General features: G+C 40.5%; 1 protein-coding gene across 3 annotated transcripts; it reads right to left on the minus strand.

Moving 5' to 3' along the window:
• Positions 1-1,790: 1,790 nt before the first annotated feature.
• KPNA3 (karyopherin subunit alpha 3) lies at positions 1,791-93,137 on the minus strand. Of its 3 annotated transcripts, none has more exons than XM_043891884.1 (17): positions 92,721-93,137; positions 51,722-51,766; positions 27,421-27,510; positions 27,202-27,231; positions 27,058-27,110; positions 26,842-26,937; positions 24,142-24,227; positions 23,195-23,281; positions 22,666-22,835; positions 21,530-21,574; positions 11,993-12,124; positions 10,938-11,066; positions 7,525-7,629; positions 7,355-7,426; positions 7,033-7,195; positions 5,055-5,149; positions 1,791-4,361 (listed from the first exon to the last, which is right to left on the minus strand). In XM_043891884.1, the coding sequence occupies exons 1-17, from the start codon at positions 92,787-92,789 to the stop codon at positions 4,263-4,265; spliced, it is 1,566 nt and encodes a 521-aa protein (XP_043747819.1). In that variant the 5' UTR covers positions 92,790-93,137; the 3' UTR covers positions 1,791-4,262. The 3 variants fall into 3 exon arrangements, with proteins under 3 accessions (XP_043747819.1, XP_043747821.1, XP_043747820.1); XM_043891886.1 differs by lacking the exon at positions 92,721-93,137 and adding an exon at positions 68,031-68,036; XM_043891885.1 differs by lacking the exon at positions 92,721-93,137 and adding an exon at positions 55,049-55,159.
• Positions 93,138-144,179: the final 51,042 nt, after the last annotated feature.

The following is a 144,179-nucleotide window of genomic DNA, read 5'->3' on the forward strand; positions in this document are numbered from 1 at the left end:
AAAATTGAGTTTATTGGGGAGTAACAGAGGGATTCTTTACCACCTGGGCCACCAGGGAAGCTTCCCTGATGGCTCAGATGGTAAAGAATTCGCCTGCAATGCAGGAGACCTGGCTGGATTCCTGGGTCGGGAAGATCCCCTGGAGAAGGGATAGGCGACCCACTCCAGTATTCTTGGGCTTCCCTGGTGGCTCAGAGGGTAAAGAATCTGACTGCAATGCGGGAGACGTGGGCTGGGAAGATCTCCTGGAGGAGGGCATGGCAACCCATTCCAGTATTCTTGCCTGGAGAAACCCAATGGACAGAGCAGCCTGGCGGGCTACAGTCCATGGGGTCGCAAAGAGTTGGACACGACAGAAGCGGCTAAGCACAGCACAGTGCTGACGCTGGGAAATCTGAGGGCAGGAAGAGAAAGGGACAACGGAGGATGAGATGGTTGGCTAGTATCACCAACTCAGTAAACAGGAATCTGAGCAAACTCTGGGAGATAGTCGAGGACAGAAGAGCCTAGCACACTACAGTCATAGTCAGCCCTCCATATAGAGTTTCTCCATACAGCAGTTCCTTTGTGTAAGTAGTTTCACATCCCCAACAGCAGATCGTGCAGTACTATAGTATTTACTATGGAAAAAACACACATATATGTGGACCCACACAGTTCAAATCCACGTTGTTCCAGGGTCAGCCGTATACAAGTATGTATAGATAGAGCCTCATCTCTATGCTGTGCTTTTGAGAATCATTCTACCAGTGTTTTTCATTTATTTAACAAAGTACATCATTTATGTGAAGAGCTCCTTTTACACTTTGGACAAATGAGTGGTATGTTAAAGACAGCACTCCTTGGCCTATATATGCCATAAAACTTACAGCTTAATGTACAGAAATTATACTCCCTTTCTCCAAATAGATTTAAACCCCCAGTTCAACTAGGGTTAAGAAAATTCATAACCATCACTGTTAGACAATTGACATCCATAAATTTTTACCAGCAATAGTTTATCTTCTCAAAAGGACAACCCTTGTGAAGTACATGATGGCAAGATTAAATAGGAGTAGTGTAATTTATTTTCTCATACATTGAGTTTGTTCAAAAATAATCAGAAGTGTCATTATACAAAAGTAAAGTCTGGCTGATCCTTTGTTCTTTTAAATAATCCAAGATTTCATTTAGAGCCACAACCTCTAACTAACAGGTTAAAACTGTTAGGTTTACTTCAATTACTATCTTGCAAAGTTCTGGTTTTCAAGGATTAGACAAGCCTTAAGTAAAGTTTCAGCTTTTGTTTCATGAAAGTCACAATTACACTATCATCTGAAATGGCTTTCTATGAGTTACGGTATTGAAACCAGAGACACACAGAGAACAGCCTGTGCTGATGAAGGCAGAGACTAGAGATGCAGCTACCAGCTGAGGACCACCAGAAGCAGGAAGAGATGAAGATCCTTCCCTCGAGAGAGCAAGCCCCAGCCATCACCCTGACTTCTAACTTCTAGCCTCAAGCCTGTGCAACAAGAAGTTTCTATTGTTTCTGTCACTGTCTGCGGCAGCTTAGGAAATCAGTATAGATTTTGGTACTTTTATGTTACACGATATTCTTAAATCTAACATTGTTATTGGTCATCCTAGTTTGCTCTAGTGGAAAGGAGAGATTAAAATACAGTGAAAGAGTAATTCATGATTCACCTCCACTGGGGCTAATATTTGGAAAATAATTCCAAATTTAAATTTAACCACATAAAAAACAAAACTAGGAAATTCAGATACTTTCAAAAATAAGTTCTTCGATGTTTTATCATATTTGATAGCAGCTTTTTTATTGGTTACAAAACCTAAGCCCATATACAAAATTAGGAACACATTTAGATGCCTCTTTTGAAAGAACGTTTTAGTCTTTTTTAACTGAGTTTAAAAAAAATAAAAACAATGCAAATTTTCAACACTGTTTTGAAAACGTAAAAGTGCAGCAATATACTTAGTTTCCTTTGTCTACGAAATGATGCAATTCCAATTCCAAACCAATAGGTCACAACAAACTGGATCAAGCCAATGCACACGGACGTCTGCACTACTTGATGCTAATGTTCACTTATGTTAGTTTGCACTTAAAACACAAGAGGAAATAGGAGTCGGCACAGTAGAGGCCCAGTTCAGTCTCGATGTGTGCAAAATTTAAAAGGTAACTGTCAGTAACTATGGGGAGTCCAGAAGGAAGTAAACTGGAAGGGGTATAATTCACAATATCAAGAAGATTTGGACTTTAAGGGTTTCACCGAAGTTTGTGACCTTAATTAGCTTTGACTTTATTACTCCTACTTTTAGTGAACACCACACAAAATTTAGACCATGGTGTCTGAACAGGATGCAGTTACCATATGAAGCTTTAACTCAAAATTTGGATAAAGAAAAAAAGGCACAATGAACTTCAACTCAATTTTATGTGCACAAGAGTTGAAAAGTCTGAGCCACCTTAAAGAGAAATTGATTCTAAAATTTATAAAACCTATAAATAATCAGAGGCCAAACCACTATATTAAAACAGATTCTCTAGCAAGTAAAAATCTTGCATTTTAAACATACGCTTGTATCCACTTTAGATACAAGACAAAACTCACTCTTTAAAGTGGCTCCACCTTGGCAGATACATATATTTGTAATGAATGCACACCTGCTATGTGTTGTTTATCAGTGAAAACACCCCCGCTGATTCACAAAGCTCTGATGGCATGTGTCTCATCTTCATCACAGTAAATACACCCCCCTCCCATCGGATAACTAAATTAGTTTCGATTTCCTATCCCTTCACATCAACGCGTTGGGAAATTATACCCAGTAAACAATAGCAACAAAACCATTCCTGTGACAGCACAAACTGTTCAGTTTAAAAAACTTCAAATCCATATTCTTTCATTAGTAACTGGGTCGGACAATTTACCAAAAGCAATGACTTTACACAGTAATACCAGATTTTTCAGAATTACTTGAAGATCACTGCAAATCAGATTTATGTTAAATAACTGCAGATTATTCCTCTAGGCAGATCCTTGTCTGAATCTTTTTATATGTGAATATGCTTTTAGAGTAGGATCTGAATGAACTTCCCAATACTCAAATAATGAAGTTTTATGACACTTCTAGATAGTTGCTGGTTTGTTGCCAACCACATTATCAAAAGCACTGGTTACTAAGTAAAAATATTTTAAGACTAAATTACAGTAAACATGAAAGCGCCACAGTTTAAACCCAATATAAATCAACCATATCCAATTATCAGTTTAAAATGAAAAATATTAACTCCTGAAAGCTGAAAGCAAGGTTTTCTTTTTTTAACATCACCAATGGGTACTTTAGACCTTTGTGGTTTTTTTGGTTTTATTTATTTGTTTATTTTTCTTTATTGTCAGGGATTCTTGCTTTCAACTTAAACAGAAGTTCAAGTCCGTAACAGGTTGCAGCTCAGGTAAAATACCATGCACAGCATTTGATTTACTTCAAAACAGCAGGAACACACAGGCTGAAGTGAGTGGTCAAAGAGGGCTTGCTGTTCTCAAAAATTAGGTATAATGGCGAAAGCGTTACCATCCATAGCTAAAGTCCTTCCTCCAACCCTGGCTTCTGAGGCAGATAATAAACACATCAATTACTGGTAGATGAAGCACAGTTTTTTAAAACTTATCTGTTTAATCAATAACCAAGTTTCTTTTTTTTTAAGTTACTTTTTGTTTGTGTCAGTTCCACCAATGAAAATCATTTGGCTTGTACTTTTAAAATCTATTCTTCCACATAAAGAGTATGAAAATATGTTTGTGGAGGACAATGATGGAGGCTCAGATCAGACTGCACCTCTTTAAAGTCTTCCAACGCATGTATGTGTCATACCAAAGTGTCTTGATCCACAGCGCACCATTTTCCAAAGGAGTATCAAGTGGGCAGCTGACATGCCACCACTACAGAATATTCTAAACTGGAGACTGCAGATGTCAGCGTGTGGCACCAGGGAACGGGGGAAAGTAGGGTAGTCGAGATTGTTAAGGAGAATTCTAAAACAGTTTAGGAAATCATGCATATGCATTTACAGTCCATGTGGATAGTGACTTTTGGCAACTGCAAAGTGACTGAGACATGGCTTGCTTCAGAAGCATCAAAACAAAGAGGCATGTATGTCTTGGAGCCTTCGGTAGTTGCTGTTGCTCTTGTCATTTTGGTAGCCATCTGGTGGTGCTTCGTATTCAATGTGGGATAGATGCTGCACTCAACTGACTTTAAAAATTGAATTCTTTTGTTTGAAGGTTGGCCGTTGGGTCAAAGTTGTAAGTACCTCCTTGTGTTGCTTCGGGAATGAGGCTAGGATCTTCATCAATCTACAAAAAGCAAGAAAAAGAATTTTCATTATATTAAGATACTATACATTACAATGTAAGCAGAGTTGATTTACTTCTTAGGAAAGAATTCTGTGTGTATATTTTTATTACCTAAAAATATTTTAAGTAAATCAACAATGCTATTAAGAAATTTAACAACTTAGGGCCTCCCTGTTGGCTCAAAGGTAAAGACACCAACTGCCCGCCGATGCAGGGGACATGGGTTCTATCCCTGATGTGGGAAGATCCCCTCTGTGTAGTAACCAAGTCGTGTGCCTCAACTACCGAGCCTGTGCTGTGGAGACCAGGAGCCACAACTGCCGCAGCCCGTGTGCCCTCCAGCCCTGCGCTCTGCAACGAGAGGCCACCGTGATGAAAGCCCGTGTACACCGCTGGGGCGTAGCTGGCTCCGCAACCAAGACCCAGCACAGACAGAAATAAAGAAAGAGTCAGCAATTTAAAGCTGAACATTTACAAACTGCCCCATTCTTAAGTTCCTGTATCTGTAGATATATTTTACCTATTTGAACACACATCATTTCTATAATTACTATTTCTTCCCATTTAACAAATTACAAAAGCAAAGGTGACAGAAATACAGTATAAATTTAGTCATGAAAAATTAATTCTTAGTAAACTTACTCTATGTATAGATTTTAATGTACACGCAGACACACTATAATATATACTTACATCATCACCAGAGAAATACTGATCTATGATTTCAAATGCTAATTTATATATGTCTTCATTTTCATGTTGCTGTAAAACTTCAATTTTCTCCAAACCTGATAATAATTAAAATAATTAAGTACATACTAATGAAGAAACTGTGCTCATTTAATCATGAAACATCCTAAAGAACTAAAAACACCCTCCCTACCACCCTCCAAAGATGAGTTCATCTAAAAAACAGATAAAACCCTCAGCTGTTCTGGCTAGAGAACCAGCATCTCACTAATTTCTTCCTCTTTAGAAGTCCTTGAGGTACCCTGTTCCCTGAGGCAGGCAGTTTAAAAATCACCTAAACACTCCATTTGACAGATGAGGGAGTGTGGCACAGATATAAAGGGGTTTGTTTCAGGTTATATGGCAAGTGAATGACAGGACTAGAACCAAGATCTCCCCAGCCTAAGATTCCTTTAGTATAATCATACTGTTGCATACAATAATTTTTTAATCTTTTGTTTTCCAAATGTTACTCAAAGATTGACATAAATAGAAGATAAAACTTTAAATTCAGAAGTGATTTCTTAAAAAAAAAAAAAAAGGACAAAAGAAATACGGTGCTTATCTCCTTTATAGCCACATCAATCTGGGAAATACTTTTTCAGAATAGTTAACTGTAGAATGCCTTTATTTATATTCCCAAAATATTTACTCCATATATCAGATGCACCTCCATTAAATCCTTGATACTAAATATTCTTCCTTGAATGTCTTTTTAGCTAAGTTATTCTGAAGTATAAAATAACTGCTTTTTAAAATTTTTTATATAGTAACAAATTTAAGTTACTATATAAAAAAATTTAAGTTTTTTCTATAGTAACATCCAAACCAGAAAAATGGGAAAATGGGTATCAAAGATAATGGATGTAGAGTGCTTTATAAAATCATAAAATGCTAAGTAAATATGTATCTTAATTATAAGTATTTATCTCACAGACAGAAGCAACTATACTGATAAAAAGCTGGAGTAACAATTCTATAGCTCAAACTTTCTGGGTTAAATTGTTTTGAATCAGACTACAATGCTCGTTTCAAATTATTTAAAAAGTAAAACATCTTTTTAAACAAAAAATTAGTTCCACTGATTTTATTTATTCCTATTTAATTTTTTAAAAATTATTTAACTGGAGGATAATTACTTTACAATACGGTGGTGGTTTTTGCCATACACTGACATGAATCAGCCATGGGTACATGTGTCCCCCCCATGCTGAACCCCCACCTCCCACCTCTCCCCACTCCATCCCTCTGGGTTCTCCCAGGGCACTGGCTTTGAGTGCCTTGTTTCATGCATCGAACTTGCACTGGTCATCTCTTTCACATATGGTAATATACATGTTTTAATGCTATTCTCTCAAATCACCCCACCCTCGCCTTCTCTCACATAGTCCAAGTCTGTTCTTTACATCTGTGTCTCTTTTGCTGCCTTGCATATAGCATCGTGGTTACCAGCTTTCTAAATTCCACATATATGCATTAATAAAACATCTTAAAAACAAAATGAATAGTGAATTAATAGTAGTACAGTATGAAGATCTGACTTTTAATTATGCTTCTACCACAAACTACTTCTCTGACCACGGACAAGACTCCTTAACATCTCTAGGATATTTTCTTCTTGTTATTAAGAAAACACTTTCTGTCTGAATGCTATCACATTTGTTTTCACTTAATCTTATGCAACATGACTTCAAGAAGAGTAACTGTGTTTCCTAAAAAGCATTGTAAAACTCTAAGAAGGTTATGGAGTGATTTTCACAATCAGCTGTTTTCTGGAAAATCTTCCTGGATTACTAACATAGCAAATAAAAAATAGCAATATCCTCAGATGACATTAATAGCAATGTATCCTAGCACTTTTCTTTCAAATTAACTGTCTTTAAAGGAACTAATGTTTCAGAGTCCCACAGCTCAACTATTTTTCTTTTACCAACCCGCTTACCTCCACATTCTTCTATTATTTCAGCTATTGTGCTCGCTTCATCACCAGCCATTATCAGAATGTTTTTCAGACCATCTAGAACCACCTGAACAACTTGAGAGTCTTTTACTGACAATAAATTACAGAATGGTGGTATTACATTCTGCTGTACAAGGTATTCAACCTAGACAATAAAAGAGAAGAGATACTCTTATTTATATAATTACCTCTTCCTCCAAAGGAATACAGTACAGGGCTTGTAAACAATCAAAAACTCCTAAACACCAGAGAGTAGTGTACTTCCCAGTATTAACAATCATAACATTTTTTTTTCCAGACTCACTTGATCTTTTCTGCCACTTATCGTCAAGTTGCTAATAGCCCAAGCAGCTTCTTTTTGTGTTCCAAAGTCCCCCTGAAGATTAAAAAAGAAATGCTGAAATGAATTTTTTGCTCAAAAAGTCTTGGTTATAACATATTAACAGACATGATGAACTCATAACAATGACTGACCTTGGCAAGCTGATGGATAATCATAGGAATTAATCCAGCATCTATTACAGCTTGAACTTGTTGCTGGTTGCCTGCTGTAATGTTGGAAAGAAACCACACTGCTTCCTATAATTAAATAAAATACAGGGCACCTTTATTTGAAAAATTGTATCTTTAATGTGCTTATGCTCTTCTTTAATGTGGTTTACATATACAATAACAAAATCATCTCAGTTGCAATAAGGCAAATGCATCTAAAAGTGATTAGGCAATACAGTATATTCCATTTTAAATGTATTAGGAAACTTTGAAGCATAATATCTTGGCCCATTAACCTAGCATAACCTTCAATAATACAGATGCTTAGGACTACACCCTAAGCACTATTTTAGACACTGGTGACATGGCAGTGAACAAAACAGACCAAAAAACCTCTATGCAAGGACCTTACATTTTTGTTGCATGAGTCCCTCTCAATAGTGGTCCCAACTTTCTTGGCACCAGGGACCAGTTTTGTAGAAGACAACTTTCCCACAGACAGGGGTGGCAACTGGGATGATGCAAGGGCATTATATTTATTGAGCACCACCACCTCAGATCAACAGGCAATAAATTCTCACAAGGAGCTCATATCTAGATCTCTCGCATGCACAGTTCACAGTTGGGTACAAGCTCCAAGAATCTAATGCTGCTACTGTTCTGATAGGAGGTGGAGCTCAGATGGTAAGGAAAGCAATGGGGAGCAGCTGTAAATACAGATGAAGCTTTGCTCGCTTGCCCACTGCTCACCTCCTGCTGCGCACCCCCAATTCCAAACAGGCCAGGGACTGGTACTAGTCCTTGGCCCAGAGGTTGGGGACCCCTGCTCTAAAAGACAAATGACAGAAATAAATAGAAGATAGAATTTCCTAATACTTTGTTAAAACTACTACTAAGAAAGATGAATTGCTTTATTGTAAAAATACTTACTTGCAAAATACATTAGAACTTAAGTCTCTAACTAGTCTAAGAATGATCTATATGAGAAAATTTTATTGTAACCTTAGAGGATTTATGTCATGAACAAACAGGTTTCTAAGTTTACTATTATAAAGTACTATCTTCTTCCTCCTCTACAACTGAAAGATTATAGGAGAGCCCCCATCCGCCGAGTGATTACAATTCAGCACTTTCCTCACCACAGCCTGGTTCAATCCCTGGTCAGGGAACTCAGATCCCACAAGCCCTGTCACATGGCCTAAATAAATAAATTAAAAAAATAAAAGATTGTACAACTTTTTGCCATCCAATTTTGGTGGGATATTAATAACTGGTTAACTGGTGTTTTAGAGTACAAGGATGTTTCACTACACTATTTTTGCAAATTTCTTGTACATTTGAAAATTTTCAAACTAAAAGGTTGACGGGGAAAAAAACCGAGTTGGTAACTTACACCTCCAAAGAACTATGATATAACCAATATGCAAATAACACAAACACTCAAGGTGAAAACTTCTGCAACAACTACCTTCTTGCTGAAGCTGAGGAGATATCTATCTATAGAAACCCTTTTCCTTTCCCCTATGATACCTTCACTCAGAGTATACCAGATCGCAGGCCAGGACTTCTCTACCTACTCCTGTCCAGTTTCCTCACTTCTCAGCCTTGCTTCCAATTACAGAATACTAATACATTCGGCTGTAAAAATCACGTATATTTGCCTAGAGTCTGAAAGACTCTGGCTTCTTTCCCTTCATTGGAACAAATTGAAAGTGAAAGTGTTAGTTGCTCAGTTGTGTCCCACTCTGAGATCCCGTGGACTGTAGCCCACCAGGCTCCTCTGTCCATGGGATTCTCCAGGCAAGAATCCTGGAGTGGGTAGCCATTTTCTTCAGGGGATCTTCCCGACCCAGGGATCAAACCCGGGTCTTCTGTATCGCAGGCAGACTCTTTATCACCTTAGCCACCAGGGAAGCTCATTGGAACAAAGGCACCTACAAAATGTGATTTCTGATAACATACTTTTCTGTAAAAATCCAACTATCAAATTTTAGTCAAGGAACTATATAAATATAGTTATGACAGAGAAGAAATAAGCAGTTCTGTTAGTCTGAGGGATGGTGGCATTTCAGGCAGATAAAATTGTATTACACTACATGCAAATCAAAACAAGCAGACACTACCTTCACAGTACTAGGATGGCTACAGTAAAAATTAAAAAAAGGAATTGGAGGGACTTTCCTCGTGGTCGAGGGGCTAAGACTCCTTGCCCTCCCAATGCAGGGGGCCTGGATTTGATCCCTGGTCAGGGAACTAGATTTCACATGCCACAACGAACAATCCTGCATGCTCTAATGAAGACTGAAGATCCCACCTGCTGCAACTAAGATCTGTCATAGTCAAATAAATAAATAAATTATATATACATAAAAGAAGACTAGAACCTTCATAACACTGCTTATAGGAATGTAAAATGGTGCAACTGCTATGGAAAGAAGCTTGACGATTCTTCAACAAGCTAAACATGAAATTACCATATGACTGGACAATTCTACTCATAAAGATATACCCCCAAAGGAACTGAAAGCAAGGACTCAAAAACCAAGGTTCACAGCAGTATTATTATTCACAAGAGCCAAAAGGTAGAAACAATCCAAAAGTGTACATCCACAAATGAATGTATAAACAAAATACAGTATATAGGTACAATGCAGTATCTATTCAGCAATAAAAAGGAATGAAATTTTGATATAAGCTCCAACATGGATGAATGTTGAAAACATGCAATGTGAAATAAACTAGACAAGACTAAAGTACTTCAGCACATGTTTAACAGTAAGTTTATACCATAAGCTTAAAATCTTAAAAAAACAAAAACCAAACAGAAAACAATTTTAATGATCCTTTAATTTAGGAACTGTAGTTTTTTACATTCAATCTAATTTTGTAGGGAGATTAAATTATGATCTATTTGTTTATAAAAAACACCAGCCAAAAAAAAAAGAGATAATAGCCACCCAAAGGAAAATTTCATATGTTCTTTCCACCTGAAAGTGAAAGTAAAGTCGCTCAGTCGTGTCCGACTCTTTGCAACCCCATGGACTGTAGCCCATCAGGCTCCTCCATCCATGGAAGTTTCTAGGCAAGAGTACTGGAGTGGGTTGCCATTTCCTTCTCCAACCTAGTGACTACTAATTTGTTGATCACTGCTACTGCTCAATATATTTAAATAAAAACACTGGTTAAAATGAAAATAATTTTATTCTGTGATGATCATGGCAGCACTTACAGCAGGCAATTAAGAACTGAAAGAAAATAACTGCAGAGGTGATCTGAAGCTAACCAGAGTGGTCTGAAGAGAATCACAAGTGAAAAGCAATCGAAACAAGAAGGGAGTTAAAAATGAGATACACAAAGAGAAAGAAATGCATTGATGGGGCTGTTATAAGCCTTACCTTATTTATCTTCTCTTTTGGGTGTGACAGGAGGTTTGGGAAGTGTGACAGGACATCGCAGTTGAGAACAACCTGGGTCTGTTCGTCTGTACCTGTCACTATGTTGCCAACTGCTCTGAGTGCTGCTGTCTGGGTGGGGATAAAATACGTTCTATAAATTTGTTTATGATGAAACTGATTTTATGTTTTTTATAACCCTGAGAAAATATAAAAATGCAAGTGGTGAATGATTAAAACCTACTGCATTCTTATACAAAGCATTTTATAGAACTGAGAAGCAATTCTGAATTTTAAACAACAGTCTTGTGAAAACTGGAATTATACAGGAAAAATTATATGAAAAACTGTTGGAGAAAAGATTAAAATAAAAAAACATAAAGGTCTGTTTTTTTCATAGATATTTTTATCTATTAGTAAACTGGCACCACAGAAAGATTTTAATAAAGGCCTAGAATGGGTACAGATTTCTATCTAAAGTCATTTTGGCAGAAGTGGGATGAACAGATCTATCAGTGATGTGATGAGAAATGAGAGAGAGAGAGAAAGAGAAAGAAATGCAGTTATCCAGAGAAAAGAAAAGAAACCTTGAACTAAATGAGTGGCTCTCGATACAAGGAGAAAGACAGATGTGAAAGCTATACAGTAAGGACTGACAGGATTTTGAAATGGTGAGGAGATAAGAGGAGGAATACCAAGGTGCCTAGCTTGGACTATGCTGTCCATTAATAGGGGATATATGAAGAGGAGTCGGTTTGTGGGAGAAGACAGTATGTTCATTTTTGCCTACTTGAAATAATAATAGAATATTATTAAAGGAGGTTCTTGGCAGTTATGTCTGAGGACTCAAAGACAATTGGCTATATATGAGTCTGAAACTCAGCAAAGAATCTGGATTAGATAAAAGATTTAGAAATCAACAAAATTAGATTCAGTAAAATAGCAGAAGAAATACTGAAGAAATGTGCATACAGACAGAACTGAAGCCTGGTTGTGTAAGTTAACTGGTTATAGCAAGTACAAATGTAATACAAGTAAGAAAAATGCTCAATACTTACTTGAACTTTTACTTCCTGGTGGCTCAGAAGGGGCACAAGAAACGGCACAACCCCTGAATCAATAACCATCTGTATCTGCTCATTACCTCCGTCTGTCAGGTACGACAGTGCCCAAACAGTGTCCACGAGAATCTGCAGGAAATAAAAAAGAATGGCCACTTAATGTATTTGTTTAAATGCTTAAGATACATAACACACTTAGGAGATGGTGACATAAAAAGTAATTAAATTTTGTTTTAGCTAGGTAGCAAAAATATCTGCTAAGCTGATACAAGGTAAAACTCTCTCAATGTCTACCTCAGGTCACTCTTCACAAAAATGAGACACAGAAATCTGGGTCAACTTCTATCCCAACTTCCACATCTATATATTAAGTAGATAAATTTAAAAATAGGCAGAAAAGGAATTCTTCCTGCTCCTACAAACTGAATACCTGATAATCATAAGGAAATACTTTATATACAGAATGAAGCCAGTATGCCATGCTGCTTCAAGTCTAGAAGAGCCCCCAAAGATCATTTATCCATGTTAGTAGTTTTCAAACATGTTTAACAATGTAATTTTTCAGACTATGAAAAAGACAAATGACTTGGCATTTTAACTTTAGGAAAATAAAGTTAATTATTCGCAAATGTCTTGAGAAATGCTCCAGCAGAAGAGCACACACTACACCCATCTAACTTTGCAAATGATACGAAACAAAAACCAGGTTCAGGTGTGTTGACTCATTCAAAGTCAGAGAGCTTATAAGTAGTTTTCCTCGGTGTCTTGACAGAGGAATGTAAGCACAGGTCTGATCTCATGTGAAATCCAGAGATGCTTCTTATTATAAGACATTTGTTGCTCTAAAATAAATGCTGCCATCTCAATTCAAATCTCTCCAAGTATCCTTCAAAAAAAGTTATTAATAACTATTAATAAGGGCATGTAAAATCACACATGGCCCACACCTTCAACATTACTAGGAGTCTGAGAATGCTACAAATTTCAAATTACCTATAAGAAGAGAAAAAACTGAATTCTATCCTTTGTCTGGACCTCCTGCCTTAAGCTTATGTGAGACTTCAGAGAAGAGGAAAGGTGAGTGAAGAGCTTACAGTCACATATCCTAGTAAAGCTACTCCACATTAGTGGGACAGAGACCATGTCGCTCAAAAAAGCCTACATTATTTACTATCAGTTCTTTACAGAAAAATCTGCTGACACCCTTACCAGAGGATGACCTTCTTTCAACTAAGAGAAAAGTGAAGAAATATTTCAATGTAGATGAAAGATTAACACAAATGGGAGGGTAAGAGTGGAAGAATACTTTTAAAATGATATGTGTTCCAGAAAAATAGAAATATTGCAACTTCCAAAAATGAGAGGACAGAAGGTATGCCCAGGAGTTGCATCCATCTACCATCCTACCCCCACAAGGAAGGCCTCCTTACGGGAGGGTGTGAACAGATGCTGGGTGGGGCAGAGCTTGTCTGTTCCTCAGTCTGGCATTAATAGGTAGCAAGATTTAAATAGAAATCAGAGTCTCATAACACCACCCAAAATGTGGGCTACAGAAAATAACTCATCATATCAAGAACCAGGATCATCTAAACTGAAAGGGGAAAGGGTGGTCAACAGATGCCAATACTGAGATGACACACATGTTGTAGCTATCTGACAAGAGTTTCAAAGTAACTGTCATAAAAATTCTTCACCAAGCAATTGTGAACACACCTGAAACAAAATATAGAAAATCTCAGCAAATAAAAAGGAGATATAAGGAAGAACCAAATGGATTTTAAATTAACAGACTCAATAATCAAAATTTAACTCATTGGAAGTAGGAGAGAAACAGGAAAAAAAACCAACTAACTCAAAGACAGATCAATATAAATCATCCATGGGGGGAGGGCAAGATGACAAAGAATGAAGAGAACTTTAGGAACTTGTAGAATGATTAACAAAAGACATAACATTTATGCCAGTAGAGTTTCAGAAAGAGGTGAAGCTGAAAAAGTAACTGAAGAAATAATGACAGAAAACTTCCCAAACTGGGCAAAAGACACAAACCTAGATTCAAAGATGGGAGAATAAGTGAGAGAAAAGTGGAAATAGAATAAGACAGTCACTTATTCTATGGGTAAAGACAGGAGTCAAAAAATACCACTGAAACCTGTCAAACCAGACAGTTTGAAAAAAAAAAAGGCATTATAAAAGGTTTAAGTATAAAGGTAATATTACAAGAAAAACAAACATCCCTAAATACCAAAAGAAATTTTTAAAAGAGAGAAGAACACTAGGTAGAAAATAAAACACAGAAATTATAACTGAAAGTAACAGGACAGAGTTGAAACCAATCATGAACAGGCTTAATTCACCTGTAACAAGAAAAAGATTTTCAAACTGGATCTTAAAACAAAACCCAATTCTATACTGTATACAAGAGACACGCCTAAGTCACTCAGAAAGGCTAAAAATAAAGTGACAAGTAGAGGCACATCAGGTAAGTCAGAAGGAAGCTGAGACTACAAGCCTATGAGCTGACCAGTGTGACTCATTCTACAAATCATTACAAAGAATAAAGGCTACTTTACAAAGCTAAAAACCCCACAATTTACAATGAAGATATAACTGTTAAGGACATCTATTTACCAAATAACCCTATAAATACCAGTATAAAGGAGAAACTAAAAAGATGTAAGAAAATAATAAAAATATACTGATGAAAGACTTTTCACACACTATTGTCAGTATGAGGTCAAGTAGACAAAAAAATAAGGATACAGATTTTATAAATATATACTGAAATTCAAACCTTGATAATAGATACTATAACATGCAGACGGGGCACAAAAAAATTAGGTCCAAAGTAAACATCAATTACATAAAGCAGAAATACTATAAAATTATTACAAGGCAATAAAATTAGATATTAATAAATACAAAATACTGTATGGAAATTTAAGAGTCTTACTCTTGGATTAAAAAATACAAAAAAATTTCTAGACTATTATAATGAAAATACCAAATATCAGAAGCTATGGGATTTATGTAAAGCAGTGTTCAAAGGCAAGTTCACAGCCTTAAAAATGTATACAATAGAACTTAAAAAGAATGAAAAAAGATTCCTAATAAAAAAGCTAGAAAAAGAACAGAGTAAACCAAAATAAAGCAAAAAGAAACAACAAATACAAAAGTAGAAAGAAATGAAGTAAAGAACAGGAAAAACCACAGATCTAATTAAAAAACTGGAATCCTGATTCTTTGAAAAAACTTTTAAAAGTCCTTGTTAACTTAATTAGAGAAAGTGGTGGAGGAGTACAAACGTACAAAATAAGAAATGATGAAGAAAATAACCCTTCAAACAGTAAATTAAACCCCTCAAAAAAATCTTACAATTATTCTGCATACTTACATGCAAGCAGAGTTGAAAACTGAGAAGAAATGAGTAATTTCCTAAGACAACAGCTTACAAAAAACTGACCACAGCAGAGACAGAGAACTTAAGCCAATTTCAATAGCCAGAGAAAATTATCAAGGAACTAATCCCACAAAGTATACAGACCCAAAAGGCTTCAACGGGAAAAGCCACCAAATCTGCAAAGATCAGACAGACAGACCCCAGGCCGAGCACAGAAAATAAATGAAGAGTGCTATTTTTAAAACGCAGTAAAAATATAATATTAATACCTAATGAAGACACCATTAAAGCAGCTGTGGACCAATATCATTTAGGTAAATAGTGATATAAAAATTCTGAATAAAATATTAGTGAACAGGAGCCCACACTACCTTAAGAAAATAATATATGATAACCAAGTGGAATTACTCAAGGAATGCAAAGGTGATTCAATTTTAGGAACATCTACCTATGTCATATTAATAGATTTAAAGAGAAAAATCATATAGTCATCTGCATAGACACTGAAAAATTCCAACACTCATTCTGAGGTCAACACTCAAAATGGGATTTTATGGACATTTCCTTAACATGAGAAAACATCTGTAACCGAGGAATAAAAATCTAAATCAACAAAAGGAATGGCTAATAAATTTGACTACATAAAAAGAAAAAACCTGCATGGCAAAATATATCAAAGACAAAGGACAAATTAGGAAAATACTTGAAATATATATCAAAAGTAAAGAGCTAATGTCCTTAAAACATAAAGAGCTCTTATAAGCTAAGAAAAAGAGACCAAAAGTTTGATAAAAAATGAGCAATAAAAGATGAACAGGCTATTTGAAAAGATGCAAAAATGGCTCTTCAACAAAATCAAGTTCAACTTCACTTACAAAAAGTGAAACACATACTAAAAATGAAATACAGTTTCTCATAGATCGACAAAAACTTTAAATGTGACAGTACATTCTATGGGCAAGGCTAAGGAGAAAGTCACTTTTATGTATTTCTGCTGAGAATGCAGATGGCACTGCCCTTATGCAGGGTGTTTGGTAGTGCGTAACAAAAATTACAGTGCATTCACTCTCTGATCTAGCTATCCTGCTTCTAGGAATATACCCTGAAATACACCTCCGGCAATATGAAAATACACAAGATTAATCTCTGCTACATTATTCATATTTGCAAAATTCAAAAAACTGACTAATTGCCCACCCCAAGTAGGATGTTTGAATAAACCTTAGCCACAAAATGGAATAATGTGCATAACAATACTGGTTCCCTTGGCCTGTGATGTTTTAGGAGGTTGCTACATGAAATTTAACTTTGCCCCCTCCATTATAGCCCCCTTCTATTAGCAGAAAATCATTTTTCCCCTAATACACAGTAGCCTAGAAAAATGAAATATTTAAGGTTTCTAAGCTGAAATCAATTCATGGTTTTTGGTGGGATCTCATGACAACATTCAAAGGCTAGTGGGAGAAAGTAAGCTACAGCTAGATCTCAGGTCCCCTGAAACCGCAGACTCTTCTAGTTCCCCTTTAATTTTTCTTTTTGATAATATATTGGACCTTCAATGAAAAATCTCATTTTTAAAATGCTTTAAAAATTTGAATTCACAGTACAAGATTATCAGACTATTCAAGTTTCTTCTGTTTTCAGCAGTTTGCTTTCCTCACCTACAATCAGGCTAACAGTTGCTTTAATATTTATAATTGTACCTTTCATTGCCTTTTCCCATCTGAACTGCTTCTGCTATTCTACAACTCCTCCATCTAATATTCTTCACCACCCCACCACCCCAGTTTTCTAGATTTCTATGGTTAAATGCCTGGCTTTTACAGTCACTAACAGTCAATGACTATACTCTTTTCCTTCCAGCTAATAATCAGATTAATCATGTGCCAATGAAGTCCTCAGCAATCCTGAGGTATTTTAATTATTTTTAAAGACCTTTTTTGTACAGTTCTGTGTGTTCTTGCCACCTCTTTTTAATCTCTTCTGTTTCTATTAGGTCCTTGCTGTTTCTGTCCTTTATCATTCCCATCTTCGCACAAAAGGTTCCCTTGGTATCTCCAATTTTCTTGAAGAGATCTCTAGTCTTTCCCATTCTATTGTTTTCCTCTATTTCTTTGCTTTGTTCACTTAAGAAAGCTTTCTTATCTCTCCTTGATAGTCTTTGGAACTCTGCATCCAGCTGGGTATATCTTGCCCCTTCTCCTTTGCCTTTTGCTTCTCTTCTTTCTCAGCTATTTGTAAGGCCTCCTCAGATGATCATTTTGCTTTGTTGCATTTCTTTTCCTTCAGAATGGTTTTGATCACCATCTCCTGTACAATGTTATGAACCTCTGGCCACAGTTCTTCAGGCACTCTTATCAGATCTAATCCCTTAAATCTATTTGTCACTTCCACTGTATAATCATAAGGGGTCTGATTTAGGCCATACCTGAATGGTATAGTGGTTTTGCCTACTTTCTTCAAATTAAGTCTGAAATTTGCAATAAGGAGCTAATGATCTAAGCCACAGTCTTTGATGACTGTATAGAGCTTCATCCTTTAATAAACTAGTAAATATTAACTGTTTGCCTAAGTTCTTTGAACTGCTCTAGCAAATTAATAGAACCCAAGGAGGGGGTCTTGGTTCTCTGCATTAAACCTCCAGTTTAAAGCTGGTTGGTCAGAAGTGCCGGTCTGACTTTGTGACTGGCAACTGAAGTATTCCTGTGGGTTAGGGGAAGAGGTGGCCAACACGTGGGACTGAGTCCTTGACCTGTGAGATCTGACACTATCTCTGGTTAGTGTTGGAACTGAATTAAATGGTAGGATATCCAGTGGATTGCAGATACTCACTTGGTGTTGTGGGGAACCTCCCCCCAAATCCCTACTGCAACACATCTGGCGACCAGAAGTATGAGAAGTGAAGTGTTCTGTGTGTGCAGTAAAGGAGACACATAGGAGAGACCCACAGGAAGAGCTGGGTTTTTTCCCTAAACAGAAGGGAAAAGACATTTTCCCTAAACAAATCTGTGTTCTTTTGCTATAAATTATAAGCATGAGTGTAAAAGCTTTTCAATGATTCCTTCTAGAAAATCACTGAACTTGAAGTTGGTCCCAGGGACCCCTGACATATCATCAGGTGTCACTACCCATCAAGTCTCAGCATATAACCAATCTGCCACAACTGACTGATTTCATTTGTACCAGCAGCAAAGCAAGGTAGATTTGTATCAAATGTTAGGTAACAGTCAAAATTGTCTGGGCATATCAAACCATGGATGAGTAACTTCAAAAAGGACAGGAAAACCAAATGCTACAGAATCACTGCAACTGCACGTTGACTTTAAGAACAATAACTAGAAAGAAAATGAACACAGACTGACCTGAATCAGTCCCGATTTCTTTAGTTCTCAGAGTCAGTATGTAGTTCTTCTAATGTCATATAAGCATATTAATGTCCATAAGCCACCTAGTTCTCGCTACACCCCAACACAGCTTCTCCAGCAGTCTCACAAATGACTGTCTCATAAATGAAGTCTTTTAATATTATTCTTTTACTTTTTCACTTCTCCTCTTTGATTCTTTCCTCTTCAAGTTCTACTCACTTTATCTTTCCTACCCATTACCACTTTGGGTTCATACCTTCATCAGCTTCCTCAAACCTACTATGATAGCAAAATCGGACAGGTTATGTTCAAATTTGCCCTATTCCAGATCCTCCTTACCTCTTTCAAATTGTCTGACTATAACGGACATGAACATAGCACTCCTCTATTTGAAAATCTTAGTGACTGCACTGATTACAAGAGAAGCCCAAACTCCTTGACACAGGATAAAAAACTGTGTAATTTAACTCCCCAGCAAATGTTTCAGCTTATTAATCACCTGGATTCTCCACATCCTCGTGTATTCTCTTGAATCCTTAATTTAGTTCCTCTGGTACCTGAAACAACTTTTTCAACTTGACAAAATCCTTCTCATCCTAGTTGTATGACTATAGACAAATTAGTTAGCTGTCTTTTTTTTTTTTACCATATTTGTAACATGAAGACAATTTTAATAACCAATCACATATGATTTTTCTAAAGAATAAATGAGTTAACAATTGAAAAAGTGCTAAAAAACAGTGCCTGGCACACTTAAAACCCGTAATAAATGCTGTTAACATAATCATCTTTTTTCACCTCTAACAATACTTCCACCACCATCCCTCTCCTTATAATGCTTATTTCAAATGTTACTTTCTCAGTGAAGCTTTCTGGTTGCTAGAGAGAACACATGCTTTGATAATTCTAGCATTTTGGTGATTTCTGTTTTCTTTTCTTGTTAGTCTGCACACATACTGTATCCTTATGTGATCATGGTACAAAACGGCATAGGCCTTGACTTGGCTTTAATTCTCAGCCACAGCTTTTATTCATCGTATGACCCTTAGTTAGGTTATTGAGTTTTTTACTTAGTTATTTTTTACTTAGTTATTTACTGAGTTTCAATTTCCTTACTTATAAAATAAGAGAACAAAATTTATCTCATAAGGGTGCTGGTAAGATCAAAGGAGATTACAGAAACAGATTTAGTACAGCAAGCAACTGACAAAAGCTCATTTCGTTCACTCTTTTTACCTGCTACTAATGCTGACATCTTAGAGGGCAGAGTCTCCATGTCTTCTTCATTTTTGTGCCTACAATTCTTTGCACAATTCTAAGTGGGACAATCTGTTTTTTTAAACTTGATAAATATACTTAAAACTATAGTACTTCATTACTTTAATACCTCTAGCTTTCAAATAAACAAGACCAATAGGTGGTGGAAGCTTTTATTCCCCTACAATCAATTCCCTAATGTCCTAGGGGAGAAGTCTTGGTAGAAATATCAGATATCTTGCTTATTTCCCTTTTAATTTTGGCTTTCAGAAAGCTTAGGACTAAGTTTAGCATTCAGTAACAACAAATACAGTTTTAAAAACAATTTTACCTCCTCCTCCTTTCTTCTAAGGTATTTATTATCTTATGTCTATTGCTAAGTCACTTTTATATCCATTTTGAAAATAGGACAGTATATAACTAAACAGGATTCACTTAACTGTTATGACAGTTCATGCTAACACTTCACAAATAAAAAGTTACTTCAGTTACCCTTAAAGATTCCTTCCTAAGAAAGTCCTAAAATTAACTAGGGAAATGTGTGGTTCAATACTTACATGGGAACTATATATTGCTTCTTGAGAAATGTTAACAAAGATGTATTTTCTTCATCTCAATGATAAATCACACATAATTCTGACAGCCACATACATAAATATTATGTGTAAACAAAGATACACAAAAACACAAACATACAAATCAGAAGAGATCTTAATTGGAATATCAGAAGCCAAATTCATGCTGGATGAACATTAGAGTCAGTTCTGAATTCTCTGAAATTTATCGACTGTTTTACTTTGTGGAAGAACTGACATTCAGTCTTGCTATAATCAGGAGAATTCTCAGACTGCCTGAAACAAAAATGTGCCAGAATATATACAGTAAGTGCTTAACCAAACCTCATATAATGAACAAATCATCTAAAGATACCTTTGCATTTAAAGCTATACTTGATATTCTTCAATACTGTACCTCAAAAGGTTATAGCCTGGGAGTTAGTAGGGTTTCACAGAAAGTAAATAAGATCTGTCATCAGAAGATCTCAGTTTTAAATATGGACACTGACCCTTACAAGCTCCGCAACTTTGAATAAGTCACTTAACCTTTCCCTGAGGCTTTCTTTTTTTAAAATGGGGATAATACTATCTAGACTACCAATTACAAAAATCAAATTTAAAAAATTTTTAAAGTATGAAGGAGCTTTATAAAGCTTTTACCACTTTATAAATATGATACTTAAAAATACTATTATGATATAAATAACTGAGTTAACTACATATGTGATAATTTCTCCAATGTTAGCATTTTTGTTCTCTGAATGATTTAAGATATAAACTCAGTTTAACCCTAATCCTACTTCTGAAAACAGAACATACATTTCTTCCACATACACTGTGGAAGCCTGACAAATTATTAAGATATATTGTGACACTTACGAAAAGCATAAGAATAAATAACCCTTTCAGTCTCATTAAGAGCCAAATTCCAAATCTAAGGTTCTGTTTTACTTACGTTTATATCTGTATGGTATATGAGGACACATAATGCTGGCAAAATCTGAGGGAAGAAAACAAATGATAAATAACTCTAGAGTTGATGAAAATGTCTTTGCAAAAACGAGTAACTGTGATTTTTTTAAAAAAGTAGTAAATACTGTTTGAGTGCAAGAAAAACAACATTAAGTTTTTTGAATCTCTATTAGGAAAATTAAAATACAATAAATTCAATCTGAAACACCAAAAAATATTTCAGATGTTTAACTAAAATACTCAAGTAAGTCTGACACAAATTAATGCACCTTAAAGGAAAAACATTTGTTTCCAATAACCTTATTTATGACATGCCTACCGGAAACAGTGGAGATGCGAGTATATAGTTATTTTTAAAAAGCCATTCTTAAAACCAATCTCATTGTCCCACTTACCTGTTTAAAGTAAAACTAAGATTTTATTTAAGAACTATTTGAGTCAAAGTTTTTGACCTCAGATTTAGTCAAGAGAAGTATGACTAGTATAAAGTCTGTTGCATGCAGACATTTCAAATCTTTTCTTTAAATCCGTGAGGGAGTGGGGGGAATCACTAAGTACCCTTTCCACACGGGCAAGAGGTGGCAGAAGATGGTGAATGATGCCAATTATAAAGATTAAAGATTCACAGTCAACATTTCTCTATTTAGTCAAGTGATTAAAGGTTACATAGGATTTTATAAAACTTAAAACACTCAGATCCATTTACGAATCAGATGTAAACAGCAAAGATTTTACTTTGCTTTAATTAGCAGATTTAACACAGCAATTTAACTCTAGAATATTTGCATATAAGCACACTAGATTTATCTGCAGCAATCCCTTAATTTTTAGTGTTAAATCAACAACTCAATGTAGTAATAAAACTGAGATTTTATTTTCTTCTTTTGTATTTTTCTGCTTGAATTTATGGTTTCTTGGATTAAGGTGGACTGTATTTGGTCAGGTGCCACAGGTCTCAACTTTTATTTCACAGAAGTAAAAAATTAAGTTATGATACATTATTTAAATATCTCATACCTGCAATGAAATCATATGCGCTATTTCATTCCCTGTGCATGAAAACCTAAAGCATAAACATAGGGAAAATATACCATCTGGCCTTTGCAATTCTTCATTTACCTCCTGAACTGTCTCCATAGGCGGTGGGGGGTCCTTATTCCTGCAGAGATTGACAATGACCCATGTGACGTTCCGAAGGAAGGTGATGGGAATGGAGGGATTGATGAAGGACAGAAGAGGTTTGACAACTCCCAGTGATATGACATAATCTCTACATTGAGGACCATCACCTACAGAAATGAAAATTGTATTTAAAAAAAAATTACATTCAGGATGAGAAAGTCTGAAATGTATGCAATGGCTCATGTTGGGACACTGATGTTCTATGTTTCCTCACCATCAGTCAAGGGCATCAAGTGTTGCTATTTCTCCAGATTTTGATTTGGGGAACACAAATTTAACCTACCAGTCCTGGGTAACAAATTGCATATCCATCTAAAGAGGTATAATCTTAAGTTAATATTTATGAAGCAAGAAGATAGTCAACCCACATTAAAATTAGAGGAAACATAGTGTGTAATGGCCAATGTAGGAAAAAAGTTAATTAAGATACTTAACTGGAGTGTTTTCAAACCTAATTTCAACTTACCTATAATGTTTCCCAAAGCCCATACTGCTTGTTCACAAACATTCTGATGTGGTGAATGGAGAAGTCTTAGAAAAAGAGGTACGGCATCTATAATAAAGAAAAAACTAATATTTATACTGCAAAATGTTGGAAGAGTTCACAGGTTTCAGCCTAAATAAGTTGATGAAATATATATAGAGTTTGGTACACTAGAGTTGCTCAATTATAGTTCAGTGAATGAATAAATGTAGCAAATACCTTTACCCTAAATATGCTACGTTTTAGTGTTTCCCCTAGTCTCAAGCAACAGACTTACTGACAATATCTAGAACTGCAGTAATATTAATTAAATGAAAACAACAGCATGAAGTTTTTCCTGTAATTCATTAAAAAAAGGTTTCTATCTTAGAATACTTTAGCCAATATGATTCCAATTGTTGATATGGGATTAAATAGAACTGATTATACCCATATCAAGCCTACCTTATATTTCAAGATAATTTATCATTATACTCCTTACTCTACACATAACTTATGAACTAACTCAAATTCCAAAAGACTGATATCATATTCATTTCAGGTGAGAACTAAATAAGGCAGATCACTTTCTTAAAATTTCAGTCAGTTGTATACTACCTCTAGGATTTTTAGCTGTATCTCTGCACTACCTGTATTATTGAATGTTTAAATTAAAATTGACTCAAACTTTTAACAGCTTTACTGAGATATATCTGTTTAAGTGTACAATTCAAAGGTTCTTAGAGTTTATACAGAGTTGTGTAGTCATCACCACAATCTAATTTGACAACATTTCTACTGCCCCCAAAAGAAATCCCATACCCAGAAAGTCCTACCATCTTCTCCCCCAGCCCTAGGCAACCATTTACTCTGTTCTTTGTCTCTACCGAGTTTCCTGTTCAGCACATTTCATACAAATGACAGAAGGTCCAGCAAGTTAATTTACTTACTAGACTGTACAACAGCTTGAGTCTGTGCAGAGGTTCCTGATGCTATATTAGTTAATGCCCATGCAGCTTCAAACTGTAATGAAGGACTGTAAAAAACAAAAAAAATCTTTAGACACATAACTACAATTTAAGACCCACAGATTACATGGTTATCCTTTACCTTGTCCTTGAATTTCGCCTCATTACGTCCAAGTGCCTGTTGAATATCTCCACTTGAATGTCTCATTTGCTCTCAAAGTCAGTCAATATAAACTCACTTCTTTAGGTTCATTGGCAGTTGCAACATTCAGCCAGTCATTACTTTCCTTGACCTCTTTCTCTCCCACAGGTATCTAACCAATAGGTCATATCAATTTTACCTCTTAAATATTTCTTATATTTATCATGCCATCCAAAATATCACTGTGGTAGCTGAAGCCCTCATCATCTCATCTGAATCACTGCCACAACCTCTAGACAGGTCTTAAAGCGCTGACTCCACTACATCACCTGTTTCACATACCAGCAATATTACAAGGCTACATAATTTTGCTGACAGGATAAGATCATTATAATTTGGAATGGTAATGGAAGACTTCACAAAGAAAGTGAAAACTGAACTAGGTTTTCCAAGAGTGATAAAGAAAGAAAGTCACTAACAGCTGGAAATACAAATAAAACTACCATGGCTGGGATGATCATGATGTATGCAGCTGACAACAACACAGAGACCAAGAGAGCTGAAGCCAAGAAGATATGCACACAAAAACCAAGGAAAGCCAAAGGTTAGGAACTTAGAAGAAACTCTATACATATCAAAGAAAGACAGTGAGGTTGTTAATATCAAAAGATTAGAGAGATCAGAGAAGGAAAAGGTTTTAAGAAGAGTAAATGTCAGTGATAATAGCAAGCAGTAAGGTTAAAAAGATGCAACAGACCAGACAATGAAGTAGCAGACAAGAACCATCAACACATGATGAACTTTGGCAAAAGGCAAGAAATAAGAGGGTATCGAAGTTGAGGAGAAATAAAGCAATGATAAAATCAAAGATGATGAGATAGTTTATGTTGTCTCAGACTAGAAGGAGAAAGAGTTATTAAACTAGTATATATGGTTTGGCAAACTACTGACAATGAAGGCCTGAAATGAGAAAACAGAAAGATGTAAAAATACAATTACAAAGCTAGGGAAAGTCTTCTAAGATGTCATGTAAAAAGAGAGAGATAAGATAGAGAAAATAAGTAATTAAATGAGTGCAATAAGTAAACAATGAAGAAACATTTATTATATGCTTGGTATTATGTGGTGTTTTGTATACATTATTTTCATTCCTTGCAACCACCTAAATTTTATAGATTAGGTACCTAAGCATCAAATGCTATTTGGGTTTAGGTCAGTAGCAAACCCTAGATTTAAACCAAGGTCTATTCAGCTCCAGTCTTGGGTCTTTTATATTATGACACAATTGCCCATAACAAATCCATTAAGTCAGACTGAAACTATTGATAATTTTCTATTTTTACCTTTAGTGGTAGTTATACATGTCTGTATATATTTCAGCATACTCTTCTGTTATATATACAAGCTATATTTCACAGAGACACCCACACAAATGAGACCATGACAAAGACAAAAAGGCAAAATAAATAAATAAATGGAAAAGAAGAGAAGAAAAAAGAAAAGCAGCTCAAGAGCCAAAAAAAAAAAAAAGGAAAGAAAGAAAAAAGAGGGCCCTAAAGGAAAACAGAATTAAAAAAAAATAATAATTGAAATAAAACTTATTTTTGCTTAAATAAATCTTAAAGAAAACATATGATAGTATTTAAAAAGCTTTTGGAGAGATGGTTGTGGCACATAATGGAAAAAGAATGAAGTATTTTAAAATAATAAAAACCCTTAGTGGAAACATTTATAATGCTACTATTTTAATCTAGTCACCTGAAAATCTCATAGACAATATTTAGCAAAATACCCCCAAGTTTTAGTCTAAATGATCCTTAAAAGAAAAATGAGCCTTTGTTTAAATGTATTTTGGGGTTCAGCCTTACATTCTACCCAGTTAACTCAAACTGATGAGATTTAAGATCTAGCACACCAAGATCTCTCCAAATACTAGTAGAAATGGGGCCAGTACCTCAAAAGATACCAAGTGGTGTTTTTCTCTTTCTATTTTGGGAAATTATAATCTGCCCTCTTATTTTTAATTTACCACAAATAAAAACCATGATGATAGACAACTAATCATGGCTGGAGTTCTGTTAAAGACTTCACAGAGTATCATGGATCAGCTGGAATATTCCCAGGGTAAGAAAGAGCTACTCAGTTCTGGAAACCATTCATGTTGACTCAAGTCATGAGGTTAATCTATATATAGACTCATAAGCAAAGAATGACTCAAACACTATTTGGGTTGTTTTAAAACATTACTGAAGAAAAAGCCAACTAACAAATAAAGACTATAAATGTTTGAGATAATTTAGAATAGACAATAAACAGACGTTAAAATTTTCCTAGAAAATACACACACATACTTTATAAACTAAAAAGAAAAGCACTTAGGTCTGCAGAGTATGATCACAGTATTAAGAAAATTGTGTTAAAATACATGACAAATGAAAAATGTGATAAAGGCAAAACCAAATGGAACCCATTACTTAAATAATAATCCCAAATTTTCAGTTGGCTGAAAAAAGTGAACAGGGAGTCAAATCCATACTTACTTATCATCCCTTTCTAGACATTTCACTAGAATTGGTAAAATCCCAGATTTTATTAGGTCATCAATTGGTGGATTTCTGTCACTGGATAAAAGCTTTCTACAAAAAGAAGTATGAGAAATTAACTGCTGTAAGTTTCAAACTACGAACAGAAATAACAATGTACTACTTCTAGACCAGGTGTGACATAATTCTCTCTCTGGACAAATTCTTCCTTACCTTGCAGCCTGGACAGCACTCAACTGGACCACTGGGTTATCACTTGTGGCATTCTGCAACACCAAACGTAAATTTCAGAAATTTAAAAAAAAAAAAATCAATTTCAAAATACTTCAAAAAGAGAATATTAAATTAATAACATACCTGCAATATAGCTTCTAGTGTTACATTTTGCTTAAAAAGAAAAAAAGATAGTTCAGCAAAGAGTTTAATAGCAAAATTACATTAATTAATGTATTTACTAAAGTTAAGAGTTAATATACCCTAATTATCATTGTAAAATTAGTCTTAAGATTGAGAATGAAGTTCTCTGGTTATTATAAGAATCACTTTTACAACACCTTATAAGCAAGGTTAACTTACTGCTTTAAAATCAGCATCAACATCTGAATCTTCTAAACTTTCCTCTTGGGGAACATTTCTTTTTTTCAGTAAGTGTTCATCTCTTTTGTTCTGAAAGACAACCAATAAAATAGTTAAGTTGTAAAGGCTGCTGCTAATGAAAATGTCATTAAAATTATTTCAACTTTATCAGCCAACTGTGAAATAAACACTAAACCTCTTTATAAGGATAATATGAATTAAATATGTATACTGCAAATCAATGACAGGACACATTCTGGATTTGGTAACAAAATTACTTACTGGTTTAAAGACCAGCACTCATACACACACAATTTATTAGGCAGCAACTGCTTTCACCAATACTGTGCTTCCTAATTTGTAAAAGAAGATTCAAATTTTAAATAATTATGCTGCTGCTGCTAAGTCACATCAGTCGTGTCTGACTCTGTGCGACCCCACAGACAGCAGCCCACCAGGCTCCTGTGTCCCTGGGATTCTCCAGGCAAGAATACTGAAGTGGGTTGCCATTTCCTTCTCTTATTATAAAGATCCAGCAAATATATTTCAACTAGTATACTAGCTTTCATCAACTTACTGCTAATGGTTGCCTGAAGCAATGCATTTATTAAGAAGCCAGCTTGATGAGGGTTTATTGCTCAAATGTTAAGATTTCTATGTATCCCACTTATTGGGAGTGCAGGAGTGGGAATTCACTAGCAAAAATGTCCTCTACTTCCTATTACCTCAGTTTTAAACTCTTATTTCTTCATTTTATGGGATTTGAACTCTTTGTAATGGCAACGTGTGCCATTTTACGTAACATATAACTGGGTAAATGACAACTTTTCTATTTTTAGTTTGTCTACAGAATTAAAAATAGATAAAAGACTGATATCTAAGATTCTTTTCAATTTAAAACTTCCAAGACTTTACCTTCTGGTCTTCAATATTTACAGAATATTGTAATATTTCTGTTTGACTACGACAGAAAGGTACTGATAGTGTATTAATACTGATGCTAAAAATTCAGATCAAATAGAAAAACCAGAGAGAGACAAGCCTTACTGGGTTACATACGCGGCATTTACTTTTGTGCTCTGTATAAGGAATCGTGTTTAAACTAGATGCTGACATGTACGCTAATGCTTAAGAGATTACCAACTTCAAATTATATCACAGCACATTTAGTATCTGCTCAAATAATTAATTCTACATTATTTTCAAATTAATGCATCTCACAAATATGAAAATCATGCACTGATATTTTATAGTCTCAAGTGGCTCCCCACAGAATACTTATTAATTTACAGAGAAAAAACCTGGCAGATAAATGTCCTGATCAAATGGCAAAAGTTATAATTGAGTAAAGGAAAAGTACATATAACTCAGGGAATTCTACTCAAAATTCGGTAATGGCCTATATGGGGGAAAATAAAATCTTAAACAGAAAATATATCTCTTCAAGAAAATTAGTGATACCAAAGGACCATTTCATGCAAAGATGGGCACAATAAAGGGCAGAAACGGTATGGACTTAACAGAAAGAGAAGACAGTAAGAAGAGGTGGCAAGAATACACAGAAGAACTATACAAAAAATATCTTCATGACCCAGATAACCACAATGGTGTGATCACTCACCTAGAGCCAGACATCCTGGAATGCAAAGTGAAGCAGGTCCTCAGGAAGCATCACTATGAACAAAGCTAGTGGAGGTGATGGAATTCCACTTGAGCTATTTCAAATCCTAAAACATGATGCTATGAAAGTGCTGTACTCAATATGCCAGCAAATTTGGAAAACTCAGCAGTGGCCACAGGACTGGAAAAGGTCAGTTTTCATTCCAATCCCAAAGAAAGGCAATGCCAAAGAATGCTCAAACTACTGCACAATTACACTCATCTCACACGCTAGTAAAGTAATGCTCAAAATTCCCCAAGCCAGGCTTCAACAGTACGTGAACCATGAACTTCCAGATGTTCAAGCTGGATTTAGAAAAGGCAGAAGAACCAGAGGTCAAATTGACAACATCCGCTGGATCATTGAAAAACATAAAGAGTTCCAGAAAAACATCTGCTTCTGCTTTATTGACTATGCAAAGTCTTTGACTGTGTAGATCACAACAAACTGTGGAAAATTCTGAAAGAGATGGGAATACCAGACCACCTGACCTGCTTCCTGAGAAATCCGTATGCAGGTTAAGAACCAACAGTTAGAACTGGGCATGGAATAACAGACTGGTGCCAAATCGGGAAAGGAATACGTCAAGGCTGTATATTGTTCCCATGCTTATTTAACTCATATGCAGAGTATATCATGTGAAATGCCGGGCTGTATGGAGCACAAGCTGGAATCAAGATTGCTGGGAAAAATATCAATAACCTCAGATATGCAGATGACACGACCGTTACAGCAGAAAATGAAGAGGAACTAAAGAGCCTCTTGATGAAAGTGAAAGAGAAGAGTGAAAAAGTTGGCTTAAAGCTCAACATTCAGAAATCTAAGATCATGGCATCTGGTCCCATCACTTCATGGCAAATAGATGGGAAAACAATGGAAACACTGACAGACTTTATTTTTGGGGGCTCCAAAATCACTGCAGATGGTGACTGCAGCCATGAAATCAAGAGACACTTGCTCCTTGGAAGAAAGGCCATGACCAACCTAGACAGCATATTAAAAAGCAGAGACATTACTTTGCCAACAAAGGTCCGTCTAGTCAAAGCTATGGTTTTTCCAGTGGTCATGTATGGACGTGAGAGTTGGACTATAAAGAAAGCTGAACACCAAAGAATTGATGCTTTTGAAATGTGGTGTTGAAGACTCTTGAGAGTCCCTTGGACCTCAAGGAGATCCAACTAGTCCATCCTGAAGGAAATCAGCCCTGAATATTCATTGGAAGGACTGATGCTGAAACTGAGGCTCTAATACTTTGACCATCTGATGCAAAGAACTGACTCATTGGAAAAGACCCTGATGCTGGGAAAGATTGAGGGCAGGAGGAGAAGGGGGCGACAGAGCATGAGATGGGTGGATGGCATGACCGACTCAATGGACCTGAGTTTGAGCAAGCACAGTGAAGCCAGGCGTGCTGCAGTCAATGGGGTCGCAGAGTCTGACATGACTGAGAGACTGAACTGAAGTGATAGCTGATTTACAATGTTGTGTTAGTTTCAGGCATACAGCAAAGTGAATCAGCTACCAGTTGCTTCTCCTCCTGCCTTCAAGCTTTCCCAACATCAGGGTCTTTTCCAATGAGCCAGTTCTTCACATCAGGTGGCCAATCAGATTCGGCATCAATCCTCCAATGAATATTCAGGACTGATTTCCTTTAGGATTGACAGGTTTGGTCTCCTTGCAGGCCAGTAAAAAAAGTTTTTTTTAAAATTTCAAATACATTTAAAAAAAGAAAAAACAGTAAATGAAAATCAACACAGTATGCCTTCTCATCAATGTGCTGACAAAACAGTATCATCTTGGTGGTACTCATGAGCAAAATAATAGTAGTAATAACAACGACCATCTGAGAAAAGTCAGACAAACATAAACGGGCCATTCTATTAAAAAATCAGTCTATAGATTCAAATACACTGTCATGAAAGATATAGACTGAAGAACTACTGGATCAAAGGAGACTTAAGAAACGATACAACTAATTGCAATGTCTAATCCTAGATTGGATCTTGGATTTATAAAAGAATATTATGGGAAAAAGCTAGCAAAGTATGAGTGATGGTCTACGGATTAGATAGAAATTTAGGTGAACTTGAAAAAAGAACCGTGGTTACACTGAAAGGTGTATGAAAATAATGTACTAAGGGTGTAAGGGGGCACCATGCTGCAACTTAACTGGTTGGGGGGTTATATAAATATATATATTTATTTATCAGGGAGAAAGTGAGAATAAGACAAATATGGGAAAATGCCAAGAATCAAGGAAGTTGGGTGCTGAGTGCTGTACTTTTCGGGTACTATTCTTGAAACCCTGAATTTCAAACTGCAAGTATGAAATTTTTTCCAAATTAAAAAAAAATGTATGCTTTTCACCTTGTGAATTACAACATAGTTAACCCTAAAATCCATTATTGTTTGTTATTCAGTCGCTAAGTTGTGTCTGACTCTTAGCGACCCCATGGACTGCAGCACACCAGGCTTCCCTGTCTTTCACCATCTTCTGGAGTTTAAGTTCATGTCCATGGAGTGAGTGATGCCATCTAGCCATCTCATCCTTTTGCCCTTCTTCTCCTTTTGCTTTCAATCTTCCCCAGCATTAGGATCTTTACCAATGAGTAATCATGTGGCCAGAGTATTGGAGCTTCAGCTTCAAGCATCAGTCCTTCCAATGAATATTCATCAGATATTTAAGACTGACTGGTTTGATCTCCCTGCTGTCCAAGGGACTCCAAGAATCTTCTCCAGCACTACAATTCTAAACCATCAATTCTTTGGCACTCAAGTTTTTTTTATGGTTCAATTCTCACATCCGTACCTGACTACTGGGAAAACCACAGCTTTGACTATACGGACCTTTGTTGGAAAAGGAATGTCTCTGTTTTTTAATACAGTGTCTAGGTTTGTCATAGCTTTCTTTCCAAGATGCAAGTGTCTTCTAATTTCATGGCTGTAGTCACCATCTGCAGTGATTTTGGAGCCCAAAAAATTGACATCAAATTGCCAATATTCGTTGGACCACAGAGAAAGCAAGGGAATTCCAAAAAAACATCTACTTCTGCTTCACTGACTACGAGAAAGCCTTTGACTGTGTGGCTCACAACAACATGTATTATATGGTAATTTTTAACACTTCTTGGAATTTAAGCCGTCTAAAAAGTTTCAACAAAGTTGACAGATTTGACAGATAAACACAAAACAAAAATTATTCTAACCCTGATTCTGTTCTCACCCTATGTTTCCTCCAACTTTACCAGAGTCTGATGATTAAGCTTTCTAAGGTCTTTCCGGGATCTCACTCCCCCTATTCCTCCTACTCTCCCAGGTATTTCAGGCACAGAAGTAATACAAGCGCATAAGCACCACTCAATCCTCCCCTGTACACAGATGCCCAATCCAGGGACAGCATTTTACCATTATATATTATGTCTGCTGTAAGGAAGCTCCTTCCTAATTCGCTAAATTTTCTTTTTCTTTTTCAGACACACATAGGTGCTCAATTTTACTAAACTGTGCTTTTTAAAAAAAAATCTATTCAAATGGCCACATAATTCTCTCCTTTCATCTATAAATGTGGTAAACTGTGAGTTTTTAATGTTAAACTCAGAACTTTTTAATGTTCAACTTATAAGCTGGGATAAACCCGTCTTGGAATTAAACTATGTATGTATATTCATTACTGGTTTCAATTTAATAATACTTTATGTGGGATTTTTTTCCCACCTATGTTCATAAGTGAAACTGGCTTATACACATCTTTTCTCACTCTATCTTTGCCTGATTCTTGGTGTTATGGTTTGTTAATCTTATAAAATGAGTTGAGAAATGTTCCCTCTACCTTCTCTGAAATCACCAAGTAAGGCTAAAATTGTCAGTCCCTTGAATGTTTGCTGGAGTTCTATCTGTGAGTACTTTTTCTTTTCAGGGCAACAAAAGAGGTTAAATTTTTAGTTACTGATCTAATTAATTGTTCTAAAATCTATTCAGGTTTTTAAATTTCTTCTTAAGCTGGGTAAATTGTTTTAAATTTTTCCACTGGGAAATTGTTTCACCTGAGTTTTCAAATTTATTGGCATAAAATTGTTCATATTCAAATTGTGGTTGTTTTAGAAAATGGTTACCATTCCCCTTCCGATATCCATGCCTCTGGATAATCTGGTCCTATGTTTATTCCAGGTATGGCCATGTAACTTGCTTTGGCAATGGACTTGAGTTTAGTAAATGAACTTGAAAAGTTCCTCCACATCCAAGCATGTCCTCTCTTGCCACTTATATAATTCTAGAGCCACCAGGTGAACAACTGTGAGCTTGCCTGTTGCAGGATGAGGCCATGTGGAAGACAACTAAGGTCTCAGTCAGTAGTAAGAAACTTCTATGAGACCGTCTTAGATCATCCAGTCACCAGCTAACCCACCAGCTGACCAGAGATGAATGAAGGAGCCCAAGCAGAGATCAGGTGAACTGGCCCAGAACAGAAGAATCACTCTGCCAACCCACAGAATTGTCAGTGGAATAAAATGGTTATTTTGTTCCTAAGCCACCAGGCTTTGAAGTGGTTCATTGTTGTTATTCAGTCACTAAGTCGTGTCCAACTCTGAAACCCCAAGGATTGAAGCATGCCAGGCTTCCCTGTCCTTCACTATGTCCCAGTGTTTGGTCAAACTAATGTCCATTGAATTGGTGATGCCATCCAACCATCTCATCCTCTGTCTCCCCTTTCTTCTCCTGCCCTCAATCTTTCCCAGCATCAGGGTCTTTTCTAATGAGTTGGCTCTTCACATCATGTGGCGAAAGTACTAGAGCTTCAGCATTAATCTTTCCAATGAATATTCAGGGTTGATTTCCTTTAGGATTGACTGGTTTGATCTCCTTGCTAGCCAACGGACTCTCAAGAGTCTTCTCATGCAGTAAAAACGAAGTGATGTGAAAGTTAAAGTGTTAGTTGCTCAGTTGTGTCCAATTCTTTGCGACCCCATGGACTGTAGCCCGCCAGTCTCCTCTATCCATAGAATTCTCCAGGCAAGAATACTGGAGTGGGTAGCCATTCCCTTCTCCAGGGGATCTATACTAAGCAGGGAAGTAATGTACTAATATTTTTTAAAAATAATGCCACATATGAATTAACATGCCTTTTAAATTCCTTTCATTCCCCTCTACCTGCTATAAATTTCTCCTGTAAAGGTAACTCTTCAATTCCACAGGTTCTGACATGTAATATCTTTCTCTTGGTCATATATTGGTGTTAGTTAACTTCTATTAGGATTTCTTCATGCTCAAGGTATTGAGAAGTGCTTACTTTTCCCCAACAATTATGAGGTTTTGGTAACTTTCTCATTCACTGATTTCTCATTTAATTGTTTTGTAATCAGAGAACAAAGTCTGTACAACACTGAAATTAGCTGACATTTGCTTTAAAACAGAGTTTCCCAAACTTTTTCAGTACATAGTATAAGCCAAAGGCAATATCCAACAGTTTTCTTTATCAAATAGTTAGATCCAAACTAGTTAATAGTAATTTGGGAGCCGGGGGGTGGGGCAGTGCCAAGGCAAACTTAAGTTTAAAGAAAATATCTTTATTTCACTTAGACAAAATATGTAATTGAAAAAAACACAGTGCAACCTAATGGTCAAATTATGAACTATTTTAGTTCTGTGGTAATGAATGATTCTGTGGTATCTGAAATGTTAAGTGTCACTGTGCTTCTCATAAAAATTTAGACTATCCGAAGGTATTCCTCTGATTCACTAGAGTTCCATGTTACCTCACCGCACAGTGCAGCAACCAAGACTGCACTTAGTTCACAAAAGCAATATTCAAATATGCATGCGGCTTTATATGTGTATATTAGATATCAAATACTTGCAAATTAAGTTATTTACCTATCTCTTATTAACTGGTGTATTTAAAAGTTCTCCCACAATGGACAAACTTCTCCTTGTAATTGTGTCAATTCTGGCTTACATATATTAATATCTGGGCATACAAAAGTTTAGTGTTGTTATAGCTTCTCAGTTACAACAACTAAGGGGTAGGGTACTCTAGAAGTCTGGTGTACTGCAGTCCATGGGGTCACAAAGAGTCGGACACAACTTAGTGACTGAACAACAACAGCTTCTTAGTACGTTGCTTCTTTTATCAAGAATTAAAGTAACAACCTTCATAGCTGAATTCAAATCATCCTAACAAAGTCCATTTTGGGTATCCTAGGACATGAAAGTTATACTTTACTCTTAATAAAAAATATGTACAACCGAAGTTAAGATGATCAATCCCTGAGCAGACTGCTGGTGATGTGATTAATCACCAAAACCAGCAACTTCAACTGTCCTTTTGCTTGTCACTTAGAGATCTTTACCCTCTTAGAGACTGTGCTATAGTAAGTTCAGCATCTACAAAGGTATCTTTTTCTTTGATCAAGTGGGAGGGGAGCTCAGAGGATATGGAAACTGGCCTAGTTTATCTCCAAACACATACACACAGACTAGATACATTTTAAAGTTCTTTTAGAAATCCATTATTAATCTGTTGACTCATATGTGTATTTAATACTTCTTAGATCTTCTGTTTTCTGACAACTGGTTGAACCACACGGAACTGCCACTTAGTACATCAAAAAGCTTAAACATTTACATTAAGAGGCATTACAGCATAATGGTTAAAAACTCAGCTCTGCCATTTTTCAGCTAGAGACTGACCCAGACTTGCCCAAGCATGTCCAGGAGTCTCCAGCAGAGGCGTGGTCAGTGGTGGCCTGCTGCAGGGTCCAGAGCACTGAGCCAGGAGACCTTTGGAAGGAGGTCCCATTATCTCCATCACCTCCACCATAGTTTGGCCTCAGGACAAAAAACAGGGAGGGAACACAGCCCCACCCATCAACAAAAAACTGGATTAAAGATTTACTGAGCATGGCACCATCTGAATAAGACCCAGTTTCCCCCTCAGTCAGTTTCCCCTATCAGGAAGCTTCCATAAGCCTCTTATCCTTATCCAGCAGAGAGCAGAAAGAATGAAAACCACAATCACAAAAAACTAATCAATCTGATGATATGGACCACAGCCTTGTCTAACTTAATGAAACTATGAGCCATGCTGTGTAGGGCCACCCAAGACGGACAGATGTGGTCCACTGGAGAAGGGAATGGCAAATCACTTCAGTAGCCTTGCCTTGAAAAGCCCATAAGCAATATGAAAAGGCAAAAAGATAGGACACTGAAAGATGAACTCCCCAGGTCGGCAGGTGCCCAATATGCTACTGGAGATCAGTGGAGAAATAACTCCAAAAAGAATGAAGAGACAGAGACAAAGCAAAAATAACACCCACAGTTGCGGATGTGACTGGTGATGGAAAGAAAGTCCGATGCTGTAAAGAGCAATACTGCATAGGAACCTGGAATGTTAGGTCCATAAATTAGAAGTGGTCAAACAGAAGATGACAAGAGTAAACATCGACATTTTAGGAATCAGTGAACTAAAATGGACTGGAATGGGTAAATTTAACTCTGAAGACCATTATATCTATTACTGTGGGCAAAAATCCCTTAGAAGAAATGGAACAGTCCTCATAGTCAACAAAAGAGTCCAAAATGTAGTACTTGGATGCAATCTCAAAAATAACAGAATGATCTCTGTTCATTTCCAAGGCAAACCATTCAATATCACAGTGATGGTTATGGTGGTGGTTTAGTCGCTAAGTTGTGTCCAACTCTTGCGATCCTACCAGGATCCACTATCCATGGGATTCTCCAGGCAAGAATACTGGAGTGGGTTGCCATTTCCTTCTCCAGGGGATCTTCCCGATCCATGAATCGAACTGGGACTCCTGCATTCCAGGCAGATGATATACCAACTGAGCTATAAAGGAAGCCCAATATCACAGTAATCCAGGTCTATGTCCCAACCAGTAATGCTGAAGAAGCTGAAGTTAAATGGTTTGATGAAGACCGACAAGACCTTCTAGAACTAACACCGAAAAAAGATGTTATTTTCATTATAAGGGACTGGAATGCAAAAGTAGGAAGTCAAGAGATACTTGGAGTAACAGGCAAATTTAGCCTTCGAGTACAAAATGAAGCAGGGCAAAGGCTAACAGAGTTTTGCCAAGAGAACTCACTGGTCACAGCAAACACCCTCTTTCAACAACAAAAGGGAAAACCCTACGCATGGACATTACCAGATAATCAATACCAAAATCAGATTGATTATATTCTTTGCAGCCAAAGATAAGAGAAGCTCTATACAGTCAGCAAAAACAAGACTGGGAGACGACTGTGGCTCAGATCATGAATTCCTTATTGCAAAATGAAAATGAAAGTGTTAGTCCCTAAGTCGTGTCTGACTCTTTGCATCTGTCCATGGAATTCTCCAGGTAAGAATAGTGGAGTGGGTTGTCATTTCCTTCTCCAGGGGATCGTCCCAACAGAGGAATCGAACCCAGGGCTCCTGCACTGCAGGCAGATTCTTTACTGACTCAGCTATGAGGGAAGCCCCACGTCAAACTTAAATTGAAGAAGGTAGGAAAAACCAATAGACCATTCAGGAATGACCTAAATGAAATCCCATACAAATATATGGAAGTCACAAATAGATTCAAGGGATTAGATATAATAGAGTGGCTGAAGAACTATGGATGGAGGTTTGGGGCAGTGATCAAGACCATCCCCAAGAAAAAGAAATGCAAAAAGGCAAAATGACTGTCTGAGGAGGCCTTAGAAATTAGCCGAAAAAAGAAGAGAAGCAAAAGGCAAAGGACCAAAGGGAAAAAAAAAAAACAAATTTGAATGCAGTGTTCCAAAGAATAGCAAGGAGAGAAAAGAAAGCTTTCCTCAGTGACCAATACAAAGAAATAGAGGAAAACAACAGAATGGGAAAGACTAGAGATCTCTTCAAGAAAATTAGAGATATTAGGGGAACATTTCATGCAAAGATAGGCACAATAAAGAACAGAAATGGTATGGACTTAACAGAAGGAGAAGACAGTAAGAAGAGGTGGCAAGAACACACAGGAGAACTATACAAAAAAGATCTTCACGACCCAGATAATCACAATGGTGTGATCACTTACATAGAGCCAGACATCCTGGAATGTGAAGTCAAGAGGGTCTTAGGAAGAATCACTACGAACAAAGCTAGTGGAGGTGATGGAATTCCACTTGAGCTATTTCAAATCCTAAAAGATGATGCTGTGAAAGTGCTGCACTCAATATGCCAGCAAATTTGAAACCTCAGCAGTGGCCACAGGACTGGAAAAGGTCAGTTTTCATTCCAATCCCAAAGAAAGGCAATGCCAAAGAATGATCAAACTACTGCAAAACTGCACTCATCTCACACACCAGTAAAAAGTAATGCTCAAAACTCTCTAAGCCAGGCTTCAACAGTACGTGAACCATGAACTTCCAGGATGTTCAAGCTGGATTTAGAAAAGGCAGAGGAACCAGAGATCAAATTGCCAACATCCTCTGGATCATTGAAAAAGAAAGAGTTCCAGAAAAACATCTACTTTTGCTTTATTGACTACACCAAAGCCTTTGACTGTGTGGATCACAACAAACTGTGGAAAATCCTGAAGGGATGGGAATACCAGACCACCTGACCTGCCTCCTGAGAAATCTGTATGCAGGTCAAGAAGCAACAGTTAGGACCGGACATGGAACAACAGACTGGTGCCAAATCGGGAAAGGAGTACATCAAGGCTGTATATTGTCACCCTGTTTATTTAACTTCTATGCAGAGTACATCATGAGAAACGCTTGGCTGGATGAAGCACAAGCTGGAATCAAGGTTGCCGGGAGAACTATCAATAACCTCAGATATACAGATAATACAACCCTTATGGCAGAAAAAGAAGAAGTAAAGAGCCTCTTGATGAAAGTGAAAGAAGAGAGTGAACAAGTTGACTTAAAACTCAACATTCAGAAAACTAAGATCATGGCATCCAGTCCCATCACTTTATGGCAAATAGATGGGGAAACAATGGAAACAGTGACATATTTTATCTTTTTTGGCTCCAAAATCACTGTAGATGGTGACTGCAGCCATGAAATCGAGACGCTTGCTCCTTGGAAGAAAAGGTATGATCAACCTAGATAGCATATTAAAAACCAGAGACATTACTTTGCCAACAAAGGTCTGTCTGGTCAAAGCTATGGTTTCTACCAGTAGTCATGTACGGATGTGAGATTTGGACTATAAAGAAAGCTGAGCGCTGAAGAACTGATTCTTTTGAACTGTGGTGTTGGAGAAGACTCTTGAGAGTCCCTTGGACTGCAAGGAGATCCAACCAGTCAGTCCCAAAGGAAATCAGTCCTGAATATTCATTGGAAAGACTGATGCTCAAGCTGAAACTCCAGTACTCTGGCCACCTGATGTGAAGAACGGGCTCACTGGAAAAGACCCTGATGCTGGGAAGGATTGAAGGCAGGAAGAGAAGGGGTCGACAGAAGATGAAATGGTTGGATGGTATCACCGACTCAATGGACATGAGTTTGAATAAACTCTGGGAGTTGGTGATGGACAGGGAGGCCTGGCATGCTGCAGTCCATGGGATTGCAAAGAGTCGGACACGACTGAGCGACTGAACTGAACTGAAGTGGTGTGTTTAGTTTTGCAGTTTATTACAAGCACAAGCTTCTTAGATTGTAGCAGACCTGCAACAAACAGTTTCAGGACTTTTAGCCAATGACCATACTTTGAATAACACTGATACTGATCTATAAAAATTGAGGGTCAGATCTAGTTATTAACATGCAGTGCCTTGAAAGTGAAAGTGAAGTCTCTCAGTCGTGTCTGACTATTTGCAACCCCATGGATTGTAGCCTACCATGCTCCTCCATTCATGGGATTTTCCAGGTAAGAATACTGCAGTGGGTTGCCATTTCCTTCTCCAGGAGATCTTCCCAACCCAGGGATTGAACCTGGGTCTCCTGCACTGTAGGCATACACTTTACTGTCTAAGCCACCAGGGAAGTCAATACGCAGTGCCTTACTGGCCTCAAACTCTTTTTGTTTGAGCTCTTCTATTTTCTTTTACCTCCTTGATCTCTTGCTTTCTTATTTCACTAAGCCTTTATGGTTCAACATTTGTAAGAAGTCTGTATTTCGGTTTTATTTCATGTTGTAAACAGTCAAAAAATGAAATGACTTGCCTAAAGTCACACAGCTAAAAAATGGCAGAACTGAGTTTTCAACCATTATGCTATAATGCCTCAATGTATACGTTTAAGCTTTTTGATGTTCAGTTCAGTTCAGTCACTCACTCATGTCCGACTCTTTGTGACCCCATGGACTGCAGCACGCCAGGTCTCCCTGTCCATCATCAACTCCCAGAGTTTATTCAAACTCATGTCCATTGACTCGGTGATGCCATCCAACCATCTCATCCTCTGTCGACCCCTTCTCCTCCCGCCTTAAATCTTTCCCAGGATCAGGGTCTTTTCCAATGAGCCAGTTCTTCACATCAGGTGGCCAAAGCATTGGAGCTTCAGCTTCAGCATCAGTCCTTCCAATGAATATTCAGGACTGATTTCCTTTAGGATGGACTGCTTGGATCTCCTTGCAGGCCAAGGGACTCTCAAGAGTCTTCTGGAACACCATAGCTCAAAAGCTTCAACTCTTCGGTGCTCAGCTTTCTTTATAGTCCAAATCTCACATCCATACATGACCACGGGAAAAACTGTAGCTTTGACTAGACAGACCTTTGTTTACAAAGTAATGTCTCTGCTTTTTAATATGCTATCTAGGTTGGTCATACCTTTTCTTCCAAGGAGCAAGCATCTTTTAATTTCATGGCTACAGCCACCATCTGCAGTGATTTTGGAACGCCAAAAGATAAAGTCTGTCAGTGTTTCCACTGTTTCCCCATCTATTTGCCATGAAGTGATGGGACCGGATGCCATGAGCTTAGTTTTCTGAATGTTGAGCTTTAACCCAACTTTTTCACTTTCCTCTTACACTTTCATCATGAGGCTTTTTAGTTACTCTTCACTTTCTGGATTCACTTTGATGATCCAGTGGATGTTGGCAGTTTGATCTCTGGTTCCTCTGCCTTTTCTGAATCCTGCTTGAACATGTGGAAGTTTACAGTTCATGTACTGTTGAAACCTGGCTTGGAGAATTGTGAACACACCATTTAGTTCCTTTACTTATTAATCTAGGCAGAAAAACTTTCATGGTAAAGGAAGCAATGTCTTGTTTACTCTTTTTTTAAATTTTTAAAAATTAATTTATTTTCTTATTGAAGGATAATTGCTTTACAGAATTTTGTTGTTTTCTGTCAAACCTAAACAAGAATCAGCCATAGGTATACATATATCCCCTCCCTTTTAAACCTCCCGCCCATCTCCCTCCCCATCCCACCCCTCTCGGTTGATACAGAGCCCCTCTTTGAGTTTCCTGAGCCATACAGCAAATTCCCACTGGCTGTCTGTTTTACATATGGTAATGTAAGTTTCCATGTTACTCTTTCTATACATCTCACCCTTTCCTTCCCTCTCCCCAAGTCCATAAGTCTATTGTCTATGTCTATTTCTCCACTGCTGCCCTGTAAATAAATTCTTCAGTACCATTTTTCTAGATTCCGTATAGATGCATTATAATATGATGTTTATGTTTCTCTTTCTGACTTAATTCACTTCCTACAGTAGGTTCTAGGTTCATCCATCACATTTAGAACTAACTCAAATGCATTCCTTTTTTATGGCTGAGTAATATTCCATTGTGTATATGTACCACAACTTCTTTATCCATTCATCTGTTGATGGACATCTAGGTTGCTTCCAGGCTTCAGCTACTGTCAATAGTGCTGCAATGAACAACGGGATACATGTGTCTTTCTCAATTTTGGTTTCCTCAGGGTATATCCATAGGAGTGGGATTGCTGGGTCATATGGTGGTTTTATTCCTAGTTTTTTAAGGTATCTGCATACCTTCTTCCATAGTGGCTCTATCAATTTACATTCCCACCAGCAGTGCAAGAGCATTCCCTCTTCTCCACACCCTCTCCAGCATTTATTGTTTGTAGACTCTTTGATGATGGCCATTCTAACCGGTGTGAGGTAATATCTGATATCTCATTGTAGTTTTGATTTGCATTTCTCTAATAATAAGCAATGTTGAGCGTCTTTCCATGTGTTTGTTAGCCATCTGTATGTCTTTGAAGAAATGCCTGTTTAGGTCTTTTTCCCACTTTTTGATTGCGTTGTTTGTTTTTCTGGCATTGAGTTGTGTGAGCTGCTTGTATATTTTAGAAATCAATCCTTTGTCAGTTGCTTCATTTGCTATGATTTTCTCCCATTCTGAGGGTTGTCTTTTCACTTTACTTATACTTTGCTTTGCTGTGCCAAAGCTTTTAAGTTTAATCAGGTCCCACTAGTTTACTTTTATTTCCACTACTCTAAGAGGTGGGTCATAGGGGATCTTGCTTTGATTTATGTCATCAAGTGTTCTTCCTATGTTTTCTTCTAAGAGTTTTATAATTTCTGGTCTTAGATTTAGGTCTTTAATCCATTTTGAGTTTATCTTTGTGTATGGTGTTAGGAAGTATTCAAATTTCATTCTTTTACATGTAGCTGTCCACTTTCCCCAGCACCACTTATTGAAGAGGCTGTCTTTGCCCCATTGTATATTCTTGCCTCCTCTATCAAAAATAAGGTACACCCATAAGTGCATGGGTGTATTTCTGGGCTTTTTATCTTGTTTCTTTGGTCTGTATTTCTGTTTTTGTGCCAGTACCATACTGGCTTGATGACTGTAGCTTTGTAGTATAATCTGAAGTCAGGAAGGTTGATTCCTCCAGGTCCATTCTTCTTTCTCAAGACTGCTTTGGTTATTCAGGGTCTTTTGTGTTTCTATATGAATTGTGAGAATTTTTGTTCTAGTTTTGTGAAAAATGTCATTGGTAATGGTACACATCGCACTGAATCTGTAGATTGCGTTTGGTAGTATAGTCATTTTCACAATATTGATTTTTCCTACCCAGGAACATGGAGCATCTCTCCATCCGTTTATCTTGTGTTTGATTTCTTTCATTAGTGTCTTACAATTTTCTGTGTACAGTTCTTTTGTCTCCTTCAGTTCACGTCAGTTCAGTTCAGTCACTCAGTCATGTCCAACTCTTTGCGACTCCATGAATCGCAGCATGCCAGGCCTCCCTGTCCATCACCAACTCCCGAAGTCTACTCAAACCCATGTCCATCGAGTTGGTGATGCCATCCAACCATCTCATCCTCTGTCGTCCCCTTCTCCTCCTGCCCCCAATCCCTCCCAGCATCAGGGCTTTTTCCAATGAATCAACTCTTCTCATGAGGTGGCCAAAGTACTGGAGTTTCAGCTTCAGCATCAGTTTTTCCAATGAAAACCCAGGACTTATCTCCTTTAGGATGGACTGATTGGATCTCCTTGCAGTCCAAGGGACTCTCAAGAATCTTCTCCAACACCATAGTTCAAAAGCATCAATTTTTCGGCGCTCAGCTTTCTTTATAGTCCAACTCTCACATCCATACATGACCACTGGAAAAACCGTAGCCTTGACCAGACGGACCTTTGTTAGCAAAGTAATGTCTCTGCTTTTTAATATGCTATCTAGGTTGGTCATAACTTTCCTTCCAAGGAGGAAGTGTCTTTTAATTTCATGGCTGCAGTCACCATCTGCAGTGATTTTGGAGCCCAAAAAAATAAAGTCTGACACTGTTTCCACTGTTTCCCCATCTATTTGCCATGAAGTGATGGGACCGGATGTCATGATCTTAGTTTTCTGAATGTTGAGCTTTAAGCCAACTTTTTCACTTTCCTCTTACACTTTCATCAAGAGGCTTTTTAGTTACTCTTCACTTTCTGCCATAAGGGTGTCATGATCTGCATATCTGAGGTTATTGATATTTCTCCCGGCAACCTTGATCCTGCTTGTGCTTCTTCCAGCCCAGCGTTTCTCATGATGTACTCTGCATAGAAGTTAAATAAGCAGGGTGACAATATGCAGCCTTGATGTACTCCTTTTCCTATTTGGAACCAGTCTATTGTTCCATGTCCAGTTCTAACTGTTGCTTCCTGACCTGCATACAGGTTTCTCAAGAGGCAGGTCAGGTGGTCTGGTATTCCCATCTCTTTCAGAATTTTCCACAGTTTATTGCGATCCACACAGTCAAAGGCTTTGGCATAGTCAATAAAGCAGAAATAGATGTTTTTCTGGAACTCTGTCTTTTTCGATGATCCAGTGGATGTTGGCAATTTGATCTCTGGTTCCTCTGCCTTTTCTAAAACCAGCTTGAACATCTGGAAGTTCATGGTTCATGTATTGCTGAAGCCTGGGTTGGAGAATTTTGAGCATTACTTTACTAGCGTGTGAGATGAGTGCAATTGTGCAGTAGTTCGAGCATTGTTTGGGATTGTCTTTCTTAGTGATTAGAATGAAAACTGACCTTTTCCAGTGCTGTGGCCACTGCTGAGTTTTCCAAATTTGCTGGCATATTGAGTGCAGCACTTTCACAGCATCATCTTTCAGGATTTGAAATAGCTCAAGTGGAATTCCATCACCTCCACTAGCTTTGTTTGTAGTGATGCTTTCTAAGGCCCACTTGACTTCACATTCCAGGATGTCTGGCTCTAGGTGAGTGATCACACCATTGTGATTATCTGGGTCGTGAAGATCTTTTTTGTACAGTTCTTCTGTGTATTCTTGCCAACTCTTTTTAATATCTTCGGCTTCTGTTAGGTCCATACCATTTCTGTCCTTTATCGAGCCCATTGTTGCATGAAATGTTCCCTTGGTATCTCTAATTTTCTTGAAGAGATCTCTAGTCTTTCCTATTCTGTTGTTTTCCTCTATTTCTTTGCATTGATCGCTGAGGAAGTCTTTCTTATCTCTCCTGGCTATTCTCTGGAACTCTGTATTCAAATGGGAATATCTTTCCTTTTCTCCTTTGCTTTTTGCTTCTTTTCACAGCTATTTGTAAGGCCTCCTCAGACAACCATTTTGCTTTTTTGCATTTCTTTCCCATGGGGATGGTCTTGACCCCTGTCTCCTGTACAATGTCACGAACCTCCATCCACAGTTCATCAGGCTCTCTGTCTATCAGATCTAGTCCCTTAAATCTATTTCTCACTTCCACTGTGTAGTCATAAGGGATTCGATTTAGATCATACCTGAATGGTCTAGTGGTTTTCCCTACTTTCTTCAATTTAAGTCTGAATTTGGCAATAAGGAGTTCATGATCTGAGCTACAGTCAGCTCCCAGTCTTGTTTTTGCTGACTGTATAGAGCTTCACCATCTTTGGCTGCAAAGAATATAATCAATCTGATTTCGGTGTTGACCGTCTGGTGATGTCCATGTGTAGAGTCTTCTCTTGTGTTGTTGGAAGAGGGTGTTTGCTATGACTAGTACGTTCTCTTGGCAGAACTCTATTAGCCTTTGCCCTGCTTCATTCAGTACTCCAAGGCCAAATTTGCCTGTTTGTCTCCTTAGGTAAGTTTATTCCTAGATATTTAATTATTTCTGTTGCAATGATGAATGGGATTGATTCCTTAATTTCTTTCTGATTTTTCATATAGAAATTTTCATATAGAAATTTTTCATATAGAAATGCAAGTGATTTCTGTGTATTGACTTTGCATCCTGAAACTTTGCTAAATTCACTGATTAGCTCTAGTAATGTTCTGATACTATCTTTAGGGTCTTCTATGTACAGTATCATGTCATCTGTAAACAGTGAGAGCTTTACTTCTTTTCTGATCTGGATTGCTTTTATTCCTTTTTCTTCTCTGATTGCTATAGCTAGGACTTCTAGAACTATGTTGAGTAATGGTGAAAGTGGATACCCTTGTCTTGTTTCTCATCTTAGGGGGAATGCTTTCAATTTGTCACCATTGAGAATATTGTTTGCTATAGGCTTATCATATATGGCCTTTAGTATGTTGAGGTAGGTATCGTCTATGCCCATTTTTTGAAGAGTTTTAATCATAAATGGGTGCTGAATTTTGTCAAAGGCTTTTTCTGCATCTATTTAGATTACATTATGGTTTTTATCTTTCAATTTGCTAATATGGTGTACCACATTGACTGATTTGTGTATACTGAAGAATCCTTGCATTCCTGGAATAAACCCAACTTGATCATGTTGTATGAGCTTTTTGATGTGCTGCTGAATTCTGTTTGCTAATATTTTGTTGAGGATTTTTGCATCTATGTTCATCAGTGATACTGGCCTATAGTCTTCTTTTTTTGTGTTGTCTTTGTCTGGTTTTGGTATCAGGGTGATGGTGGCCTTGTAGAATGAGTTTGGAGGTATTCCTTCCTCTGAAATTTTTTGAAAGATTTAGAAGGACAGACATTAGCTCTTCTCTAAATGTTTGAGAGAATTTTCCTGTGAAGCCATCTGGTCCTGGGCTTTTGTTCTTTGAGAGATTTCTGATCACAGCTTCAATTTCAGTGCTTGTAATTGGGTTGTTCGTAATTTCTATTTCTTCCTGGTTTAGTCCTGGAAGACTGAACTTTTCTAAGAATCTGTCCATTTCTCCAGGTTATCCATTTTATGCCAGAAAGTTGTTCATAATAGTCGCTTATAATCTTTTGTATTTCTGCATTGTCTGTTGTAACCTCTCCTTTTTCATTTCTAATTTTGTTGATTCTTCTGTTTTTCTTGATGAGTCTGGCTAAGGGTTTGTCAGTTTTGTTTATCTTCTCAAAGAACCAGCTTTTAGTTTTATTAATCTTTACTATTGTTTCATGTCTTTTTCATTTATTTCTGCTCGGATCTTTCTGATTTCTTTCCATCTACTAACTTTGGCAGTTTTTTATTCTTCTTTTTTCAGTTGTTTTAGGTGCAAAGTTAGGTTGTCTATTCGATGTTTTTCTTGTTTCTTGAGGTAGGACTGTATTGCTATAAACTTCCCTCTTAAACTGCTTTTGCTGCATCCCATAGGTTTTGTCATTTTGTCATTTGTTTCTAGAAATTTTTTGATTTCCCTTTTGACTTCTTCAGTAACTTGCTGGTTATTTAGAAATGCATTGTTTAATCTCCATGTGTTTGTGTTTCTTATAGTTTTTTCTTGCTAACTGATATCTAGTCTCATAGCATTGTGGTCGGAGAAGACGCTTCATACAATTTCAATTTTCTTAAATTTACTGAGGTTTGATTTGTGACCCAAGATGTGGTCTATCCTGGAGAATGTTCCATGTGTACTTGTATTCGTCTGCATTTGGATGGAATGTCCTAAAGATATCAATGAGATATCTCATCTACTGTATCATTTATGACTTTTGTTTCCTTATTAATTTTTTTTGATGATCTGTCCATTGGTGTGAGTGGGGTGTTAAGTGTCCTACTATTATTGTGTTACTGTCAATTTCTCCTTTTTTGTCTGTTAGTATTTGTCTTATGTATTGAGGTGCTCCTATGTTGGGTGCATAGATATTTACAATTGTCATGTCTTCCTCTTGGATTGATCCCTTGACCCCTTGATCCTTCCTTATCTCTTGCAATAATCTTGATTTTAAGGTCTATTTTGTCTAATATGAGGACTGCTACTCCAGCTTTCTTTTGCTTTCCATTTGCATGGAATATATTTTTTCATCCTCTCACTTTCAGTTTATATGTGTCTTTAGGTCTGAAGTGGGTTTCTTGTAGACAGCTTTATATGGATCTTGTTTTTGGATCCATTCAGCTAGCTTGTGTCTTTTGGTTGGAGCATTTAATCCGTTTACATTTAAAGTAATTATTGATATATATGTTCCTATTGCCATTTTTTAATTGTTTGAGGTTGATTTTGTAGATCTTTTTTCTTCTCTTGTATTTCTTGACTATGTAAGTCCTTTTAACATTTGCTGTAAAGCTGGTTTGGTGGTACTGAATTCTCTTAACTTTTGCTTGTCTGAAAAGCTTTTTATTTCTTCATCAATTTTCAATGAGATCCTTGCTGGGTACAGTAATCTTGGTTGTAGATTTTTCCCTTTTAGTACTTTAAATACATCCTTCCATTCCCTTCTGGCCTGCAGAGTTTCTGCTGAAAGATCAACTGTTACACGTATGGGGTTTCCCTTGTACATTACTTGTTGCTTTTCCCTTGCTGCTTTTAATATTCTTTCTTTGTGTTTAGTCTTTGTTAGTTTGATTAATATGTGTCTTGGCATATTTCTCCTTGGGTTTATCCAGTATGGGACTCTCTGTGCCTCTTGAACTTGATTCACTATTTCCTTTTCCATGATGGGGAAATTTTCAACTATAATCTCTTCAAAAATTTTCTCATACCCTTTCTTTTTCTTTTCTTCTGGGATCCCTATAATTCGAATGTTGGTGTGTTTGATATTGTCCCAGAGGTCTCTGAAACTATCCTCAGTTCTTTCCATTCTTTTTACTTTATTCTGCTCTTCAGAAGTTATTTCCACCATTTTATCTTCCAGCTCACCAATTTGTTCCTCTGCTTCAGATTTGTTTACTATTTTGAGACAAGCTCCCTGACTTGTCACAGATCAGGTCTTCTGAATAGCACTACTCTATAACTAGTGTTCTTCATAAAACTTCAATGATGTAAATTTAAGTAAAAATTTAAGATTCACAATTCCAGACCCTGGTTTGATTCCTGGGTCAGGAAGATTCACTAGAGAAGGGATAGGCTACCCACTCCGGTATTCCTGGGTTTCCCTTGTGGCTCAGTTGGTAAGGAATTCACCTGCAATGCAGGAGACCTGTGTTCAATTCCTTGCTTGGGAAGATTCCTTGGAGAAGGGAAAGGCTACCCACTCCAGTATCCTGGCCTAGAGAATTCCATGGACTGCATAGTCCGTGGGGTTGCAAAGAGTCGGACATGACTGAGTGACTTTCACTTTCACTTACCAACTACATATCTGCAATTCCTTTGTGTTTCAGACCGTAAAAAAAAAAAACTGCAATGCAGGAGACCCAGCTTCAATCCCTAGGTTGGGAAGAACCTTTGGAGAAGCCAATGGCAACCCACTCCAGTATTCTTGCCTGGAGAATTCTATGGACAGAGGAACTACAGTTCATGGGGTCGCAAAGAGGTGGACACAATGAAATGACTAACACTTTCAACTACATGTCCAGAATCTGACTAAGCATTTTGAGATGGGCTGGGGAAGAGATCTAGGAGTACTGGGGTGCAGGAAGCTGGGGTTGGGTGGGGGGAGTGTGGTTAACACATTCGGTTTAGAAGCTGAACATCCAGTAGAAATGTGTAGAGCTCATCTAAGAAACTCTGGGAACTAGTTCCCTTTCTTGTATTTTCAACAATCTCAGTGTCAGTAGTAACAATGCTGTGATTTTCTCCTCAATGGAGCAATAGAGATAACCAGGCTGAAATCAAAGACAGACACTCTGTCCTTAAAGAATGGAAGAATCATTCTTTTGAAGGGCTCTTCACACCTCTGACGAAGTACATCAAAATCAATTAAGCTTTGAAGTCCAGGCTTTATTTCGAAGGGGTCACTTTCTGCTACTTACTCAAGGAATTCCAAAATGTGAAATAAGAAACTGCCTGAAATTTCTTCAGTTAATTTTATTTTGATCATCCTATAAGCATTTTTTTTCAGGAATTAATCAGAGTAATTAGAAAGGAAATAATGTTATCCAGAAGGGGGAAAATGAAGAGATAATAAAGAGGTCTCTAGACACCACCACCACCACCACCACCACACGGATTTGATCCCTGGGTCAGCAAGATCCCTGAAAGAAGGGCATGGCAACCCACTCCAGTATTCTTGCTGGGAAAATCCCATGAACAGAGAAGCCTGGTGGGCTACAGTCCACAAGTTTGCGAAGAGTTGGACAGGACTAAAGCCACTGAGCACACAGCCAACAAGGACCTACTATATATCAAGGGAACTCTGCTCAATATTCTTAAAAACCCGAATGGGAAAAGAATTTGATAAAGAACAGATACAAGTATATGTTTAAGTGAATAACTTCGCTGTACAGCTGGAACTAACACAACATTGTTAATCAATTATACTCCAATATAAAATAAAAGTTAAAAAAAAAAGTGATCTCTAAAGAAACCAAGGTGGGTATTAAGAAAAGACGTACTCTGGCAAGGAAGAAACTTTAATTCTATAAATTAAATACAGAGGGGGCACAACTATTAATATAAGAGAAACAAATCACCAAGTATAAATATAAGTGAAGAGCTTAGATTTATAAGCATATCAGAAGAGCTAAAAAGCTTAACACAGGACAGAATTCTGAATAATACCAAGACCAATACAAAAGTCTCAGAATTGTATTCCAAGCATGAAAAGTTAAGGGAAAATGAAGGCTCACATCTGGGGAGAGAGTTGGTGTAATGTGAAGAGATAACAAAAAAATGAATAATAATTTAATTTCAATTTTATTCCTAGTGGCTCTCCTACAGAGAATGATCGTCACAAGATGAATGAAAAACCAAATACAAAAGGGACACATACTATTCCATTTATATAAAGTTCAAAATATGCAAAACAATCTATAACATTAGAAATCAGGGCAATGGTCACCTCGGGGCACAGCGCTAACTGTGAAGTGGCCGTGGGATACAGGCACTGTACTGTTTCTGATCTAGGAGGTGATTACACAGATGTGTTCACTTTGTGAAAATTCATTGAGCTGTACACTTAGGCTGTGCTGGTTTTTGTATGTATGTGCTAATAAAAAGTTAAAAAGAAAAAGAAGCTAAGTACAAAGTGTTAAGACTGGCAAGGAGCTCACCTCACCCACTTTATTAAAAGCTAAGGCTTAGTTCAGTTCTCTGGTCCAAGTGACTCAACGATCTGAAAACTGACATATCACTGAGGTTAATCTCTGAGTATCCATGAAGTTAAGGAGTCAAAAGAACCGAGATTAGCAAGTATTTTTCAAACTTAATAAAAAATGGGTCAGAAGGGGTATGGAAGAATGGATCTCAGGAACTGTATACTATACCAAGTAGCATAATATCAATGTTTAGTAAAAACTCATGACACAAAGTGGGTATTAAAGACTTATTGAGTAAATAAATGTACAGGTCCATTTAATTTTAGTGACTCACTGAGAAGAGTGTGTACTCTCTGAATCAAGATAGTCTTTCTGAAACTGAAAAGATTTAAGATAATATGTGAGTTTTAGGAGTGAATCAGATGAAGAAAATCTAACCTAAGACAAACACAAAGATTTAGAAGTAAGTTTCAAATCTATTTTTTAAATGTACATGTGTATATAAACAGAATTTATTATGTGTACTTTCTTAATTGATAATTAAAATTTGCTTAAAAGAAAATGCACTTAAAAAAATAAAATGTGCTTGCATAAAAACACAATCTAATCAAGGGCAATTCAAAAGTAATGGAAGAAAACAAAACAAATTTTTACCAGCAGTTGCATCCAACTGGTAGAATATAAGGTTATTCTATTTTTATTTATTTTTCTAAGGTGTCTTTAACAAATAGTATCTAACTTCACCAGATGTTATGAGAATTTCAATGACAGTGGTACAGTACTTCACACAGTACCTAATACCTCAATAAATGGAAGGTACTAAAAATGTATACCATCATAAATTATTTAACCGTATGTTTTTATGCTGTATAGTTTTAGGGATGCCCACTAATCTGCCATAGCATTTTCATTATTCAAGTTATACAAAGTTTTAACATCAGAAAAAATCTATTTTTTTATTAAACACAAATCACTCTTACCTTTCGCAATTCAACTGTCACTTCATTTCTGTGTCTTCGCATTGTCTGTAAGAAAAAAAAAATTTCATTAAGTATCTAAATATTGATACTGCTAGTATAAATTAAGGTCTCTGGCATTTAATTTTTTTTTTTATTTTATTCTTAAAGATTAAGGATTCATCACTTTTCAACTTTAAATGATGAACTATAGGCAGCTAGAAAGTCAAAACTCCTTTTTATTTTACTGGATACCTGTCGATTAGTTCTATGGGGAGTGGAGACAGAGCTCCGCTACCTAAGACCCACCCCTGTCCTAACTGCACCCAGGTTTCTACGGGGAGTTACATACTCTCCATTGTATGGTCTGGATGGAATTATTAAAGCATGTCCAAAAAAAGAAAAAAGAAAATCATCTCACTCTGTCCTAGCATAAACAGCATGAGCTCACACTTTGCCAACAGAACTCTCCCCTGTAACTCTGAACCCAGAGCAAAATAGAAAGGGGGAAATTAAAAGCAAAGCGTATTAATTACCAAAGGAAGTATCTGGACAAGGCAGTGAGCCATGCCTACTTCTGAACTTGCTATATTCCTAGTTATCTGGTATCTCTACTCATTCGATGAACTACCTCATAGCCTTACAATATGGTTTTGCTTTTAAGTCAGCCAGAACCAATTTTTTTTTCCATTTATTTTTATTAGTTGGAGGCTAATTACTTTACAATATTGTAGCAGAACCAATTTTTTATGCCTGCAACTAATGTATTTTATCTCAAACAATTAATGTTTCAAAAAAGTAAATTACTCATTGTTATGACCTTAAAATAACATAAAAATGAAAATAAACTTGAGACAGGTATTTTGTATCAAAAGATAAAGAAGTATCCTTCTAAGTTTACTAAGAGGCTCTCTCACGAATGTCTTAATAGGAATTATTAAAATAACTAGATATTTCTGGTAGCTCAGCTGGTAAAATATCCACCTGCAACGCAACCTAGGTTCAATCCCTGGGTTGGGAAGATCCCCCGGAAGAGGGCATGGCAACCCACTCCAGTATTCTTGCCTGCAGAATCCCCATGGACAGAGGAGCCTGGCGTGTTGCAGTCAATGGTTTTGCAAAGAGTCGGACACGACTGAGCGACTAAGGACAGCACATATATCCCTTCCCCTCTTAACACAGTGATATAAGGGATTATTTCATTACACACACAAATACAGTAAATGCTTACATTTTTAGAATAAATGCCACATGTCACGGTGTATTAATGTTTTAATACAGTGCTAGATGCAGTGTGTTATTAATATTATTCTATTTAATGATCTTTTGTTATTGTGCCTCTGTCAAGTTTTCTTAAACTACAGTGATAAATTAATCTCTTTGTAGGAAAAAGAATCCCATGGAACCCAAATTATAAACTTTGTTAAATACACTGAAATATTAATCTAGATATAAACTCATGCTTAAAGACAGATATACATTTAATGTAAAGCAAACTGCCAAACAAAATTCAAATTACTAACATTTATTTGATGTGATGGAAAGAGGCACTGCTAAAACTATCACTACTAATAGGGTTCAATAGTAAAAAGAGTCCTGAATATAATTCTATAGCTAATGTTTCTGGGTTTAGGCTTCAACACTATTAATACAGAGGATGCTTTATGTATTGATTAATCATACAAATTATAATAAATGTTGAGCAAATACAAATATTAATGAAGTGTTATCTGATCACTCTGTAAAGAAAGCTGTCTTTATTCACCTGAAAAACTGTACCAATTTTCAAAATCTGCCTGTAAAAACTGTTTGCCTAATCAAACCATTACTAAAACTGAGAAGAGAAAGGTATTCTGATTGTAATAACTACTACACTCAACTGTTTACAAACTATTTAAAGAGAGTACACACGGACTTCCCTGGCGATCCAGTGGTTAAGAATACGCCTGCCAATGCAGGGGACACGTTCGATCCCTGGTCCAGGAAGATCCCACATGGAGCGGAGCAACTGCAGCACATTAAACCCGCGTGCTGCAACTCCTGAAGCCCTGGAGCCCACGCCCTGCACCAAGAGAAGCCGCGCAGTGAGATGCCCACGCACGGCAACTAGAGAGTAGCCACACTCTCTACAACCAGAGAAAGCCTGAACGTACCAAGAAGATCCAGCGCAGTCAAAAATTAAATAATTAATTCATTAATTAAAAAAATAAGATAGTAGACAACAAAATTTCTTCGAAAATACGATCAAGTTACTGCTACACTGTAATTTCCATTAAAATACTACTTCAGCAAGTCTACAAGTGGTGGGTTAACTTCTAAAGTACTCTAAATAGGGGTGGGGAGGGAGGTGGGAGTGGGGATCAGGATGGGGAATACATGTAAATCCATGGCTGATTCATGTCAATGTATGGCAAAAACCACTACAATACTGTAAAGTAATTAGCCTCCAACTAATAAAAATAAATGGAAAAAAAAATAAAGAACTCTAAATAAATGAGGAATCTACACTTCAGAGGAGGTTAGTTAGCATGTGAAGTGCCCAAATCAGGAGTTAATTCCCAATTAGTAAGTGCTTCAAATATCCACTTCTGAATTTAGACACCTGTTTGTTAATTAACTGTAAGAGACGTTGGAAATAATTTTTTATTGCTGAACTGGAATTGTTCAAGACATATGGATTAACTAGGTATACTGTACAAGTGCCTTGATTCTTACCTGTTTACAGTTTAAGAATCTGACAAGCCCTACAGTCGGTCTTCAGAGAAGTTTTTGAGTCTAAGTGATTCTGTGGCCCACCTCATCTTGAAAGATTTTGTTCCCTAATTCTAGTCAGATCTTCCTGGTGTCTACTTAGGGTTAAAGTTTTATTGCTAGGTGGTAGTTCAGGGTCTAAAAGAGCTAAACTCATAAAACAAGCTCCATGACTTCTTGTGACTGCTCGCTAATACACACTTGTGTAAGAATTAACAGCATTGTGTAATACACTTATGTAAGAATTGACAGCAAATTCTGTCTAAGGCTTATTTTATTATAACTCACTGGGAATTCCCTGGCAGTTCAATGGTTAGGACTCAGCACTTTCACTGCTGAAGACCTAGTTCCCCTGATCGGGGAACTAAGAGCTCACAAGTCATACAGCATGGCCAAAAACAACAATAATAATAGTATAACTCACTGGTAGTAAAATTTCTAAGGAAAATCACCTGTCACCCTCACCCATCTATACAGTTAAAGACCTTCTATTCATCCAAAAGAACCTATAGGTGTAAACGGCCAAATGGCTTAGGTCAATCAGCAACAGGTACTAACTTCATCTAGGGCACAAACACCTTTGAATTAGTCATCACTTACTCTCCACTCTGTTTCAGTTACAGAAAAAGGCTTCATCTTAGGGCCTCTTCTTCCTTACATTCTTCCCAAGTGATCTCATCCACTCTTACGTCTTCATTTACAGTTTGAAGACCATTCCCAAGTATCTATTTTGCTCTCTCGCCTGGGCTTCAAATCTGTAAGTACAATATTCACTCTTTCGTCAAAATTTTACTAAATCCAACCAAAGTGCAATGTGCCTGCAACTAGGAGGCAAATATAGCAATTATAGTCTAGTACAGTGGTCAGCAAACCATAGCCTGTGGGCCAATTCTGGCAAGCTGTCTATTTTTGCAGGGCCCCACAGGAATAGTTTGTACATTTTTAAGTGATTACAGTATAAAGGATATTAAATGTTTATATGACACCTTTATTTTTGTCTCTTGGCCCCTCAAAGCCTGTAATATTTACTATCTGTCCTTTTAAGAAAAGTTTGCCAGCAGCTGGTCTAGGGGAAAAGATGGTAATAACACGTAGTAATACAAATGTGTTAACTGTTAAGATAGGAAAATAAATAATAAAGTTCTATATCAGAAGGAGACATGATCAGAGGGTCAGGAAAGGGCTCAATGAAGAATTAAAATATGTGTGCCTGTGTGTAAATTTAGGGATAGGGGACAGATCACTGCAAGGCCTCAAACTCAGCTGCTTATAAATACCACACCTGCTCCCTGATCTTCCCCCACAGAAAAAACACCACCTACGCTTCCATGAATATTCCCAGTACCAGGAAACAGTGCAACCACCCAAACAGTTCAAGAACCCCAATCCTGGTAGCTCATCCATGTCTGTTCACTCTCTCATTCTCTGACATCCACAAGGTCAACAAAATAGGATTCACACCTTCTAGCCTTAATGCCACTAGCCTAGACAAAGCCACCATCATGTCACTTGGATCATTACTAGTCTCCTAACTAGTCTCCTTCTATGCACTGAACCAGTTTTCCATAATGTAGCCAGAGCATTTTTTTTTTTTAATGCAAACCTGTGTTGCAATTCTCTTGAATAAAATCTTTCAATTAATTTTTTAAATCTAGAATCTTTCACTTCACACACACACCAAAAAGTTACCAGGACAGTCAAACCAAAACCCCATGCACAAATCTACAACAATGGGTGATAAGGCAACCCCACGAATTCTCAAATACAAGAAGGTTAAATCTGGTCCAATCACCAACCACAGGACTGACAAGTTCTCAGCATATCTGCTGAAGGAAATAGAAGGGCAGAAGTAACTGGGTAATTGAAGGAGGAGAGGGGAGGAGAACCCCAAATCATGAATCTCTAGAATTTAGAAAGGCAATTTGAGGATAGCTGCAAATGAAAAGGACAAAGCACTGTAAGAAAACGACGAGAGTAGGCTCAAAAACAAGAGGCTGAAGTCCTCCTTCCGGGGAAAAGCCCTGTAACTGAAGAAAGATTTCTGGGAGAAGAATTCCAAGTGATTAAGACAGGCACAACTAGGGCAAAACAGAGAGAGGATCCAGACGAAAGTGGGTAAGTGAAAAAGAGCCGCATCTCAGAAAATAGGGAAAAGAAAAAAAATATATATATATATTATATATATAAAATCATTTTTAAAAAAAGAAGAAGGGGGTCTAGAGTGGTGTGGCTAGAAAAGCTATCCTGACCCACCCCTCACTCTGAAAAGCTCAGGAAAACGTATCATAAAATGAACAACATAAAAGGATTGGGGTCAAATTATATTTTATAAGACATAAGGATCAGAATGATCCATTAAAATACAACAGGTAAAAATTATATCCTAGAGAACGACAGAAAACATGAAAGAACATTATTATTCAGAAAAACTCAAAAATGAGGTAATAGAAATCAAAGAATTTGAAAATTTTGAAAATTTCAGAAAGAAAGCCTAACCAAGAACAATCACACAACAGATAATGCTTAAGAGATAATGTGCAAAGAAATAAAACTTAAATAAAAAAGAAATGAAGGTGAAAATTATTCGAAATAACAATAAAGACAATAATTAAAAAAGAAAAATTCTAAAACTAAAAGACCTGAAACAAAATACTGAAAAAGCACACAAAGTACTGGGAAATCAATCCAGAAAAACCAATACCAAGATATATTAGAAAGACTAATGGATTTCAAAAAAAGAAAATAAAAATGCCTCCGGACATCTATATGTAGGGTAGATCTAATAAATGAGCTCAACAAGGTCACAGAATACAAGATAAAAACACAAAAGTCAATTTGTATGTCTATACACTTGCAACGAACACATGGGCATCAAAACTATCACAGAGAATGTTCCAATTTCATTCTTTTACGTGCAGTTGTCCAGTTTTTCCAGCACCACTTACTGAAGAGACTGTCTTTTCTCCATTGTATATTCCTGTCTCCTCTGTCATAGATTAACTGACCATAGGTGTGTGGGTTTACTTTTGAACTTTATATCCCATTCCACTGATTTATATTTCTGTTTTTGTGCCAGTATCATACTGCTTTGATGACTTCAGCTTTGTAGTAGAGTCTGAAGTCAGGGAGCCTCGTTCCTCCAGCAATAAACTAACAATGCACACATGGGCATCAAAATGAAAAATACAAAGAATATCATTAATAATTTCTAAAAAAAAAAAAGAAAAAACTTAGGTATGATCCTAACAATACACATACAGGATACAGATGTCAAAAATGACACAACACTGATGAAGGAATTTAAGAAGCTAAAAAAATGTAAAGACATACTGTGTTCATGGACTGGTAGACTCAAGCTGATGTCAATTCTTCTCATAATGATATACAGATTTAGCACAGTTCCTTTCAAATACCCATAATACTGTTCTAAGCTTATGTAGAAACCCAAAGTAATTAGAATAGCTAACAATTTTGTGAGGGAAAAAAGTGGGAGGAATTAGTCTATCTAACTTCAAGATTTATTATATAGCTACAGTAATAAACACTGCGTGATATAGGTGGAGAAATATATACACTGATCAAAGGAACAGAAAAGAGAACCCCACACAGACCTACACAAATATGCTAAATTGCCTTGACAGAGGTATGAAAATAATTCAACAGAGGAAAGTTAGACTCTTCAACACATGATGTTATTCAGGCAGACGTTAATAGACAAGTATATGAACCTCAACTTGAAGACTCATACCTCATACACAAAATATAATACAAACTGATCATGCTGAAATTTAAAACTAGGATCTGGAACTAGGCAAAGAATTCTTACACTTTTCCCTAAAAGCATGATCCATAAAAGGAAAAACCAATCAATGGAACCTTCATCAAAATTTAAAATTTTACTCTTAGAAAGCTTCCATGTGGAAAGGATGAAAAGACAAGCTAGAAACTGAAAATGAAATATTGGCAATGACACTATTATAGAGAACTCTTATAATATTACAACAATTAAATTAGAAAATAGGCAAAAGAAATGAAGAGATATTACATCAAAGAGGATATACAGATGGCAAATAAATACATGAAAAGATGTTCAATATTATTAACCGTTAGGGAAATGCAAATTAAAACCAAATGAGATATTACTACACACCTACCAGAACAGCTAAATTAAATAACTGAGACAATACCAAATGCTGAGGAAGATGTAGAGAAACTCACGCACTGCTGGTGGAATGTAAAGCAGCATCTGGAAAATCATTTTTTAGGAAACTAAACATTCAAATACACTGGACTTAGCAACTACTAAACATTCATCCCAAAGAAATGAAAACCTATATTTCATAAATATACACAAATGTTGGTACAGCTTTATTCATTCATGACAGCCCAAACCTGGAACCCAGACATCCTTTGTAGTTTAAAAGAAATTTTGATACATCCATACCACAAAATGCTACCCAACAATAAAAAGAAAGGAGGGACTTTTCTGGCAGTCCAGCAGTTAAGACTCCATGCTACCACTGCAGGGGGTTTGGGTTTGATCCCTAGTTAGGGAACTAAGATCCTGCAGGCCATGTGTGGCCAAAATAGAAACATTTTTAAAAAATGAATGAACTATTGATACAAGCAACAGCCTGGATGAATCTCCAGGGTTCACCTTCTGTTGAAGCCTGGCTTGGAGAACTTTGAGCATTACTTTGCTAGCATGTGAAATGAGTGCAATTATGTGGTACTTTGAACATTTTTTTGGCATTGGAATGAAAACTGACCTTTTCCAATCCTGTGGCCACTACTGAGTATTCCAAATTTGCTGGCAGGTTGAATGCAGAACTTTAGCAGCATAATCTTTTAGGATTTGAAATAGCTCAACTGGAATTCCATCACCTCCACTAGCTTTGTTCGTAGTGATGCTTCCTAAGGCCCACTTGACTTCACATTCCAGGATGTCTGGCTCTAGGTGAGTGATCACACCATTGTGGTTATCTGGGTCATTAAGATCTTTTTTGTATAGCTCTTCTGTGTATTCTTGCACCTCTTCTTACTGTCTTCTCCTTCTGTTAGCTCCATACCATTTCTGTCCTTTATCGAACCCATCTTTACATGAAATGTTCCCTTGGTATCCCTAATTGTCTTGAAGAGATCTCTGGTCTTTCCCATTCTATTGTTTTCCTCTTTGCATGGATCACTGAGGAAGGTTTTCTTATCACTCCTTGTTATTCTTTGGAAGTCTGCATTCAGATGGCTATCTTTCCTTTTCTTCTTTGCCTTTCACTTCTCTTCTTTTCTCAGCTATTTGTAAGGGCTCCTCAGACAACCATTTTGCCTTTTTGCATTTCTTTTTTGTGGGGATGGTTTTGATCACAGCCTTTTGTACCATGTTACAAACCTCCGTCCATAGTTCTTCAGGCACCTATCAGATCTAATCCCTTGAATCTATCTGTCACTTCCATTGTATAATTGTAAGGGATTTCCTTTAGGTCATACCTGTATGGCCTAGTGGTTTTCCCTACTTTCTTCAATTTAAGTCTGAATTTGGCAATAGGGAGATCATGATCTGAGTCACAGTCGGCTCCCGGTTTTGTCTTTGCTGACTGTATAGAGCTTCTCCATCTTCAGCTCTACACATGGACATCACCAGATGGTCAATACCAAAATCAGATTGATTATAATCTTTGCAGCTGAAAATGGAGAAGCTCTTGACTGTATATATATCAATATTTTACAATATGTTACCACTGGAGGAAACTGAATAAACGGTCTCTCTGCATTATGTTCTACATTTGCATATGATATTACAATTATCTCAAAATCAAAGTCAATTTTTTTAAACCTTTAAAGGAAATTCCCTGGTGGTACAGTGGTTAGGACTCCATGCTTACACTGCTGAGGGCGTGAGTTAGACTCCTGGTCCAGGAACTAAGATCACATAAGCTATGCGGTACAGCCACAAACTACCAAAAGAAAAAAGATCAATTGACAAAAACAACTAAAAAATAAAAAGATATATTTTACATCAGATGCTGAGCAGGAGGGGAAGAAGTCATAATCAATTTCCGAACTGCACATAACAGGGAATCAACAGATAATAACTAAAAGAGAAGGAACCAAATAAAGCTAACTAGACACCATAACAAAAACACAAACCTTCTATAAAATATCAAAAAGTATACTGAACGAATCACCTAGGACTATTTCACACGTAAGTATACAGGAACAGGGAAGAAATAAGGCAGATAGCTCAAGGCAACCAGGCTACATTTCACTTCAGAATGTACGAAAATGAATTATATATGTGAATGACAAAATGAAACTTCAATAAAAGTAATAATAAGAAAAAAATCATGACGCTAAATGTGCATCCAGTTAGTGGCATAGTCACACTATCTCCTGTAACCTTCAACACAGTAATTTGTATATCCCCAGTCAACTCTAAAATGTACTCGTATAATTAATACTTTACTAAAATTTTGCCTTTTTAAAAACACAGGCGCTATATGACATATTTACATATAATTCCATGCAGTTTTACAGCCATCAGAAGGCCTCTATCAACTCCAGGTTACGGATCTCTATAATAAAGGCAAGTAATTTCAGAAAAGGACAGGAAGGGAACTTGGGGGTTAATGGAAGTAGACTAAAACTAAACTTTTGTGATGGCTGCACAACTGAAAAATTAACTAAAAATCAAACTCTATACTAACAGTAAGTAAATTATACTGTATATAAACCATACTAACATAAACCTGTTTTTAAAATCCTCTGCAATACAGGTATTTATATACTTCCTCCTTCTAAATACAGTAATTGAAGCAAATGTACAAATTTTATTTGGGGAGGAGGTAGGGGACTACATAAGGATATAAAACTGACCTGTCAAGTAGTGATAAAACTAGAAAAAAATAGCTCTGGGACAATAATAGCTAATTTCGCCACCAACTGAGTCATCAATGTTTCAAGGTATTCATGACAAAGCTGACTTCTGAAAAGCAATGGAAGCCTCAGCGGTGAAATTGGTATCTTCAATGACTTGAAGGAACATTAACTTCAAACTCAGAATTCTTACAAAGAAGGAACTATAGAATTCAAATACACCACTTCACAATTAACAAATTAATGGGTCTAGGCAGTGATCATCAACAGTTGCTAATATCAGGAAATGAAATAACCCAGCACTGTTGTTGTTTGTTGCTCAGTCGCGAACTCGGGTTCAACTCTTTGCGACCCCATGGAATGCAGCACACCAGGCTTTCCTGCCCTTCACTATACATCACCTAATAAAAATTATGAGCTTCCCTGCAGGAAAAAGGTAGCTCAGTCGGTAAAGAATCTGCCTCCAGTGCAAGAGACCCAGGTTCGATTCCTGGGTTGGGAAGATCCCGTGAAGAAGGAAATGGCAACCCACTCCGGTATTCCTGCCTGGAAAATCTCACGGACAGAGGAGCCTGGCGGGCTGTAGTCCATGGGATTGCAAGAGTCCGACACAACTAAGTGAATAAACCCACCACCACCACCACCTGGTGGCTCAGTGGCGAAGAATCCACCTACCAATGCAGGAGATGCATGGGAAATCCCATGGACAGAGGAGCCTGGTGGGCTATAGTCCATGGGGTTAGACATGACTTAGTAACTAAAGAACAACAACAATAAAAATTATGTATTATCCAAGAAAGTGAAAAGCCAACCCATAAAATGAGAGAGAAGATTTGCAAATTATATATCTGATAAGGGACATGTGTCTAGAATAAATAAGTAAGTGTTAGTCGCTCAGTTATGCCCGACTCTTTGTGACCCCATGGACTGCAGCCCACCAGGCTCCTCTGTCCATGATTTTCCAGGCAAGGACACTGGAGTGGTTTGCCATTTCCTTCTCTAGGGGATCTTCCCAACCCAGGGATCAGACCCGGGTCTCCTGCACTGCAGGCAGATTCTTTACCAACTGAGCTACGAGGGAAGCCCAGAATGGACCCATACAATTCAATAAGACAACACAATTTTAAAGTAAGCAAAGGATCTGAATAAACAGTTTTCCAAAGAAGATAAACAAACAGCCAATAAGCACAGGAAAAGATGCTCAACATAATTAGCTATCAGAGAAATAGAAAACAAAATCACGAGATACTCATTAAAATGGATAAAATAAAGAAGACAGATAAGTACTAGTGAGAATGTGGAGAAATTAAAACTCTCACATTATGCTGGTGGGATTGCACAATAGTCTGAGAAACAGTCTGGGAGTTCCTCAAAAATTTAAACACTGAGTCACATGATTTAGCAACTGTACTCCGAGTAGTTATATACCCAAGAGATATGAAAACATATGCCTGCACAAAAACTTGTACCAGAATGTTCACAGCAACTCAATCCACAATAGCCAAAATGTGGAAATAACTTAAGTGTCCCACAAATGGATACATATAATGTGGTATACCCATACAATGGAAAATCATTCAGCAATAAAAAGGAATGAATTACTAACATATACTAAAAACATGAATGAACCTTGAAAACATTATGCTGAATGAAATTAAGTCAGTCACAAAAGACCACATACTATATGATTCCATTTATATAAAGGTCCTGAATAGGCAAATCTATGGAGATGGAAAGCAGATTAGTTGAAGGGGGGTGGAGAATGGAGAATGACTCCGAAAGGTCATATTATTTCTTTTCATGGTAATGAAAATATTCTGAAATTGAGTATGGAGATGGCTGTACAACTTTTAGTTTTAGTATGAATATGCTAAAAACCACTGAGCAGATGTGAAAATGTACGTAAATTGTATCTCAAGATCTTTCTTTTGCAGTATATAATACCACATACAAATCAATCTCTGCAAATAAATTAATAAACAAAACATACCAAGCCTTTACATTTAACAACCAATTTACAGGAAATGAAAAGAACAGATGGACATACTGAACATCAAGAAGTTGCAACCAGCAAAATTCAGGATAAACAACTCCATTTCTCAAACAACAAGCAACAAGGCAAAGGGGGAGGGGGCAGTGGCTTGAGAAATGGAGCAGGAACCTACAGACTGGAGATTTAAGAGACATGTCAACCAATCACAGAACATAGAACTTACAAGAATACTGATCCAAACAAACTATAATGTAGTCATGTACAGATGTGAGAGAGTTGGACCATAAAGAAGGCTGAGTGCTGAAGAAATGATACTTTCAAACTGTGCTGCTGGAGAAGACTCTTGACAGTTCCGTGGACAGTAAGTAGATCAAACCAGTCCATCCTAAAGGAACTCAACCTCGAATATTCATTGGAAGGACTGATGCTGAAGCTGAAGCTCCAATACTTTGAACACCTGATGCAAAGAGCCAACCCGCTGGAAAAGATGCTGATGCTGGGAAAGACTGAGGATAGAAGCAGAAGCGGGCAACAAAGGATGAGATGGTTGGATGGCATTACTGACTCAATGGACTTGAGTTTGAGCAAACTCAGGGACATAGTGAAGAACAGGGAAGCCTGGAGAGCTGCAGTTCATGAGGTCACAGAGTCAGACACGACTTAGCAACTGAACAACAGCACTACACACATTAGAACGTGTGCATGTATGTTACATATAAAACACAGCTGGGGAAATCTGAACACTGGATATTTAAATAAAGTTACTTCTATTAATTATGTTTAGCTGTAATTTTAAATTTTTTTAACTTTTCAAGATATAAAAGTATATACAGATTAAAGCAGAAAATAAATTCACCAAAAGAAGAGATCCCTCAAATAAACCCAAACATACATGGAGACTTGATATGATAGAGATGGTATTGCAGACCACTGGTAAAAAAGGCCATTTAATAAATGGTCCTGAGCCAAATAATTATCCATATGGGGGAAAAAAAAGAAACTGGATGCCTACTATATCACCATACAGAAAAATCAATTCCAGATGGTTTGAAAATTTATAAAATCAACACTTTAAGTTTTTAAAGAAAAATAGCTTTACAATCCCTGGGTGGAGAAAAGTTTAAGTAGAACACAAAAATGCTAAAATCTAAAAAATAACTCCATTAAAATTTAGTATTTCTGGTCTTTGAAAGATGTCACACAGAAAATGAAAAGAGAAGCCAAACTGGAAAGAAACCTGAAGTATGAATACTAAACAATAAATATCCAGAATAAACAAAGTACTCATGTATCACTAAGGAAAGGCAATAGACAAAACAGGAGAAAGACAAGGCATTTCACAGATGATAAAACAACAGTCAACATGAAACGATGGTCAACTCCATCACATAGGAAGATACAAACCAAGAGTATAGTGAGATACCTTTCTGCACTTAAGACTGCCAAAACGTCAGTAGGTATGATATATCACCAAGTGTTCATGAAGATATAGAGCAACTGGTGAGTTGGCACAATCATTTTTGGGAGAAAATCTGGCATTTTAAAAATATGGTAAAGATGAAAATTACTCAAGTACACAACAATTCTATTCCAAGGTATAAATCCTACAGAAGCTCTTGCATATACTCATCATGAGATAAATATAAGTGGCTTCTGGCATCACTGGTTTGTAATAACAAGAAACAAAAATACTGAAAGCAACTCAAATGTTCATTAAAAGGAAAATAAATAAATTGTGAGGCAATCATTACTCAGCAATGAGGATGAATGAACTACAGCTACACAAGTGAATCTAGAACCGTTAACATTACATGAACAAAACAACTAAAATTTTTTTATTTTCCACATTATACAGTATGAATATTTCATATTATAAAAAAGCAAGCAAAATTAAATACTATGTTATTTCAGGATACAGACATGCACAGTAATCAGGAAAAGCAAAGCAATGATTTACACACATTTATGACAGTGGATTACTTTATATGTGTGTGTGTGTGTGTGTGTGTGTGTGTGTGTAATGAAATACATGTTCTGGCTCTGGAGTCACACATGCACTTTCATTACAACACAGAGGCCCGAAGTCCAGGGTACAAGTCCCTCAGCCCAGTCACGGGCAATACAGTGACAGAAGAATTAGACAAGAATGTCACTACTTACAGTGTGGATTTACTTCTGATAGAAAGCTAGGGATGTGATCAGAGATAGCTTCTGTTTCTAGTTCTGAAACTTAGTATTGGATTCACAGATATTTGTTTTATTATTTCTTCAAAACATATCTACATTATCTATTTTTGTATATCAAATGCTACACAATTTTTTAAATGTTTAAAGGAAAGAACTACTTTCCTTTAAAGTAGCACTACTGATATACAACCAAGCATTGTGCGCTGTCAACAGCTGTGATCCCCTGACATTTTGCTTCCCATTTCACTTGTTACCAGTAGAATCAACACATCAAACTGCAGTCACACAAAGTATGAAAGTGAAAAGTGAAAGTAAAGTCGCTCAAGTCATGTCTGACTCTTTGTGACCCCATGAACTGTAGACTACCAGGCTCCTCTGTCCATGGGATTTTTCAGGCAAGAGTACTGGAGTGGGTTGCCATTTCCTTCTCTGGAGGATCTTTCTGACCCAGGGACTAAACTCAGGTCTCCCACATTGTAGGCAGATGCTTTACCATCTCAGCCACCAGGGACTATGTAATGCTAATAAATCCGCATCACATTTTAATCCTTAGAATGTGATCCAGAAAACAGTGACAATCTCAGTATCATTTTAAGGCTAATTCAAATTCTAATTTACCTTCTGATACGATGCTCTGCTCTGGGTTAGTAGCTCTCAAATTTTTAGCCTTCAGTAAAATAAACTAGCTTTGTTAAAACACAAACTGGGACTTCCTTGGTGGCCCAGTGGTCGGGAATCTGCCTGCCTATGCAGGAGACAGGGGTTCGATCCTGGTCTGGGAAGATTCCACATGCCTTGGGATAACCAAGCCCCTGCACCACAATTACTGAAGCCCTTAGGCCCCAGAGCCCGTGCTCTGCAACAAGAGACGCCACCGCAATCAGAAACCTGCACACCGCAACTATGGAGTAGCCCCCGTGCACTGCACCCGAGTGCCACAATGAAGACTCAGCGAGGCCAGAAAAAAATAAAAAAAACCCAACAGACTGTTGGGCTCTGCTCCCAGATTTCTCAAGCAGCAGGGCTGGGGTAAGGGTTAAGAATTTGTTTCCAACAAGATCCCAGATAACACTGATGCTGATGCTGCTGGAACCACACTCTTAACCACTGCTCTTGGTTAACTCTCTCATAAAATAGCCAACAAAATTATCACTAAATTAGAAAGCATCCATATCGTACCAAACAATTCTCCTCTACAGTTTCATGTAAATTACTCAACACACACTGAATACATATTATACAAATTACATTAGAGCACTATCCTATAATGGCACAGCACAGTGGTCAGAAACATCTGCTCTGGAGTCAGTGGTCTAGGTTTAAATTCAGGCTCCCCCACGCAAACTGGATAATATTTTTGAAATGTTACTGGCCTCTCCATCTTAGCTTCTTTATCTATAAAATGATGATAACAATGCCTCATAGGATTACATCGACAAATGAGTCAAGTTCAAGTTAAAAGTTTACATAATGGGGACAGTGCCTGGAACAGACAGCCCGCAAAGAACATTAGCTATCATCATGATTAAAGATGTCCCCATGTTCCACATGTGTCAGAGTCAATGTCTCATCTATCTCCATACACTTCAAGACCACTGCTTCCACGGAGCTGTGGAAAAGAACTTAAACCATTTAACCATATCACTTTGTGCCCATTTTCATTTCTATCACCAGTGCCCTTATAATCGGCAAAGACTAGAAGCTGGTTTAGTTTTCCTCTCCAAACCAAGTCCTGACCACATCCCTGGTATCTTCAACAACCCTTCTAACAGCCTGTTCCTGACGCTCACCAGTTCTTTTTTCTAAGTTTCCAGCAATCCTTTCATCAAGAACCAGCCACAGATCTGCCAGTTCAATTAGGATAAATTTTGGATGCTTTATACTTCATTCATAAACTCTGGAATATTCAACATTTTAATATGAAATGGGTAGACTTTCCCTTAAACACTATGTACACTGACCTCTAATTTGAAGAATCTCTGACCCTAGCAGCAAAACACTCCAAAGATTCAATTAAGGCACTAGACAACTTACCCTTAATTAATCACTGGACAGACTGACCTAGATCCACAAAGATTACTTGAGACCCTCAGCCCTTGATTTTCGCCCACTTTATTAACCCCTTCCTGTTTTGCTTCCTTCTTACATAGTCCTCATACTTCAACACTTCTGCCCCCTGTATTTCTATCCTGTTGCCCTGATAAAAAGCTAACTTTGACTCACTTCAAGTCTTACTCCAAAAGCCAGGCTAGTAAGTGTTGCAAGAGAAAAAAACAAAACAAAAATAAACCTCAGCCTCCAATATGGGTATTACCAATTCCAGGTCTCTAATCTCAGTTAAACTCTCAATGCTTGCTGTTTGGTTAGTTTTCCAGCCTTCCTTAGGTAGTTTTGCACAAAAAAGCTACTGTTCACAAGCCCCCTTTTCCATATTCTCCTTCCTCTCTGAAGAAAACCAGGTCCTCTATTTATTAAGAAAACAGGAACCATGAGATGGTAGCAATTCTCTCAACTTCCTATCATGCACTACACCTCCAAATCTCAATTTCATCCCCAATCAACTGCATCCTCGAACATTCTTCTTTCCTTTCATCCTATCACAACCACAGGGTCTTTCTTCATCAGTTACCCCCTTGTCCATTTTTCCAAGCTCTATTTTTCATCATCATGAATTTGTTCAAGTCTCTCTCATCTTATTTGAAAAAAAACAAAAGCTCTTCCTCAATCTACATTTTCTTTTGACTACTGTCTTCCTTTAGCCAAAATTCTTGAAGGAACAGTCTACAGTGTTTTCCACTTCTTCACTCCATTCACTTAGCCAGCTTCCAAAAAATTCCATTAACACTGCTTTTGCAAACATCATCAGCAATCTTCTATTCATGAAACAAATCTGTATGTAGCATCTTTGCAGGAGTACACTGCTATCCATTCATTCTTATTTCCTTGACTTCCATGCCATCCTCCTCCGTGGCCTTCTTCCTTTGTCCATCTACGTTGTTCTCCCTTTAGGCTCTGTCTACAACCTTGCAGGCCATTCATCTACTTCCTCTACAAACCCCTTCTAGAATATTATATTTCCATGGCTTCAATTACCAACTTTATATTATTAACTCTGAATCATCTGGGTTTGTTTACTGATGAATTCTGAAACATGTATGGTATGTAACTTTTCAGCAAGGTTATAAACATTTGTATTAGGAAACATCCAGTTAATCTTTATAGGAAAACGTTTTTGTCTGGTGTTTAAAATAGTACAGTATATTGTTCTGCCTACCTGCATACAGTCTAGGTTCCACAGTGGAACCATTGTTCCTTTGGTGGTGGTTGTTACAACAACATTGAGATATCATTCACACGCCCATAACTGAGCCATTTAAAGTGTACAAACTCAACAATTTTTAGTACAATCAGAGTTGTGCAACCATCACCAAAATCAAATTTAGAGAATTTCCTTTTTTTAAAAAAATTTTGGCCACACCATGTGGCCTGCAGAACCTTAGTTACCTGATCAGGGATCGAACCCATGCCCTCTGTAGTGGAAGCACAGAGTTTTAACTAATGGACCACCAGGGAAGTCCCTAGAGTATTTTCATCATTACAAAAAGAAACCTTATTTTCTTTAGCAGTCACCTCCTGATTCTAGCCAACTGTCACCTCAGTCCTTTGCAACATTAACCTGTTCTTGCCTCTAAAGACTTGTCTCTTCTGGAATACACACGGAATCTTCTGGAATATAAATGGTCGTATAAATGCAATTACACAGTATATGCTTTTTTTTGGTGAGTGGTTTCTCCAGTTAGCATAATGTTTTCAAGCTTTACTTATGTTGTTTCCTTTTATCAGTACTTCTTTCCTTTTGTTGCTGAATAACGTTTCATTGTAAGGATATACTCCACATTTTATTTATCCACTCATCAGCTGATAAGACATTTGGATTATTTCTACTCCCTCCAGTATTCTGGCCTGGAGAATTCCATGAACTGTATAGTCCATGGGATTGCCAAGAGTCGGACACAACTGAGCGATTTTCACTACTATTTTACTATTTTTTAAAATTATATTTATATATATATATAATTTTTTACTATTACGAGTAAGTTTTGTGGAGAAACATGTTTTTATTTCTTTGAAGTATGGAACTGCTGGATCATACTGTAACTCAATGTTTAACCTTTAGAGGCTGCCAAACTATTTTCTACAGCAGTTATAAGAGAGAGTGTCAGTCGCTCAGTCGTGTCCAACTCTTTGTGACTGCATGGACTGTAGCCCACTAGGCTCTTCTGTCCATGGACGTTTCCAGGCAAGAATACTGGAGTACGTACCATTCCCTTCTCCAGAGGATCTTCCTGAACCAGGGTTGGAACCCTCATCTTCTGCATACAGGCAGATTCTTTACCATCTGAGCCACCAGGGAAGCCCAATTTGCAATCCCAACAGTGATGAGGGTTTCCATTTCAGCATGTTCTCAACTACATTTGTTATAATCTGCTTTTATTATTTTAGCCATCCTAGTGGGTTTCATGAAGTGGCATATCACTGTGACCCATGATGTTTAGCATCTCTTTGCTTATTGGCCACATTTCCTTTGGAGAAATGTCTATTCAAGTCTATTGTCTACTTTTGAATTGGGCTGGTGTTTTATCATTGAGTTTTAAGAGTGCTTTATATGTTCTTGATTTAAGTCCCTTATCAGAGAGGATTTGCAAATACTTTCTTTCATTCTGTGGGCTTCTTTTCATTCTTGATCATCTCCCTTGAAGCAAAAATATTTATTTTATTTTAATGAAGTTCAGTTTATTTACTTTTTATGTGGTTGCTTGTTCTTTTGATGCTGTCATCAAGAAACTAATGCCCAATCTAAGGTCACAAAGATTTACACCTACCTTTGTTCTCCTAAAGTTTTTTTAATATGTTAGTTCTTACATAAAGGTCTTTGATCCACCTAAGTTAACAGTGTGAGGCAGAGGCCTAACTTCATTCCTTGATTTGAGGATATCCAGCTCAGCTGTCCCAAAATTTTTTGTTGAAAAGACCGTTTTCCCACCTGTTGAACAGCACTGGCACCCTTGCTGAAAACCAATTTACTGTAAAGGTAAGTTTATTGCTGGATTCTAAATTATATTCCACTGATCTGTATGTTTTTCCTTATACCAGTACCACACAGTCTTAATTAATGACCCAGTACCCTGACTGATCAATTGTTAAAACAGTGCTACTAACATTGGAGAAGAGAATGGCACCCCACTCCAGGGCTCTCGCCTGGAGAATCCCATGGACGGAGGAGCCTGGTGGGCTACAGTCCATGGGGTCACAAAGAGTCAGACACAACTTCACTTTCACTTTCACTAATCATGTGTGAAGACCTCATTTCAAGGATAATCCCCCAAGAAAACATCACATTAGTTTAAAATAACATTAAAAACTATTCTCATCAGCTGAGACAGTTTATATGCACAACTAAATTTTTTTTAAGCTACTACCCATGAGAAATGAATAAAATGTATGATGGGGGCAGGGAGGGAATATGTGAAAGGAGGCTTACTTTCAGAGAAGGAAAGGCGGCCAACAAAGACAGTAAATTTCAATGTCAGACTTGAGTCATCCCTTCAACTATAGTTCCCTTTAGCCAGCATCCTTTAAATAAACCACTGTGTTAGGAAATAAACAGATTTTGGTATATTCTGCAAGTCCAACAACCCTGGGAAATGAAGCAGCTTAAAACTTTAATTCCAGATCTCTCTCCTGAGCTGAGCATCTTCTGGATCACTTCAGCAGACACCCCACAAATTCCTTAGCATATTCAGAACAGAGATAATCATTTTCCTCACTGATGTTGCTTCATCTACTGTTTTTACCTTATCTGTAAACAACAGTACTCTTTTAAAAGTGGGATATTAAAACTACTTCAAAAAGTGGTTCTGAGAATTAAATGATAAACATTAACAGAAGAACCTGGCACAGTTTGTATCACGAAGTAAGCAGTCATCTATGTCTTGTTTCCCTTTTCTGTAGGTTGTAATAAGCATTTCCAACTTTAAATCCTGCCACTTCTGTCCACTGAGTACCTAATGTCACTGATTTTTTTTTTCCTCTTTCATTTCTAGCTACATTAAGTTCTTTTCAAGTATGCCTGATCTACTCTGGTAGTATCTTGGGTTTTCTTCCTAATGCTTCTGATTCCTCCTGATATGATTCATTCATTTAAAAATATTTATTTTACAGTCTTTCTCTGATACCTGTATTACTGAATTTCTTAGGAGATTTAAGACCATTTTTGGTATCTGCACATTACCAGTAATAGATTTATTCCCTCATGTGCTTTATAACTTTGGAATAAAAGGACTTCCCTGTTTCTTTCCTGTCTAGAGGGAGTGCTCAAAATTGGAAATAGTTCATCTTTCTCTAATAGTAATTAAAAACAAACTACTTAGAATTTAAATACCAGCACATAAAATTTTCTTCATGGTGAAAGGCCATTAATAGCTCCTTGTATGTATGCTGGAAAAGAACAACTTCCAGGCTGAATGTAGGCTGGCTTCCTAGCTGCAGAGAAACCGTAAATTCTGATACATATTTTATCCCACCAAAAGACAATACTCCAGCTTAGAAGAGTGCTGGTATGGTCTGTTCTTTAATCTTTTCTTATTCTTTAAATAGCTAACCAATACTGTTATATAGCCAAAGACACATTACTGAAGTTTACTAGGCAGAGGAACTGAGTAAGAAGAGTAGGAAGGTGGTGAATCTTTCTTAAGATCCCTAAAATACCCTCGAGACACCAGGTATCTTCTACTTCACTAACAAAAAACAAAACAAGCAACAAGTAACTGTACTCTTGACAGTCTGCAGCACCAAAACTATCCCTTTGCTACCATATCTTAGTCCCTTTCACTAATAAGAAAGTTGGGACCCCAATTTCTCCTCTTTAATATGGGGGGGTTGTATATCAAGTCAAACTAGCCCCCAGAATCTACAATTCTATCCTGAAGTCAACAGTTCCAGGCAGTCACGACGCGGGCGTGACACCTAGGACCGGGTGTCCAGATGCCTGCTTTCTTCCAGGTTGTAAGTTCAGAATTTTCTCTTCTGCTTCCTTCTCCCTTGTCTGCCTCTTACTGGAAGGGCGCTCTGGACTTCCTCTCAAGGCTGTCCCTACCATAAGCAAATCTGCCCAACTTCCCTTCCTCCGAAGTACTTGTCCTGCTGAGAGGAGTATAGTTTTCTCAGAAATAGGTCCAATACCTAGTATCTTTACCAGAAGAAAAGTAAAGTATATGGAGGGATACTGTATTTTGGTCACATTTATTTAAAGTGTGGCCATGACCACAAACATCAAATCTTCACTTAATGCCATCATGTTCATAAATACAAAGCTGAGAATTAAAAGCCTGGTAGGGCCCCCTAATCACTGCATGGAACATGGTTTACTAGAAGATTCTGTCTGCACTGGTACCTAATACCATTTATCCAGAATGTGTTCTTATTATGAAACTATTCTAGCTGTTTTTACAAAAACAAAACTATAGACCAAAGAACTTCTTACCAGAAGAGGAACAGTAAGTAATCTAAAAGAGTGCTTCCCAGCCTCCTTCACATTATGGCACGTACACCCCCACACAAGTGCGTGCGTGCGCGCACACACACACACACACACACACACGCGCGCACATGCACACATACACACACGCGCACACACACACACACAACATATCTGTAAAGCACTGAAATAAAGGGACAAGACCACAAGGGCTCCGCCACCCAGACCCCAAGCTGGCCGCCCCTAGGACAACACAACAGATGAGAAACACGGATAGAACAGGCCTCCACGCTGACACTCTGGGTCACTGAAATAAACCAGAGGGAAGGTCACATGTGCACTGTCATCAAGAAATTAGCTTAATTTAAAAAACTCTTTCTGCTAAACATATATCTAACCTACACATCTTGTGCAAACCAGGAAACATTCATGTCATCTCCACTATGAAGTTCTGTCAAATCTTTTAAGGCCAGCATTCACCTGTTCCCTCCTGTGTACCCAAACCACCTTTACTTTTACTAAACAATCACAATCTTATAGTTACCAACAGCTGCATTTATTTCTTAGATTAAATTCCCCTTGAAGGCAGAGAACTTGTTTCATTCAGTTTTACTTCCCTCTACTCCAACAATATAAAAAAAAAAAAAAAAAAGTATGGCTTCCATGGTGGTCCAGTGGTTAAGAATCCACCTGCCAACGCAGGAGACATGGGTTCGATCCCTGGTCCAGGAAGATGCCACATGCCCAGGAGCAACTCAGCCTGTGCACTGTAACGACTGAGCTGGTGCCCTAAAGCCGATGCTCTGCGACGAGAAGCCCTTGGGCAGCAACTGGAGAGTAGCCCCTGCTTGCCCAAACTACAGAAAGCCTGAGTACAGCCATAAATAAATAAATCTTTTTTAGAACTGCTTTTAGAAGGTAGTTTGAATAACTATCCCCTGGAGAAGGGAAAGGCTACCCACTCCAGTATTATGGCCTGGAGAATTCCAAGGACTGAGTGACTTTCACTTCACCTCACTTTGAATAACTAACATTAAATTTGAACTTGTGTTGAGTCATATTCACTGACAATGCTGTTTGCACTTCACCATAATCAGTGTATGGTCCAGGTACTTTCTCCCTCTGTATTCCAAAATTTGATTAATTTAGCTCAACACTCTCAATTATCCCACTTTCCCAAAGTTTCAAAGGATACACAAAAATGTTAGTTTGCGTGAGCCCTACATTCATAAAACTTAGAAACAAAAGAAAATGCCCATTTATTATGGAACTCTTAACATCCAAGTATCAACTCTTTTATTCCAATCAAAAACAATGTTCCCAGAATTCAGCACAATACTGATAATACTGCTGCTACCAGCCACAGATCACAACAGTAACTTTAAATTGTTCGTGGAGATTAGGAAGCATTTTAAATTGTCACTCATACCAAAGGATTTTGGGCAATGAGAACTTATTCTCATACAAGAATGAATGTGCATTTTTTTATTAAACAGTATGAGAGCCTTAATATTTAGAATCATGATTTATGTTTCATCTTCTCCTTTAAAATGTATTTAATTTTTAATAGTAAGTAGAATATACTTACTAACAAGTGAATAATTAACTACTAATACAAATTAGTACACAAATTAATGTCACACAGCACCATTCCCAAAATATTCTACTTCCTATGTTTTTGTTTAAAACACCAGTTGCTAGTTATTAAAAATTTATTTTTGCAAAGTTTAAAAAGAAAAAAGGTCTCAATAAATATTCCTAACTATACATTATTCCAAAACTAAGATATACATATACATGACACTCACAGAACCAGATTCAAGTTAACAGAATTAGTTCAAATTTATAAGAAGATACCACAGTCCATGTATAGTATAGTACAGTCCATGGCTCTCTGCTACACAGATTAACATCATGCAATATCTAGCATCTAGGCTGTTTATCATCTGTGTATGCATCTGTACTGTCTATATACAGACCAACACTTAGCCAACATGATCATCCTTTTCAGGCTACCTACTTTTTCCTGCACATCTGAATTTTTGAGAGGAACTTATAGATGTACTGTGCAACCTAATTATTTCAATGCCTGTCCAGCTACCTTCCTCCGTACTTTGTTCAGGTTTCTATCTCGGTCTCTCTACTGCTATCCTAACTAAAGAAAAATGACAACAGTGTCAACCCGACTATCCTCTGGAAACACTGCAAAGATGTTTGGAATACCGGATTTTTACCTCTGCAATTCTGAGATAGGGAATGCAAAGAGTGAGCATACACTATTCCAACAAAGAAAAGGGCCATAACCCCAGTTCACTGCTCTCCCACTTGACTCTCTGTGACTTAATGCTTCTATATTTAATAAGAAAACTTCTGTGTGTGTGTGTGTGTAGTCAAGGAATAATAAATCAGAATACATCAAAGGCTATTTCAGAGACACAAAGTGTTTCAACATCTTTCTTATAATGTATAGATGCATTAGAGTCATTTTCATTTTAAAGAAAATTCACTATTAAAATACTGAAAATATGAAAAAGCCTTTCTTTCCATAAAGTTTCCTCATTCCATAATAATCTATATACCATCTTTGGAAGTTAAAAGTTAATACCTGCTATTATCAACCTATTTTAAGACACACAGGATTATTCCTCTACTTTTCTTTTTATCTGAAAATAAGAAAAAAAATTATTAAAAATATTACTAATTTCCTATGTCACATCCCAACCCCAAACAACTGACCAAGAAGGTTCCTTCTGGTCTATAAATCTGTGGTATAATACTGGGTATTTTTACTTTGAAATTTCATATCAAAAGTGTTTTTTGTTTTTTTTTTTTTAAGTGTGTTTTTAACTGAGTATATAATTATTATTCTGGACTCTTTAAGTATAATTATATATCTGACTATGATATGGTGGTTTTACAACATGAAATATATAGTTGGTTTTTACCTACTGTTCCTGGTATACAGAGTTCCTAAAACTCTCGATTTCCTAAGTAAAGAGCATTAAGTGGGCTTCCCAGGTGGCGCTATTGGTAAAGAACCTGCTTGGCAATGCAGGAGACAAAAGAGATGCGGATTCGATCCCTGGGTCAGAAGATTCCCAAGGCAACCCACTCTAGTGTTCCTGTCTGGAGAATCCCATGGACAGAGGAGCCTGGAGGGCTACAGCCCATACAGTCACAAAGAGCTGGACGCGACTGAAGACTGAAGAGAGCAGTAAAGGCGTCTTTAGTTATATTAATGAGGCACAGGTAACCTAGGTTGAGGGCTGGATGCCAGACCGATGATTAGAGGGTTGGAACTTTTAGCCACACCCCCCAAACTCCAGGGAGGGTAGAGGGGCTGGAGAACCAGTACCATCATCAATGGTCCATGATTTTATCAATCATGTTCTCATAAAAAGCCAGGGTCTGGAGAGCTTCCAGGCTGGCGAACACATGGGGAGCTAGAAACCCGTGTGCTCTGAGAGACCATGGAAGTTCTGCTCCTTCCCCCAGACATTCCCAACACGTCTCTTACCTTTGGCTGTTCCTGAGTTATATCTTTTCATACGAAACCAATAATCTAGTAAATAAAATGTTTTTCTGGGTTCTGTATGCCAAAGTATTCCAACACAAGTTTTGTGGCCAGGTGATTAGAGAACAGGCAGGGATGAGGATGGGGAGCAGTCTTGTACTAAATCAATGACCCGTGGAAACTAGAAGTGAAAGTGAAGTGAAAGTGTTAGTTACTCAGTTGTGCCAGATTTTGCAACTTCATGGACTGTAGCCCATGAGGCTCCCCTGTCCATGGAATTCTTCAGACAAGAATACTGGAATGGGTAGCTATTCTCCAGAGGATCTTCCCAACCCAGGGGTCAAACCCAGGTGTCCTGCATTGCAGGCAGATTCTTTACCCTCTGAGCCACCAAGGAAGACCATGGAATCTGAGGCTATCTCCAGGTAGGTGGCATCAGAGCTTTGTTGAACTCTAGGACACCCAGCTGGTAGGGGAGAACTGATCTCTGGTTCCTCTGCCTTTTTTAAACCCAGCTTGAACATCTGGAAGTTCATAGTTCATGTACTGTTGAAGCCTGCCTCAGAGAATTTTGAGCATTACTTTGCTAGCGTGTGAGATGGGTGCAATTGTGTGGTAGTTTGAGCATTCTTTGGCATTGCCTTTCTTTGGGATTGGAATGAAAACTGACCTTTTCCAGTCCTGTGGCCACTGCTGAGTTTTCCAAATTTGCTGGCATATTGAATGCAGCACTTTGACAGCACCATCTTTTAGGATTTGAAATAGCTCAACTGGAATTCCGTCACCTCCACTAGCTTTGTTCGTAGTGATGCTTCCTAAGGCCCACTTGACTTCACATTCCAGGATGTCTGGCTCTAGGTGAGTGATCACACCATTGTGGTTATCTGGGTCATTAAGATCTTTCTGTATAGTTCTGTGTATTCTTGCCACCTCTTCTTAATCTCTTCTGTTTCTGTTAGGTCCATGTCATTTCTGTCCTTTATTGCGCCCATCTCTGCATGAAATGTTCCCTTAGTAGCTCAAATTTTCTTGAAGAGATCTCTAGTCTTTCCCATTCTATTGTTTTCCTCTATTTCTCTGCATTGTTCACTAAAGAAGGCTTTCTTATCTCACTTTGCTATTCTCTGGAACTCTGCATTCAGATGGGTCTATCTTTCCCTTTCTCCTTAGCCTTTCGCTTCTCTTCTTTTCTCAGCTAACTGTAAGGCCTCCTCAGACAACCACTTTGCTTCTTGCATTTCTTTTTCTTTGGGATGGTTCTGGTCACTGCCTCCGGTACAATGTTATGAACCTCCACTCATAGTTCTTCAAGCACTCTAACAGATCTAATCCCTTCAATCTATTCATCACCTCTACGTATAATCATAAGGGATGTGACTTAGGTCATAGCTGAATGGCCTAGTGATTTTCCCTACTTTCTTCAAATTTAAGCTGAATTTTGCAATAAGGAGTTCACGACCATGTTAAATACTGATAAACAAAACAGAATATCTGGAATTTGCTTCAAAATATTCTAGGGAAGGGTAAAAGTGGGTAAGAATATAAATGAAATAAGACTGGCCAAAAATTATTAACTGTTTTAAGGTAGTATACAGGAGTTCCATAAACTAGTCTCTCTACTTTTGTATGTTTTAAAGTTTTCTAAAATACAGATTTTGTTTTTAAGCATGTTGTGTTACCCAAGTACTAGAATCAAAAAACCTGGTTATCAGCTAGGTGAGTGAACAACATTCCTTATTTCTCTACACCCCCAGCTTCCATATCTGTGGGAAAAATGGTTCAGACTCAATTTCGGCATCTTGTTAGTTCAGTTTTTTAATGATTCAAGTGAGTATGATTTCTACACTTTATATTTGGCTTAACTAACAATTCTAACTATAACTCAGGATGCTTTCGTAGCTAAATCTGACACAATCAACTGAAAACTGTTCACAACTGTTACCAAAATACACTATAGTACCATCGGTCTGCCTGGATTCTAAGGGCCAAATGTACTCATTATACTACATTCGCCATTTTACAAAGGGACTTGAGTATTCATGGATTTTGGGAGCTCCGGGAGCTCCTAGAACCAACTCGCTGCCAATACCAAGGGATGACTGTACTTATCTCAGCTAGGCCTTCATTGCACTCCCCCAAAATCTTTAACCTCAAGTGTTACCTCTCTTAGACTCTATTCTCTGGAGATAACTTGGTCAAAGAAAACACAGGCCATCAGGCATAATCTGTTCCACCCTACCGCAGCCCATCCTCACTTCTCTCTCTAGTTCTCCAAGTCCTTTCCAACTGAAAGCCCTTCCAAACCTAACCACAGTATGTATCTATTACTTCACCTCCTAATGGCTCCCCGGTATGCCAGATGCAATCATTTATTCTTTTTCTAGCTAGTTAGGTCCTCAATCTCTTTTGCTCTGGTTTCTTCCATTTAGCCTACAAACAGTAGCCAATCCCACACTGCTCAACAACTGATAAACAACAAAAATAATTATTTTACTCATACTGCCGCCTCAAGATGACCTGTAGTCCCTCCTTCCCATGAGCACCAAGTTTCTTAAACTGAGTTTCTACTGACTGATTCTATCTACTGCATCAACTCTAACTCACTTCCCACCCTATTATAATCTTGCTCCCAGCCTCCACCACTCTCAGAGTTTTCCACTTAATCACTAGTCTCCAATGACAATGAACAGTTTATTTCAGGTCCTCATCATACCTGTCCTCTGCAGCATTTAATACTGCAACTGCTACCCCTGCTTCAGGAGGCCCCTGTCCCCTAGAGTTCTGACGCCGCCCTTTGCTGGAGTCTGCTGCAGACTCATTCTTCAGCGGCACTTTCACTAGTACTCTAAAATGATGTGGCTCCTGGGGTTCTCTCCTTCAAGTCCTCTTTTCTTCTTATCTCTATGAGCCCTTATCTATTAATACATTATCTTAAACACTCTTATCACCGTTTGAATTATTTTCCAAATTTTTGCCACATCGTCCTAGAATAGGGGGTAGGCAAACTAGGGCCTGTGAGCCACATCAGCCCTCCACTTGATTTGGTAAATAAGCTTTGTTTCCCTATTGTCTATGGCTGCTTTTATGCTCACAGCAGAGTTGAACACTTGTGACATAAACATTATGGCACTCAAAGCCCAAAGTATTTAGGCTTTTAAAAACATTGTGGCCCTTCACAGAAAAAGTTCACTAACCTCTGTTCTAGAAGGTAAACAGTCCTGACAACTTCCTGCCTTTGCCACCCAATGCCAGTGCTATCAGTCAGACAATCCGTCTCTGAGACCGCTGAGAGTTTTCTACCTGTTCCTTCCAAGCTCTGTTCCCATTCTCACCAATCCATCTCCTATGGAACAAACAAAGCAATCCTTCTCAATGCACAAACTCACTTCCCCACGTAAAATTTTCCCCACAATAAAGCCTTTTCACAATCTTGCTGTTGTTTAGTCCCTAAGTCATGACCAACTCTTTTGTGACCCCATGGACTGTAGCCCACCAAGCTCTTCTGTCCATGGAATTTCCCAAGCAAGAATACCGGAGTGGGCTGCTTCTCCAGGGGACCTTCCCGACCCAGGGACCAAACCTGGGTCTTCGGCACTGGCAGGTGGATTGTACCACAGTCACCAGGGAAGCCTTTTCACAATCTGGCCCCAGCCTATCTTTTCCAGCTTTCTAATCACTCCCCCTGTAAGAAATACTAAATGAGTTTCATTCCCCAGAGCATATGATGGTGTTTTCAGGACCACCCAAAATTTACTACCAAATAACTACACATTTTTCTACGTTCGGCTTAGGCAGTCATCTCCATGAAGCCTCTTCTGATTCACCTACACTGTTCCCCTAAGTGCCCAGTGTATTCTCTATATAATTTCATTATAATAATTTGTTTGCTTTTACACTGTTTCCGTACTAGTCTTCCTCCAGCAAGGACCCTGAGGCAAAGTAGGAGAATGGTCATTAAGGGGCACAGGATTTTCAATTAGGAAATCTAGAACTGAACACAAGCTCTGCCTCATCCTAGTTGTATCTTCTTAAATGAATTACTTAACTCATTTTCTTCATCTGTATAATGGCAATTTTGTGAGGGTTATTTACAATTATTCTTATAAGCAGAGTCCCCTGTACATAGTAAATGCTCAACAATAATTCATTATTGATATTTTGATTGTTTTATCCCTCACTTAGTTCAGAATTCAGATAACTGCTGACTGAAATAAGTGAAGCAAGCTAGTTCTACACAGATGATTCTCAGCTACATACTGAACATTTCCATCTGAACAATGTTTGACTCCCCAAACTCATTATCCCTACTCCTGAACTGTTTCAGTTAGAGTACCCAATCTGTTAAGGTTTGCCCAGGACTTTCCTGGTCTCAACCCTGAAAGTCCTGTGTCCTGAGAACTCCCTCAGTCCTAACCAAACCAGGACAGTCATCACCTTAAATTAGAGATATGTTGCAAACAATAAAAAAACCAACTTCAGTTAACTTAAGATATAAAAAGGAAGCAAGAAGACACAAGAGAAGTTACTAGAAAAATATAGAAAAATTCAAAGAACCAAAGGAAAAGCTAAAGAATGAGATCTATGAACAAATCAGGATGAAAGCGACTCCAAAGATCTAGGTGGCAGGAATTAATGGAAGATTTCTTCACAATACTTTCTCTAGGATGAATCACTTAGGTCCCAGTACCAGATTTACATGCCAGGGGATAGCATGTGATTGGCTCATTTTGTGTTATTCAGAAACAGTGAAACACTGTAATTATCCAAAGGAAGTAGGAGCTTTCGATTAAAAATTCCAACAAGAGGTATCCAATGAAAGAAGAGTAGCTTCCAAAGGTGAAATCAGAATGCTGTTTCCAGAAGAAGGGGGAATAGACACAAGATCACCAAACCAACTGGTGCTTGAACGTGCCATGCTTTTAACACTTTTTGATGTAATCACTGTTATCCATGTTATTTTTCTTTGTCTTGGCAAATTCCTCCTCCAAGACCTAGCTCAAGAGTGATCTTCTGTGTAACCTTACTCAATTTCCCCAGATAGAGTCATCCCTTTCTCCATGTTCTCATAGTACTTTGCAAATTATGTATCTATATCACAGAACTTATCACACTGCACACTAAATATGTACTTAGATGTCAGTCTCTCCTACCAAACTGAACTTCCCTAGTAGTTAATGCATAGAACATTTTTTAGAAACACCAGTTTCAAAAGAAAAAAAAAAAATCTGGCATGTAAAGAAATAGAATTGGGACTTTCCTGGCGGTCCAGTGGTTAAGACTCAAGAGTTTCCAATGAAGGGGGCATGGGTTCAATTCCTGGTCAGGGAACTAAGATCCCACGTGCCACTAGGTACAGCCAAAAAAAAAAAAACTTTTTTAAGGAAAAAAAAAAACTCATAACCCCCAAAACTCACCAGTTTGGAATGATTAATTCCAAGTAAATATAGTCATGATTTATTCTACCATGTTTTAACTGTTTATGTTGGTAACCTAAGCTGTGACAATTTTTTTCTTAATGGCAAAACTACCAAAAAGGATAGCTACATTGTCCTTACCTATTTAATACTGCTTTACGTTCAAAGTAAAGGAACAGAGACCTGGAAATGAGAATACAGCCAAACCTTATACTAAGAAGAAAAAAAAAGTGGACGTAGGAGTGCTGTCAGTCATGGACAGAGAACATCACTGACCTTGAAGTGAGATTTTCTAGATACATTTTCTAACTCATTTACTACCCAAAAAGTCAGGAGATGTTTTCACTTCAAATGTCATTCAAGTCTTTATCATATCTCACCCAAACAACTAAAATTCATCTCGCCAAATACGGTAACTGACATAATAACATGAAACTACTCGTTATCATCCAAACCACCTTATCAGTCTAACATCACTATTGGGATATATTACCCAGCATCACCAACTGACAAGTTTTTTAAAGTCAAGAATGCTTAAAGATAATTAAGCCTTTAAAACTAACCTCCAGTTTCCTGAAACTGGAGGGTTTCAGGAACTTACTACCCTCAGAGGGTAGTAAGAAATAGGAAAAATAAGTTAATCAACACCACAAAGAAAGACATACTCAGTAATTAGGACAGCCTAATAAACTGAACCATAGGAATTTGATGATACCTGGCAGCTCTGAACTGCAAAAATGGCAATTTCACATGGTTTGACTAAATATAAGAAAACGGATCTGATTTCTTCCTTCACCAAATTAACACCATTTTTTTTTAATGGTGGGGAAAAGTAGCGGAAAGGTAAAAGCAATCCAAGAATCCATCAGTGGATAAATGTTGTAAAATGTGGTATGTCCATTCAATAGAATACTAATCCATCATAAAAAGGAAGGATATTTTGACACATGCTATAACATGGATGAACCTGAAGACATTATGCTAAGTGAAATAAGCTAGTCACAAAAGGAGAAATGTTATACAATTCTACTTATGTGAGGTTCCTAAAATAGTCAAATTCATAAAGACAGAAAGAAGAGATGTCGCCAGGAACTGGGGAGAGGGGAAATTTTAGTTACTGTTTAATGGAGACAGAGTTCCAGCTGGGGAAGATGAAAAAGTCCTGGAGATGGACAGTAGGAAAGGTTATACAACAATGCACATGTACTTAATGCCACAGAAGGGTACACTAAATTGGTTAATTTTATAGTATATATATTATACTATGTATATATATAGTATATATATTAATAATAAATTTTATATTTATGTTTAGATATATTGATGGTAAATTTTATATTATGTATGATAAGCACAGTGGGAGGTGCCTGTTCTAGATTAAAGGAGACTCAAGAGACATAACCAAATGTGATCAGATCTTGTGTAATCATGGTTTTAACAACCAAATGTTTTTTAAAAAAAATCAAAGGACAACTGGGGAAATTTAAATGAGGATTATATTAGCCATTATCAGGAAGTGATTAACTGTGTCAGGGTGATGTGGTATTTATTTAAGAATGCATTATCTTTTAGAGAAGTAGCCAAAGTCTTTGGGAATAAATTATCATGTCTGATGTATAAGAAAATCCTACTATGGAAAAAAAAAAAAAAAAAAAATCCTACTATGCATGTGTTTTAATCTCTCAATATTTTTTCAGATCAGATCAGTCGCTCAGTAGCATCTGACTCTTTGCGACCCCATGGACTGCAGCACGCCAGGCCTCCCTGTCCATCACCAACTCCCGGAGCCTACTCAAACTCATTTCCATTGCGTCAGTGATGCCATCCAACCGTCTCATCCTCTGTCATCCCCTTGTCCTCCCTCCTTCAATCTTCCCCAGCATCAGGGTCTTTTCCAGGGAGTCGGTTCTTCGCATCAGGTGGCCACAGTATTGGAGTTAACCTATCAAATTAAAAGTTTGGGCTTTTGTGGGGAAGCAATTTTTAAAAAAGCACTAAAAGATTGAACACTTCAGTTAAAAAAATAAAACATACCTTAGGAAAATTACAATTAATGTCCTCATTCAGGAAACATTTTAAGCTTATTTTGTTCCAACCACAGCAATGGAAGTACATAGAGGCGAAACAAATAAAACATAACAAAAACATTAAAAAAATAAAAACAAAAAAAAAATTATCCAACCACAGTGAGGGAAGAAAGGCTGCTAACAACTGGGAGGATGAAGGGAGATTCAGAAAGATCTCTCAGAAGAGATGAGTATTAGGAGGGGTAGGAATTAGCCAGGCAACAGGAGGCGGCGAAGGATATTCCAGTCAGCAGGATAGCCCTGAGAATAGAAATAGCATTGGCAAGCAGGGGAGGGCAGGATTCCAGATTATGTATAAGCGTATAAGAAGTTCAGTGTTGCCAGAGCTTAAAGGCATGGTGCTGGGGGGTGAGGAATGGACACAGAACCTGGGGAAATAATCAGGTGTCAGGCTCACTGCAAAGCCTCATGAATTGAAGGAAGAACCCCACTTTGCAGGCAACTTTCAACTGCTAGATGCTAAGTAACAAGGCTGAAAGTAGGCTGGAGGCAGGGGAATAGAGAGGCAGGGCCCAAATCCTGAGACAGCAGAGATTCAAGCTACATGACTGGCATCTGACTGAACGTGGAAGATGAGGAAGGAGTCCAGGAAAGCTCTCAAATTTCAAGTCCAGGTCACGGTGAGAGTGATGATGCCATAAACAGAAAAAAGAAAAAAACAAAGGCTTTAAACACTTTGAGCTTAAGAAGCTGATGTGATGCTCATATGATTAATTTCCAGTAGATGATTAAAACAGACTTAAGTTCCCCACAATGAAATGGTTGTTAAAACTAAGGCAACTTCTGATGTGGGCAAGAAAAAGTCCACAGAGAAGCAAGTTATGGACAGAACCTCAAGGCATGCATATACTCAATGGGTAGAAAGAAGAGTTGGGAAAGACGACCCAAAAATAATCATCAATGAGGCAGAAGGACCAGGAGAGATTATATGTCCAGAGAGTGAATTCAAGAAAAGATAGTTATGGTGTTTCTGCTATAGGACATATAGAGTTCTGAAAAACTTCATGTTCTGCAAAACTAGGAAGAAAGGGAAATACATCAAGACAGCTAGAACAATAAGCACCTTTAAGACAGAACACACAGTTCATGGGAGCCAACAGGCATACTCCTCGGCTTGCTATGTTCAACTGTTTCTGTACTTCAACTACTTGTGTTCAACTCCTGTTACTTGGGAGGGCTAAACTGTTCATGTGCTGGTAAAAACCAAGTATTAGCCTACACGAATTTTGCATGAACTAACATTATTCCTCTTTAACATTCAAATATGAACTAGTTTATGTTACAGAAATATAGTAGAACAGACTGTCAATGGAGGGTCAGCCAACAGTATTAATGCCATAAAGTCAATAATAAAAGAAATTATTAATATCTTAGACTGTACTTTTCACTCCCAACTATATTATCTAATCTCTCTTAAAGAGTGCTTATTAAATAAATTGTCCATGCTGGTCAATAAGTGTCCAGTCATAATCCAAGGTCCCTAGCCTCAGTGGGCTTTTTGACAGACACCACTGTAACAGCTGTTATACACATAGAGAATTTGTTGTACGTCACAGCAATCTATACCAAAGAGGGAAAGGAAAGCTCAGAGAAAAGCATTAGAGGGAAGGAAAAAAATAGGGAATAATAGTACTAAGTATGTTACTGGTCAAGAAAGGCCCTGTGGAGAATTACTGAAGGGTTTTTTTTGAACTATAATGATATTTGGAGGAACTGCAATCTTGGTGTCTCACAGATGTATGGAGGAGTCTGAGTGAAGAAAGAGTTTGTCAGAGTGAGCCCCACTAAACAGACAGGAGAAGCAAGTATACAGGAATGTATACAAATGTACAAAATGTATAGGAAATATAAGAAGTGGTAGGTAAGGTATAAAAGGCAGAATTTTTTGTAACATTAAGTGTAGCATACTAAGGACTTTTAATTTTATCCTGAATGCAATGGGATGGATTGCCAGAAAAGTACAACAGAAAGATTTCAGAAAGATCAATCCATAAGCTACACTGGGAGGAAAGACCCAGGGAAGCCTGGGCACTGTCAGGCTGTGTAGGGGACCACGACAAGGGCCGATGCCAAGGCACAGTGGTAAGACTGGTAACAAAGACGAACATACGAGGGCTCGTCAGACGACTAACAGGAAAGTGAAGGTGAAGAAGAAGGGAATCAAAGCCAAGGATAAGGTTTTTAAGCTTGAATAGTTAGGTATATCTCTTGCCAAGAGAGGTTTCAGAGAAAGAAACAAGTTTAGTAATGCTAGTTAAATTTGAAGATAAGAAAATATTTATTTAGCCCTAGTATTAAAAACTGAAGCCAAGGAAGGAGGTTCAAGAAGGAAAGGATATATGTATATTTATAGCTGATTAACACTGTTGTGTGACAAAAACCAACAGAACATTGTAAAGTAATTATCCTCCGATTAAAAAATAAACTATCAAACTCTTACAGGAAACATATGCAGTACATTCCTTGATGTAAATCACAGCAAGATTCTGTATAACCCACCTCCTAGAATAATAGAAATAAAAACAAAAATAAACAAATAGGACCTAATTAAACTTAAAAGCTTTTACACAGCAAAGGAACTAACCAAGGTGAAAAGACAACCCTCAGAATGGGAGAAAATAACAGCAAATGAAATTGATAAAGGATTAATTTCTAAAAGGTATAAGCAGCTTATGCAGCTCAATACCAGAAAAGCAAACAACCCAATTAAAAAGTGGGTAGAAGACCTACACAGACATTTCTCCAAAGAAGACATACAGATGGCTAATAAACACATGAAAAGATGCTCAACATCACTCATTATTACAGAAATATAAATCAAAACTATAATGTGGTATCACCTCACACCAGTCAGAATGGCCATCATCAGAAAATCTACAAACAATAAATGCTGGAGAGGGTGTGGAGAAAAGGGAACCCTCTTGCTCTGCTGGTGGGAATGTAAACTGATACAGCCACTACGGAGAATAGTATGGGAATTCCTGAAAAAAAAAAAAAAACTAGGAATAAAACTACCATAAGACCTAGCAATCCCACTACTGGTATATTCCCTGAGGAAATCATAACTGAAAAAGACACATGTACCTCAATGTTCACTACAGTACTATTTACAGTAGCTAGAACATGGGAGCAGCCTAGATTCATGTCCATCAACAAATGAATGGATAAAGAAGTTGTGGTACATATATACAATGGACTATTACTCAGCCATAAAAAGGAACACATTTGAGTCAATTCTATTGAGGTAGCTGAACCTACAGAGTGAAATCAGAAAGAGAAAAACAAATATCATATATACATATATACGGAATCTAGAAAGATGGTACTGATGAACCTATTTGCAGGGCAGCAATGGAGACAAAGACAGAACAGACTTGTGGACCCAGAGTGGGAAGGAGAGGTGGGACAAACAAACAGCACCACTGAAATATATACATTCCCATACGTAAAACAGCGCTTTTCGCAGGTTAATTTTCTCTCTCTCTCTTGCTGTCCCACAGTGTAAGTTGCTCTCTCACGTTAGCTCCCTCCGATTGCCCTCAGGGCATCAGGCCCGGTCCTTACCCTAAGCAATGCCGCCTGCTCCTCTCCGTTCAGCCCCCCCTTGCTGGTGGTGGATGTGAGCGGCTGGGGTACTTTTCTGCTGGGAGTTGATTCAGGCATGTAATCTGTGGGCTTTATTTATTTTTCCTCCCAGTTAGGTTGCCCTCCGAGATTCGAAAACTTCCCCCAGACCCGCCAGTGAGAGGGTTTCCTGGTGTTTGGAAACTTCCTCTATTAGGACTCCCTTCCCAGGATGGGTCTCCGTCCCTAACTCTATTGTCTCTCTTTTTATCTTTTATATTTTGTCCTACCTCCTTTCGAAGACAAAGGGCTGCTTTTCTGGACGCCTGATGTCCTCTGCTAGCGATCAGAAGTTGTTTTGCGGAGTTTGCTCAGCGTTCAAATGCTCTTTCGATGAATTTGTAGGGGAGAAAGTGGTCTCCCCGTCCTATTCCTCCGCCATCTTAGCTCCTCCCGCTATGTAAAATAGATAGCAGGTAGGAATTTGCTGTATGATGCAGGGAGCTCAAACCTGGTGCTCTGTGACAACTTAGAAGGATGGGGTGAGGTGAGAGGGAGGTTCAAGAGGGAAGGGACACAGGTATGCCTATGGCTGATTCATGGTGATGTATGGCAGAAACCAAAACAACATTTTAGAGCATTATCCTCCAATTAAAAAATAATTTTAAAATAAATAAACAAAAGAAACAGAAGCTTAAAGTTTAAGTGATAAGGCCAAGAATATGGGTTACTATTTTTCAGTGAAACCAACAAACTGGCTTCTTACTACAGGCAAACTTTGTAAGAGTTAAAAAAAAAATAAAAGATAAATCAAAATGATAAATTGAATGTCAAAAAAATTTATTAGCAAGGTTTTAAAATAACGAAAAGGGCTTCCCAGATAGATCACCTGGTAAAGAATCTGCCTGCAATGCAGGAGAACCCGGTTTGATTCCCAGGTCAGGAAGATCCCCTGGAGAAGGGAGAGGCTACCCACTCCAGTATTCCCGAGCTTCCCTTGTGGCTCTGGTAAAGCTGGAGCTGGTAAAGACTCCGTTTGCAATGTGGGAGCCGTGGGTTTGATCCCTGGGTTGGGAGGAATAGGGATTTCTCTGATATAGTCAAGATTTCCTAATTATTTTCCCCATTTATTAACCTTCAGATGTGCATCATACAAGTCAAGTCTTAGGTTCTATTCAGTGAAGAGACAGTAAAGCACAGTAAGCAAGAGTTTTGGCTTTAGTGTCAGGCAGCTTCATTTTAAGTTTAGGTTCTGCCACCTAAAGGGACTTCCCAGGTGGCACAGTGGTCCTGGATTGGGAAGACCCCCTGGAGAAGAAAATGGCAAGCCACTCCAGTATTCTTGCCTGGAAAACCCCATGGACAGAGCAGCCTGGTGGGCTACAGTCCACAGGGTCACAGAGTTACACACGCACTGTCACTTACACCATCCGAGGCCTTGGGGCTAGCTACTTAAGAACTGTTAAGCCTCAAGCTTCCCTGGATAATAATACATACATACGTCATAAGACTAAATAACACATATAAAGAATTGATACTTGGTACAGGTACACTGTAAGCATTCAATAAATGTTAAGAATTTTTAAATAATCATTCGTTTCTGTCACAGATTAAAATATCACATCCTTGAAGTGAACATTCGACTCAGGTGGCAATTACCTGCAAGTCTGATTTATAAGTATTCACTAAATGGAATTCATTATGTATTTCCTAGTTTTAGATACAAAATCCATTCCCCCTACCTAACCCTTAAACTGCTGACCATGATAATTATTCCCTCCCCTACTTCCATCTATAAAGCTCAGGATAACCTTTATCTCCTTTCTCTCCAGTGAGCTTTACAAAGAAGAAGAGAAAAGAAGGGGAGGAGGTTCAAATTCTCATTCCATGTTAGGACCATCCCTGGTCTTAATTTTTTGGCAAATTCCTCCTTACATATGGGTAACAGTACCTTGCCTCCAAAATTTATTCTAGTTATCTCTGCCCAGTCACCTTTTTCCGTCACTGTTATCATGTTATACCTCCTAACCCTACTCTGAAATAAATTCCTTCAGATCTCCTTATCAAGAAGTTCCTTATCAACAACCTTTTGCCACAAAAATATTCTCAAACCACCACAGGCAACCTTAAAGTCCCATCTCCTCTCCTTCATCTAACTTCTCTTCTTTTTCACCCAGATGTTTATTCACTAATTTCTTGTGTGCCCGGTGCAAGTTCAGTACATCTGTTCTATAAAATTCACCAACCTTTTGTCTATGAAGCCATTCCCAACTATGAAACTGCGTTCTTCAACCCTCTCCCTAGTCACAATTTCCTGGCATAACTCCACACTTTTTTTTTTTTTTTTTAGAAAATATGTGTTTTATTCTTGCACCTAGCATCTTAACTTGTGTATTGGCTGGCTATATAATCTATAATGTTTTATCTTTTATCTAGTCTGTAGGAGAAAAGGTAGGAATGATTGATAGCTCATCAAAGTATATTTCACTGATTTTTAAACAGACTGATAATCACTACTATTTAGTCACAGAGCTAAGTTGCAACCTAAGTTTCTAGTGTAATAGTTTCTAAATAGGATAAGACTAAACTAGACAAGGTGTCTAGTGTCAGTTATACCAAATTCCACAATAAAGGCACTTGAGCAGATCTGACCCCAGTTCACCCTTTAGTCACATTTCTAGCATCCCTCTCTCTTAGCAGTCCAACTACAGTGGTAATTGAAGAGCTCTACATTCTCAGGACTCCTCAGTTACTGCTCCCTCACGTCTGAAGTGCCCCTTCCATGCCCTCTCCCTCTCCCAGGCTAACTTTCTTTCATCCTTCAGGATACTCACTCCCACTCATCCACTAGGAATCAAAGAGAACATCTCCCTTGACTGCTCAGCTCCAAGTCAGGATCTCCTCATGCATTCTCAGCATACACTTATTGATGTCACTGCACTGTAGTGATCAGTTACTTTCCTACAATCCTACTGAACTGTAAAAGTAAACACCTCGATGTACAGACTGAGCAACCTTATATACCCAACAGACAATGAATGAATGCTCATACCCACTCCATGACCTTGTGCAGCCTGTACAAGCAGTCTTGAGCTTCGTCATCTGAAGTACTCTCCTCCTGTAAAGTGGGGATAATGCTACACCTTGCTCACAAAGTTGTCCTAAGAACTAAAAGCGGTTATCAATGAAGCTCTTAGTAAAGTGCCGACCATGTGGAACTACCATTTCAATGTCTGCTACTTTTCATGCCTTAGTTTCCTTCCTGTATCCTGGGAATCGTAATGCTGTGATCAATACTTTCAGGCTGGAATGCTTAGTTAGCAACCAGGCATCTTTTTCATGTATCTAGAAGTTACTGGTTACAGTCTGATCATCAGCAGGCATTTACGTGTGCCTATTATGTGCAGGAGTCCTTTCTACATTATCACTCAGTTCCCAGAACACAACAGAGGCAAAAAAAAAAAGACAAAAGCCTGTACCAACACCCCAAAGCGGAAAGATTATTAATTACTTCGATACAAACAATACCAAACAATACCGGAATGTTTCAAACTACATTAAGCTTTGCTTTATAACTGGCCGTAAGCTTCAAGAACACTGATGGGAAAAGTTCAAAATTAACTCCTATCATCAAGTGGACCAAAAATCAGAGGCAGTCCCCAAATTTCTTGTTGCTATTCCTAAGTTTCACTTTTGCTTAAAAGTATTTCCCCTAAAAGAAGCTTAATCATGACCAGGACAGACATAGATGACCTTTATTCGTCTCAGTCAAATGGGAATTCTACGGTATTTCCTAATTAGTATTTAATTTGGCAGCTCCGAAAAACAGCCTGAGTTTTCTGTTTTTCTACAAAACAGAACGTTGAATGACATATCCCTCCCCCCCGCCACCACCTTCTCTCAAATGCATACTGTCTTAAGTCACACTGGCCTGTGAGCAAGAATGACAAAACTGCAAATTGTGTCACCTGGTATTAGAAAAGGAGGCTGTGGACCTGAAACACCTTCCCCCTAGCAAATCCAGAGGTCAGAGTCCCAGTGAAGTTTGTGCACCACACTACACAGCGTTCAGTAGCTGCAGAGAGACCTCTAGCGCTGCCTGCAGAAGCCGAGTTTGCAAACAGTACCTGCTAATGTCACCTTAATGAGACAATGGCAACATGCACGAACTGAGTGACCGCGATGAATGTTTACAGTTTTGCAACCACTTGGACATTCTACCAGCTTTGAGCAAGAGGCCCTTCCGAGCCTATGTATCCAATTTATTTCAGTACAACGTGTCAAAGGAATGATCCTTCTATGCACACCCCCTCCGCTACAAGAAAAGGCTAAGAAAACAGGTCCTGGGAGCGGAGATCGGAACACGTCTCTTCCAAAGCCCTCCACACAATAGACGGGAAACTATTGTCCACCTTCGGCTCGCTCCAAATGCCAGCGGTTAACGAGAGTACAAGCTGGGAGAAGCTCAGCATGACTGCTCCAGGGAACCGCACCGGGTTATAAGATAATGGTCCTGGCGCATCCTACCCTCCCCCATCCGCCACCCTCAAACAAGTCGGTTACCCAGCTGGTCCCCACCCCCCTCTGCGGGCCGCCACCGCCCGCCTGGGCCCGGCTCGCCGAAGGTAGGCGCGGGGACCGGCGGAGCCGAGGCTCCATGTGCGGCAGCGCGGGAGGCGCTGAGGGGGCCATGCCGGGCGGGAGGCTGCACCGCGAGCCGGGCGAGAGCCGCGCCGCCCCCTCAGCGCGAGAGACCGCGGCCGCAGCATCCCCAGCGCGCGAGGCCCCGGCCCGCGGACCCCGCCTCAGCTCCACACCTCTTCCTCGCCGACAGCAGGCCGCGCCCGCGTGACGGGGCCGAAAACCCCGGCATTTCCCGGTCTCCGCACCGGGCAGCCGCCGAGTGGCGGCTGCAGCCCGGCCCACGTACCGCCGCCCGGCCCCCCGGCAGCGGGGACGGGAGGCGGCGGCCAACTCCGACCCACCGCGGGCCGGCGAGAACCAGCCGGGTCGCGCCGGCCCCCCGCCCCTCCCCGTCGCCTCAGGGCCGGCGCGACCGGGCGGGCGAGCCGGGCGGGCCCCCCCCGGCCGCGGAAGCACACTCACCTCCACATCTCGGCCCTTATTCTTGAAGCTCTTGATACGGTGGTTCTCCAAGCCGGGGTTCTCGGCCATGGCTGCGCGCGGCTCTGGCGGCGGCTACTCCTGCGGCTGCGGCGGCGGCGGCGAGTCTTGGCGAGGGAGGGGATGGTGGGGGAGGGCGGGAGAGGGGAAGGGCGGGGGAGGGGGGAGAGGCGAGCACGTTCCGTGACGCCTCCGAGCGCGAGGTGGCAGCAGCGCCGGGGGAAGCTCGGGCCGACGGACGCGAGGGGCGGGGCGGGGCAGGAACAGCGCTGAAGGGAGCCGCGGGCGCCGGAGGGGGCTGGAGTCACGTGACGGCCTCCGGCCTGGATGCTCAACCGGCTGGACGTGCCTGACGGTTCTCGGAGTGACCACCCTCCCTTACTCTCTCACCCTCCAGAGAATCCTTCCTACAACCCTTCGAAGCTGCCAGTCCTGTGCCAGGAATGGAGCCAGACTTGGCGGCTTTCTACTGCCCGTCTAGACGCGGGGCTGTGGCCGGAAACTACAGTTCCCAGCATGCCATTCTTCGGCGAGGGTAATTCTCTCGGCCTGCAAAGCACCCAGAGAATGCCGGGAACCCTAAGCGCGCGGCTTTCTGCGCGGGGCGCTCGGAGAGCCTGGGCGCGGGGCTCCGCCCCCAAGACCGCCTCTGGGCGGGGGCATGGGCGGAGCTTCCCCGGGAGACGGCTCTTTGCGCCTATTGGGAGGGAAGGGGCGGGGCTTCCAGGGAGGCGCACCTCGCTCCCTCATCTTAGAAAATTAGAAACGAATCCATGGTTCATGCTTTGCTCCTTTGCTTGTTTGGCCGGGGTCACCTAAGACAGGACCCACCCTCACTTGCTGTTTCCTTGCTCTGCTTTGGTTTTATAATTAGCATTTATCTTCACATTACACGTATATATGTATGTGATATGTGTGTTTATGTGTGTGTGTTACCTGGTTTGCCGCATCGGAATTAGCGCAATAAAAGTAGTGACAGTGGTGGGTCTACTGCTGAAGCCCTCTGTTAATACAATTCCTGGCACATCATGAATAACCAATAAATACTTGAACTGATTAGCGCTCTAGCGTCTGTTTTTTCACCATCGTCCCAGGCCCCGTTCTGCAACCTCCACTCTGGCAGTTCCTGTATTTATGTATCCCCAATATTTATGTTTCACCACCATACATAATATCAGCGTTCAGGAAGTAGTCAAGCCCTGTTCCGCAGGCTCTCTAGTCTAGCGTCTCCCTTTAGGGTCATCGTAGGAATTGATTAAGGGAAATTTGAATCCATAACACTAATAGTTGCTTTCTGGAGCAGGTTCGCTTTGAATGTATGTGAACTAATTTAGTTTCAGAATCTCTGGCAGATATAAGTGGCGCTTGACACTGAGGTCATTCAAAGGTTGGGAGAAATATAACCGTGCAAAGATTGAAGAAGATACTCTTTCAAAATTAAGGAGACTTAGAGAACCTGAGGTTCAGGGGTCATGAATTCAGAGGCCTTTGTTGGCCTGGGTATGTCTGGGCCATTTTTGTAAGTTGGCCTGTTGATAAACACAGGCTTATTTAAAGCTTTCAGACTATTGTTGTCATATTGGACTGTGGGTCAGGCTTGGCAAAGATCCAATTTTTCAAGGGAAACAAAAAAGCTGGGTTCTTTTTTCTTCGTTTTAAAATGTCGATTCACGTTTTTTAATGCACTTTAGGGAAAAAGTCACTCAAAAACTCCAGGCCCTCACATTGTGGGCCAAATGGTCCAAACACGCATTTGATGGGGAGAAAAAAAAACACCAAAAGCTTAGAATGAATAAATAGATTACTTCAACTCTAGTTCTTAAGGTAACAGATGTTGCATGTTTGCCACTCGTTTGATTGACTGAAGGGAAACTTGCACACTGTTGTTCAAGCTCTATTACAATTTAGCAAAAATTTCTCTTTTCCAATTACTTTACCCATTTCTACCTCTTCTCTTCAATGTACTTGCTATCACCAACCACTTAAGTCATCATTTCAGAGTTTTAGGCCTATTTAGTGAGCATTTACCATGTGTCAGTGATTGCACTAACACTGGGATATATTTGTAAATAAGACAGCCTGGTATCCTGCCTTCACATAACTTCAGATCTATAACAGTAGACAGACAATAAAAAAAGTTATCCCCCAAATGTGTGATGGGTGTCAAGGCTCACAGCAGGAAGACCCTTATAACCTGCTGATTCCTAATGCATAAAGACAAGATCCCAAACAGAAGTCTACATATCACATGTCTAAAATTTTTAAGTTAAAAATCCAGCTTCCAAGCTTAAAATATATTCTAAACTTTGACAAATGTGCTTCCATTACAACCTGGAAGTCTAAGTCTGAATTTAAATTTCCTGTCTTTTTGGATGAATGTGGCTGTTTAAAGAAGCATGGTAGCCAGACCCTCGCGCACTTTTTGTTTCCCTTCTCTTCCCTGTCCTGGCTCCACCCCAGACTGGAACAGACCTTGAGAACAAGTATACATAGCCCTATTCACAATGTTCAAGTTCTGCCACTCACCTACAAAGCTTTATTCACATCTCCCTACCTGCCTCAAGAGATGCCCCTTGGCCATTGCAGAGGCCTAAATGTGCAAAGCTGCAGGATCACATGACCCCAGGAGAACAGACCCAGGAAAGAAGGCTAGGAAGATCCTGGAAGCAGGATTGGCCATTTAAACAGAGAAGCACCAGTCCCTGGTATTCAGAGCTGGGTTGAGGGGCACAGGTTCCAACCAGCATGACCACTTGGCCCCACGGACTTTCAACGGGAAGTAGTGTGGCAGAAGAGAGCCACAGTCAGGACCACTAAAAGGCAGGCTCCAGAGCAGGGTCCCTTCTTGCCCAGATCTAACTTAGTCAATTGTATGCTTTGCCATTACTCTTAGTGATTCCAATATCCACGTATCTGGTACCTTAGCCCCAGAATCTCTCTGCATTCTTTCTTGGACCAGGTTTCTGCCACTTGAAGCCCACACCAGGCCTTGAAGTCCTTCAGTTCAGTTCAGTTCAGTCGCTCAGTCATGTCCAAATCTTTGAGACCCCATGGACTGCAGCATACCAGGCTTCCCTGTCCATCACCAACTCCCGAAGCTTGCTCAAACTCATGTCCATAGAGTTGGTGATGCCACCCAACCATCTCATCCTCTGTCCTTCTCCTCCCGCCTTCAATCTTTCCCAGCATCAGGGTCTTTTCAAATGAGTCAATTCTTCGCATCAGGTGGCCAAAGTATTGAAGTTTCAGCTTCAGCATCAGTCATTCCAATGAATTTCAGGACTGATTTCCTTTATGATGGACTAGACTGGTTGGATCTCCTTGCAGTCCAAGGGACTCTCAAGAGTCTTCTTCAACACCATAGTTCAAAAGCATCAATTCTTTAGCACTCAGCTTTCTTCATGGTCCAACTCTCACATCTGTACATGATTACTGGAAAAATCATAGCTTTGACTAGAAGGACCTTTGTTGTCAATGTCTCTGTTTTTTAATATGCTGTCTAGGTTGGTCATAGCTTTTCTTCCAAAGAGCAAGCATTTTTAATTTCAAGGCTGCAGTCACCAACTGCGGTGATTTTGGAGCCCAAGAAAATAAAGTCTATCACTGTTTCCATTGTTTCCCCATCTGTTTGCCATGAAATGATGAGACCAGATGCATCAATCTTAGTTTTTTTAATGTTGAATTTTAAGCCAGCTTTTTCACTCTCCTCTTTCACTTTCATCAAGAGGTCCTTTCATTGAAGTCCTTACTCTCTGGGAAATGACTGTCACCAGTGTCTCAAATTTGGGGCGTCTCACTGTCAGCCACCATCTCCTCTTTTCCCTCATTCTAGTCTTCCTCTTTGTCCTGAAACTTCTGACAACTTTTTTTTGACAATTCTTCTTTTAAATGGATTTCTATTCCAAACATACTTTGAGTGTCCACCACCTCCCATACACGGTCTTCATCAGGCACTTGCATTAACGGACAGGGGAGCAGGGAGCAGAGCAGAGAAAGGAGGGAAAGGCTCTCTGCCTGGAGAGTCAGTCAAACTTTCTTTCTTCCTCTGACCCACTGCCCACCTTCCCAGTGGACAGTCAGGTGACGATATGCAAAGGGCAACACAAACACAACAGATCCAAGATGGAGCTCATGTGGGACTTACCCAGTGGTGCAGTGGCAAAGACTCTGAACTCACAGTGCAGGGGACAGGGGCCTGGAGTTCCAACCCTGGAAGGGGAACCAGATCCGACTGTCACAACTAAGACCAGGTGCACCCAAATTAATTAAGTAATTAAAAAAAACTTTATTGCCTGGCAAAGCAATGAAGATATCCCTTTCTACTTCATCCAAAACTCTGCCTCCGGGATTTGACTTGGCACTAGTGTACAAAGAAGCCAAGCTTTTTGTAACAACCATAAATCCAGAGGTCAGATAGAAAAGGGGCTATCATGTAGACTTTTACTAATAGGTATCTATGTTTTGTTTGTGTATCACTTTTTGTAGGAGACCTAGTCTGTTTGTTAACATTTAGCAGCAAAGGCTCCAATCTATAAATATTCAGCTCTAAAACCATTCATGGAAAACAGGATAATTGGAGGCAGCAAAAGCCTGAAAGTAAAAATCAAAAAAGCTTGGTTAAATTGTTTGACTGTAAACATACTCCTCTGTCCTTACTATGATACTTGGGTTACTCATCATTCCCTAAATGAAAACACCTAAAGGACTGAATCTTGCAGTAAGAATACAGTTCTAGGCACGACTTCTTCCCTATTTTCAAGTTGGTGTTGGAGAAGACTCTTGAGAGTCCCTTGGACAGCAAGGAGATCCAACCAGTCCATCATGAAGGAAATCAGTCCTGAATATTCATTGGAATGACTGATGCTGAAGCTGAAACTCCAATACTCTGGCCATTTGATGGGAAGAACTGATTCATTTGAAAAGATTCTGATGCTGGGAAAGATTGAAGGCAGGAGGAGAAGGGGATGACAGAGGATGAGATGGTTGGATGGCATCACTGACTCAATGGACATGAGTCTGAGTAAACTCTGGGAGTTGGGTGATGGACAGGGAGGCCTGGTGGGCTGCAGTCCATGGGGTTGCAAAGAGTCGGACACCACTGAGTGACAACTGAACTGAGCTGATATCCTTTATAATCAACACTGCCAATATATTAATAACTGTTGGTTCAGCAGTGAAGAATCTGCCTGCCAATACAGGAGATGCAGGTTCCATTCCTGGGTCAGGAAGATCCTTGGAGAAGGCAACCACAACACACTCTAGTAGTCTTGCCTGGGAAATCCCATGGACAGAGGAGCCTGGCGGGCTACAGTCCAAGAGGTCGCAAAGAGTCAGACACAACTTAGCAACTAAACAACAACAACAAAGTAAAATATACAATCAAAGCTTTCCAAAAGAAGTTTTCAAAAAAAAAAGAAGTTTTCCCCACTTACATTTTGTGAGTCTTTTAACTTTGAGGTCTACCTTCCTTTCAAATCTGTAATTTAAATGACTTTGATTTGCATAAAAGGTTATTTTTTTTTCTCCGTCTACTTGCTCACACTTGCTGTCTTGGATATCCAGATTTACTATGCATGAGACCATAGTAGCCTGTGTTTATAGACCAAACAATATGATGTCCTACAGCTATGTGTAGCCACTAGACACATGTGGCTATTAAATTTAAATTTAATTGTTTGATTAAAATTAACTAAAATTAAAAAATGATTTCTGGACTTCCCTAGTGATTCAGTGGTAAAAATTCTGCCTGCCAAAATAGGGAACAAGGGTTTGATCCCTGGTCTGGGATGATTCCACAAGTTGCTTGGCAACTAAGACCATGCACCACAACTACTGACCCCACACAACCTAGAGGCAATGCTCTGCAACAAGATAAGCCACTGCAATGAGAAGCCACACCCCGCAACTAGAGAACGGCCCCTGCTTGCCACAACTAGAGAAAGCGCAGCAACAAAGATCCAGCACAACCATAAATAAATAATATTAAAAAAAAAAAACAACTGATTTCCTCGGTTACACAAATGTCATTTCAAGTGCTCAAAAGCCACCAATACTGTGGCTACCAGACTGGAACACAGAGACATAGAACATTACCACAGAAAATTCCATGAGACAACCCTGCCTTAGAAAGGACATAGACTTAACAAGGCAGACTTTTGTTCGCGATTCCCAGGTGGCGCTAGTGGTAAAGAACCACTTGCTGCCACAGAGAACGCTGGTTCGATCCCTGAAGATCCCTGGAGAAGGAAATGGCAACCCACTCCAGTATTCTTGCCTGGGAAATCCCATGGACAGAGGAGCCTGGTGGGTTACTCCAGTATTCTTGCCTAAAGAATCTCATAGTCAGAGGAGCCTGTAGGGTTCCAAAGAGACGGACGTGACTGAACTGGCTTAGCACCACACAGCAAACATGTTCAATTCCCATCTTTTACTAGACTTGTGATCGCAAGAAAGTTCCTAAACTTCCAAAGCTTCAGTTATTTACATTATAAAGTAGAGCTAGAAATATTAATAGCTACACCCATAGTTAATGCCCAGCATATTTTAATTCCTTAATAAAACTATTAATGCATACGGATCAAAAATACAAGTTTTTTGAGGCTCTAATTTGACACCAACCAATATTTTCTTCATGCCAAGAATATTCAATAAATCTTGCTGGCTATTCAAAAAGATTTTAAAAATTAAGAGGGAAGGAATATATGTATACTTAGAGTGGCAATCCACTCCAGTATTCTTGCCTGGAGAATCCCATGGACGGAGGAGCCTGGTAGGCTACAGTCCGTGGGGTTGCAAAGAGTTGGACACGACTGAGCGACTTTACTCACTCACTCAGAGCTGATTCACGCTTACAGCAGAAACTAACACAATACTGTAAAGCAATTATTCTCCAATTAAAAATGCAATTTAAAAAAGATTTTAAAAATTAAAAACATCACAGTACACACTTTCTTTCTTTCTTTTTAATTTTTGGCTGTGCTATAAGGCATTCGGGATTTTAGCTCCCTGACCAGGGGTCAAACTCACGTCTCCTACAGTAAAAGCGCAGTCATAACCACTGGACCATCAGGGAAGTCCTCACACACACATATTTTTGTTTCTTCATTTATGACATCAAACTTTTGTAAGAGAAAACAAGTTGAATTGCCCTGGAGAAACCTAAGATGTGGGTAGCTATTTAAACCCATAAGTTGACCCAGGAGATTTCTGATTCCCAAACCATCCCTAAAATTTAATTCAGGAAGAGGTTCAGCAGATGTTCGCATTTGAACAGGATCCTCTTGGTGATCCAAGTCTGCCTTCCAGGGTGAGGAGACAAAATTCACACTCCCCGCTCCCCACCACCCTTTAGCCTGGGGATAAAACCCATGCAAATTGTGCACTCCAGGACTTTTGAAAGTACTTCAACTTATCTAAGCGTCTCTCTAGCCCCATCCACTTGCCCTACTTTCAGATCAATATGGAGCCTGCTATAACAGCCTCCAAAACCGAGAGCTGTGGATAATGTGCCCATAGAACTTAATCCCTGCCACTCTCACAGAGGGACACATTACAGATAGGAATGTGAGCCGCTAGAGCCAAGATAATTCCAGAATCACAGAACAATTGTTCTATCAACCGCAGCGACACAGAACGACCCAAACAAAAATCACCAGGAGAAGCTATGAGTAACTTACAACTCATCGTGATGTGAATTGCTAACATCACACTCATTTGGAAATTCCGGTTTTTCTGAGCTTCTCAAAGTGAAAAAGAAAAAGGAGAAGCGAGATTATGCAATGAGAAGATAAAAAGATAGAGGACAATAACCGGTCCTTATTGTTCAAAGCTAGACTGAAAAATATTCTAATTAAAGAAATCTTTAGTTTGTTTCTCCTTAGGCTTCAGTCGAGCTTTGTTTAGGTTTTCTTTCATATTAAAGAAGCACAATGAAATGAGTTATTTCTCTCTTTTTAAAAAAAAATGTGTTTATTCATTTACGGCTGTGCTGGGTCTTCGTTGCTGTGAGCAAGCTTTCTCTAGTTGCAGTGAGCAGGATCTACTCTTCGCCGTGGGGCATGGGCTTCTCCTTGCAGAGCAGGGACTCTAAAGCGTGACTTCAGCAGTTGTGGTGTACTGACTCTGTGGCCCTGCAGCACATGAGATCTCCCTGGAGCAGGGGTCAGACCTGTGCCCCCTGGATTGGCAGGTGGACTACCCGGGAAGTCTAATGAGTTGTTTCTCTCTTGTAACACTAGACAACCCAAATAATGGGGAAAGGGCTGGGACAGATGAATACATTAATAATACATAGAGAAATACCATAAGAATGTCTTCTGACCCACAGTATAAGCAGATATAATTCTAGTCACTACCAAAGGAAAATCTGCCAAGCCAAGCCTTGCCATTTGAAATAGCCATAACTCTGAAAACCTGTCTTCATTAGTAATTATTTGTTTACTGTGGAAATGAGAACAAGTAAAGAATCTGCCTGCAGTGCAGGATACCTGGGTTCAATCCCTTGGTCGGGAAGATTCCCTGGAGAAGGAAATGGCTACCCATTCCAGTATTCTTGCCTGAAGTATCCCATGGACAGAGGAGACTGGTGGGCTACAGTCCATAGGGTCTGGAAGAGTCAGACATGACTGAGCAACTAACATTTACATTTAACACGTTCTAAGCACTGTCCTAAGTGATTTACATATGTTACTAACAAGCCTACAAGGTAAGTAGATAATACCATTTCCCATTTTTATTGTTCAGTTGCTCAGTCATGTCTGACTCTTTGTGACCCCTTGGACTGCAGCATGCCAGGCTTCCCTGTCCTTCACCGTCTCCTAGAGTTTACTCAAACTCAAGTCCATTGAGTCGGTGATCCAATCCAACCATCTCATTCTCTGTTGTCCACTTCTCCTCCTGCCCTCAATCTTTCCTAGCATCAAGGTCTTTTTCAATGAGTCAGTTCTTTGCATCAGGTGGCCAAACTATTGGAGCTTCAGCTTCAGCATCAGTCCTTCCAATGAATATTCAGGGTTAATTTTGGTTGATCCCATTTTACTGACAGATCAACTGAGGCACAGAGTAGAGACTCTCCCTGGGTCACACAGCGAATCAGTGTGAGAGCCAGGATCTAAACTCAGGCAATCCGGATTCATTTTATAATCTTGCCTCTGGGGGCAGGTGGAACACTAATGAACTTAAAGAACAATTCCTTCCTATAAGCAAACCTGTGATCATACAGCAAGACTAATACAGCTATGGCTGTTTGCAGAAATCAGTTAGAAAGAACTCCAAGGGACTTCTTTCCCTGGTGGTCCAGTGGTTAGGACTGCATGCTTCCACTGCAGGGGGTGTGGGTTTGATCCCTGGTGAACTAAGATTCTGAATGCCCCTCAGTGCGACCAAAATAATAATAATAAAAAAAAAAAAAACCCTGATGGTAGCCTCTTATTGTCATCAAACCCACTTCTCCTTGGTTTTCAAAATTCTCAGTAGGAAGAGTATCTCAGCTGGCCATAATTTTTAAAAGTCAAGAAATAAATCCTGGACACATTCTTTTGGCTCTAAATCAAACTGCACCTGAAATTGGAATAGTTCGTGAAATTTTCTCTTTTTTTTTTTTTTTTAACTTATATCACTGAATAAATTCTCCTTTCAAAAGAACCTGCTTGAGTTTCAACAGAAAGACCCATAACAAATACATCCTTTTCTGCAGCCACTGTCATAAGGATTGTCTCAAGGGTGGACTCTGACCTCAGCCAGTCTATTCAGAGTGAATCTCAGGACCTTTGTGGGCAGGACCAGAAAAGAAGGTCGGTAGAAAACTGAACTTGAACCTTGGAAGACATGAGGCTGTGGAAGCCTACTCAGGGTTGCTAGAATCCACTGTTCAGAGTCCAGGGTACCCATCCAACCGAGGGAAGGTAGTCAAGAGATGTCAAGAAATGACCCCGTGACCGCATTTGAGTCCTCACTCCTTTTCAGTAACTTTAGCCAATAAGACTCTACTTTTTGCTCAAGTTATATCACTAGTGATCAAGAGTTGAAACACACTCTTTTAATATTCCTCAAATTTATCTTCTCTCTTTCTACCCTGCCTAGGATCAAGCTAGCCTTTCCTTCCTTATGCTGCTGCTGCTGCTGCTGCTAAGTCGCTTCAGTCGTGTCCGACCCTGTGCGACCCCATAGACGGCAACCCACCCGGCTCCCCCGTCCCTGGGATTCTCCAGGCAAGAACACTGGAGAGGGTTGCCATTTAGGATGCTCTAATTATCTATTTTCGCCTTACAACGACCCTGAAATGTAGCAGCTTAAAGCAATGATTCATTATTATTCTCGATTCTGTGTGTTGGCAAAGGGTGATTGTCCAGATGTATCAGTCAGCTTTACCTTATTAACAAAGGACTCCCTGACCCCCAGTGGCTTGTAACAACCAGTGTTCCTCACCCTACTATCATGTCCTCACTCTACTCTCATGCTCTGCCTCTGCTCCGTGTCTTTTCACACTCCGGGACCAAGGTTGCAGGAGTAGCTCCTGTGTGAGACATGCCAGCCCTGTGCCGGAACAGAAGAGCAAGAAGATAGGTGCAAACGTCCACAATAACCTTGAAAGCCTCAGTTCCAGTGGTGTTTATACCATGTCCTTCCACAACACATTGACCAAAGCAAGTCCCTAGCTTTGAAGGCTCCCCACAGCTGTCCAGATAAATTAGGTTGACACCCAAGGCCCTCTTGAGAGGTTAAATAAGGTAAGGAGATACATACATGCACACACACAAAAGCACAGAGAGAAGGAGATATTACATGTATAGATACACACACACAAACATGCATAGTATCCTTGCTTGCTTGCTAAGTCACTTCAGTCGTATCCGACTCTTTGCAACCCTGGGTACTGTAGCCCACCAGGCTCCTCTGTCCCTGGGATTCTCCAGGCAAGAATACTGGAGGGGGTTCCCGTGCCCCCCTCCAGGGGGTCTTCCCGACCCAGGGATTGAACTTGTGTTGCTTATGTCTCCTGAGCTGCCAGGCACGTTCTTTACCACCAGCACCACCTGGGAAGCCCATATAGTATTATACCACCCTTTATTTTTAATTTGTATTTTTTGGCCACGCCAGGCAGCATGTGGGACCTTAGTTCCTGGACCAGGGATGGAACCCACATCCCCTGGAGTGGAAGCAGAGAGTCTTAAAGTATTATCCCACTCTTGAGGAAACTTGACTTCTACATGGCAGCTTGAGGGTAAGCTCTGGAACCCGTCCTTTTCTAATCAGGGGAAATTCAGGAAGCCTCTCTCCAAACAATTGTCAGGCTTCTGTTGAGCCTGTTCTGATTGTAGGCTTCAGTTCTAGTAACTGCGATCCTCCCCTCCTTTTTCTTCAAAACTGTAGTAAGAAATACAAAACATGAAATTTACCATCTTAGCCATTTTCAAGCGTGCAGCACAATAGTGTTAGATGCACTTGCTGTGTACAGATCTCCCAAACGTCTTCATCTCTCATAACTGAAACTTTATACCCATTGAGTAATAACACCCCATTTGCCTCTACCTCTAGCCTCTGCATTCAGCCTTTTGCCCCATCTGTAGGGTCACAGTAGCTCCGCTGTGGGACTTCCCTGCCCACCTGCCAGGGCTCCTGCCAGTGATGCTTGGCTCCCTGTTGTTTTCACAGACCTTCTTCTCAAAGCCTACCACGTGGTCTGCCCTCCAGTACAGCCCCACCCAAGAGTATCTAATTTCTGCCTCCTTTCTGGATACATATATAGGAGCTGAGATAATAACACTAGTGGGAATTCCCTGGCAGTCCAGTGGTTACACACTGGGGCTTCCCAGGTGACTCAATGGTAAAGAATCTGCCTGCCAAGCAGGAGACGTGGGTTTGATCCTTGGGTAGGGAAGATCCCTTGGAGAAGGAAATGGCAACTCATGTCAGTATTCTTGTCTAGGCAATCCCATGAACAGAGGAGCCCAGCAGGCTACAGTCCATGGGGTCTCAAAAGAGTCAGATATGACTTAGCAACTAAACAACAATGACAAACCAGTGCTTAGACCTTCCTAACCACTGCCAAGGGCCCCAGGTTCAGTCCTTAGTGGGGGAACTAAGATCCCATAAACTGTGCGACTCAGCCAAAAAATAAAATTAAAACTAAAAATACAAGGTAATAATAGCATCTATAATTTATCATATATGTCCAAGTTCTAGGCATCATTCTTGATGCTTGACAGATGGATCTCTAATCCCTACATAACCTAGAAGTTATGTAAGGTAGGAAGGCTACTCCCAGGTCTTTGTTTTCATTAAGCACCACTGTTTTTTTTTTTCTTTTTTTGCCACATCACTGGGCTTGTGGGATCCTAGTTCCCAGACCTAGTTCCCTCAAAGCAGCTAGTTCTAAGCACTGAACCACTAGGGAATTTACCATCAAGCACCATTCTTGATGTAGATTTCAACCTTTCTTCAAGTTCCCCAAAACAATCCATTAGCACCAAAAGTATTTGCAAGCAATATACATTTACTGATGCCTCCCCAAAGACATGAAACAGAGCTCTACACTGCACATCCAATAGATGTCAAAATTCTCAACAGAAGTGGCTTTTCTCTGAGGTCCTCTTCTGCTGTGCTACCATCAAGTCTCCTTTTTCTTCTCCCATCTCCAAGGCTTAGCCGCCTCAATTTTATACTGAATAAAGTAACAGGTAACAGAATATGCATATATATATAGCCGCCTCAGTTTTATACTGAATAAAGTAACAGGTAACAGAATATGCATATATGTATGCATACACAACACAGGTTAAACAATAAAGTTTATTATCACTGGAAACATCATTTCTAGGTTTGGTTAATTCAGAAGCACAACAGTGTCATCAAGCACCCAACCCAGGTGCTTTCTGCCTTTTTCCTTTGCCATTCACAGAATATAAGTTTTCATCCTCAGAGTTGTTCCCCATGATCACAAGATGGCTGCCACAGCTTGAGGAATTATACCTGCGTATAACTACACTTACACGTAGAAAAGGTGGCATTTCTCACCTCATCCCCTGCCTCCCACCCTAAATCAGAAGAGAAAACGTTTCCCAGAAATATCTCAGAAGATTTATCTTTAAACTCATCCACCAGGGTTGAGTCACAGGCTTGTAGTAACTAATACTGGTGTTTTTAGCCTCTAGAGTTGGAAAGAGGGTTCTGGCAGCAAGGACAAAGGGTAGGGAGAGTTGTTGTTGAGAAATAATCCACCAGTCTTGTCCATACGAAGCAGCTTGGTATCCTGCTTACTTCCATGCTTTACAATGACTGAATGTTTAAAAGGTGAAGCTCCCTGCAACTCTAGTTCACAGCTGTCTAATATTACTCAGGGAGGCTCTTTAGAGTCCCACTCCTGCCCCTACTCTAGTGGGATTATCAAGGCAGAAAATGTTAAAACTCCTCCCTAACAGGACTTCTGGAAATATATCTTTACTGCCATCTCCATACACGTAGCCATTCAGCAAACTTTTATAACCTTGAACAGATTTGGAAACTGAGCGTGGAGTCAAACAGGCTTCAAACAGGAGTCAAACTGCAGATCAGCATCTGAATCCCAGGCTGCCTGGCTTCAATGGTCTTGCTGCCAATGAAAGCAGCAGCAGCATGCAGCGTGCTCAGTCACCCAATGGTGTCCGACTCTTTGAAACCCCATGGACTATAGTCCACCAGGTCCTCTGAGTATGGAATTTCTCAGGCAAGGATACTGGAGTGGCTCGTCCGTTTCCTTCTCCAGGGAAAATTCCTGACCCAGGGATCAAACCCACGTCTCTTGCTTGGCAGGCAAATTCTTCACTGCTGAGTGCCTGGGGAAGCATCTTCAAAGAACCAAAAAATACAGAATGGGTTTAAAATTTACCAGAAGTATAAATAACTTCTTGGCCCTGCAATAATTAAAAACTATCACAAGGTTCTAAGGAGGAATACAATTTCTGTCCCTGCCTGGCTATCTTTAAAAGATAAAATAGAGCAGCACTTTCAGCTCTTGGCTGAGAACATGGAGGCGTTTTAAAGTGTCTGAATAAATGAACACAAGCCACACTTCTGAGTTCCTGACATCCAACCCTTTAAGTGGGGCCTAGGGAGCTCTTCGTTCAACAGCAAACACTTACTGAAGGCCTGGCCCTTGACCTGAGCAAGGCGGTCTGAGGCCAAAAACCTGAATAGACAGATATTTTGGTCTCCATGTGGTCAGAGCTATTGTGGAAGTATGAACAGAAGGGCGCAGGAGTGCCAGTAAGGGAGAGGGGCAGGAGGGTGGATGTGAGAAAGGCCAAGATCGCCATCGCCCTGACTGAGGTCATGCCTGTGTTCCGGGACAGGGCAGTCACTCACTTTCAAAACAAGGACCCTGAGTCATGAGGGAAGAGCTAAACTGGATTCGGAACACGCTGTAACACAAGGTGCGTGCATGCACGCTGTGTCGCTTCAGTCATGTCCGACTCTTTGCGACCCCATCGACTGTAGCCCACCAGGCTCCTCTGTCCATGGGGATTCTCCAGGCAAGAACACTGGAGTGCGTTGCCATGACCTCCTCCAGGGGATCTTCCCAACCCAGGGATCAGACCCAAATCTCCTGCGGCTCCTGAACTGCAGGCAAAGGAGTCTTTACCACTGAGCCCCAGGGGAAGCCCATAACACAAGGCAGGGGGGTGAGAAATGTTTTGGAAAGATTTGCTTCCAAAATGGTTTACAGGAAAACATTTTAGCAATTCTTTTTTTTTTTTTTTTTTTAGAGCAATTCTAAATGTAAATTTCAGGGTTTCATTTGTCTTGAAGCTTGGCTTATGGAACACTTCATGTGGCTTATGTACTTACTTCAAATAATATACCAAGTAATTTGCATACACAATCTTGTTTAAAGTTTACAATAATCCTGTGAGATAGGTAGTCCTATTTTTCCAATTAAAAAAAATGTTCTTTTTAAATTTTTAATTCTTCCACTCTCCTTTCTTCTTTTAGGTGTAGGAACTAAGGATCAGACAGGTTAAGCAATTTGTCCAAGGTCATTCAGTTCCTAATTAACAGACCCAGATTCTGACATTCCCTGTCACGTGATCAAGATGCGTCTAGGAAACTCATTCTTGGAAAATATTATTTCAAGGGAAAGGTAGTTATAGGTTAGTACACTGGATCCAAGTAGAAAATAGGCGTCCTGTATTTATACTTCAGCAGAAAAGCAACAAAAACAGCCATTGAGGTTGAATGATCCATCAGTAGAAAGGAGAGGAGAACCATTTTTTTAAATGGATACTGAACGATGCTCTATTCTCACATGTATTTTTATAACAAAGTATTTATTAAGGAAATCAGTTTTAGGGAGAATAGTTTTGCCACTCTGATTATCTGTTTAGGCTATATTTTCTAAATCTTGGGCAAATTTACAGACACACTGAAAAATGTGAATGGGAACACTACTGAACTGAGACCCTTCCAGTCAGAGTTGTCCATCCCCTTGACTGCTTTTCAGAAATGTAGGTTCTCAAGCCCCTCTCCAGACCTGGTAGGTGGTTGGTGGTTTAGTTGCTAAGTTGTGTCCAACTCTTTGTGACCCCATGGACTGTAGCCTGCCAGGCTCCTCTGTCCATGGGATTTTCCAGGCGGGAATACTGGAGTGGGTTGCCATTTCCTTCTTTAGGGGGTCTTCCCAACCCAAGGATCAAATCCCAGTCTCCTACATTACAGGTAGATTCTTTACCGACTGAGCCACCAGGGAAGCCAGGATGCCCACGTGTTTCGAGTGCACACGGAGCCTGAGGAGCATGCTTCTCCACGTGGATCTCTTTCTCTGGCCTCCTCCCTCCCATCCTGGATAACATTCTGTGAGTCTATGAAAATCAAGAACACAGTAGGTCATGTGATGGACTCAAAAAGATAAAGTTTATATCCAAACATTTACTATCTCTTTAACTGGACTTGTTTTTACTATAACTTTATCTAGTAACTCCTTTTCCATAGATTTTTAGGGAGACCTATGGCGATACAGGGCTTCCTAGGTGGTACTAGTGGTAATGAACATGCCTGCCAATACAGGAGTTGCAAGAGACATGGGTTCGATCCCTGGATCGGGAAGATCCTCTGGAGGAGAGCATGGCAACTCACTGCAGTATTCTTGCCTGGAGAGTGCCACGGACAGAGAAACTTGGCAGGCTACAGACCATAGGGTCTCACAGAGTTGGACACGACTGAAGTGACTTAAGATCATGGCATCGGGTCCCATCACCTCATGGGAAATAGATGGGGAGACAGTGGAAACAGTGTCAGACTTTATTTTTTTAGGCTCCAAAATCACTGCACATGGTGACTGCAGCCATGAAATTAAAAGACACTTACTCCTTGGAAGGAAAGTTATGACCAACCTAAATAGCATATTAAAAAGCAGAGACATTACTTTGCCAACAAAGGTCTGTCTAGTCAAGGCTGTGATTTTTCCAGTGGTCATGTATGGATGTGAGAGTTGGACTGTGAAGAAATCTGAGCACCGAAAAATTGATGTTTGAGAGGGTGTTTGAGAAGACTCTTGAGAGTCCCTTGGACTGCAAGGAGATCCAACCAGTCCATCCTGAAGGAGATGAGTCCTGGGTGTTCATTGGAAGGACTGATGCTGAAGCTGAAACTCCAATACTTTGGCCACCTCATGCGAGAAGTTGGCTCGTTGGAAAAGACCCTGATGCTGGGAGGGATTGGGGGCAGGAGGAGAAGGGGACGACAGAGGATGAGATGGCTGCATGGCATCACCGACTCAATGGGCATGAGTTTGAGTAAACTCCGGGAGTTGGTGACGGACAGGGAGCCCTGGCGTGCTGCGATTCATGGGGTCGCAAAGAGTCGGACACGACTGAGCGACTGAACTGAACTGAACTGAACTGAAAGTGACTTATCACACATGCACACACATGGTCATACAAGAAAAAAGGGGGAAATAACAGGGAAAAAGAAGTCAATGGGAAGAAAAAGGAGGGAACTGTGGTTTCCCCATGGCACAGACCCATCATAAAAAAAACTCTTTAATACATTACTGAATTTCTGCAAAGGTTGGATGCAATGCCCATTACCTGATGTGCCCACTGGGTTGTCTGGCTTTTGAACAACGATCCCTCCCATCAGAGACCCTCTGCTATTTTGCAAACGTTTCAGGGGCTCTGATGAAAGCAGTGAAACAACAGCTGGTGAATAATCTCATTTTATATTAATAGAGCATCCCATCTAGGTCCCTCAGTACTTTACAAAACAGAACATCCTTTCTTTCCCAGGGCAAGGAACAGAAGTCTCAGCCACTCTGGACTAGAGCATGAGTAGGGGCTGCTGCAGAAGCAGAAGCAGAAAGAGCCCTTTTCCTGCAGACAGAACCTACTGGGCTCTTTCAGACGAAATTTAAGCTAGAATTGAAGAGAAGGCATGGTTGTGTGCCGGTAAGCCGTGACTCTTTGGGACCCCATGGACTGTAGGCCACCAAGCTCCTATGTCCATGGAATTCCCCAGGCAAGAAAACTGAAGAGGGTTGCCATTTCCTCCTCCAGGGGATCGTCTCGACCCAGTGATTGAACCCTCGTCTCTAGCATCTCCTGCATTGGCAGGCGGATTCCTTACCACTGCGCCACCTGAGAAGCCCTATTGGAGAGAGTATCTTCATTAAACCATCACGCTTTACCTATGCTAAACGATAGCTGAAAAATAACACGATTCTTGTCGCAAACTTGCCTCACTTTTATTTATGTGAAGCTCTTTCTGTGAAGCACAGTAGACATGTCAAAGTTAGGTGATAATCCTGAAAGATAAATCTGGGCTATTTTTAATTGCAGGGCTAGCAAAGAGTTGGACATGACTGAGCAACTAAGCAGAGAACAGCACAGCTAGTGGTTTAACATGAGTGGAGTCAAACAAAACAGAACCTGACGACACCAGCCTGAACCAGTGGTCCTGCCTGAGCCAGCAGCATTTCAACAGTGTAGAGACTTGCAAAGGAATGAAAAATCATCTGTGATTTTGAGGCACTTCATTTTGCTGCAGGATTTATTCAAGACAAATGGCGGGAAGCAGGGGTGTAAGATAAAAGCATTAAAGATCTATACTGCAGCTGATCATAAATGCTATTATTGACATACTCAGGGGGGCTTCCCAGTTGGCTCTAGTGGTAAAGAACCTGCCTGCCAATGCAGGAGATGTAAGAGATGAGGGTTTGATCCCTGGGTTGGGAAGATCCCCTGGAGGAGGAAATGGAAACCCACTCCATTCTTGCCTGGGAAATCCCACGGACAGAGGAGCCTGGCGGGCAACAGTCCACAGGGTTGTACAGAGTCGGATACGACTGAAGCAACTTAGCATGCAAGCACACATACAGGGTGGGAAAACTAAAATATTTGCTTAAGCAACATTTCTGGAGGTTTGGTCAAAACTTTATTTTTTTTTATTCCAGGAGAAAAGTAATGTTGTTTGGGGTTTTTTGTTTGTTTGTTTGCTTTTAATATCATTTAACATTTACTAAAGCTGAATTGGGCTTCCCAGGTGGTGCTAGTGGTAAAGAACCTGCCTGCCAATGCAGCAGACATAAGAGACCTGGGTTCGATTTCTGGGTCGGGAAGATCCCCTGGAGAAGGAAATGGCAACCCACTCCAGTGTTCTTGCCTGGAGAATCCCATGGACAGAGGAGCCTGGTGGGCAATAGTCCATGGGGTTGCAAAGAGTCGGACACGACTGAGTGACTAAACAATAACAAATACTGAAGGATGACTTATGTGCTGGCACTGCAGTTAGAAAATAGGGATTATTATCCCCATGTGTCATGGAAAGTCTTTCTTTATGACTCCTCTGTACATGATCCCCCCTCTTCCTTTTCTACTTTGTATTATGGAACATTTTCAAACAATACAAAACAGAGAAAATAATGTAATGGATCACTGCCAAGCCTCAACAATTATTTACATGTGGAAATCCTGCTTTCCTCTATCTAACTGGATTATTTTTAAATTAGTCCCAGATTTCACATCATATTATCCACACATATTTTAGTAGTGTGTCTCTAAAAGATAAGGACTCAAAAAAAAAAAATCATAACCATTAGGATTTCCTTGGTGGTCCAATGGCTAAGACTCCACAGTCTCAGTGCAAGAGGCCGGGGTTTGATCCCTGGTCGGGGAACTAGATTCCACATGCTGCAGTTAAAGATCCCGCATACCACAATGAAGACAGAACTAAGACCTGGCGCAGCCAAATAAATACATAAATGTTAAAAAAAAATCATAGCTGTAATGTCATCATCATACCTTAAAAAGTCTTAATGTCATCAAATATTCAATCAGTGTTCAGATACTCCAAATTTCTCATTATTTTTTAACAACTTTTTAAAATTAGTATTTTATGGTCCATACGTTGCAGTCAGTTTAAATATCTTCTACGTCTCTGTTCACTTAAATAAACTGTCCTGCCTCCTTTTCCTCTTTCCTTTTATTTGTTGGAAAAACTGGGATACTTTGCAGTTACCTACATTCTGCATTTTGCTGACTGCATCCCTGTGGCAACATTCAACGTGTTTCCCTAAGCCCTGCATTTCCTGGAAGAGTATTGGTTACATTGTGATTAGTTCAGGGTCCATTTTTTCCCCCAAACTTTAAACTGTTTATTTTGTACTGGGGTAGAGCCGATTAATAACCCTGTCATGGTTTCAGGTGAACAGTGAAGAGACTCAGCCATGCAGACACATGTATGCTTTCTCCCCTAACCCCTCCTCACATTCCCACTGGCACATAACACTGAGCAGAGGTCCCTGTGCTATACGGTAAGTCCTTGCTGGTTACACATTTTAAATACGGCAGTGTGTACATGACCTTCCCAAAGTCCGTAACTATCTCAGGGTCCATTTTTTGACAAGGATACTTCATAGCTGGTGCCGTGAACCTCCGACTGCACCGCATCAGTGTCACATGGTGTCTGCCTGTCTCCTCTTTTGTGATGCTAGGATTGACGAGTGAATCCAGGCACTGCCAGCTTGATCCGTCCATTTAAAAGTGCCCCATAAGCTTTTCCCCTGAGAGTTTTTAACAGGCACTGATGATCATTGCTTAGATCTGTTATTTCATTAGCGATTAGAAACGTACGGTATTCTAATCCCAGCATTCCTCCTTCATCTACTAGCTGGAAAGCTTCTGAAACAATAACTTTTCCTCAACAACAATTCAGCTATCCTGAGATATGGTTCATATAGAAAATACAAGACAAATGCTCAGCTCTTTCCCTTTTTAAACCAGTATTCAGAGTGATGAGTTGGTTCCTTAGCAACCTGTAAAGGTGACCTATGAGGAGTTTTTTTGTTTCTCCTGGTATAATTATAAACTCGCAAATTTTAATATATTTGATGAACCTCAATCCATTGGAGATGCTCAAATTATTAAATCTTTGAATGCTGAGAGTCTCTTTAACCTCACTGGCTCCTGACCTGAGTCTTTTGGATACAACCCCAGTCATCTCTAAGGGCTTCCCCAGTGGCTCAGCAGTAAAGCATCTGTCTGCAATGCAGGAGACTCAGGGTTCAATCCCTGGGTCAGGAAGACCCCCTGGAAAAGGAAATGGCAACCCACTCCAGTATTCTTGCCCAGAGAATCACATAGACAGAGGAGCCCGCCACGCCATGGGGTCCAGAGTCGGGCATGACTGAGAGGCTGAAGAACAGCAAACTGTCATCTCCGAAAGCCTGCTTGCTTTCTAGAAGGACAAATGCTCATTGCTTGCCCCAGCTCCACAATCAGTGATGACCCACAGAAGCCCTGGTTCCCTTTAGTGACGACCACAGTTGAGTGGCCACATGCCGGGTGATGGGGCGCTCCCTGCTCCTGGGATTGCCGTGTGAGCGGGTCTTTTCATGGCCAGAGCCAGACAGTCCCCACTTCTGCTCTCATCTCCTCCTACTGCCCTCGTTCACTTCACTCCTGGCACACCTGCCTCCATACTCAAGGTGCCGCTAAAAAGAACAGAGAACCTCCTGCGGAGGACCCCTTCTTTGCTTTCGGTGTTTCCCATGCTTGTCACTCACTCTTCCAAACACCGCTGCCCACTCCTCATGTCCTTCAGGCCTTTATTCAAATGTTACCTGCTCAGTGAGGCCATCTCTGAACACCTCATCCAACATGGGACCCGGAACCCCTGCCCTCCCCAATATTCTCCACGCCTCTCCCTGCCTGAGTTTTCTCCCAGGACGTGCTGGCTAATTCTATGTAATTTAGTTGGTATTTTATCTGCTGTCTGTTTACTCACTAGAATGCATGTTTCAAGAGGGCAGAGACCTTTGTCTACTTTTTGTAGGTTCACAATTGTTACCTATTTTATACATAGTAGTGTATATACGTCAGTCCCAATCGTCCAGTTCATCCCACTCACCTTCTCCACCTCAGTGTCTGTTCACTTATTCTCTACATCTGTGTCTCTATTTCTGCTTTGCAGATAGGTTCATCTGCACCATTTTTCTAGATTCCACATATATGGGTTAAAATAAGACATTTTTCTTTCTGACTTACTTCACTCTGTATGACAGCGTCTAGGTCCATCCATGTCTCTGCAAATGGCACAGTTTCATTCCTTTTTATGGCTGAGTAATATTCCATTGTATATATATACCACATCTTCTTTATCCATTTCTTTCTCCACATTTTTCTTTATCCATACCCATTCCCATTTAGGTTACTTCCATGTCCTGGCTATGGTCAATAGTGCTGCAACAAATATTGGGGTACATGTATCTTTTGGAAGTATGGTACTAGCACAAAAACAGAAATATGGACCAATGGAACAGAAAAGAAGGCCCAGAGATAAACCCACACACCTATGGTCACCCTAATCTATGACACAGGAGGCAAGAATATATGCTATACAAGAGTATACAGTTTCTTCAAAAAGAGGTACTGGGAAAACTGGATAGTTGCATGAAAAAGAATGAAACTAGAGCACTCCTTAACACCAAACACAAAAATAAACTCAAAATGGATTAGAGAGTTTTGTCTATTTTGGATTACAGAGTTCTATTTTGTTCAGAGATGCATCCGTGGCATCAAGAGCAGGGTTTTCCACACAGTAGCTGCTTAGTAAATAGCTGTTGAAGAAACGAACTGAGAGGAAATAAGCCTATTGTGACTGACCTAAGCCCATCTAGTCTTTCAATTATTGGAAGCCTCTGGCAAACATCTGTAGACTCCAAAAATTAGATTTTTGTGGGGAATGTAAGCTTACCCTACCCTATTATTTCACCATCAAGTCTGGAAACAGAGATAATTTAGTCACACACTTGTCAGACTCATGGGCCACTGGAAGGATTGTGGTTTATAAGCTGAGTAAGACAGGTTATACGAAAGACAGGAGTCAAGGATGACTCTCCAGGGTTGCATCATTTTTGTTTTTGTTTGTTTGGGTGGTTTTTTTTTTGGTACAAACCAAAACTTTTAGATCGGCGTTGCCATTTACTAAAATGGGGGAGAAAACCAGAGAAGCAAGCGTTGAAGAACAAATCCTGTTGGTGTTGACAGCCAGTAAGATACTGGAGCTGCGAAGTGGGCAATTAGACAGAAGGGTTTCAAGTTCAGAGGAGAGGTCCTGCTTGGGCAGATAAATGTGGGGGTCATCGGTACAGAGACGGTACTTAAAGCCATGAGACAACACAAAGAGAGGAGGCAGAATGGGGATGAAGGTTGAGGACTGATGCTTCGATGCTTTAAGGTCCAGGAGTGCCCTGGCAGGCGGCCAGAAACCGTGGAGAGCGTGTTGTCCTGAAAGTGTTCCAGGGCTTCCCTAGTGGCTCAGTAGTAAAGAATCCACCTGCCAATGCAGGAAGACAGGAGTTCGATCCTTGCTCTGGGAAGACCCCACAAGCTGTGGAGCAACCAAGCTCATGCACCACATCTATGAAGCCAGTGCTCTGGAGCCCGGGAGCCACAACTACTGAAGCCCAGGCACCCTGGAGCCTGTACTCTGCAACAAGAGAAGCCAGCACAGGGAGAAGCCTGAGAGCACCACAACTAGAGAGCAGCTCCCCGCCTTGCCGCAACTAGAGAAAAGCCCAGAGCAGCAACAAAGACCCAACACAGCCAAAAACAATTACATAAATAAAACTGTGAAGAAAAGAGCTCCAAACATAACATGGATTTCCTTCAATAAATTTAAAAACAGAAAAGAAAGTGTTTCAAGGAGGACAGAGTGAGCAACTGCCTTAAAAGGAAGTAGGACAGGTCCAGTAAGATGTGTGTGTGCGTGCTCAGTCACTTCAGTCATGGCTGACTCTGCCACTCCATGGGCTGTAGCCACCAGGCTCCTCTGTCCATGGGGTTCTCCAGGCAAGGATACTAGAGTGGTTGCCATTTCCTACTCCAGGGGATCTTCCCGACCCAGGGATCGAATCCGTGTCTCCTGCATTGCGGGTGGATTCTTTACCACTGAGCCACTGAGAAAGCTCCAAGGAGGATGACCAGTGGATTAAAGAGAGTAACTAGCCATCCCTAGAGGAGAAATTAAAACCACCACACACACACACACACACACACACACACACACACACACACACACACCCCAGTCCCCAGGGAGATTTATCTTGAAGTAAATCATAAACAATAAAGGTTTTCCCAGGTGCATTTTACTGGATGGGGGGCAAACAATATGGTCCCAGTGTTCCTTGGGCCAGAATGGGGGGCGTGCAGCTTTGTATCTCTGATCTTCAGGGCAACACTCAGGCCATCTCAGTGTGGAAACCAGAGCATTCCCTTAGGCAGGGTTAGGGAAGTGTTTTTCATTCCTAGGAAATACCACTGCGGGGCAGCCCCCTCACTTGGGTGTTAAGGGGAGGAGGGGTGGCTTCAGAGCTGACAGGTGCAGTGGAATGGGCTGCCTTAAAGTGGGGGTGTGGCAGTAACTGCAGAGGTGGGGTGTGGTGGGGCCCTAGTCATCCTAGGTGGAATCTACCTCATATCCACTTCTTCGCACTTTCTCATTGCCCTTCATATCAGAACCGGCAGCCTTCCTACCTAGGAGACCTCCCATGCGCATCTTCATTCGATCTCACTTTTCCTCAACTTTGACTGCCTCAGCTTCTCCTCAGGGCACAAAAAGGTCAATTAAAGTGAATTCATGATAATTGAAAACAATGATCACTTTGACACAGGTGAGGGTGAGAATGAAAGTTGCTCAGTCGTGTCCGACACTTTGCGACCCCATGGACTATACAGTCCATGGAATTCTTTAAACCAGAATACTGGAGTGGTAGCCTATCCCTTCTCCAGGGGATCTTCCCAGCCCAGGAATCAAACCAGGATCTCCTGAATTGCAGGCAGATTCTCTACTAACTGAGCTATAAGGGAAAGATTGAGACAAATCTCTCCTTTAGTGGAACACCTCCAAATCCCCACCTGGCCTGTTCTCTTGGGCCTAAGTGCCTACAGGCTCCAGAACTAAAGAAGTGGGCAAGAGGAAAGGGGACCATTCAGTTCAGTTCAGTTCAGTCACTCAGGTGTGTCTGACTCTTTGTGATCCCATGGACTGCAACAGGCCTCCTTGTTCATCACCAACTCCCTGAGTTTACTTAAACTCATGTCCATTGAGTCGGTGACACCATCCAACCATCTCATTCTCTGTCGTCGCCTTCTCCTCCCACCTTCAATCTTTCCCAGCATCAGGGTCTTTACCAATGAGTCAGTTCTTCACATCAGGTGGCCAAAGTATTGGAATTTCAGCTCAGCATCAGTCTTTCCTACGAATATTCAGGACTGATTTCCTTTAGGATGGACTGGTTTGATCTCCTTGCAGTCCAAGGGACTTTCAAGAGTCTTTTCCAACACCACAGTTCAAAAGCATCAATTCTTCATTGCTCGGTTTTCTTTATGGTCCCACTCTCACATCCATACATGACTACTTGAAAAACCATAGCTTTGACTAGACAGATCTTTGTTGGGAAAGTAATATCTCTGCTTTCAAGCCTAATGAAGTTTCATGTCAAATAAAGGAGAACCTATCCCTTCACCAGAGCTATCTCCTTAATCCTCTTACCATCAAAAAAAGTGCACCACCCTTTTATGTCACCACTAGCCAATCAGAACAAAGCCACACACCCGGCAGCCCTCACCCCAAAATCTGCTGATAAAAACCTTTCCCCGCAAACAATCAGGGAGTTCAAGGTTTTTGAGCATGAGCCACTTGGTCTCCTTGCTTAGCCCTGCAATAAACCTTCTCCAAACTCCCATACTTCAGTCTGTTTGACCTCACTGTATCCTGGGCACATGAACTTTGTTTGGTAACAAGTACATCCATAAAATACAATGCTTTCCAGCCACAAATTCCTTTAGACAAATCTACCTGAATGGCTTTGGACCTGTCCCCTGGGCATTTTGGGTGAAAAACAGAGTATTCATTATGTTACCACTTCAATCCTAAAGGAAATCAACCCTAAATATTCATTGGAAGGACTGATGCTGAAGCTGAAGCTCCAATACTTTGGCCACCTGATGGGAAGAGCCTACTCATTGGAAGAGACCCTGATGCTGGAAGGATTGAGGGCAAGAGGAGAAAGGGACAACAGAGGACTAGGTGGTTGGATGGCATCACTGACTCAATGGACAGGAATTTGAGCAAGCTCCAGGAGGCGGTAAAGGACAGGGAAGCCTGGCGTGCTGAGTCCATGGGGTGGTAAAGGACACGTCCGAACAACAGCAGAAAAAAAAAGGAAGAAAAAGCAGGGCACAGAACGTTTCTGAATCTGTAACAGATTGGTACAGAGAGAGAAAAGAAACATGTATTTCCCTACATATCTTGTTGTTTTGCAGTTATTGGAATATACATGAATCATCTATTCAAAAATTAATTAAAAAAAAAAAAACTAAAGAAAGCACTTAGAAAATCAATGCTATCCAATTGACTGACTGATCTTGGCCTTCCCAGGAGGACTTACAGATGAGAATTGAGGGTAGGAAGGCTTTCAGAGGGATACACTGGTCTAGGGAAGGTTTTAAAGCCAGGGCCGGGCTTGGGAGAAGCAGACTGGAAAAAGTGTCAATAGACACCAAGAGACAATCACGCTTGAAAGAACTTGTGAAGTACTTAAGTTCCCTGACACTTGGGAATTACATCCTAGCTGTGACACCATTATGGAAGTGAGAATGTGCTGGTTTAGAACGCCCAGAGCACCTACCTCCAGTTCTGGAGACTGTCCAAGGAGTCTCCTCTGCAGTCTTGAAGGGCTGTGTCATCACCATGCAAATCTTCAACAAAGGCTGCTTGTCTTCCCCTGGAGGGGACTGGGGGGACAGCACAGAGGCTCAGAGCCCAGCAAATCGAGGAGCTAGAGGCTGTGGGTCCCCAATAATACATACATTTCCAAGTCTTGCCTTTTTGGTGAGGAGCAGGAAATAGAGAGGAGCTTGGTCTCTTCTCTGGGAAATGAATAAATCACAGTGTCAGGTCAGCCTGAATTTGGGATTTAATCCTAATAAAATCTTACTCTGGAAAGCAACCTCTCTCAGTTGCTACTTTCTGGTAGTTCATTCTAGAACTGCTTTAATCATGTTAAAACCAAACTGGCCATTAGCTTTGAATGGTGAAAGATCAAGGGAAAAGGCAGGAAAGATATTGCTGCTGCTGCTGCTGCTAAGCCACGTCAGTCATGTCCGACTCTGTGTGACCCCAGTTGAAGCCAAATCACTGGTGGCTCATGGCTTGTTCTTCACTTTACCCCTCCTATCAACAGCATTTCTAGTGACCTGGAGTTACTGAGTAGGAAAGACCCAGGTTAGCATCTCATCTCCACCATTATTTAGTTCAATGACCCTCAGCAAATTGAACTGGTGTCTTCCTTGGTAACGGGAAACACTAACGGCTGCTTCAGTGCTATAGTTAGGATCAGATGAGAGCCTTTGTGGAACTTAGTCAGCAACTTTGTGCAATTATCATGTGATAGGAAGAGGGCTAAAGCAGTCCTTGTGCTCTAGTGTAAGAGATAGATTAGAGGATCCTTGAAGAAAGACAACCAGGAATGGCTTTCTTGACATAAAGCCATTTTGTGATCTAAGCCTGGCCACAATGCTTGTCCTTGAACAGGTCTCAGTAATTAATAATCTTGAGAGGGGCTGTACAAATAAGGGAGAAGCAGTCAAGAAACAATAGGGCAGCCTTGGGGCAGTGTCCTCTTCCTCAAGGAATATGCATAACAATGCATCTTTAAATTCTGCAGGATTTAAGGCCCCCCACCCAGAAGGAAGACAGAATGATGCTGCTGACCCTTTGGACTTCAATCAACTCACGTGTAGACCCTGTCAACCTTTTTGCTCCAATTCTGTGCTGAATTCTCCTTTGCTCAAGCCCTGTGATGAATATGCATGTGTCTGCCTGCCTGCTTAGTCCTCAGTCATGTCCTACTCTTTGCAATTCCATGGACACAAAGGCTCCTCTGTCCATGGGATTCTCCAGGCAAGAATACTGGAGTGGGTTGCCATTCTATTCTCCAGGGGGTCTTCCTAACCCAGAGATCAAACCCAGGTCTCCTGCATTGGCAGACGGATTCCTTACCATCTAAGCCACCAGGTGACGTTCTCTGCTCAAGCCCACTTATGAATATGCATATACCCTTAGTTTAAAACCTCCTCAGTTTTGCTGTTGGGGAGACATCGCTTTGGGAAAGGGTTCTTATTTGCTAAGTCACCTCAGTCGTGTCTGACTCTTTGCAACGTTATGGGGTGTAGCCTGCCAGGCTCTGTCCGTGGGATTCTCCAGGCAAGAATACTAGAGCAGGTTGCCATTTCTAATTCCAGGGGATCTTCCAGAGCCAGGGATCAAACCTGAATCTCTTCTGTCTCCTGCATTGGCAGGTGGGCTCTTTACCACTAGCACCACCTGGGAAGCCTTATTTGCTGCAGGTAACAATAAGTCCTTCCTTCTCCCACTCTTTGGCTTGGTTGTGTCTATCGGCTCAGCAACCATCAAGAGGTAAACCCAACTTTCTGGTAACAAAAGGGCTTCAGAGACAACCTGAGAGGTAAGTGCTAAGCTGTGGGTTGATTGAGGGAAAAAGGGTGCAGGTTTGCAAAGAATTTAAAAAAAAGTATTAATTAGCAGTTGAAGCAGATTCACCCTCACCCCTGGAACTCTCCACCACATTGCTCCAGTTAACCTTCTTAGTGTTTGCCAGTGTTTTGTTTCTGTGCTACAGTCCACCCCCTCTTCTAGAACACAATCTACTATACAGTTTCTGCTTGTTTCCTGCCAGGTCTCCTGCACCTAGAATTCTCCTCTTCCTTCCTTTTCCTCCTCCTCTTTTTTTTTTTTTTGGAGGAGAAAGGGGTGGGTATCTTGATTGTATTTTAAGATTATGATAAGTTCATAAAATGTTTGAGACTTTTAGTTTTTTTCTCTGTGGCCTGAAATACAGTCATCCCTGGGTTTCCTCAAAGGACTCTTCTGGTAACTGGTTCCAGTAACTGCAGGCCAGTAACATCACTGGCTACTTTGCAATAACACTGTATTAAAGGGTAGATAGGACCCAGATCTCCTGAGCCCACTGCTTTTTCAAAGGTTAGATTGAAATCACTCTTTTACTCTCTTCTGTGAGGATTGACTGGTTTAGATTTTCTTCCTTTTTTGGGGGATCAATTTTGGTAAGTTATATTTTACTAGGAAGTCATGGATTTCCTCTATATTTTCAAATATATCACCGGAGTGTTGTACAGATTTTCTTAAGGTTCTGTGTATCTCATCCATATCAATTCTGACTCCTAACTGAGTGGATGGAAGAGCAGGCAGCCAGATGTGATTGAGGAAAAAGGGTCAAAACAATTAGGGTTGAACCAAGACAGCTGAGTATTATGCCAGGTACTGCAGATACAAAGATATGCCAAGCCTCATGGGGCTTCATATTCTGTCCCTTTTTGGGTATCTCCCCCCTCCACCGCCCCCCTCTCCCCCGCCCCGGCAAAAGGGACACTTTTCAATGGAAAGTGAGTTTCCAATAATTTAAACTGAAAACTAATGAGGAGAAAAATAAAGATGGCGATTCAAATAGTTATAACCCAATAAGCTAAGTCTCACATCATCAACTTCACCATCATCATTATTTGAATTTAGTGTTCAGGAGACTAAGTCCTCACCCAAATCTTTAAAGCCTCTGCCTCCCAGTCTTGTGCTATTTTGCAATCTGTCCAAATTATATCCACTAATCACTGATTTTTTCTCCTTGGCAGCAGCTGGAATAGCTGAGTATTGTTTCTGTTTTTGGTTTGCCACTGCTTCTTTGCGTTCCTTCCTGCTCCCTTCCTATGCTGTGGGGAGTTTCCTCATGCTTGGAAAGTCCATATCTAGAGTGTATATATCAAATGTGGTGTATGCCAAATAATAATAGGTAAACATTGGTGTATACCAATAATACATATAAACCAAATAATAGGGACTTCCTGATGCCTCAGCGGTAAAAAATCTGCCTGCAATGCTGGAGACTAGGATTCGCTCCCTGGGTGGGAAAGATTCCCTGGAGGAGGGCATGGCAACCCAGTCCAGTATTCCTGCCTGGAGAATCCCATAGACAGAGGAGGCTGACAGGTTACAGTCAGTGGGGTCGCAAAAAGTCAGACACAACTGAATCAACTGAGCATGCACACGTGCACCAAATAATAGATATATTGTTTGGGATATACCAAATTTTATATATATATGTATATATATATATATATATCAAATTTTGTATATATTAAATCTGGGAGCTGACTGTGGCTCAGATCATGAACTCCTTATTGCCAAATTCAGACTGAAATTGAAGAAAGTGGAGAAAACCACTAGACCATTCAGGTATGACCTAAAATCAAATCCCTTATGACTATACAGCAGCTGGAAGTGAGAAATAGATTTAAGGGACTAGATCTGATAGACAGAGTGTCTGATGAACTATGGATGGAGGTTCGTGACATTTTATAGGAGACACAAATCAAGACCATCCCCAAGAAAAAGAAATGCAAAGAAGCAAAATGACTGTCTGAGGAGGCCTTACAAATAGCTGTGAAAAGAAGGGAAGCGAAAAGCAAAGGAGAAAAGGAAAGATATTCCCATCTGAATGCAGAGTTCCAAAGAATAGCAAGGAGAAATAAGAAAGTCTTCCTCAGATATCAATGCAAAGAAATAGAGGAAAACAATAGAATGGGAAAGACTAGAGATCTCTTCAAGAAAATAGAGATACCAAGGGAACATTTCATGCAGAGATGGGCTCAATAAAGGACAGAAATGGTAGGGACCTAACAGAAGCAGAAGATACTAAGAAGAGGTGGCGAGAATACACAGAACTGTACAAAAAAGACCTTCATGACCCAGATAATCATGATGGTGTGATCACTCACCTGGAACCAGACATCCTGGAATGTCAAGTCAAGTGGGCCTTAGGAAGCATCACTATGAACAAGGCTAGTGGAGGTGATGGAATTCCACTTGAGCTATTTCAAATCCTGAAAGATGATGCTATGAAAGTGCTGCACTCAATATGCCAGCAAATCTCGAAAACTCAGCAGTGGCCAAAGGACTGGAAAAGGTTAATTTTCATTCCAATCCCTAAGAAAGGCAATGCCAAAGAATACTCGAACTACTGCACAATTGCACTCATCTCACACGCTAGTAAAGTAATGCTCAAAATTCCCCAAGTCAGGCTTCAAAAGTACGTGAACCATGAACTTCCAGATGTTCAAGCTGGATTTAGAAAAGGAAGAACCAGAGGTCAAATTGCCAACATCTGCTGTATCATTGAAAAAGCAAAAGAGTTCCAGAAAAACATCTGCTTCTGCTTTATTGACTATGCCAAAGTCTTTGACTGTGTAGATCATAACAAACTGTGGAAAATTCTGAAAGAGATGGGAATACCAGACCACCTGACCTGTCTCCTGAAATATCCATACGCAGGTCAGGAAGCAACAGTTAGAACTGGACATGGAACAACAAACTGGTTCCAAATAGGAAAAGGAGTACGTCAAGGCTGTATACTGTCACCCTGCTTATTTAACTTCTATGCAGAGTACATCACGAGAAACGCTGGGCTGGAGGAAGCACAGGCTGGAATCAAGATTGCCGGGAGAAATATCAATAACCTCATATATGCAGATGACACCACCCTTATGGCAGAAAGTTAAGAACTAAAGAGCCTCTTGATGAAGGTGAAAGAGGAGAGTGAAAAAGTTGGCTTAAAGCTCAACATTCAGAAATCTAAGATCATAGCATCCGGTCCCATCACTTCCTGGCAAATAGATGGGGAAACAGTGAAAACAGTGGCTGACTTTATTTTACTGGGCTCCAAAATCACTGCAGATGATGATTGCAACCATGAAATTAAAAGACGCTTACTCCTTGGAAGGAAAGTTATGACCAACCTAGACAGCATATTGAAAAGCAGAGACATTACTTTGTCAACAAAGGTCCGTCTAGTCAAGGCTATTGTTTTTCCAGTAGTCATGTATGGATGTGAGAGTTGGACTATAAAGAAAGCTGAGCACCGAAGAATTGATGCTTTTGAGCTGTGGTGTTGGAGAAGACTCTTGAGAGTCCTTTGGACTACAAGGAGATCCAACCAGACCATCCTAAGGGAAATCAGTCCTGAATAGTCATTGGAAGGATGATGCTGAAGCTCCAATACTTTAGTCACCTGATTCGAAGAGCTGACTCATTGGAAAAGACCCTGATGCTGGGAAATACTGAGGGCAGGAGGAGAAGTGGACGACAGAGGATGAGATGGTTGGATGGCATCACCGACTCAATGGACATGGGTTTGGGTGAACTCTGGGAGTTGGTGATGGACAGGGAGGTCTGGCGTGCTGCGATTCATGGAGTCGCAAAGAGTCGGACACGACTGAGCAACTGAACTGAACTGAAATTTGGTATATATCGAATAATAATAGAAATGCATAGAAGGCATAAAACAATACAGAAATATATAGAAGGCATAAAATAATAGAAATATGTGATAATAGAAATATAAAACAATTTAGAGGAAGGAGAGATTGAATCAGAAGAAGAAAAAGTTATTACCCAAATAGGATTTTTGAAATGCATAGGGGAAGATTGAGAAATGCTCAGAAAGACTGAGGGTAGGAGGAGAAGGGGGCAACAGGAGATGAGATGGTTGGATGGCATCGCTGACTCAATGGACATGAGCTTGAGCAAACTCCGGGAGATGGTGAGGGACAGGGAAGCCTGGCGTGCTGCAGTCCGTGGGGTCGCAAAGACAGGACTTAGCTGCTGAACAACAACCACCTGCATCATACCAGACTGTGTGTTTATTGAGGGAAAGAATCTGTTATGTCATCAGATCCTATAGCCCAGGTCTGCCGAGACAAGGCATTCAGTTAACGCCTGGACAACCAACCAATACACAGTTTTACACTTAGGCAGGCTTTATTTTTAATTTTTAAATTTTGGAACTGTTTCTGATTTACAGAAACATCTAAAGATAGTACAAAGCGCTCCCACATGACCTGTGCTCAGTGTTCCTGACTATTCACGTCCAACATTAATATGGTATTTTGTCACAACTAATGAACCAATACTGATTCATTATCATTAACTAAAGTCCATATGGCATTCCAATTTTTCTTTGTTTTTATCTTATGTCCTCTCTTCTATTCCAAGATCTGACATTACATGTAGTTGCCACATTTCTTTGGGCTTCTCTTGGCTGTGACAGTTTCCCATACTGTTTGAACTGAATGACCTTGAATGTTAAGGAGTGCTGGTCAGCTCTCTTGTAGGATGCCCCTCAGTTGTGATTCATTTGATGTTTTTTTTTCCCCTGATTAGACAGGAGTTAAGGGTTTGGGGGAAGATTGAGAGATAAAGTGCCCTTCTCATCTCACCATACCAAGCATACAGACTCTCAGTGGGATTTATCCCCGCTGACGTTGACCTTGATCACCTGGTGAAGGCAGTGTTTGTTAGGTTTCTCCATTCTAAAGGTGCTCTTCCCCCCAACCCCCACCCTTCTCACACTGTACCCTTTGGAAGAAAGTCAGAGTTGTAGCACACTTTGAAGGAATGGGAGTTATGCTCCACCTCCTGGAGGGCTGTGTATCCACTTAATTTTTTTGGAATTCTTCTGCGTGGGAGATGTGTCTGTCCACTCCCGTGTTTATTTACTCAATCACTTATTTACATCAGTATAGACTCCTGGATATTTACTTTATACTTTGGGTTATAATCCACTGCCACTTTATTTTGTTGCTCCAACGCTCCAATTTTGGCCATTAGTGAGTGAAGTCACTCAGTCGTGTCCGACTCTTTGCTACCTCATGAACTGTAGCCCGCCAGGCTCCTCTGTCCACGGGATTTTCCAGGCAAGAACACTGGCATGGGTGCCATTTCCTTTTCCAGAGGATCTTCCCAACCCAGGGATCGAAGCCGGGTCTCCTGCATTGTAGGCAGATGTTTTTACCGTCTGAGCCACCAGGGAAGTCTATTTTTTTTAAAGGATATATTTATTTATTTGGCCACATTGGGTCTTAGTTGTGGCTCAAGGACTTACTAGTTGTGGTGGTCCATCTGCTGAGCTGCCCACAGCATGTGGGATCTCAGTTTCCTGATAAGGGATTGAACCTGTGTCCCTGCAATTATAAGACAGATTTTTAACCACTGGACCACCTGGGAAGTCCCCAGAGGCTCTTCCATTTGACTCCTTTGTCCCTTTCACATACCTACACCATCACGCAGTTTGTTTTATTTTGTTGTGTGTGTGTGTGTGTTGTTTTGTTCTCTTTTTAATCTTTTGGCAATGCCACATGGCATGTGGGATCTCAGTTCTCTGGCCAGGGACTGAACATGTGCCCCCCTGCATTGCAAGCCCCAAGTCTTAACCACTGGACCACCAGTGAAGTCCCATGTTTGTTTTAACACTTTACTTTCTAGCCCTACCAGATGCTCCAGGCTCACCTTGTATAGCTCTTGCCTGAGTCCGAGAATCAGCCATTTCTCTGAGGACCCCTAGTTCTTATTGAAGAATGGTACATACACACTATAGACCAAGACCTAGGCACTTGATATGCTCACCATCACTGGAGTGTTGTGGCTCCCAGGCCCCCTCAGCTGACAGCAAGAAACATATGGGAAGATTCTTTTAATCTTACAAAGCACATTTAAAAAAAAAACACACAAAAAAGAGCAGTTCAGGCTTCCCTGGCCATTCAGTCTCAGGCCCTTTTGCTGTCTCTCCCCGCCAGCTCCTCTGTGCCGGTCCAGATGGGTCTGCCCTGCCTCCTCCCCCTGCCTACCCCTGCTCTTGTCTGTCGCAGTGAGCTGACCCCTGAAGGCTGCATTTCCGAGGCTCCCAGCTCAGCCGGCTTCTGCCTGCAGCAGGCAGAGGGCAGCCCCTCCGGCAGCCAAGGTGCGTCCCCTGGGGCTGCAGCTCCTGCCCGACAGGCCCTCTGTGACGCTCTGTCTTCTAGACCCTGCTCCCGTCACCTCAGCCCTTCGTCCCTCCTGCCCAGAGGTGTCAGTGGCTTCAGACCACGGTCTCTCTGTCGCCCTCTCCCCGACCCCTGTGGGCGTCTCGGTTTCTTCCATCACGCATCCAACCATGTCTCTGAATAAGTTCTTTCTGTTTAAAAAAGCACAGTGCTGGGACTTCTCTGGCAGCCCCGTGGCTAAGACTTCCACTGCGGGGGGCACGGATTCTAGCCGTGGTTGGGGAACGAAGATCCCACACGCCCTGTAGTGCCATCCAAATAAATAAATAAATGCATTAGAATAGAATAACAGTGCTTTCTTCTTAACCTATTTGGACCCTGAGACAGATAGACATGTCATTTTTTTTGTAAAGTGGCCCCACGGAGGGGGCTTCCCTTCCCTGGTGGTCCAGTGGTTAGGAATCTGTCTTTCGATGCAGGGGACACTGGTTCAATCTCTGGTCCAGGAAAATCCCACATGCCATGGGGGCAACTAAGCCCACGCCCCACAAGTACTGAAGCCGGTGTGCCCTCGATCCTCTGCTCCATGGCAAAAGAAGCCATGGCAACGAGAAGCCCAAGCGCCTCACCTAGAGCGTAGCCCCCACCTGCTGCAACTAGAGAAAGCCAGGGCACAGCAACAAAGACCCGGCACAGCCAAAGATGAAAATAAATAAATATAGATATAAATAAACTCTTAAAAAAATAAAGCGGCCCCAAGGAATGAGAGTGGGGTTTGGGAGGGAGTGGCTATCAAGCCAGTCACTGCTGTGGACGACTGAGACTTGACCCCACTGGGGACGCCGACTTGCTAGGGAGAATGGACCTCAAAATTGTCAGGCTGCCTCCAGAGGCTCCAAGGTTGCCTACAGATGGGTAACTCCTTGTACCTCCAAGTTTTCACACAGATCTGGTTGGCTCAGGGGGTCCCCACAGGCATGCCATGGGTGGTGGCAGTCCTCACCTCCATCCCCACAGAAATCCACAGATTCATTTGGCAGCTGAGGGGAGGGGCTGTTGGGACCTACATGCCTAACTGTTTGCTGCAGAAATGACTAAAGTTTATAAGAAAGGATGGGCCACGAGGATTCGAGGCAGGCACAGAGGTCTCTAGTGGATTTTTCACAGGTTCTGTTCCTCACGCTCTGCTCAAGGCTTTCTTCTCCTCTCATTCTTCACCCTTCTTGAGCAATCTCACACAAACTATCTACACTGATGTAGACAGATCAGAGTTTGATTTGTGCTTTAACAATAATCTATTAGAACCACTGACTTACTTTACTTTTGCTGCTGCAAAATTTCCTTTCTGGACAAGAAGGATACTCTCAGATACTTTGCCTATTTAATTAAGAAAGCTTTCTGTTGAACTTACACTGGAACTAGATCAGTAAGGACTACTCAGCAGGTATTCATGATGAAATTGGTGAACAAATTCAACCTTCTAGAAAAACCATGGTGGTGATAATTTTAAGTGAAGCACATTCTTTACCACAAACATCTTAACAAATGCAGTAAATGTGCACGGTTTCAAGATTACAAGTCAACAGTCCTTAGAGGAGAATTGTTAAAATTAAGCTCTGACTATGACATGAATACTATATTAAATAATCAGAAATATTAAATAATTACACCATGGTCAGCTACAGAACGAAGAGTCCCCTGGACAGCAAGGAGATCAAACCAGCCAATCCTAAAGGAAATCCACCCTGAATATTCATTGGGAGGACTGATGCTGAAGATGAAGCTCCAATACTTTGGCCACCTGATGCGAAGAACCAACTCATTGGAAAAGACCCTGATGCTGGGAAAGATTGAGAGCAGGAGGGGAGAAGGGGGCGACAGAGGACGAGATGATTGGATGCCGTCACTGACTCAATGGTCATGAGTTTGAACAAACTCTGGGGTTCAGTGAAGGATAGGGAAGCCTGGTGTCCTGCAGTTTCATGGGGTGGCAGAGAGTCGGGCATGAGACTGAGCGAATGAACACCACCACCACAAAGTATAAAGGTGTAATTCTGTGACATCAACAACCAACAGGCGGTGGGATGAAGATGGAAAGGAGCAGAGTTTTTTTTAATGTTATCAGAGTTAAGCTGGCATAAATTCAAATTAAAGTGTTATAACTTCAGGACGTCAAATGTAATCTCCATGGCAACTACAAAGCAAATAGCTGAAAAATACACACAAAAGAAATGAGAAAGGAGTTTAAATGTTTCTGTTTAAGAAAAAACTAAATACAAAAGAAAACAGTAACGCAGAAAATGAGGGACATACAAGGCATATAGAAGACAAATAGTGAAGGTAAAGAAGACAGAAGAAAGTCCACCTTTTCACAGCCCTCACCTTATAGCCACCTCACTTGTGTATGCACCTGACCAGACTGTGGGCATTGAGTTTCTCACAAAATGAAATTACAGTGTGTCTAACGGCAGATAGGAAGGTTGGGATGAGCCCTCTGATACAACTCCAGTTCTCAGCATAGAGTCTGACCCACAGGTGACTGCAAAATAGTTTGGATCAATGCTTCTTTCTTAACATTTAATTGTAAAACTTGGGAGCCATGACTTCCCTGGTGGTGCAGTGGTTGGGACTTCGCCTTCCAAGGCAGGGGTGCAGGTTTGATCCCTGGTCTGGGAGCTAAGATCACACATGGGCCAGAAAACCAAAACATGAAACAGAAGCAATATTGTAACAAATTCAAGTGAAGTGTTAGTCACTCAGCCCTGTCCAACTCTTTGAGACCTCATGGACTGTAGTCCACCAGGCTCCTCTGTCCATGGGATTCTCCAGGCAAGAATACTGGAGTGGGTTGCCACGTCCTTCTCCAGAGGATCTTCCCAACCCAGGGATTGAACCCAGGTCTCCCACACTGCGGGCAGATTCTTTATCATCTGAGCTACCTGGGAAGCCCCAACAAATTCAATAAAGGCTTAAAAAATATGGCAGCCATGCACATTTACAGAACCCATTCAGCCTCTGATGACTTAAGAACCAATAGCCTAAGTTTTCTGCCCCTTCTTTGCACTTTATATTCCTCTTAGCCTGATTTTATTGGTTCTGATCCTCCTAATTTTTTTTTTTTATGAAATGTGACATGAAGTCTTCTAATATTCAACATTAAAGTTTAAGTTTAGGAAACTTCTCTGGCAGTCCAGTGGTTAAGACTCCATGTTCCCAATGCAGGTGAGCCTGAGAATTAAATAAGTTTAAGTTATAATATACTAGATAGGTAATTTTCTATTTGGTTTGCAGTATTACAAAATGACTTATTTAAAAAAAATTTTTATCAGGGAAATTTCAAACATATCCAAATATTTTTTAAATTTTAAAGAGAGAGAGAATAAAGCAGTGAACTCCCCTAAATATCTATTATCTAGCTTCAACAATTATTAACTCACAGCCAGTCTTCAACTATACCTTCACCAACTTCTTTCTACCATCAGATTATTTTTAAGTCAATCCAAGATGATATGTCATTTTATCCATAAATATTTCAGCATGTCTGCTATGGTGCTAGTGGTAAGAACTCGCCTGCCAGAGCAGGAAACCTAAGAGATGTGAGTTCGATCCCTGAGTCAGGAAGATCCCCTGGAGAAGGGCATGGTAACCCACTCCAGTATTCTTGCCTGGAGAATCCAATGGAGGGAGGAATTCCAAGGGCTACAGTCCATAGGGTCACAAAGAGTCAGATACGGCTGAAGCAACTTAACACACATACACACATGTTTGCCTGTATCCATTTATAACAAGCTACCCCCAAACATAGTCGCTTACAACAATTTATTTGCTCTTACTTTCACAATTTAGGCTGAGCTCAGCTGTGTGATTCTCCTAATGTTTCCTCCAAGTGATTCATGCAACCAAGGTCATCAAGTAGCTTGACTGTGGTGGGCAGGTCTAACCTGAGATGCCTCACTGTCAGGGGACTTGGTGCTGGCTGTCAGCTGGGACTCTCTCTCCATGTAACCGCTTACCTTTCAAAAGTCTGGCTTCCTTCTGTGGCAATGGCAGCATTTTAAGAGGGTGTAAGTGGGGATTTCCAGGTGCCGCTACTGGTAAAGAACCTGCCTGCTAATGCCAGAGACTTAAGAGACATAGGTTCAATCCCTGGGTTGGGGAAGATCCCCGAGAGGAGGGCATGGCAACTCATTCAAGTATTCTTGCCTCGAGAGTCCCATGGACAGAGGAGCCTGGTGGCCTACAGTCCATGGGGTCACACAGAGTTGGACATGACTGAAGCGACTTAGCGTAGCACTTTTCCCCCCAATTATTATTATTTTATTGAGTTCAGGACCTCGTTTATACAAGGAGAGATAACTTTTAAGGCTATGGGAGAATGTCATCTTACTCCAGAGAAGACTTGGTGTTTTGGAGCTTTTTGGTTTTTGGCCTCACCATGCAGCATGTGGGATCTTATTTACCCAACCAGGGGTCAAACTTGCGTCCCCTGCAGGGGAAGTGACAGGACCATGGGGGAAGTCCCACCAGGTTTTTCAACCTACCACACTGTCTACAAGACAAAACCTCTAGTTTTGAAACAGAACCACAATTACATGGCCAAATCTTAAAAAAAAAAAAAAAAAGTTAAACGATATAGTATAATTCTTTATTATTGATTTGCAGGGGTTTCCCTGATGGCTCAAGCAGTAAACAGTCCACCTGCAATTCAGGAGATGCAGGTTCGATCCCTGGGTGGGGGAGATCCCCTGGAGGAGGAAATGGAACCCACTCCAGTATTCTTGCCTGGAGAATCCCATGGACAGAGGAGCCTGGCGGGCTATAGTTCATGGGGTGGCAAAGAGTCGGACACGACTGATACACACACACATTGATTTGTAACTTCAGAATTATGAAACAAAAATGCTATTATTACAAATATAACAGTGTTCTGGGATATAGTTTTTTTTCTTAGTAGATATTATTAATGAGGATTTGGAACTTAAATAGAAAAACAATGATGTAAATCTCTAAGATTTAAATTCTAATATGTCTAACTGGCTCCTTGAAAAAGCAGCTAAAAAAGAAATTTAAATGTTCCATGATTGAAAGAATAAGGGAGCCTCTTCTGGGAAATTACATATTTAGTTCACTGCAATTTGCTTTCTAATTTGCTGAAAAATCATGCAAGTGGACTATTAGAATGTCTATTCATGTTGTAATTTTTGAGAGTTTAGGGAGACAATGAGAAATGAACTGGGGCGGGATCCCAGCCTCCTCAACAAAGCTCCTAAATGTGCCTTTGTGAGACGCCACGGCAGCTGTGGGCCACAAGGACTGCTAGTCTGTAAGTGACCCACAAATCCCACGTGCCAGAAAGTTGGCCAGGTGCAGGCTCTGCCCAGCTAACAGGGCCCCCTTCAACGTCACTTTTAATTGTAGAGTCACTCTATTAACAATTGAGGGCATGATTACATAATTGGTTTTATTAACAGCCAAAAGGATTCAAAACTAATTTGCAAAAAAATAAAGAATTTACCAAAAAAGAAAAAAAAAGTCCAAGGTGACAATGAGCTCTTCTCAGAGGGCAAGAATTCAAGGAACTTGAGAGGCAGCATTGAATAGCCCGAGTCATAACGTTTAAGAGCTCTGGCTTCTACAGTCAAGGGCAGCTTGGCTCCCCTGTTACTATATGGCCTTAAATAAGTTACTTAATGTCTCTGAGCTTTAACTTCCTCACATTTTTGCTTTGAGGGTTATAGGAAACAACGTGTATAAAGTACTTAATGGCCAATCTGGCACTTTGAAGCATGAGATACATAATAGCTCCTATTGTGGGGCATGTATCACTCATATTCCCATATCCTATCAAAGCTGCTCAGCACGATGTAGACGGTCAGTTAACGGACTGACTGAATGTGATTGTGCTAAAAAGATGCACATTATTTGCTGATCAGTACCATTTCTTTCTTAGAAGATCTGTTCCTCCCTTAACTCATCTGGTCTCACTGTTGCTATTCGGCCAAAATTGATTCACCCACAGGGGATACCAGCCTCAGGTTTAGCCCATCAGATGGTATTGAGCCCTGGAACCATGATGTCCTGAAGACTGGAAGCTGGCAGCCCACGACTCTCCAGTCAAATCCAGCTCACTGCCCCTGACTTTATAAATAAAATTTATCTGCACACGGCCACACCCATTCACTTAGGTATTGTCCATGGCTGCTTGTGTGCTACAGATGGGGAGTCGAGTTGAGTAGTTGTAATAGAAGCAACAGGATCTGCAAAGTCTGATTATTTACCACCGGGCCCTTCAGAGTAAAAGTTGGCCTATTAGTGGTGTAGATCAACAACTGGTAACTATTTTTTTTTTTGCCATTTGTATGTTAAAAGGTAAGCAAGAAGAAGGCTCACCTGCAGAGACGACAGGGAGACTGGTATAGACACTGGGGCGTTTGCCCACAGAAGGCGAGACATCAGAGAAGGGAGTGGCAGAGACAGAGGCTCGGGCAGGACTGGACGGTTGTTCCTCCCCATGTGAATTGACCCTCCACCCTCCACTCCCCGGGAACTCCTGAGTGTCCTCAGGAGAGGGCAGCTGGCTTCCCCTGGGGCAAGTGACCGAAAACAGTGTCTTTTATGAACTAACTAGAGAAACCACACATAGACCGCTGTTTCCACGATCCTGTTCATTCCTCACACATCAGGCCTGGTTGGTGTAGGAGGACCACGCACCAGGACGGGAATACAGGGAGGGGAGAATTACTGGGACTACCTGCTGACCTTCCATCAGCTGAGGCCCCCTTTGAACTCTCCCCAGGGGTTCAATGAAACTCTGCTTATAACAACTGTCTCCCTCCTTTTCACCGGAGATGAGAAGTACATTTCTATATCCTTGCAACAAATCAGTCCTAAGAAAGCAATGAAGAGTGGAAAATGACATATTATTTGTCCCATCACCTCTTGTCAAATGAAGGGGTCCCTAAGGTCTTGGGCTTCCAGGGCCCTTCTTGGTAGCCTCTGTCTCTTTCTGCTGTGTGACACTCCAGCCTAGCTCCTACTCATTTATGCAATACGAGTGACTGTCAGGCCCTGGGATGCGGCCACAGACAAAATAGAAAAAGACCCGATGCCCTGGAGATGAGATTCCAGTGTGGGGAGACAGACACTAAAGAAAGAGAGGATATACCTGGCGGAGATAAACATTATACAAATAATTAAACTGTGTGTGTGAGACAGATTTTATAAAGGGTGGCTGAGCAAAGACCTAAGTGAAGAGAGCGAGTGAGCCGTGAGAACGCAGCAGGAAAGGGGACCTGGGAGATTTGCTGGGAAGCTAAGAGGTGGGCAGCAGGAGCAGGATGTGGGATCATGGGAGAGTCTTTCAAGACAGGACGAGAACATGTCCAGTAGCCAAGGAATGGGCTTCCCGCGTGGTACTAGTGGTAAACAGCCTGCCTGCCAAAGCAGGAGATGTAAGAGATCCAGGTTCAATCCCCGGGTCGGAAAGATCCCCTGGAGGAGGAAATGGCAACCCACTCCAGTATTCTTGCCTGGAGAATCCCATGGACAGAGGAATCTGGCAGGCTACAGTCCACGGGGTTGCAAAGAGTCGGACATGACTGAAGTGACACACACACATGCATCTCCCAATTCAGGGATGCAGGAGTGAAAGGGATGAAATCTGGAGGCCGCGGCCTCCTACAGAACTGGGACCCTACAGATGGAAGCAGGTTGAGGATGTGATGGACAGCTGAATTCATAGGACTGTGTCCGGCATTCTCAGTGGACTGTGAGCTGAGTGATGGGCCACAGGGGCTCAGGAGGTTTGAGGAGAAAGAGAAAGATGATGAATTAATTTCAGAAAGCAAACCACCAGGGCAGTGCTTCTGAACATCTGATGTGGAAATGAATCACCTGTGGATGTTGTTAAAGTGCAGATCATCCTGATTCAGGAGGTCTGGGTGGGGCCTGAGCTTCTGCATGTGCAAAAGTGATGTCTGTGCCGTTGGTCCAGGAAGGGAAATAGATCAGACTTGTGGGCAGTGTGAAGGGACCTTTAGGGTCTGTGGCCAGGAATTAAAGTGAGAACACTCACCCCAGCTAGTGTTCTCTTCTGGCTGCTTGGGTGCAGGGACCAAGCAAGGGATAGCTGAGCGTTAGTGGTATTTACGAGGAAGTGCTCTTAAAAAATATGCCATTTATCCTAAGCTGAGTCAGGAAGGAAGTGAAAAACTAAGCTATGATGGGGGATGAAAAAATGCTAAGGCCAGTGAATCACAGGCCTTGATGATGTCAGAGAATCGCTGGGATGGGAGTATTAGAACCAGTAAGCTAGAAGGAGAGGAAGAGGTGCTCAAGAAGGGGGGGCTTCAAATCGAGACTTAGAGGTGACGACAAGGTCCACCAGGGTGGAAAGTTATAGATCACTTGAGGCGAGGAGGTCAGGAACATAGAGACCAAAGCATTAGATGGATCGCTCCCTAAATAGTGATGGAAGGGTCTGGTGAAAATGAAGATGGTGAGTTCAGTACTCAAGTTCTTAAGGAACAAGGAGGCTGAAGGTGAAGGCAACTGGAGGGTGCCAGGGGGTTAGTCTCGTGGCATGGACTCTGAAGGAACTCTGTGCTAGCACCCGGCCAGGGACACCAGACAGAATAGTTCCCTTTCCTAAGTGTGATGAGAACCATGAAGGGTTTTAGACCAGTTTGTTGTTGTTTGGTGGCTAACTCGTGTTTGATTCTTTGTGACCCCATAGACTGCAGTGTACCAGGCTCTCTGTCCTTCACTGTCTCCCAGAGTTTGCTCAAATTCATGTCCATCGAGTCAGTGATACCATCCAACTCTCTCATCCTCTGTTGCCCCCTTCTCCTCCTGCCCTCAATCTTTCCCAGCATCAGGGTCTTTTCCAATGAGTCAGCTCTTCATATCAGGTGGCCAAAGTACTAGAGTTTCAAGTGCTATAGACCAAATGTTTGTGTCTCCACCTAGATTCATATGTGGAAATTCTAACCCTTAATGTGGCAGTATTGGGGACTTGGGCCCTCAGGAGGTGATGAGGCTCCACCCTCATGAATGGGATTGTTGTTGTTGTTTAGTTGCCAAGTTGTGTCTGACTTTTTGTGATCCCATGGACTGTAGCCTGCCAGATTCCTCTGTCCATGAGATTTCCCAGGCAAGAATACTGGAATGGGTTGCCATTCCATTCTCCAGGGGATCTTCCTGACCCAGGTATCAAACCCAAGTTTCCTGCATCGGCAGGCAGGTTCTTTACCACTGAGTCACCTGAAACATCCTGAGTGGGATTGCAGCCCTTATAAAAGAGCTCCCTTGGCCTTTCCACACATGAGAGTAAGAGAAAAGACAGACGGTAAGAGAAAAGAGGGTAAGAGAAAAGAAGGTAAGAGAAAAGGGAGTCGGACTTTACTAGACACAGAATCTGCTGGCACCTTGATCTTGAATTTCTCAGTCTTGAGAACTGTCAGGAATAAATTTTTTGTTTATAAGTGACCCAGCCTATGGTATTTTGTTACTGTGGCCTGATCAGACTAACAGAGCCAAGAAAGTGACATGATCCAAATGAGATTTTGCATAGCTCAGGTTTTAAAGAATCCGCCTGCAATGCAGGAGACCCCAGTTTGATTCCTGGGTCGGGAAGATCCAACGGAGAAGGGATAGGCTACCCATTCCAGTATTCTTGGGTTTCCCTTGTGGCTCAGCTGGTAAAGAATATGCCCGCATTGTGGGAGACCTGGGTTCGATCCATGGGTTGTGGGAAGATTCCCTGGAGAACGGAAAGGCTACACACTCCAGTATTCTGGCCTGGAGAATTCCATGGACGGTACAGTCCATGAGGTCTCAAAGAGTCGGACACGACTGAGTGATTTTCACAGAAAGACCTCTCGAACTGCTATACAGAGAAAGGACGGAGGGAGGTGCAGTTTGTCAAAGTGTGGACTCCAGGAGCTTCAGTTTCAGCAAAAACTTGTGAAAATGCACATTCTTGGGCCCCTGAATCAGAAACTCTAGGGTTAGGAGCGCTGCAACCTGAGTTTTAACGAAAACTCTCCCAGGGATTAGACGTAAGTTGAAGTCAGACTAAAGAACATGGTGATTTGCTTGGGGCAGTGGAGAGAGAGAGAGGATGGAGCTGTATTTTGGTAGAGGAAGGACCAGGACAGAGTATTGGATGTGTGGGTGAGGGGGCAGGTTTCTGGGAGAAAGGAAAGCATATAGATGGAGTCTTGTGGAGGAGAATCCAATTTGCCGGGTAAGACCAAACGTTCAGTTCTGTCCATGGTACAGGGCAAATGCGTGCTGGAGAAGTTCTGGTGGGAAGTGAAGCTGTGGGTAGAAACCACAGTAGTCCTCAGCAGGAAGCTGGAGACGCCTTCTCGCAGGGCTGCTGCACAGGGCCCCCGGGACAGGAGCCACGTGATGTGTCACCCGTGGCTCTCCAACAGTCCGGCTGCTAACACTGCGGCTGCTGAGTTGCTTCACTCATGTCCAGCTCTTTGCGACTCCATGCACTGCAACCCGCCAGGCTCCTCTGTCCATGGGGGTTCCCCAGGCAAGAATACTGGGGTGGGTTGCCATGCCCTCCTCCAGGGATCCTCCTGACCCAGGGATCGAACTGGGGTCTCCTGCCTTGCAGGCAGATTCTTTACCGCTGAGCCACCAGGGAAGCGCCAACGGTCTGGCTAAGCGTCAATATTTCACACTTGTAGTTGGTGGCCTGGTAGAGAAAGTGCTGCATTTGGAATCCAGAGGAGTTAGGTCCCTGGGTTCTAGTCACTTCTCAGCGAGTAACCTCACCTCTGTTAGCTCCAGCCCATACCTCTCTTCACTCAACATTTTGGTATCTGTTCTGTCTAAAGGGGCTCGCTCAGAATCAAATGAGCCAAAGCAAATAAGGATTCACTGATAATTTTAAATCATCTTCTAGATGTAAGGGGGTACTATTGTAAATACTCTCATTATTGTTGTAGGATTCTAGTGTCAGGACAGGTCTCTGTGTCATAGCTGCCCCTTTGCTGGGATATGATGACAGTGGAAAAATGACCAATCCCTCCAAATACATTTTCCTTCCTGGTTACGACCTGCACTGTACAAGGCCATTCCTTTGACTGGATTTTGTGCTCTGGCAAAATATACATATCCTGGGGGAAAGAAACACTCTTTACAAAAAAGATTATTCAGGGACTTCCTTGATGGTCCAGTCGCTAAGACGCTGTGCTCCAAGGCAGGGGGCCCAGATTTGATCCTTGGTCAGGGAACTAGAGCCCACATGCCGCAACTAAAGATCCTGCATGCTGAAACTAAGAATCGACAAAGCCAAATAAATAAAAATAAGTGTTAAAAAAATAAATAAATAACTGGGCCTTCCTTGGTGGCTCAGTAGTAAAGAGTCTGCCTGCCAGTGCCTAGCATCCCACATTGCCGCAGAGCAACAAAGCTCGTGCACCACAACGACTGAGCCTGTTCTCTAGACCCGCGCTCCACAACTACTGAAACCTTAGAGCCCGCGCTATGGAAGAGGAGAAGCCACCTCAACGAGAAGCTCGCAGATTGTAAGAGAGTAGCCCCCAATCTCCACAACTAGAGAAAAGCCTGTGCAGCAACAAAGACCTAGTACAACCCCCAAATAAATAAAGTTATACAAAAAAACAATTCACCCCATAACGCACGCTGGTGTTTTATACCCATCACTTCATGTGGCCAGTAGGAACGCTGGGCGCAGGACATTTCGGTAGTGGTGGTTTAGTTGCTCAGTCATGTTCCGGCTCTTGCGACACCAGGGACTATAGCTCCTCTGCCCATGGGGTTTCCCAGGCAAGAATACTAGCGTGGGCTGCCATTGCCTTCCCCAGGGGATCTTCCCGACCCAGGGATCGAACCTGGGTCTTTCGCATTGCCGGTGGATTCTTTACCAACTGAGTCACCAGGGAAGCCGCCCTGGACATCGCTATCCTCATTTTATAGACAAGGACAATGGGCCTGGACTGGAGACCAGGCGACCCACCCGAATGGTCAGAGCTCTCGAGGGGCAGAGCCAGCCTCTGTCCTGCCTCACAGACCTCTTGTCCTGCCTCACGGACGCTGTGCTCCGCCTGCTCCTGCAGCTTTGGCTGGGCGGGTGAGGACACTGGGCACCAGGCTGGGGATGGGTGCTCAGTCACATGCAGGGAGAAGGAAAGGGTGCCAATGCGTCAAGATTCCAAGGCACCAGGATTATTCTGAAGACTTTCTGCTCTTCTGTTATGACCTTCAAACACCTTCTAAGTGTCTTTGCTCTCCATGACACCCAGTTACTTTTACTTAGATATTGATGGTGGCATGTCTGAATAAGAGTCTGGGGAGGGCCTCCGAGGCAGGTCGGCCTCCCTGAGTCCACTAACCTACAGAATAAATGCACAGCAAAGGATGGGGTGCAGGCAGGCTGTCTTGGCCCAGGAGTCTGTTTTCCAGGGGTTCACTGAGATGCAGCTCATCTTGCACACAGATAGCATTAGGCTTGTGAACTCTGCTGTGGGCAGAAGAGATACTAAAGTTGTTTGGAGGCCGCGGCAGTTGATGATGCCAGTTTGTGACATGAGAGTCTGGCAGAGTTAGAAAGGAGCCTGTGTTCCTTGCTTTACAAACGCAAAAAGCCAGGGCTTTGTCCACAGAACCACGTTGGGACTGGTGAGTATAACAGAGAGAAACAGAATTCTAGCCTCCCAGCTGCTCCTCTTCACTCCTATACTTTTTTTTTTTTTAATATTTGTTTATTTATTTGACTGTATTGGGTCTTAGTTGCATCACTCGGGATCTTCCTTGCTTCATGCTAGGTCTTTCTTTGTAGCCCACAGACTGTAGTTACGGCACATGGGCTTAGTTGCTCCCGAGGCACGTGGGATCTTAGTTCCATAACCAGGGATTGAACCTGTGTCCCCTGCACTGCAAGGCCGATTCTTAACCACTGAGCTACCAGGGAAGTCCCACTCCTATACTCTTAAAAAGAATTGATACAAGACCAGACAACAGAAAGTCCAGAAAGAACTGACATCTTTTGCATGAGCATGGCCTTCATTAAAGAGTGTTTTCTGAATATGGGCTTGGTGTCAGTTCTCCCGTGAGCACTGCTCTGCCGGATCACAATTGTCCTGTAGGCAGACACCGTCAAGGTTCAGGCTCCGTGGTGTGCGTGCTATGGACTCCCAACTGTTGGCAGGATGGATGGGTGGGTGGGTGAAGGAACAATTGCCCAAAGGAGCTGGGGATTATCACCTGGACAGACTCGGAGTACAAATTCAGTGTCAAGGAACATCATGTTACACTGGTTATTTTTTCTGGCACGGGAGATTATGTCTCAGAGGAAAAATCCTGCTGTTGCCCAGCAGTGTAGACATCAGCCATCAATTACATGCAGTCACTACTGTTGTTTTTTAATGTGTCCCGACTCCTTCAGTGGAGGCAATAAACAGTTAAAACATTGGCTCCTACACTGTCCTGAACACTTCTTTGGAATGGCTGTGAAAATCAACCATCTGAGGAGAAAAGAAGGAAAAGGAATTAACCTCCAATGACTTCACTTTCAGAATGAGTCAGGGCAGCTTAAAAAAAAAAAAATCACCACTGGATGCAGAGAGGCAGAGACACAGGGCTGCAGAAGCAACAGCAAGTTCCAAGGAGAAAAGGACAGTATTAATAAAGGCTGTTTTGGTTTTCTTGTCCCTGGGGTCTTTTGGTGGGCCCATGATTAGGTCTGCAAGTCATCTGGCTCCCTTTGGAGAACTGAACACTTGGCGCTTCTTGGACCACAAAGATGTTTTGCTGCTTTTAGAGTCGGGAAGAGATGGGTTCTAGTCCGCTAGCTGTGTGACTTTCGGTGAGTTACTTAACATCTCTGAGCCTTAACTTGTGAGAAAAGTCTGTCCAGAGTAAGTGATATAGCACATCGGGCATCAGTGCGCGCTCATCGAAGGGCTGGAAAGCGTGGGGTTTCCGGTTCCCGGAGTTACTGCGAGCAAATTGCGTGGGGAGGAAGGGGGACAGCTGAGGGCGCGCCCTCCGCGAGGCTTCAGAGCTGCCTTGCCTCCGCTCGAGGGGCGAGTCCAGGCTCGAGTTCTGAAGACAGCGCGCCCCCTAGAGGCAGCCCTCCGGAACAGGGCGGACTAGAAACCTTAGGGGCACCCCTGGCCAAAGGCAGAGGGTGAAGAGGGGCCGCCCAAAGCTGTCAATGCCTTTCCCAGTGTTTTCCCAGGGCTTCGAGTGGATTCTGTCAACGGTACCAGGTGCATCCCCAGGCTGCCGAGATGACCACAGTCGGGTAAACTGAAAGAAATACTTGGTTTGTTCAAGCAGGAAAGACTCAAGTAATATTTACCGAGCATTCACTCTGTTCCAGTGTGGGAACTGGGTGCTCTTCACTTAACCTTATCTTGTTTAAACTTCTCAGCAGCCCTGCGAGGGAAAGTTTATCCTCTGTTTTTCTGGTGAGGTAATTGAAGCACCCTAAAAGAAGGTATTTGCACAGTTGAAACATGCCAAAGTTGAGATTTGTGTTAATCTGCTTGTTGTTGAGTCGCTCAGTCATGTCCAGCTCTTTGTGAAACCATGGAAAGTAGCCTACCAAGCTTCTCTGTCCATGGAATTCCCGAGACAAGAATACTGGAGTGGGTTTCCATTTCCTCCTCCAGGGGATCTTCCCAGGGATCGAACGTGTCTCCTGCATTGGCAGGTGGATTCTTTACCACTAAGCCACCAGGGAAGCCCATTTGTTAAGACTCCTATAACAAAAAACTCCAGACTGGGTGGTTTAAACAACAGAAATTTATCATCTCACAATTCTGGAGGCTAGAAGTCTGAAATAAGATGGAGTTGGTTCTTCCTGAGAGGGCCCTGAGGGAGGGATCTTTTCCAGGCCTCTTTGGCTTGTAGATGGCTGTCTTTGCTCTCAGTATGCATGTCCGCTTTCTTAAAAACACCAGTCACATTGGATTAGTAGTAGTTGTAGTGTTAGTCTATCAATCATGTCTGACTCTTTGGAACCCCATGGGCTATAGCCCACCAGGTTCCTCTGTCCATGGAATTCTCCAGTCAAGAATACTAGAGTGGGTTGCCACTTCATTCTCCAGGGGATCTTCCCCACCCAGGGATCGAACCTGGGTCTCTTGCATCTCAGGCAGATTCTTTACCATCTGAGCCACTGGGGAAGCCATATCCAGCAAAACTGTCCTTCAAAAGAGATAAAAGAATATATGGCAATATAAACAAAAACAAGAAAACAAACATAAGAAATCTTAGATGTGAAAAAATATCCATAATAGTTGAAAAGAACACATCAGGTGGATGAATAACAGAATGGATAGGGTTGCAGAACAAATTAGCAACTTGGGAGACCAGATGAAGGAAATCTTTCAGAAGGAAGGAGGCAAGAGATATAAAATACTTTTTATTTTACAAAGAGATATAAAATATTTTAAATTTTATTTTACAAAGAGATATAAAATATTTTTTAAAAGCTAGGCTATTTGGAAGATAGAAGTAGAAGTACTGAATACTATCATGTGACTGATAAGAGCCCTAGAAAGAGAGGAAAAATAAAAATGAAGAGGAAGAAGTGTTCCAGGAAAAACTGAGATAATTTTCTGTAACTTATAAATGATGAAAGATTAAAAGAGTTATAGAGGGGAAATAATTTAAAAATTCCACACCAGGATATTTTATGGTAAAATTAAGAATTTCAAAGAAGCCGAGAAAATTCTAAAGTACTGTAGAGGGAAAGAGAAGATGGCAAAAAGAGAAGTCAGATGGCATCAAATTTTTCAATAGCAATAACTGATTCAAGAAAATAGTGGAGGGAAGTCCCTGGAAGTCCAGTGGTAAGGACTCTGTGCTTCCACTGCAGAGGGCATGGCTTCAATCCCTGGTCAGGGAAAAATCCCACATGCCAAAAAAAAAAAAAAAAAAAGAGAGAGAGAGAGAAAAAAAAATAGTGGAGTAGTATTTTCAAAATATTGAGGGAACAGAAATTAGAACCAGCCTCTTTCTTTTGTCCAATCTGCCACCAAAAGCAGAACATGATTAAAAAATATTCTCAGGCATTGAAGTCCCCAGAAAATTTATCACACAAAGACTACACTGGAAACTGTTTTGTACAATGAGCTTAAAATAAGTGGGGAGAAAATCTAGTAGGTGCTGCAAGAGATACTGGTAAAATTTGTTTGACTTAAAAGAATCAGTTCAGTTCAGTCGCTCAGTTGTGTCCAACTCTTTGCGACCCCGTGAATCATGACCCCATGAATCGCCAGGCCTCCCTGTCCATCACCAACTCCCGGAGTTTACTCAAACACATGTCCATTGAGTCAGTGATGCCATCCAGCCATCTCATCCTCTGTCGTCCCCTTTTCCTCCTGCTCCCAATCCCTCCCAGCATCAGAGTCTTTTCCAATGAGGCAACTCTTCGCATGAGGTGGCCAAAGAATAGCTATGACTAAAGAAAAAAAGAATATATATTTCCCATAAACTGGCATTTTATGTGTAGGTAATAACACTCAGTGTAGGTAATAACACTATGTAGGTTTCCTAGGTGGTGCTAGTGGTAAAGAACCCTTCTGCCAATGTATCAGTGTAACCTGCAGGAGACACAAGTTCGGTCCCTGGGTGGGAAAGATGCCCTGGAGAAGGAAATGGCAACTTACTCTAGTATTCTTGCCTGGGAAATCCCATGGACAGAGGAGCCTGGTGGGCTACAGTTCATGAGGTCACAAAAGAGTCCAACATAACTGAAGCAAATTAGCATGCACACACACAGAGTAATGTAATGTAGGTCTGGGGTTAGAGATAAAGAGATATGACTGTATAGTAAAGCCTTGCTTTATATATTATATATTAGGGGTGTAAAAGTGTTAGTCGCTCAGTTGTGTCCAACTCTGCAATCCCATGGACTGTAGCCCGCCAGGACCCTCTGTCCATGGGATTCTTTAGGCAAGAATCCTGGAGTGGGTTGCCATTCCCTTCTCCAGGGGATCTTCCTGACCAAGAGATGGATCCTGGGTCTCCTGCATGGCAGGCAGATTCTCTACCATATGAGTCACCAGGG

Source organism: Cervus elaphus, chromosome 30 (assembly GCF_910594005.1).
Source record: "Cervus elaphus chromosome 30, mCerEla1.1, whole genome shotgun sequence".
Classification (NCBI taxonomy): domain Eukaryota; kingdom Metazoa; phylum Chordata; class Mammalia; order Artiodactyla; family Cervidae; genus Cervus; species Cervus elaphus.

Coding starts and splice junctions, on each gene's coding strand:
- KPNA3 (XM_043891884.1), bottom strand. CDS start 92,789: ATGGCCGAGAACCCCGGCTTGGAGAACCACCGTATCAAGAGCTTCAAG. Junction 21,575..22,665: donor CTATGGAGACAGTTCAGGAG/GTAAATGAAGAA, acceptor TTCTTCCCTCAG/ATTTTGCCAGCATTATGTGT. Junction 4,362..5,054: donor AGTATTTCTCTGGTGATGAT/GTAAGTATATAT, acceptor TGCTTTTTGTAG/ATTGATGAAGATCCTAGCCT.